Source organism: Phascolarctos cinereus, unplaced genomic scaffold, assembly GCF_003287225.1.
Source record: "Phascolarctos cinereus isolate Bilbo 61053 unplaced genomic scaffold, phaCin_HiC Scaffold_5;HRSCAF=322, whole genome shotgun sequence".
Taxonomy (NCBI): Eukaryota; Metazoa; Chordata; class Mammalia; order Diprotodontia; family Phascolarctidae; genus Phascolarctos; species Phascolarctos cinereus.
In genome coordinates, this window is record NW_027555958.1 from 305,406,030 (window position 1) to 305,537,527 (window position 131,498).

The following is a 131,498-nucleotide window of genomic DNA, read 5'->3' on the forward strand; positions in this document are numbered from 1 at the left end:
TTTCTATAAATTTGACTCAGTTTTCTATAGGTTTGAGAAATGAAGTCTTTACTAGAGAAACTCACTATAAAAACTCTACTATAAAATCTTTCAAGCCTCTTTTATGTCAGATAATTTATCCCATTCCCTTTCCCCTTCTCCCAATGCATTCTTCTTTCTTGTCCCTTAATTTTTTTTAGCTAATCATACCATCACATTCAACTCATACTTCTGCCTCTGTCAATGTATATTCCTTTTAACTGTCCTAATAATAACAAAGTTTTCAGGAGTTATAAATATTTCCCATGTAGGAATATAAACAATTTGACTTTATTGAATCCCTTATGATTTCTCTTTCCTGTCTACCTTTTTATGCTTGATTTGCATCTTGTATTTGAAAGTCAAATTTTTTATTCAGCTCTGGTCTTTTCATCAGGAATGCTTGAAAGTCCTCTATTTCATTGAATATTCATTTTTCCCCCTGAAGGATTATATTCAGTTTTGCTGAGTAGGTGATTCTGGTTTTACATCCTAGCTCTTTTGCCCTCCAGAATATCACACTCCATGTCCTCTGATCCTTTAATGTAGAAGCTGCTAAATCTTGTGTTGTTCTGACTGTAGCTCCATGATATTTGAATTGTTTCTTTTTGGCTGCTTGTTGTATTTCCTCCTTGATCTGGGAGGTCTGGAATTTGGCTGTAATATTCCTGAGAGTTTTCCGTTTGGAGTCTCTTTCAGGAGATGATCAGTGGATTCTTTCAATTTCTATTATATCCTCTAGTTCTAGAATATCATGGCAGTTTTACTTGATAATTTCTTGAAAGATGACTAGGCTCTTTTTTTGATCATGACTTTCAGGTAGCCCAATAATTCTCAAATTATCTCTCCTGGATCTATTTTCCAGGTCAGTTGTTTTTCCAATGAGATATTTCACATTTTCTTCTATTTTTTCATTCTTTTGATTTTGTTTGATTGTTTCTTGGTGTCTCATAAAGTCATTAGCATCACTTGCCCAGTTCTAACTTTTAAGGAATTTTTTTCTTCAGTGAGCTTTTGTGCCTCCCCAGTTTTTTAAGGAATTCTTCTTTTCAGTGAATTTTTTAATATCTTTTTCCATTTGGCCAGTTCTGCTTTTCAAGTATTCTTCTCTTCATTGGATTTTTGTGCCTCTTTTACCATTTGGCCTAGTCTGTTTTTTAAGGTGTTTTATTCAATATTTTTTGTGTCTCCTTTAACCAAGATGTTATCTCTTTTTTTGTGATTTTCTTGCATCACTCTCATTTCTCTTCCCAATTTTTCCTCTACTTCTCTTACTTGATTTTTAAAATCCTTTTTGAGCTCTCCCAGGTCCTAAGACCAATTCATATTTTGATCTGAGGTTTTGGATGTAGGAACTTTAGCTTTGTTATCTTCTTCTGAGTATGTGTTTTGGTCTTCCTTGTCACCATAGTAACTTTCTATGGTCAGATTTTTTTTCTGTTGTTTGCTCGTTTTCCAACCTATTTCTTGACTTTTAACTCTATGCTAACCTAACACTCAATACTGCTTCCCAAGTGGAAGGGGCACTGTCCTTTTGTGCCACTGTTTTCAGAGATAATTCTGGGGACCTATACGTTTTTGGCTCTTCCAAAGTGGTATGATCTAGGGAGAGGTGTGCTTACTACTCTTCTGTACCGTGCAATGGTTTGTGAACTACCACAAACACTCTTTTCCACCCTGGAGCTGTAACCAGGGTACCTGCTCCCCTGAAGCTGCAAGCTCTGCTGTGCCAGTGCTCCTCCTCACACTGGGACTAAGACCCAGGACTGAGACCCAGATCTAAGTAAAGGTAATGCAACAGAGTCCTGCCCCTGGAGCCAGCAAAGGAACCCTTGTAAATCTTCTTCTGACCCATTGTCCAATCCCCTTAGCATCTGTGGGCTGAGAGGTCTGGAAACTACCACTGCTGCCACTGATTCAGTTGCCCCAGGTTTGCTCCTGGTTTGCTGGGGCTGTGTCTATGCTGGCATGGCCTGTGCTGGACTGTGCTCCTTTCTCACCCTGATACAGCAGATCTTTCCTGCTGACCTTCTAAGTCAGGACTGTACAACAGGGGCCACTCGCAGCCCATCAAAGGATTTCAGGCAGCCTACAAAAAATGTAGAGGGTGTCAAAGGAAATAAAGATTAACAAGTGCTTTGTCCATGTCCCACTTAACCCACCTTCTGCTAGTCACTATTGTGCCATCATGTAACTTGGTGGGTGGCTTGCCACTGCGCACTCTCTCCTGTTTGTCATGTGACCTGTGGCACCCAACCATCTTCAGTCTGTCTCTAGTGACTAGACTATCTGCAACCTGAAGAAGTTTAGCTTATTTTAATTTTGGCCCCTATCTACTGCCAAGTTGTGCAGGTCTGTTCTAAGTTGTCTTGGGCTGGAAAATTGTTTTACTCCATCTTATTGTGGGTTCTGCCACTCCAGAATTTGTTTAGAGTCATTTATTTAAAGGTATTTGGAAGGGTTTCAGGGAGAGCTCAGGCAAGGCCCTGCTTTTACTCCACTATCTTGGCTCAGTCTCCTAAGTTTTAGAGTTTTTCTAAACCCACATGGGGCCCTTGGAAGTTCCAGGAAACACCAGAGACCAGGATCAGTGGGACTCAGACGTGGACTTTCCAGAATACTGAGGGCCCTAACACTCTACACTGAGATACCATAGAGGATTCTCAATATTCAGTGCTCTCAAATTCAGAGATCCAGGGGGCCTGACAAAAGAAGAAGAGGAAGAGGAAGAAGAAGAAGAGGAGGAAGAGGAGAAGGAGGAAGAGAAGGAGGAGGGGGAAGAAGAGGAGGAGAAGGAATCTGGGTGACCCAGTGTAAGAGCAAGCTGGGCTGACCACCTCACTAAAACACACCAGAATGAGTGAAACCTAGCTTGGCACAAAGTCCTAATTCACAATCTAAAGCTGGAGAGATGAATAAACCAAAGAAGATACAACCCAATAAAATTTTTGAAAGCCAACAAATCTAGAGATCCTCTCAAACTGAAAATCTAGAGATTCCCTCAAAGAAGGTATGAATAACTCCTTAAGAACTTCTAGCAGAGGGGCAGCTAAGTGGGCACAGTGGATAGAGCACTGGACCTGGAATCAGAAGGACCTGAGTTCAAATCAGGCCTCAGACACATGATGCTAGCTGTGTGACCCTGGGCGAGTTACTTAACCCTGACTGCTGCACCAAAAAGCAAAAACCAAAACAACAACAAAAAAACTTCTAGCAGCGTCTTAAAGGAAAAAATGAATTTTCCACAAAAACTACATGAATACTTAGAAAAAATGAAACAAGAGTTTTTTTTTAAATGAAATAAACATTCAAGGATATATATGAAAGGAGAATAAATAACCTGGAAGAAAAAAATGGTAAACCTTAAAAAACTAATGTACTCCCTGGAAACTAGAATAAAGAAAATAGAAATCAATGATTCCATTAGATAGCAAGAAATATTAAAACAAAAATAAAAAGTTTGATAAATAGAAGACAATTTAGGATATCTGATATAGAAAAAAAAACTGACCTGGAAAATGAGACAAGGAGAGATAATTTTAAAATTATTTGACTCCCTAAAAATCATGATTTTAAAAGAAAACTGGACACTCCATTTCAAGAAATCAAATGAAAACTGCACAGATTTATTAGAGATAGAAGCAAAGTGTAGAAAGAATCCGCCTATCACTTCCTGAAATGTCCCAAAAGGAAAAGTCCCAGAAGTGTCAAAGCTAAAATCTAGAGCTCCCATGTCACAGAAAAAAATATTGCAAGCATCCTGAAAGAAGCAATTCAAGTATCAAGGGACCAGTCAGTCAGAAAACATTTGTTACTCACCTACTATGTGCCAGACACTGTGCTAAGCACTAGGAATACAAATACAAAGAAGAAAGATAGTATCTCAAGGAACTTACAGTCTAAAGGGGGAAGACAACAAACAAAAAGAAGCTGAAAAGGGAGGAGTGAGAAAGAGGGAAGTTTGGGGACATGATGGAGAAGTCCAGAGAAATGTAGCTAGATTCAAATAAAGAAGTGGCTGGTCTGGAGCTCTTTATCCTGTAATTAGAATGAGTCCCAGGGGCAGAGGATACCACAGTCAGGATCACACAAGAGCTAGCAGCTTCTACTAAAAATGAGCGGAGATCTTGGAATCAAATATTTCAGAAGTCCAAAGATATAATCCTACAGGGTAAAAAAAAGTGGATCTTTAATGCAATTGAGAACTTTTAAGCATTTTTGATGAAAAGTTCAGGGCTGAGTAGGAACTTTGAAATGTAAACACAAGAGTCAAGAGAAACCTAGAAAAGCACATTTATCTGAGCAATTGGAAATGGCCCAATGATGTTGTAGTACTAACATTTTAATAAGGTGAAAAGAAACAAGTGTCCCTTCGGAACTTTAATGTCTTCAGTTGGCATTGAGGGAATGAAGTCAGAAAAACAGAAGACTCCTGGGAGATGGATTGGTTCCATTCTGAGAGTTTGAAAATGGTAAAGAGGGAAGAGAGTAAGAAGAAGATGATATTAGTGTAGAAAGGAGAAAAAAAGGAGTAGAACTTTGCGCTTCTCATAATTGAGGTGCTTGGGCAGAAGGGTAAAAAAATGGAAAAAGGGTAAGGGGACAAGCATCAGATAAACCTCAATCGTAAATGAAACAGATAAGAGAGTATTGTTATGTTACCCACCTCCTGACAAAGAAGTTAACAGGCTTCACAAGTGGACTTCACAATAGACTGCACAAGGTGAAGAAAGAGGAAGCAGGGCTCTTAGTGAGTGGCCCACCTGCAGATGGGAGGGTAGAGAAGGAGATTAAGGACTTCCAATCATGAGACATGCCCACCTCTAGGGTCCATCACCCCATTAACATACAATTTTACACAGCAAGAGGGTGATATAATAGATACAAAGGGAGAGGGTCTAAAAGGGAGGCCCTCCCTATTAGATTGTTGTGGGGTACCCTCAGCAAGTCACCAAAAAAGAGTAATATAGTCTCAAAATGCTTCTCATCTTCTGAGAACAAGTTACTCAATCCTGCTGTCATGACTAAGAGAAAGGTTAAGAACTAACACAATCATCTCTCCTGCTTGCTGTATATCTCCACTGGATGTCCCACCTGGCCCTTAAACTGAGCAAGCTGAAATCTAATCTCCTTATCCTTCCTACTAGCAAAAAACAAACTTTTCATTTGTTCTTCTCCAGGCTACACCCCTGACTGTCCCGAATTTTTTCTACCAAACCCTAGAAACTTCTTAATGCTGGAAGCACAGTCCACCCCTGGACAACTTCTCATATTGGAAGTACCCTCTGCCCCTGCAGCTTTTCCCTCTTAAGGGCTGATTCCTCCCAGAATTTCTATTTTAAGGGGGAGGCCCAGATATCCAGATCTTCATTTCTCTCTAGGCTGCACTCTTGACTCTCATAGACTCTCTCTACAATACCCCCACACCAAGTACCTTAATCTCTTCCCCTATACCAGCTCTCTTTTACGTGTTGTTTTCTTCTATTAGAATGTAAGCTTCTTGAGGGTAAAAATCTGTCTTTCTGTTTGACCATGGCTCATTCCAATTGTTTGTTGTTGTTCAGTCTTGTCCTACTCTACACCACCCCATTTTGTTCATGGGATTTTCTTGGCAAAAGTACTGGAGTGGTTTACCATTTCCTTCTCCAGTATGTTACCATTTTATAGATGAGGAGCTGAGGCAAATAGGAACTAAGTGACTTACCCAGGGTCACACAACTAGTAAGTGTATGAGGTCATATTTGAACTCAGATCTTTCTGACTCCAAGCCCACTGTTCTATTCTACTACATGACCTAGTTGTCTCACATGGCACATAGTAAGCACTTAATAAATGCTTGTTAACTTGCCTTTACTTGAGACAGCTTATGCAAAGACAGATGGGAAATGGAATGTCACATACAAGGCCAGTTTGGCCAAGACTTGAGAAAAGAAGAAGAGAGAGGATTTATGCTGAGAAATTTGTAGGAATAGAAGGAGTTAAAGAGCTTTTCATTTCAGTTCCTCATTCTCAGTGAATGGGAACAGCCATGTGCTATAAATGGGGACAGGGAGAGAAAGGATCAAAGAGAAACTAAAAGGGTTGAAACAGTCTGTATGGGGAATAATACAGGAATTTGGTTACATTTTTCCTTGCCAAAATATAAAAAAAAATCCACATTTTCTTCTTTCCCTTCCCCCCTCCCTGTCCCCCTCCACCAATAATTTCAAACCAGCTCTAAGACAGAGGCTACTTAGGGGCTTCATCTCAACCTTCTGCTGCCATCCAGTGGTAATTTTCAGATAGTACTCAATCAAGGCCCTCGAACTTGAATGAAGACTAGGCTACGCTGGAGCTGAGCGGTCAGTGTGGTGACTATTCAAGGTTGGCAAGCACAGGAGAAAAAGCTTTGGTATTTTCTCAGTTGCAGGGCTGGGAGAGGGCAAGAGGGAGGTGAAGAGGGGTGCTCCTAGTTTCTGTGAATACTCAGAATTAGGGAGGAAGGTAGGTAGATGGACACAACTGATGGAAAGAAACTTGAAGAATCAGCTGATAGAAACCCCTCCCACCCAGATAGGCAAGCATACACCCCCTCCACTTCCCTCTTCACTTTGATTTGGACTATCTGGAGGAAATGATGCTTCTGTGGGAAATAAAAGCAGACACTAACTGATGAGATCTCACTTTCTCACTAACATTTTGAAAATCAGCAGGGGTCTTACATAGACTCAATGAACCCTTCTCTATAGGCCCAGGACAAAGAATCATCCTTCTCCATTCCTCTCGAGTTAGCCCAGGAACAGACAATGAGGCTTCTACTGCTCTGGGGCTGGATCGTCATTCCAGGTGAGAACGGAATGGATTTGACTAGAAAGCCCCTGGGGTGGTAGGAGGGACGAGGATTTGGGATTTTTCAAGACAACCCAGCTGCTCCAGAGAGAAAGGGCTTTGTATTCTCCTTCCCTAAAACCAACCTTTCAGGCCAACTCTGATCAGCCCATCTGCAGCCTCCCTCTCCCACTCCACCTATCCCATCCAACCCTATTGCTCCCAAACCAACAATGTCCACTCTCCCTTTTCCATCTTGAGATGCCAAGAGTGTATTGGTTCTGGTGGTTTCTTAGAGAAAGATACTCAGTTCCTAGGGAATAGCACCTGAGCTCAGCCTCTTGGGCTTGGAAGTTGTAAGGCCCCTCTTGCCTTTACAGTGTGAGCTTTGTTTGACAGTGTGAGTTAAGTCAATTGCTTTCCTTAACACCTTTTATTCTCCTGCTTGTGACAATGGAGCTCATAATCCTGACTCCGTTTTCCAAGGGAAACTGGGGGGGGTACTACTAATTAATCTCAGAGCATGTCAAAAGGAAGAAGCAGAGGAATTCTGAGGGGAAAGACTCCATTCCATCTTCCCTGCAGGAACTGAGCCTATGTAGCTCCAGGCATTGCCAACTTTATTCCACTTATTTCAGGTTATGAAGCTTTGGTGGGTCCAAAGGAAGTCAGTGGGCCAGAGGGAAGCTCTCTGTCTGTGCAATGCTCCTATGAGGATAAGCATGAAGACAAGAAAAAATATTGGTGCAGAGACAAGGGAATAATTTTTAGCCTCTGTGACACTTTCATCATCACAGAGGCAGGAAAAGAAGAGACAGATGGCAAGGTGTCCATCAAGGACAATCCTGAAAATCGAACATTCACTGTGATCATGAGGGAAGTCACCCTGAAGGATGCTGGGAAATATCAGTGTGGGATTTCCCTAATTGGATTTGATGAGATTTTTGCAGTCACTGTGGTTGTTTCTTCAGGTAATCTTTTCTCTTTCTAAACTGAGAGGACTGAGGCTGAGGTGGGCTAGGGGTGGGAAGGGTGCTATGGGAATGATCAGCAAGATATTCTGAGAGTCAGTATTGGAAAGTGATAGATTTGGTACAGTTTTTAACCTTTATTCACCAAGGTGACCTTGGGTAAGTCACTTCCCCCTCAATGGACCTCAGTTTCCTTACCTGTAAAGGGAGGAGGTATCTTTCAATACTATTGTGTAGAGAGCTGTCATAGGTTGGAAGCAAAAGAGGTGAGTCCTAATGACTACCCCCCACCCCCACAGTCAAGGTCATTCCTAGGTATTTCTGAGCCTGGGATGATACTGTATTTCTGTGTCCTCTTTACCTCCCCCCACCACATTGACCATTCACTCAGTCTAGGGCTGCTTCCTACTGGAATCTCAAAAGCCCACTCATAGCTACTAGAAGATGCTCTTTAGGCTCTGTCTGCTCCACAGGAGGTCCCCAGAGGCAAAGTCCCCTCTGATCCCCTCAGGATGCAATGAACTCACTACTCCCTACAGTTCTCAGCCGACATTCAGCTTTCACCCCCAGCTTCATGAGGTTCTTTTGTTTGGAGCTGAGGACCCTGAAGAGTTTGAGTAGTCTGGGCACTGAGAGGATTGGGGGTCTTAGGACAAGAGTCATTGAGAGTTTGGGGAATGGAGACATTAATAGCCTTGGGTGCTTGAAGCCAAGATCACTAAGGGATTATGGGGTTGGGAAAGGCTTGGGGTTGGGGCCATAAATTCATTGAATTTCTTAGTTTTAAGGGACCTTAGGGCTCACCTCTAAATTCTCTCTAAGGCCCCTCTCTGAGATCTCAAGACATTATTAAATGATTCATCTAGAGCCACACAGCTATAACTCAGGTATTCTTCCAGTATACTTTCCCCTCATCAATAAAGGGAAGGAAATAAGCCTTTATTAAGTACATTCTGTCTAGCACTGTGCTAATCACTTCAAAAGTACTTAATATTTAATATACACACATATCTCATTTGAGCCTCACAACAACCCTAAGAGGTAGGTGAAGTTATGATCCCCATTTCACAGTTGAGGAAACTGAGGCAGAGAAAGGTTAAGTGACTTGCCTGGGGTCTCACAGCTAAGGAGTATCTGAAGCCAAATTTGAACTCAAGTCTTCCTGACTCTAGGCCAAGCACTCTACCCACAGGGCCACCTAGCTACTTCTTCATTGACTTCACTGGGGAAGGGGCTTGGGTCATAGACAGGCTTAGAGCTAGAGCTGTGGGGGAAAGTAGGTAGGGCTAGCCAGATGTTGGGGGAAAGGAGGCTTCTTCTCTGTGTAGGACAAAACACACCTGGACTTACCATAGGTGTCACATGTTAGATTGGTTAGGAAGAGAATGGTCAACTGAGAATTCCATGCCCAGTCAGTCTTGATTGGGGTGGGGATGACATTGTAACTGAAGAAGAGATGAGAGGATAATGGGAGTCTATCCTGTATTGGCAATAAGGATCCTCTAAAGATTATAAAGCAAGGGAGTAACATGATCCAATTAGTACCATAGGAAGATTATACAGGCAGCTGTGGGCAGGGTAGATTATAGAGGGTGGTACAGACTGGATCTTCAGACACCAGCAAGTTAATGCAGCAATCATAGTGATGGAGAGGCAAGTGTGGAGTAAGCAGCAGAATAAGCAAGCTGTGGGATCCTAGGCAAGTTTCCTCATCTATAAATGGAGATAGCAATGTTTACACAGATCTTAAACAAGTCTCTTAACCTCTTCAGGCCCCAGTTTCCTCATCTGTGTAAAATGATTGGCCCAGGTTGGCCTAAATGGTCTCTAAGGTCTCTTTTGAATCTAAATCTAATAATTCGCTGATTCTAATGCTTATCATTCTAGAAATGAGTTTCCATTAACATAAGAACATGATGAGGGTGGTTTCTGGTAGAATAAAAGGAAAGGAATGGTTGGTTTTAGATGTGTATTTTGAAAGAAAAATCAAGGATTTGGTGACTGCTTTGGTTGTGGAAAATGAAGAAGCAAGAGATCAAAAATGCTTCAAAGTTTTAAGCCTGGGTCACAGGGGAAAATGGTGGTCCAGGTATAGAAATGGGACACTGGCAGAGATGAAGGGCAGTGTTATACTGGAGAAAACTGGACTTGAACATTGAGAATCTGGGTTGGAAACCTCTTCCACTTAACTACCTGTGTGATTTAGGACAAATCACTTAACCCCTCTGGGCTTCAATCTGCCCTTCTATAAAATGAAAGGGGTTAAGTACTTTAGAGCTCTAAATCTATGAATCTGTGACCTGATATTTGAGGATTGTCAGCTTCACTGCTAGGATTCCCTCCCTAGAAAGGAAAATTGAGAGCTGGTTTTACTCCTTCCAATGAGCACAAGAGATTGATTGCCCTTGATTGAGTGATGGAGGAGCTGGGACTTCCTCATAGTAAAAGGTCTGATTTGGAGTCTTGAGCTCTCCAGGTCTGTTGTAATGTGCAGTGCGTATTAGCCCAAAACAGGATCCTGCCTTCTCCTTTCTCTTTATAGGGCTTGGGAGTTCTGTCTCCCCAAACTCCTCCCTTCAGCCTCTCTCTACAAGGAGTGTCCAGCAAGGGGCAAAAGTTTGGGAAACTCAGTCTCCAGAGTTGAGTGAGTGATTGATTTTGGGGGAGTGGTGAGGGTGGGATGGGGGATGCCTTCTGTGCTAGAGAAGTATTGTGTCATGTAGGCAAGGGACTGTGCCCCTGTGTTCCTGCAGAGAGAGGGTAGGCTAAGTGGAAAAGGGTGTTGTCTGTTATTAGCCACCATCTCCTTCCTTCTCTGTCTGACCCTGATCGGTGTACCCATTGACATAAAATCAAAGTACATTGAGCAGGGAGAAGGGGCAGTGATGTGCTGGGGCTAGCCTGCAGTAGCTCTCAAGACCCAATTGTTTAACTCTCAGTGTGAGCATTTATATCTCAAAAATAGGGAAACACACAAATCAAGGAATGATTTGTTGTTTTGTGATGAGGTAAATGTTAATACTGCAGATTAAACTTAAAAGTGTGTGTTTTATGCAATTTTTTCAGAGAGCTTGTGGTTAAACATTTACCAGCATATCCCTAGTATGGGTGAACACTGCAAGGGGGTGGGATCATGGTATAAAGGAATGGAAAAGAGAACAATCTCTGGAGTCAGAGGGCCCGGGTCCAAATCCTAACTCCTCTGGTTACTCTCTGTTACCTTGGACAAGTCACTTTCCTCTTTCAATATCAACTTCCTCCTCTGTGGTACATTGGGGGTTGAACCAACTGACCTCTAAGGTCCCTTCTATCTCTAAATCTATGGTTGTAGGAACCTATAATTTGTTCCTGGGACAGGAGATGGAGCTCAGTTGCATAGTTCATATTGTCCCCACTCAGTGGAGAGATTGGGTATAAGAAGTGGGTGTGGGGAGAGGACAGGTAGGACTCTGGGGGCAGAAGTCCTATGTGGATGTGCAGTGTGTGTTGATGCAGCATACTTGGAGAGAGGGAAGATAAGAATGATGGGTAACCTCATATTCTGGACCATAACCATGCACCCACTTCTGTCCATATGGATAGAAGAACTCAAGCGCTTCTGTCCAAATGTGGCCAGATGTTCTTGAAATGTGGACCATTCAGAATGGATTGGGTTTGGACTTCTTTGATCCAGTCTGGGCCATCTCCTGATTGAAACAGTGCAGAGAAAGTGATGAGGGAAAGGGGTGAGGTTGAATTATTCTCTTTTCATTTGCAGCATGTTCTAGTGCTTATTAGCCCAAGACAGGATTCTGCCTTCTCCTTTCTCTTTATAGGGCTTGGGAGTTCTGTCTCCCCAAACCCCTCCCTTCAGCCTCTCTCTACAAGGAGTGTCCGGCAAGTGGCAAAAGTTTGGGAAACTCAGTCTCCAGAGTTGAGTGAGTGATTGATTTTGGGGGAGTGGTGAGGGTGGGATGGGGGATGCCTTCTGTGCTAGAGAAGTATTGTGTCATGAAGGCAGTGGATTGTGCCCCTATGTTCCTGCAGAGAGAGGGTAGGCTAAGTGGAAAAGGGTGCTGTCTGTTATTAGCCACCATCTCCTTCCTTCTCTGTCTGATCAATGTACCCATTGACATAAAATCAAAGTACATTAAGCAGGGAAAGCAGGCAGTGATGTGCCAGGGCCCAAGACAGGATTCTGAGAGGTCTTCTCAGCTTTCTCCTTTCTCTTTGTAGAGCTTGGTAGCTCTGTCTCCTCACATCTTGCCCTTCAGCCTCTCTCTACAAGGAGTGTCCAGCAGGGGGCAAAAGTTCACCCAAGAGTGAACACCAGGGCAGAAATCCGTCAAAGGGGCCAAGAGACCCTCCAGACAAGAACCCAACAAGATACGGCCCAAGCAGTCACTTCCCACCATAGCTCCAGCGATATGAACCCAAGGTCCAGGTGAGCTCCAGAGCTGAGGTCTCCTCCCTGAGGGTCGCAGTCTTGTCTGCCTCCAACTGTGATGGTAAAGTTCAGAGAAGGGTTCTCCCTCTCCCATCTCCCATCTCTCTCTCCCTCCAATGTCCCTTTCCCTCTTCCATCTCCCTTTCCAATCTCCATTTCTCATCTCCCTCTTCCTCTTCCATATCCTATTCCTTCTCCTAGCTCTCATGTCCCCCTCTCTCTCCCTCTCCCATCTTTCTCCCCCTCCCATCTCTCTCTCCCTCTTCCACTTCCCTTTCCCTCTTTTGTCTCCCTCTCCCATGTCACTCTCCCTCTCTCATCTCCCTGTCTTTCTGTTCCCAGGCCTTTCATCCCATTGATCGAATTCTGGCTCCGTGCATCATCCTCCTGTTGCTATTGGTGGTGACTATAGCAACCATCCTGATCCTGTCAGCAAGGAGAAAAAAAGGTGAGAGCAATAGGCCCTTGAACTAGACGTCTGGCATCCTCTCTAGCTCTGACATTTTATGGTTCTAGGGGTCATTTGGTCAGGGACTAGAGAAATTATCACCCTGGTGAGATATTTGTTGGGGGAGGCAGAGAGACAGGGAAGGGATGGAGGCAAGACTCCCCTGGTGTCCACCATCTAAACATCTTCAGACTCCAGGCTGTGTGGTTCCTCTGATCTCTTCTTAACTCCAATTAAACTAAAGAACACTTATTAAATGTCTGCTTTGTACAAGGTATTCTGCTAAGCAGAGTTCTGTACAATAAGATACCTGAGCAAGGCTGGAGTAGCCTTAAGCTTGGGATTGATGCTGGAGGACCTATCTTAGCAGCCGGATGTGGGCAGTGTTATATTTCTTAGATGTTCTGGAATCTTTGGCATGTGGCTTGAGCTACAGAAGGCTGATAGGACAGGATTGGCCGGAGAGGAGCAGACACTGCTCCAGGTGGATTGGGCTGGCATAGCCCGTTCCTGAGGGGCTGGACTGGCATGAGCAATAGCTTCTCTTGGTGCCAGAGGAAGCTTTAACCCAAAAATGTTGATGATTTGGAGATAGACTAAATAATCTTGCTTTTCAAAGTTCTTGTTAAACTTTTCCCTCTGGAGGACAGCAGAAGGATGTGGGTTCTGGAGATTTCTTATCATTCTCAGAGCTGTCTTTAGGCTGCTCTTTGCCTGAGCCTTCTACTTCTGGAATTTCTTTCAGCTCAAACTGAAGAGGAAACAAGAAAGAATGGACAATTTCACTACTCGAACTCAGTAAAGACCGATGCCTGATCCAAGAGCATTCTCACATTGAAAGGGTCCCGTAGGTGCACCACACGTGGGGCCCTCAAGTCAGATGCCTGTGGTCTGTCCCTGGCTCCACTGCTTCCTTGCTCCAGGACCTGGGCACCTACCGCTGTCTTGGACTTCATGAGCATGTCATGAAAAGGGCTGGCTTTGGAGTCAGTAGAGACCTGGACTGAGTCTCACCTCTGCCTCTTACTAGCTGTGTGACCATGGACAAATCAATTAACCTCTCTGAGCTTCAGTTCCTTCATCTGCAAAATAGGCACAATAATACCTAGAGTACCTACCTCACAGGGTTGTTGTGAGGCTCAAATGAGATTTATAAACCTTAAATGTTGACTACGATTATTGGCCCCCAATTCCTTGACTAAAATTGGGATGCTACTTTGTGCCTTCTTCCTACCCACAGGAAATGTCAAGAATAGGAGCTCAAGGGGCAGCTAGGGGGTATAGTGGATAGAGTACTGGCCCTGAAGTCAGGAGGACCTGAGTTCAAATCCGGCCTCAGACCAAACACTTGACACTTACTAGCTGTGTGACCCTGGGCAAGTCACTTAACCCCAATTGCCTAAAAAAAAAAGAGAGAGAGAATAGGAGCTCAGCATGGGAGGAGCTGTGACTGGAAATATTGGCCAATTCCTTCATCAGTCAATCAATGCAATTTATTAAGTGTCTGCCATCTAGTGGGTGTGTTAGGTGATAGCAACAGAAAGACAAAGAATGAAATGATTCTTAACTGTCAAGGGACTTAACATTCTAACATGGGTCATATTCTGATGGGGCTTAGGCTTTAAGAGGAACAGAAGCAAGAGAAAGAGAAATATTAAGAGCAAACAGCTCTGGTCCAGGGAAGCAGGGAGAGCCCTAAGGAGTACATGGGGATATGCAAGGTCACAATCCATACAGGTTTGATTCCTCCCACTTACCTCCCTCAATCCAATCTCCCCCTCGCTATGGCCCAGCCTGGACCAGTGGGGAGACTTGAGACTTGAGCAGAGCCAGAGAATCCTGGAAGAGATCAAAGACAGGGGTAATTCAGATGTCCCCATTTTTGGAGGCAGACACCACAGCAGATCTCTCACCTTCCCGTGGTTGAAGGTTATCCCAACACCAGGTTAAAAAATGAGAGGCGACTTAATATCCCTAGATTCAGAATGAATCAATCAGTCAGTTAATAAACATTCTTTAAATGCTTAACATGTGTCAGGCACTGTGCTAAGCACTGGGGATACAGAGAAAGGCAAAAAGACAGTCCCTGCTCTCAAAGAAGTCACAGTCTAATGGGGATCAGTCAACAAGGATTTATTAAATGCCTATTGCCTGGCAGGCATCAGAAGATATAGAGTTAGAAATCTAGCTCTGCTTCTCAACTCATTGTGTGACTTGGGCGCCTCATTTCCTCTGTTCAGCCTTAGATTCTGCTATTGTATAAATTTAGAGAGTAGGACTAGATGTTCTCTAACGTGCCTTCCAGCTCTGAATCCAAGATCTTAAGATAGGGTCGTGTGTCCACTTTAGAAGAACAGAAATTCTCACGTTTCCCTACATTCCCAGTCCCCTTCCCTTGGTTGTTTACGATGTTGCCTCACACCTCATTTCCAAGGAAGGTGGAGACAAGACCGACTTTGCCTTCTTTCCTGGCGCCAGAAAAAGACAAAAGATGTAGAGCCCTGATAACCCTTGAGATGCAGCTCTGGTTGGGGGTGGGGGACACTCTTGGCATGTGGAGCAGCAATAGGAAACAGCTGTTGTTTTTCATAGGCAAGACCACAAGGCCAAAGGTGGCTACAAAGAATGAGGGATTTGGGGAAACTTCCTCTCTACTGAGCCCTCAATCAGTCAATCTCCTGCCTCTATACCTTTGAAAATCTGTTCCCCCATGTTTGGAATGCCCTCCTTCCTTACTTCTGCCTCTTAGAAACCCTAAGTACCTTCAAAGCATGGCTGGAGGGACTCCCTTCTACACTGGGTATTTCTGAATCTCCTGAGTTGCAACAAGGTAGGGAAGGCGGAGACAAGGAAGTCAGTAGAACTGGAATGTGTTTCTGGTCATCATTAATTAGTGACATGACCTTGGGCAAGTCAATCTCTGGCCTTGTTTTCTGGGTGCAGACGCAGCACATTCGATGTGTAACCAGTGACTTAGAAGAAAAAACTAGGATGAGAATCTCTCTAGTCAGAGCTTCAAAACACCTAGAAGAGATCCCTGCAGCCCCATTCCCGACATTTCCATTCCCTCCACCTGAACCCAGAAAATGTGGCTGTTGGAGTATCTCTCACAGATTGGAGACAGGAGACCCAGCACTTTTACAACATGCATATATCCTCTTTAGGGACCTCAGTTTCTTCCATGAAAAGAAGGGAGTAAATTGTCTCTAAAGTCACATGTAGCTCTGGCCTTCTATAAGACTTTGAGTCTCTAATGAAGAAAGGTCAAAATGAGAATTAATGATGTCCTACCAACTTCTCTGTCCACAAGGGTCACTCTCAGGACTGAGTAGTACCCCATGGTACCATTAAAAGGCCTGAAGGAAGAAGGAGGGGAAAGATAAGGAAAATAGTAATATTTCATTTTTTTGGACCTTTTTTTCCCCAAAGTGCTTTCCTATACAGTTAATCCTCAACAGTCAATGTTTCAGGGGTAACATTCCTAGAAAAAGGCATGAAAGACAAAAACATGAATGTTGATGCATTGAGCCCATGGGAAATAGGGGGTTAGGTTCCCTCGACCACAAAAAACTAATCTTTTGCTAGAGATTGATGAAAATAGACTTTTCTGCATGTAATTTTTTATAACAAAATGTTAATTCTGATAATAATATACACTTTTCCTAATGTAGTAATCATGAAATAACCCACAAAGTGCAGTATACAAAATAAAATTGGTAACATGCATTTCAGGGCAGCTAGGTGGCACAGTGCTGGGCTTGGAGTCAGGAAGACTCCTCATCCTGAGTTCAAATCTGGCCTCAGACGTTTACTACCTGTGTGACTCTGGGCAAGTCATTTAACCCTGTTTGCCTCAGTTTCCTCCTCTGCAAAAGAAGCTGGAGAAGAAAATGGCAAAACACTCCAGTATCTTTGCCAAGAAGACCCCAAAAAGGCCACAAAAAATCAGATGTGATTGTACAACCAAAACAATGCAGAACATTTTTTCTCACCAGTAATTCCCTGGAATTACGTGGTCTTTTGTGCTAACATTTCAATTAAAAAAATCATTTCTGAAAATATTCATATGACATCACACATGAAATCTACAGTACCATAAATACTGTATAGCAAATAAAATCCTTAAAATTAAAACAGTTTTTAACCTTCCACTGTGTCAGATGATGGTATGAAGGCATTGTACTATATGGTACACTGCTGTAAACCTCTCTACCTCGGCCACCTCTAAAAACCAAGGGAGAGGCTGCTGGGACTTTAGTCATTGCTGTTGGAAGATGCTGAGACTAGTGAGGTTTTGACATCGCTTCTGACTCTCTGTCCTTCACAGCTGGTGGATGGCACTGGAGATCATGAAGAATGCACCAGCTTGAAATATTCTATCAGTGACATATGCTTTGTTCACCATTTCTGAGATCCTTAAGGATCTTGGAGTATAGGAGCATAGCAGAGGCAAGTTGGTGTTTAAACTCGAGGCTGCATTCAATGATGGGATCGGCAGCCTCAATGTCTCTAGCCAGCTGGTCAATTATGCCAAGCCATCCTAGTGGGATACAAGCATTCCACAAACTTTCGAGCATTGTGCCCTTCACTTGCTTCTCTACTGGGGTTGCCAACAAGAAAGTGAAAAAGAGGTTACTAATAAAATGAATGCTTGAAGTAATGAAAGCTAAATATACAAATGTTGAGAATTACATTATCTCTTCTGATAGGCAGGGATCATAATCTCCATTTGCCAAATGAAGCAACTGAGATTCAATCTTTCAATCATTTATTAAGCACTTGCCTTGTACCAGGTACCTTGATAGGTGCTAGGGACATAGAAAGAGAGAGAGAAGAGCTATAAAGACATATACATGTACATGTGGATGTAGAGAGAGAGAGAGATGGGGGGGTGCTATAAAGACATATATGTGTATATATGTATATGTGTGCATATATAGAAAGAGCTACAAAGACATGTGCATATATACATATGTATATATGTATGGCTATAAAGAGGGCCATAAAGACACGTATATGTGTGTGTAGAGAGAGAGCAATGGGGGGGGGCTATAAAGACATATATATGTATATGTGTATAGAGAGATAAGGCGGGACTATAAAGACATATATAATGTATATGTACATATGTATATGTGTATATATAGAAAGAGCTAGAAAGATATATATGTGCATATATATGCATATATGTATGTATATAAAGAGGGCCATAGACACATAAATGTATATATGTATGTATGGAGAGAGATAAGGGGGGCTATAAAGACATATATATGCATATGTATGTACGTATGTATATATAGAAGGAGCTATAAAGACATATGTATATAGGTGTGTATATGAAGAGTGCCATGAAGACATACACACACACACACATATACATATGTATGTGTCTTTATATCCCTAACACTTATCAAGGTACCTGGCATATGTGTATGTATGTATATGTACATGTAATGTATATGTGCATGTATATGTAAATATATTATAATATGTATTTATAAAGATATAAATAAAACAGTCTCTGCACTGAAGGTACTCACATCCTATATGGGGAGATAGTGAGTATGCTTATAAATGTATAGAATAAATCCAAGGTAAGTTGGCAGAGGAGTCACCAGCAACTAGAAAAATCAGGAAAGGCTTTGTGGAGGAGGCAGCATTTGAGGTGAGCTTTGAAGAAAATTGGGGGTTTTAAAAGGCAGAGATGAGGTAGAAGTACATTCCGTCACGGCAGATAACCAGTACAAAGAAATGGAAATGGGAAATGGAGTGCCATGTATAATGAACAGTAAGGAGGCCAGTTTGACTGGACCATTAAGTACATGCTAATAATAAGCCTGGAAAGGCAAACTGGAGTCAATTTGTGAAGGGCTTTACTTGTTAAATGGAGGTTATTTGAGCCTAGAAGGAATAAGTAATAAGAAGTAATAAGGAGCCACTGGAGTTTATTGAGCAGGAAAGTGACATGGTCAGACCTATTCTTCGGGATACAGGCAATAGCAGTACTGGAAACTGTGTGGAGTATGGATTGGAGATGGGAGAGACTTAAAGCAGGAAGCCCATTTAAGACATTACTGCAGTAGTTTAGGCAAGTAATTTAGGTAATAAGGGACTGAACTGGGGTAGTTGTAGCATGAGTGGGGAGAAGGGGACAGACGCAAGAGATGTTGTGAAGTTACAATCAATAAGACTTGGAAATGATTGGATATGTGGGGTGAGCAAGAGTGTAGAATCAAAGATGGCTCTGGGTGACTGGTAGGATGGGGGTATCCTTTACAGAAACAGGGAAGTCAGGAAGATGGGGTTTGGGGGAGGGGAAGATAGAGACCAGTTTGGGTCACATTGAGTGAGAGATGCCTACAGGACATCGAGCTCAAAATGTCCAATAAGTAGTTGGTGATAGAGATCTGGAGTTCAGGAAGAAGTCTAGGGCTGGATATATAGATCTGAGGCTTCTTTGTAGGGATGGTAATTGAACCCATAGGAGCTAAGAAGGTCACCAAATAAGAGAGAAAGAGAAAGAAAGGCACCCAAGACAAAGCCATGGGGTATGCCCCCAGTTAGGAGACATGACATGCATGGTGATCTAACAAAGGAGACTGAGGAGAGCTCAGAGAGGTTGGAGGAGAACCAAGAAAAAAATCGCATCATGAAAATCCAAAGGGGAGGGAATGTCCAGCAGGAGGTCATCAAGACTATCAAATGCTACCCAGAGGTCAAGAAGGATGGGGACCAAGAGAAGGTCATCCTATTTGGCAATGAAGAGGTCACTGGTCACTTTGGAGGGAAGACTTTCCCTTGAGTCATGAAGTCCCAAGTCAGATCGTAAGGAGCTGAGAATGAGTGAGACTAGAGCAAATGGAGGCAATGGAGTGCAGACAGATTTTTTTCAAGGAGTCTAACTGAGAGGGGAGAAATACAGAATGGAAGCTTCCCACAGGGTCAGGTGAGAGGCTTTTGTTTGTTTGTTTTGTTTTGTTTTGTTTTTTAAGGATGGGAGCGACCAGAGCATGTTTATAGTCAACAGAGAATGATCCCGTAGACCAGGAGAGACAAAACTTAGAATGAAAGGAGGGATAATTATCAGGGGCAACATATCGAAGAAGTCAGGAGAGAATGGGATCAAGAATACAGGTTATACAGTAAGGCCTCCTAAATACTATGTGAATGATCAATCACAATTCCAGAGGACTCCTGGTAACATGCTGTTCACCTCCTGATAGAGAGGTAACACACTCAGAGCACAGAATGAGACCATTTCTGAGGTGATACGGCCAATGCAGGAATTTGTTTTACTTGGCTAACCATACTTGTTAGAAGGGTTTTTCTTTTTGTTTTGTTTTGTTTTGTTTTAGTGGGATGGAGAGAAAAATAAATGCTTGTTAACTGAAAAGAAAATGTTTTAAACTGAAAACAATGCAGAAGACACAGGCCTTAGGCACCAGAGTTCTACATGGTGAACTTGAGCTAGTCCCCTAGCTCTTGATGCAAATGCCTCAACCTTCTCAATAATGTAGGGGGGAAAGGATAGCACTGGGGAAGACTGGGTTCTACTCCCTACTGTGCCAATGAGATGATTGGACATAGGATAAGAATCTGAAAAGGAACTTTGAAGTCATCTCATCAAACCTCCCCATTTTACAGATGAGGAAATTGAGGACCAGAGAGCTTCTAATGACTTGATCAATGCCACAAAGGTAAGTAGCACAGTTAGGATCTGAAACCAGCTCCCCTGACTCCAAATCTATTTCCTGTCCTCATCACACCATCACTTAACACCAAAGGATTTCAGTACCAGGATTCTCAGCCCATCTCTGGGAGATTAGCGGGCAGTAGGTGTGAGGGCAGCAACAGAGATGATATGCCCAAAAGTGAGAGGAGAGAGAGAGGGAGAGGGAGAGAGAGAGAGAGAGAGAGAGAGAGAGAGAGAGAGAGAGAGAGAGAGAGATGGATAGATGGATGATAGAGGGAGGGAATGAAGGAGGGAAGGAGATAGAAAGAGGAAAAGAGAGGAGTTATATAGATAGATGGATAGATGGATGATGGAAGGAGAGAAGGACATAGAGGGATAGATAGATAAATGGATGGATGGATGGAGGGATGATAGAGGGAAGGAGGGAGGGAAGGAGATAGAGAAAGAGGGATAGATAGAAGGAGATGAATGGATAGAGGGAAGGAGAGGAGATAGATGGATAGATGGATTTTAGAAGGAAGGAGAGAAGGAGATAGAGGGATAGATGGATGGATAGATGGATGATAGAAGGAGGGAAAGAGATAGATATTTAATATGGCCAATGTATAAACTTCTTTTGCTTGATTATACATGATGGCAACAGAGGTAGTTTTTCTCTCCTTATTTTCTCAATTGGGAAGAGGAGGGTGTGAGAGAGAAAAGGGAAATCTTCATGAAAGTAAATAAAAATGTCATAAAAAAAAAAGCAAAGATAGAAGGGGAGGCTATGGGGTCTGTCTGGGACCCCATCAGTCAGTGGCTCTAGTCACAGGGCTATACTTGAGCACCATAAATCAACTCCAGCCCCAGGAAGAAGGGGTGCTGAATTAACCCATAGTCTTGGATACAAGGTAAAAAAGGGCTGCCCAAACTCCTACTGTCTCCTCCTCTCAGCTCCAGGACCACTGCAGACAAGACCAGGCCCAACACAAAATAAAGGAACTCAGCCTAAACTGGCTGGGCTTTGGAGACATAGAGGGACATCAGTGGCCCAATTCTGTAGCAGTCATACACAAACTACCAGATCAAACCAGAAGAACTCAGGCCAGAGCAGAGCAACTAGATGGCACAGTGGATAAATCACTAGCCCTAGAGTCAGGATGACCCAGCTTCAAATCCTGCCTCAGACTTTTACTAGCTGTGTAACCTTGGGCAAATAACTTCATTGTTCTTTGCCTCAGTTTTCCCATCTGTAAAATGGGGATTTTAATAACATCTACTTCCCAGGGTGGTTGTGAGGCTCAAACAAGATATTTTGAAGGGTTTTTTTCCTTTTTCTTTATTTTTATCACATTCATTTATTTTAATTTTGAGTTCCAAATTCTCTCCCTTCCTCCAGCCTATCCTCCACCCACTAAGAAAACAAGAAATATGATACACACTACACATGTGAAGTCATGCAAAACACAGCTCTATATTAGCCATGTTGCCAAAAAGAAAAAAAAAAGGAAGAAAACTAAAGAAAGTGAAAAAAAACCACTTCAATCTGTACTCAGAGTTCAGCAGTTCTCTCTCTGAAGCTACATAGAGAACACTTTTCATCATGAATCCTTTGGAATTGTAGTAGGTCATTGCATTGATCTGAGCTATGAAATCTCACAGCTGATCATTGTTACACTATTGCTGCTACTGTGCACAATGATCTCCCGGTTCTTCTCATTTAATTTTGCATCAGTTCATATAGGTCTTGCCATATTTTTCTGAAACTACTCCCTCATCATGTCTTACAGCACAATAGTATTCCATCACAATCATATGCCACAACTTGTTCAGCCATTCTCCAATGGATGGGCATCCCCTCAATTTCTAATTCTCTGCCACCACAAACAGAGCTGCTATAACTATTTTTGTACAGATAGGTCCTTTTCTCTTTTCTTTGATCTCTATGGGATACAGACTGAGTGGTGGTATTGCTGGGTCAAAGGGAATGCACAGTTTTATAGCCTTTTGGGCATAGTTCCAAATCATTCTCCAGAATGGTCAGAACAGCTTACAACTCCACCAACAATACATTATTGTATCTATTTTTCCACATCCCCTCCAGAAGTTGTTCTTTTCCTTTTCTGCCATATCAGCCAATCTGCTGGATGTGACGTGGTGCCTCAGAATTTTTTTTAATGTGCATTTTTCTAATTATTAGTAACTTAGAGGATTTTTTCATGATTATTGATAGCATTGATTTCTTCTTCTGAAACTGCCTGTTCATATCCTTTGACCACTTTTCAGTTGGGGAATGATTCAAATAAGAATATTTATAAAGTGCTTAGCACAGTGCTTGGCACATAAGAGATGTTCAATGAATACCTGTTTCTTTCCTTCCTTCCTTACCTATGAAATGAGGATGATAATTGCACCTTCTTCACAATCAAATGAGATAATATTTGTAAGTGCTTTGTAAATTTTAAATCATTATATAAATGCTAATTATTTTTACAGAACACAAGTGGAAACAATTTTAGTCTTGATACATACTAGCACTTCCAAGACAAGAACCGTCTCCCATTTTGACCTCAGTTTTATTTTCTATAAAATAAGGAAGGCGGATTCAATGATCCCTAAGATTCCTTCTAGCTTTGACATTCTATAAGATATCATTTTCCCACTCTCCAGGACACATTTCTTCCCCTACCTCCCCCAAGATACACACACACACACACACACACACACACACACACACACACCCTGCTCTGCAGTACAAAATCTTTAACAGGTCTCAGTTTGATTAAGGCAACACCCATTCAGGGATTAAGGCTTAATAAGAAATAAGGCAGAGAATGGTCTTTTTACCTAAAGAAAAATAAAAATCTATCTGGGAGGGGTAGACCCTCAGGGTTTCTAGCCAAAATAGAAATAATTGCTATTTACATTCATTCTGAGCAATCAGGGCCCAACAATGACCAAGTAAGGCCTGGCCTGGGACCTATTGTTGGCCAATCAATGACAGCCAGAGTGATTCGGATTTTTAAAAAAAAGTTTCGGAGATTAAAATAAAATTTACATTCCCTTTGGGCCTTAGCTTGAAAAGGCCAGGGTCCCCCCACTGCATCTTGGGCCATTTCCAGTTGTCCTGATCTTTATCTGGCCACTGAACCCAGATGGCTCAGGAGGAGAAAATGGGGCTGATGACTTTGCACAGCCCTCCCTCATTTAAATCCAATTCACTTGCATGTCATGGCATCACCTCCCTGAAGTCAGGGTCCTCTTGAAGAAGGAAGGACAAACAACAAGTACAAAATACAGTGCAAGGAAGGATGTGCCACGGGCCTCTCTGGATGCATTGTCCCTTGTTATTCAAAGGGCCCAACTGTGATGCTTTATTGTCTATATGTGTTTCTTTATGGTCCTCCAGAGGCTGCACCCAACCAGTTCCCTGAGTCAAAGGGCACCAGGATAGGGACCCCTTTGTCATCTGCCTCTTCCTTTGTTCTCTTCATGCCTGTCACCCTCTCCTCTCTGATACCAGGAAATCACCTGTTCAGTTCCCAATGTCTTTGTTCCGGCCCCTGGAGAATGAGGTACTAACTAGGGTGGGGAAGGAGGCAGGAATGGGTCCCTGAGCACCCTCTGATCAGCTTTTCCATAGCCTCAGAGCTCACTAGGACCTACTCCAACACCCAGCCCACTGATCTTTGCCACAGCTAGACCTTGTAGAACTAGCAATAGCTAGGGCTGCTACAACTATCAGACTGCCAGTTAAACAATGTAGGGAAATGGGGGAGCGGGATGTTTTGCTCCATCCCCTCATATCCTCTCCTCAAATTTGTAACCACTGAATAATGCACATGGGACTAATCAAATGACTGGAGAAACTATATCTCCGGATTGCACATCCCCTTCAGGTCTCACATCACTTTTGTCCCATTTTAGCCAGTTCAAAAATAGCTCCATAATGACTTAGAACTCCAAGCTGTGCTTGTGATGTTATATCTATATGATGTGGTCTTCTCTCAACACCAAAATACATGTATACACACACACACACACACACACACACACACACACACACACACCCATGCACACATGCACAAAGGGAAGGAGTTTTATAGACTATAACAGTTAGCCATACAACTTCCTCCTACTCAAAGGTGGGCATTTATGTAGACTTTGGGTTCCCATTATCCAGAGAAGCTTCTCTTGAGCCTCAGTTTCCTCTTCTGTAAAATGGAGGGTTTGAACTAAATGATCTCTAAGGTCTAAATCCCAGGGTCCTGTGACTAAGTTCTCCAAATACATTATTTTTGCCATCTTATTTGGGAGGAAAGGAGAGTAATGGCAGAAACAGACAAGAAGGGAGCTGAGCCACTTTATAGAACCTAGCAAGCCCCACAGAAATATGGGAGAGGGGATGTTGAAGTTTAGGGGGTTAGGGGTGCTGGGACCCCAAAATCACATGTGGGTCCTGCCTGAAAGAATTTGACCCAAGCCTTCTTTCAGCCAAAGACAAGGTTTATTAGAACATCCATCATATTGGGCAGACTCTTAAGGAGTCTGAACATTAGAGAGCTATTGGCTAGATTATAAGAATCTGAGCAGTGGTTAGATTTTAAGAATCTGAGCATCTTAATGGAGACAAGATGGACCTTATATCCAGGCTATGTTAAGGGTAACAGAGGTAGCCACAATGAAAGGCCAGTTGATGGGATTATAGCCTCAGGCAAATGCCAGAGATTTGGCCATGTGGGAAAGTACAGGGTTTTTCCTTTTTGGGGTCTAGATCCCATCCTCATTAGGGAAGCAAATGGTGGGAAGGAGAAGAGTGACCTAGGGATGGGTGAGGGAGATTGCTGGAGTTAATTCTTAGATATTTGGTGCATTGGCTCCTAAATCCTGATCTCTGACCCAGGATTTTATTTTACATTAAGGCTCAGGAAGAACAAAAGGAAACAAGGAAACAAAAGGAAAAAGATCCAGAAAGGACTTGCTCCAACCTTTATCCTGAAGAGGGACCTAACTACACACCCACTGCCTCATGAAGCCTGGGAAAGATCTAGTTGAAGAGACCTCTCATCAGCCCCTCCAAGAAGCCCTAGAAATGGTCACTGGGCCCATTTTGTATTGATAAACAGGATGGAATATATAGATGGATAACTGCTCCTGTTTGTGCAGACTTTCCTGTTTGTACAAATATTCCCTAAGAGGGAATATTAGATAGGCAGAGAGCCATTCCCCAAGACTCCAACTCCTATAAGTCAGAACTAAGGCAGATGTCCTAGAGCCTGGAGCACAGTCAAGGAGGGCAGGGCCAGGCAGTTGCAGGGTGGGCTAGGGGGGAATGAGGATGGGAGGAGTAGAGAACTCCTTTCAAGGTGAAGATAGAGTTAAACTACGGCCTAGGGGGGAATCTTCCCCAATCACCGTCATGTAGAGGCAAAAGTGATGAACTAGGTTTCTGCCTTGACCTGTCCTTGAAGACAGTAGTTTCCAAGGTAAGTCCTTGGCATGACCCCAAGGAGTACTTAATGGGGGGGGAGGGGGCAGGGGAGGTAGGAAAATAAATTTATCACTCTCGTCTTCCCCTTGATCCCCAAAAGGAGGAAAGGGGAGTTGTCTTCAACACAACTATATAGTCATGCCTTCCACATCGCAACTTTCCCTATCACAGTTCTGAGATATGCGGATCTTCATAAGAAATTAAATGGAATTATAGCAGCCCTTTTCAAAGTGTCAAAATATTGGAAACTGAAGGGATGCCCATGAATTGAGGAATGACTGAACAAGCTGTGGTATATGAATGTAAGGGAATACTATTGTGCAATAAGAAATAATGAGCGGGCGGACTTTAGAAAAACCTGGAAAGACTTATACAAACTGATGCAAAGGGAAATGAGCAGAACCAAGAAAACATTGTACACAGTATCAGCAACATTATGTGATGATCAACTATGAATGACTCAGCTCTTCTTAGCAACACAGTGATCCAAGACAAGTATAAAGGACACAGAAGGGAAAATGCTATCCACATCCAGATAAAGAACTGATGGACTCTGAATGCAGATTGAAGCATACTTTTTTCACTTACTTTATTCTTTTTCCTGAGCTTTTTTTCCCCCTTTTAATCTGTTTCTTCTTTTACAACTGTGACTAATATGGAAAAATGTTCTACATGATAGCACATGTATAATCTATATCAAATTGCCTACCGTTTTAGGAAGAAGGGACAAAAGAAAGGGAAGGAGAAAAATTTGGAACTTAAAATCTAGTAAAAATGAATGCTAAAAATTGTCTTGACATCTAATTGGGAAAACTAAAATGCTATTAAAAAAAGAAATTAAATGGGAATTTAGGGGGAGTTTTGCAGAAGCCATAGAAGACACTCAAAGGCCAGCAGATGATACAAAACCTACGCTCAAACACTTAACCCAAATTTTATAACAAGATACTATAAACACTCCATAAAAGAAAAAGAAAAAATTCAGACTTTTTCTCTGGTATGAAGGAAGAGCCAAAAAATTTGTGGGGATTTTTCAGATCGTGGGGGTGCAATACCGCTAACCCCTGAGATGTGGAAGGGATAATGTACTTTACTCATTATGGCCCAATACTCCCATATACTATATTCTCCAGCAGCTATTAAAATTCTCAGCATCTGTCCTTCTATCCCTTCTAGACCTCCCAGGATGGTTATAACCTAACCTTGACCCAGGCACCCATATCAGCAACTGAGTGAGAACCACAGGGAAATTCTGCCCTTCTCCCCTCCAGCCAGTGTGCCCAAACTCTGATGCCCAGATCATCTCCTGGCTGTAGCAGCTGGCCCTTGGCTTGCTCTGCATTTCACAGCAATGATCCATGAGTCTGCCACCCCACCCCTTCTTATTTTTAGTATGACAGTGAGTAAACAGAATAAGTAGGCATGAGTAGGTTGCAATTTATATCACAGATCTCATTACAGATCTTTCTTCCCCCAAAAGACCTCTTCTTTCCCTGCCAAATTCACCCCTCTTTCAAAATTCCCTATTGCTTTCAAGAGTACCACCATATTTCCAGTTGCCCAGGCTCACAACCTGGTTGTCATCTTTAACTCCTTACTCTCCCCCCACATATCCAATCAGCTTCCAAATCTTGTCATTTCTACCTAATGGCATGTCTCAAATCTGTCTCCTTCCATCTATTCACATGGCCAACATCCTATTTGCAGCCTTCCTCACCTCCCACCTGGACTAACATAACAGCCTTTTAACTGGTCCCCTGCCTCAACTGTCTCCCCATTCCACTCCATCCACCACTCACATGCCAGAATGATTTTCCTCAGTCACAGGTCAGACTGTGTCACTCCCCTACTCAATAAATTCCAATGGTACCTTTCTGAATCGGGGATCGAGTATCGTTGTTGCTGATGTTATTGTTCTGTCATTTCAGTCCTATCTGACTCTTCATGACCCCACATCAGGTTTTGTTGGCAGAGATACTGGAGTGGTTTGCCATTTCCTTCTCCAGCTTATTTTACAGATGAGAAAACTGAGGCAAACAGGGTTAAGTGACTTGCCTAGGGTCACACAACTAGTAAGTGTCTGATCTGAACTCAGAAAGATGATTCTTCCTGACTTCAGACCCAGCACTCTACCCACTGCACCACCTGTATGACTTCATCTTTACTTCATACTTATTAAAATGTCTATTTCTTATACATTTCCATGTACATAATTAATAACACAGTAGCACCTGTACATAACTTTTAAGTAAACATACTTATTGTGCATTTGCTCAAAAATATTTTCAATTGGGTTGCACAATGAAAACCATTTGAAGACTACTGCTCTAGAGGAAATGCTATGAGGCTAGAGCTGCTGGACTGACTCAGGAAGGGGAAGATAGGGGAGGAAGGTCACTTACTGATGCTGAAAGACCTAATGAACCTTAGGTCTTTATACACAGTGTATACTGGCATACTCAAAGGTACTGCCAAAGTTCCTTCCAGTTCACGTTTTGTGATTCTATCCAACTGGGTCACTGAAGTTGGTTCTCCCACTTTCTACTTCCCTATACCTAGGAACACAGACATTAGACCTAGGAGCTAGCTTTCCTTGAAGAAAGTCTAGTCTTCATTTTACAGATGAAGAAACTGAAACCCACAAAGGTGAAATGACATCCAAAGTCACATAATAAGTAGCAAAACCAGAATTTGAACCCAATTCTTCCATCTCCAAATCAAATTCTCATTCCATACACATTACTTCTACTTGACCACCTTCCCCCAAGTGTCCATTGATGTTCATTTTATCCATCTCTCACTTGGATGATAATAACCCTTGTTATTTATCTATTGCTTTGCTAGGTTTGCAAAGCATTTTACACATATTGTTTTTTCTGTATCTATTAAGACAATCATGTGGTTTGCTCGACAGGATTTTATTTAAATTTTTTTAAAAATCAACTAATGATATTAATCTATAGTTCTCTTTGCTTTACCTTTCCTGGTTCAGGTATTAGGACTATATTCATCTCATAAGAAGAGTTTAACAGAGTGCTTTCTTTCTAAATTTATGAGAACAATTTGTGTAGTGTTGGTATTAATTCAATAAACCCTTTTTTCTTACAGAATGCTTTCTCTCATGTCCTTTCAATACTTTTCACTCAGAGGCTGCTTTCTCTCAGGACCTCTCAGAAATATCTGTATTTTTCCTAAGTACTTTTCTGTAAGAGGCCACTTTCCTCAATGTTTCTCACATAAATATCCCTTTTCCTACCTCATTCAGTAAATAAATATGCCCAAATAACAAAGAGGCATCTTACACCAAAACCACTGTTTCTCTGATCACAGCAGAAAAGGCAGCCAGTAGTCCAAGGCCCAGGCTCTGACTTATCTAGGCCGTCAAGGGCAATTCCCACCTGCCACTGTAAGTCCCAGGGTTGAGAGTTCCACGCTACACATTCTAGAAGGCAGAATAAGACAGCAAGAGCAACAGTAGTTTACAAAGTACATTCAGGGGATGCTTCCTACCATCAGTGGCCCATCCTCTTTTTTTTTTTTTTGAGGCAATCAGGGGTAAGTGACTTGCCCAGGATCACATAGCTAGTAAGTGTTTGAGGCTGGATTTAAACTCAGGTCCTCCTGACTCCAAGACTGATGCTCTATCCACTGTACCACCTAGCTGCCCCATGGCCCATCTTCTTTTAACACATCTTCCCCCTCCCCTGCTGTCAAAGGAACCAAGGGATTGCTTTATCCTCCCAAAGTGCCAAGGCCTTCAGCCTCTTGAGCACATGTCCTCAGAAATGGCCAGGGGACACTCGGTCAATGCTTCATGCTGCGTGCCACTTTGTGCTCTGTATGGTGTATACTCCAAAGAACCCCTAGCTACAGTAAATGAAGAGCAAGAAAGCTTGGAAAGGTGGCCTAGGTCAGTTGTCTGTCCATCTGAAAAGGTTAATTCTGTAATCCTGCAACAATGATCACAACAAATGAGACAATCAGGAAATCCACCCTGCTAGAGGACAATAGGCTAGCTAAAGACTGAAGCTCAACCTTGGCTCACAAAACAAACGGGGGGGGGGGGGGGGGGCGGGGATAAGAGAAAGCACTGGTGAGAGAAGAGAAAGTATGATAGGGGAAGGTGAGAACAATTTAGGTGTCTTCTAAGGGACAGGGGATGACTTAAGGTCAAGAGACTAGCACCTGAGAAAGGGAGGAGTGGGAGAAAATGAGTAGCGCTCTTCTTTCCATAGTACCCTAGATTCCTAACCAAGCTCATACCTCTGTGTATTCAGACTTCCTTCAAGTTCCAGCTAAAATCCCACCTTCTACAAGAACCCTTACCCTGTGCCTCTCAGTCCAATGACTTCCCTCTGCTGATCGTCTGCAATATATCCCATCTATAGCTTGTCTGTACATGGTTGTTTGCTTGTTGTCTCCCATTAGACTGTGAGCTCCTTGCAGGCAAAGGCCATCTTTTTTCCCCTTCTCTGTATCCCTCACACTTAACCTAGTGCCTGGTACCTTTGTTGCTGTTGTTCAGTTGTTTCAGTTGAAACTGACTGTTTGTGACCCCACTTGGGGGTTTTCTTGGCAAAGATGTTGGAGTGGTTTGTCATTTCTTTCTCCAGCTCATTTTATAGATGAAGAAACTGAGGCATACAGGGTTAAGTGATTCGCCCAGGGTCACACAGCTAGTAAGTGTCTGAGGCCAGATTTGAACTCAGGAAGATGGGTGGCACTCTCTTCACCTAATGCTGCCCCTTTTAAAGCCTTAACATCTCTTTGTCTCTTATCTTCGCTTTACCTTTTGTAATTCCCTTCACTGGTTTGGGGATACAATCAGTAGGACCAAGGTGTCCTGATCAGCTCCCTTTCCCATTACAATAATGACACTAGTAACTCTAAGAGGAATGGTAAAAGATAGAGGAAGACCGAGTTTTATTCAACATAAGGAGGAATGTCCCAAAAATTAAAAACGGTTCCTAAGTGTAATAGGCTGCCTTGGGAAGACAGGAAGTAGTGAGGTTTGGGGATTTGTTGGTTTTTTTTAATTATGTGAAGTCTTCAAAAGTAATATGGATGGCCTCTTTTCAGGGGCATTGCACAAAGTTAGACTTTACCTTCTGAAGTCCCCTCCAACATTGAGACTCTGCATCTAACAATACAATCAGCTGCTGGGCCCGGAGGACTGAGGTGCTTTGTCCTCTCCCTCCCCACTAAGGGATCCCTCAGCTCTGGATTCATGCATATAGTCAGACTGGATTGAGCTCTACACCCTTATCCCAGTTCCCTAAGTGAAAACCTTATTAAGGCTTACATTTGGCTCACGTCTACAGTCTCCCTAGGGGCCATCTACAGTTGTCCTGATCTATATCTGGCCACTGGACGCAGATGGCTCCAGAGGAGAGAGTAAGGCTGTTGACTTTGCACAGCCCTCCCTCACTTAAATCCAGTTCGCTTGCAAGTCATGGCATCATCTTCCTGAGGTCATGGCCCTCTTCAGGAATGAAGGACAAACAACAACGTCTCCCCATAAGGAGAGTTGGAAGGCACTCAGAATATGACATAAGTCATATATAGGACAAGTGTTTACTTTCTACAAACAAATGCAATGCTTAGCTTTTACAAAAAGCTCTCACCAACTCATATTAACAGACTTAAAATAGTATTCAGTAACTAATAACTACTGTTATACTCACTGGACATTGACAGAAACTTAAACCAACTAAACCATCAGAAGTATTAACTAACTATTATGCTCTGCCAGGAGGTTGAGACTTAAACATGAAACAATATATGGGACTGCTTAAGCGATTCTGTTACATTTCTTGTTGGCTATGCTCTTCGTAGCTAGGTGGTACAGTAGAGGAAGTTGTGGATCTGAAGTCAGGAGAATCTGAGATCAAATTTGACCTCAGACACTTAATAGCTGTATGATCCTGGGTGAGTCATTTCACCTCTATCTCCACTTCCCCTCTACAAAAATGGGGATGATAATAGTGTCTACCTCTCAGAGTTCTTATGAGAATAAAATGAGACAGTACTTGTAAAGCACTTTACAAACCTTAAAGTACTATAGAAATGCTATTATTAAATAAATCTATATCTTTTAGCAAGCCAGGAAGGGAAGAGAGAAGAAAACAAGCATTTATATAACTCCTACTATGTGCCATACATCATGTTAAGTGATTTATAATTATTATCTCGGGGCAGCTAGGTGGTTCAGTGGATAGAGCACCAGCCCTGGAGTCAGGAGGACCTGAGTTCAAATCTAACACCAGACATATAACACTCACTAGCTGTGTGACTCTAGGCAAGTCACTTAACCCCAATTGCCCTCATAAAAAACCAAATAAATAATTATTATTGATCCTCACAATAACCATGAGAGATAGGTGCTATTATGATTGGACCACCTTCTCTACCCACCTCCCCCCCCAAAAAAAGTTATTGACATGTCTCAGACCACCTATCCCTTTGCCCCTCTCCGTTCTCTTCTGGGATCTCCCTTCATTTTATTCTCTTTCCCTTTGTTTCTCACTTCTTTTACTCAGACACACTCAGGTTCTACCTGGCAGTCAGTTCCTCCATCCTGTACAATAAACAGCTGAGATTAATGCTTCATGATTCTTCCAGTCCTCTACCCTTCCCCTCCTCAATCACCCACACAGCTCCTATGTTAGGACCACAGAGACACCTGGTGGTCAAAGGTGGGAAATTCACCACCCGGATTCAGTCCACTTTCCCACACTCCATCATTAGTAGGAATCTGAGCCACTGAGTGAGTCCTACTCCAGATGTGTGTGGTGCATAGCCTGTTTCTTTTCTAACTTTTAATTCTGAGGTGCTGTCCACTCTTACTTGATCATCTCTGTTTCAATACAATGATTTGAAGTATATGCAGCGGACAGTGTTGGACTTGGAATGAGTGAGAACTGAGTTCAAATACTGCCTCAGACACTTACTAGCTATATGATCTTTAACTTCTGCCTACCTCAGTTTCATTATCTGAAAAATGATAGTAATAGCACCACCTCACGAGGTTTCACTATGTGCAAGACATTAGGCCCCCAAAGGAGAAAAGGATATAATCCCTATTCTTAAGGAGCTAATGGGGAGTGGAATATGACATACATATAATGGGGGCAATCTCCACAGGGAAGCCTACTTCTGGAAAAGTATAAAGCTCTGTAATAAAGTGCTCTGCTCTGATTTGGGACTATGTGAAGCTAGTGTCAGAGGCTTGATTTGAATTCAGGTCTTCCTGACTCCAGCTTTATTCACTTCACCAGCTAGTTTTGTAGAAGACAGAAGAACACAGGATAAAATGGGAGACAGCCAGTAGTCTACTTTGGCTTAAATAGAGACTGTGTGAAGAATAATGGGAGATAATTCTGCAACCCATACCCAGTTCCCAGGCTTGGCTCACTTTTGTTTCAAGAACTTCTCTCTACTAAATTTAGGAGTTGTGTATGTCTATATGGTTCTTTCTCTGCTTATAGGCTCCCCTGCTTATGGAAACATATTTGTCCAGTTCTGATTTCAATATGCTTCCATTGTATCTGGTACTTCCAAAGGAATCAGTGTTTCCTCCTCCTCTCCTTCAGCCACACTGAAGCAGGGATGTGTCTCCTGTTCCTCTACAGATATCTAAACCTCTCCCTTAATTTCACCTATTCCAGCATTAATCACATCAGATAAGGATTTTGCAGCAGTTGGATTCATTGTATATAAAGGGGAATAAAATGCTGGCAATGAATGGACAGTGAGCAGTAGGGTGAAGGGGGGAAGTTGCTGGACAGTGAGCAGTAGGGGGAAGGGAAAACAGTTTGTTGGACAGTAAGCAGTGGGGGGAGGGGGGAAAGAGGGAACAATTTGTGGAACAGGAACAAGTCTTCAGGTCATGCCGTCAGTTTCAAAGGCAGAATCAGCTTCTTGTCACTTTAACATCTTCCATGTCCCAGGAAGGAAGAAGAGGCAAAAACTCGGCTGAATTGGGCAGTTAATGGGGAGATGCTGCCTTACCCAGAACGAAGACAAGGGCACCATGTTTGCATTGTCTCACCCACCATGACTTTCATGAGGCTCTTGGTAGTCTGTCTGGCACTAGTCACTCTGTCCAGTAATGGCAGTTCATCAAAAAGTCTCAGGAGGGTACAGGGAAGCAGGGATCAGAAGACCACTCAACCCCCTACTTGTGAGGCTTAAGATGGAAAATGAACATATTTCTCCTGGCTTCTCCCTCACAGAATTCTCAAAAAAAAAAAAGTCTCAGAAAGCCAAGTTCAAAAGCCATCACTATACAACAGAATTTTGGAATAGCATCCACTTGGTTGTCTCATCTCCACAGTAGAGCTATCCAGGTTGGAAATCTAGGAACCCAAGTTAGAACAGAAACTGGCTAATGAAGCATTGGGAAAGTGTGAGCCTTTAAGGATCTTTTCAAAGAAGGGGGAAGAATGATTTAAAATGAATATATATAAATAGGTGATTCTAAAATGCTCGAAAAGCTGGCCTTCTTAAGTAGGCTAAACACGCGTCCTGAAGTCTTATCTGCTATTCATTTATTTAGCAAACTCTCCTCCTGACCCCACTGTCACCCCTTAGCATCTTTGATATACCCTTCCTTTGCCCCCATCCCACTAGGATTCATCACAAATGCCAAATAAGTGAAGTATGAATTAATGAGGTCTTATTTTATTTGCCATTGGTTTATGATGCACATTTGTACCTTGTAATATCTTTGCTTCTTCCCAGAATTTTAATCTCCCAGAGCCTTTCTAATCCCTCTCTAATATCCTTGCCTTCTATTTTTTCAATTTGTTTTGCATTCAAACTTCTCAGTATCTCATTGCTCTGCATAGTTTTTTTCTCCCCATTCTTTTTCCTATACCCTTTTTGCACATTACTCCTCTCCATTTTCTGACACTCCTTCTTTTCAAGGAGACCCCAAACTTTTATCTCCAGTTTTGGACCCACCTTGCTCTGGCACTCCCTGGATATGGTAGCCTCCCCTCCAAATATATCATCTCTTAGTCTTCCATCCCACTCCCCTCCCAGCTAAGACCTCTGACCAGAGCAAGGTTGGGCATCCTGTTTCCAAGGAATTGCTTCCTATAGCAGTTGCTGAAAATTATTGACCTAGGAATCAGAAGATCTATTCCTGTTCTGACCCCTACTAACTGTATAACTTTGGGCAAGTCACTTAACCTCTTCCCAGCCTCAGTTTCCTCATCTGTAAAATGAAGATCATGATATCTGCCCTATTTACCTTGCAGGACTATTGAATGGAAAGTGGTTTTTAATTGTCAGAGGAATATAGAAGTATGAATTATTATTAGTATAGTCATAATACTCAGGGATTTTAGTGACAAAGCCTGGCTACCACCACCCATCCCAGGAGAAGTTCTTAAATTTTATGTATCCCGACAGCCTGCTCTAATTTGACTGAGTGTGTTGAATGAAGGAGTGAAAGAATGAATAAGTGAATGAAAAAAGTAATTTGCTAAACATTTACTAAGTGCTAAGTGCTGGAATGCAAATAGAAAAATTGAAAAAGTGAGTGAAAAAATTCATCCCTACTCTCAAGAAGCTCACATTCTAATTGAGAAAGATACCATATAAAAGAAAGTTCAACTTTAGAGCAAACAAAAGTCCTAAGGGCGCAGTGGTGGATTAGATGACAAAGCCCAGAGGTACTTCAGTTACATAAGGAGTTAAGAGTGATGGGGAACTACAGGACAGAGGCGAAGGGAAGGCCTGGAAGATGCTGAGAGGGCCCATGCTAAGACCTGGTATCTTTCATCTCATCAGAAGGAATGGAGTTGTCAACTCCCATCTTTTCCAAGCCCCATGAGCAGCCGAGAATGACGGGGCAAAGAAGGAAGGCAAAGGGGTAGGACACCCCTGGTGGTGGCAGTTCTTACCTCCACTAGTCCCAGATGGGTTCTGACTGTTGGTATCACTTCCCCATTGCCTGAATATAAAACAGCCATGAAGGCGGAGCTCTCCTAAGTTTGGCTCATGAATTGCCATTGATAATGGAGGTGCTCAGTTGAATCATCTCAAGGTGTCCTTAATGATTATCCTTATTGAACATCCTTCTCCTTCAATGGCTAAGTAGATCTCCTTTTGTTAACTGTCTCATTTCTCCCCCCCAACATCAAAACTAAACTATCAAGAGGACTGGCCTGAGTCAGACCCAGGCCACAGCAATTGATCTGGTTGGGAGGACTGGAACATAATTAATTCATCAAAGTGGGAAGAAGGGCCCAAGTTTCAGAGGAAGATAAGCCTTGATTGGCCTTCATGCTTCTAGTGGTACTTTTGGTGATATCTCTAGAAATGATGGTCTTTTACTATGAGGTACTCATGACTCCCGGGAAATTGGAGGGTAAACTCTCTGTGGCCATTTAACAGGAAGGCAACAATATGAGTAAGCTCTGTGTTCTTAAGACTATACCTCGAAGATAATTGTGATAAACTATGTTTTAGGCCCTTCATCTTTGTTGGGCCTTCAAGCCTGGTAATTTAAATCTCCTCCAAGTTCTACTAGGGGATCCCTTCAGGATTCAGTTTACCTTCAAAGCACCCTAGAGTGACTGAATCTGGAGGTGGGGAGGGGAGTGTGGAAATAGGGAAGAAATGTACCCCTCATTAGAAAAGAACAAATTCAGAAGGACTAGTTATGCTGAGCCCTTGCTGGGAATAGATGCCTTTGTATAGCTAGTGGTCATTATCACCCAATGAGGGCAAGGGGGAGCTCCTGAGGGAAAAAAAAAAGGGAACCCTCCCAGCTTAAGGGAGTCATACTTCTGTCAACTATTTGTTTTTGAATGACTTTGAAAATGACAATGCAGCTAAACCAGCAGTCCTCAGTCTTATAACTGTATATGGACGTAACCAGTCATTAAAGGACTCCAACAGTGAGAGACTTCGAACCAAGGCAAATCCCTACAATTTTAGGATTGTATAACAACTAGGCTGAAGAAACTATTTAAGTTTTATTCTTTTTCTTTCATATGTGTAATCTGGAATTTGAGAAGCCAACCACAATTTTGCCACAAGGATTTTCTTGTAATTCTTTGGTGCAAGCCATGAGGGGAGGCACTTAAAATGACAAGGCTAAATTCTCCTCGGGAGCCAGAGACATTTCTGGGATTGCGGATGTGGACAAATGTGCCAATCATTCCCCTGTTTAATTAGCTGAGGGCAGGCAGGGGAGCTATATCATTAGACTTTCCACCCATCACAAGAACCTAATTACTTATATACCTGAGACTGTTTTTCCTGGGCTCTCCCAGATTTAGTGATTCCTTTCAAGGGATTGTTACATTGTCTCATTTTCCTTTCATTATGTTTCTGTTTGTTTCTCTCTTTCTCCTTTAGTGCTGCTTGAATTCTGCTGTGGAACTAAACTACCAGGTGACTGGCCTGAGTCGGGCTCTCCTGTTTATGTAAACTTGCTTGCACCTAGGAGTTTGATACACTGACCCCTAGTGTTATCCATGCTCTTCCAAAGGGAATCAGTCTTTCTCACTCTTCCCTCCTCAGCCAATGAAGCACAGATATGTCCCTCATCTCTTTGCAGAAATCAGAACCTCTCCTCAAAACTCTACCCAGTGCCATCATTAACCACCCGAGGCAAGGATTCATCCACATTGGATTTCCTTTTACATAAAGGGGAAATAGGTCCATACGTAATAACAGTAATAATAAGCAATTGGGGAACAAATCATTTGTAAAGAAACAGCTGCTGAGCGACTGTGATGGGAAATAGAATCAGCTCCTTCCCCCAAGCTCAGCCCTCTTCTGAAGGGAAAAGAAATAATCCACAAGCTTAAAAGAGACAGAGCTTCGAGCTAATCCCTCTTTAACAGACAAGTGAGGGAGAAAGCAAAGCTCCTTCTTACTCCTCTGGAATCTCATCAGCATGCCCCCACTGGTTTTCAGCTGGAGGGAAGGGTTATCTCCTTATTTTTCTGCTATGGGCGCTCTCAAGGTTGTAGAGGTAGGGAGACAGGGGAACAATGGTCCTCTATAATCCACCTGACCCCATGTCTGCACCCCAGAATCCCACCTGTACAAAGAAGATGGATGGATGCTCAATTCTTCTAGCTTCTATCTACCTAAAGCTTCCAAAACAATCCCAGAAAACCAAGTTCAAAAATTGATGAACTGTCTCCATAGCAGCACTCAATGTAGGTAGGTGCTACCTATTTTTCTGGGAAATGCAGGTGATGTAAAAATAAAATGCATCATTTTTTAAAAAACTTAATCCAGAAACTGGGCTCCAAATGCTACTTTGCACTAAGCTGCACTACACAAATTGTATGATGACTGGGGTATCCTAGTGCTAATGTGGGGAGAAAACTGGAGATGACCACCTTCCCTCCTTTGTCCTTTATACCTAGAATATCTTATCTGTCCTTTAAAGCCCAGGTCAAATGCTATGTCAAATGCTATGGGTAATGATCTTGCCTGACTCACATCTCAAATGTCATTTTGCCCATAGATCCCTTAAGTACTTATGTTGTGGTAGGAGGGCAGGAGTTATTGACTCTGGGCTGAATCTGACCAGGATCCTAACTTGACCAGACCAGATCTAATTCTAGAAGCTGACCCCAAGAGGGTCATTTTCTTTTGCTGAATCATTGTCCCCACCTGCAGTTACTCCTAGAGTACCCTAATACATTGATCATAGCTCATGACTAAGTTTCCCCAAATGTGGATAACAGGATCCCCAGCTCCCCTGAAGGCATTTGAGTTACTAAATATATATATATAAGGTATAGGATAGGTTTTATTTCACTCCACAGAAAAATTCAGAGATGTGAAGGACTCACAGAAAGAAGTCCAGATACAGAAAACATATAAGGAATTCAAATAGCCCATCACCTCCTCCCAGAAGAGAATTGAACTTGGGGCTGCTACTGGTACAACTATTTGTTCCACAGAGTATTATAATCTCCTCAAGATTAATACTGTGGTTAACACTACCCCTGTTTTTCAGGGATATAGAACAGGCAACCTCCTTTCCATTGTACCAGAACTGTGGAGGTAACTCACTAGCTTTGCTATCTACATAGGACCCCGGCAGGAACTATACAGACAATCATCTTCATTCTAAAGATTTGCACTGCGTCAGGAAATCCTTTCTCTCTCCAGAAGGCTGGACACCTGAATTCTCAAACTCAGGAACTCTTGAACTTGAACACAAGGCAACCCCAAAATCTGGTTCTGCCCAGGAAATCTCTCTTCTCTGTCTAGATGGTTAGATTCCATGGTCATGGTGCCTAGAAAGTTCAAAACTCTCCATCCTCAACAAAGTAGATTGGGATCCAGGAACACTGTCCATGAAATACCTCCCAGGGCATGTGCAAACACAGGTCTAACTTGGCCATTTGCTTCCAACATAAGTTACTGCCAAGTGCTCCTGGCCCTCCCACTCCTAAAATTTCAGATCTACTCTGTGGCATCAGTCTGTCATCTGAAGGAAGAGTGAGAAGAAAAGGGAGAAAGAAACAGAGACGAAGACAAAGAGGTCTTCTCACAGCTCAATTTTATAGACTATGGAGAGGGGAGGAAGCTGTTCCAACAAGTCTTTTCCTCCTCATTCTCTGTCCACCAACTATCATTAGGCAATTAGCATTGGAAAGTGTGATAAATTTGGAGTTAAAGGACCTGGATTCAAATCCTGGCTATTCCACTTGTCATCTGCGTAGCTTTAGGGTAAGTCACTAACTTGGGGCCTCAGTTTCATCATCTGTAAAATGGTGTTAGATTAGATGGGCTCTAAATTCCCTTCCGCTTCTAAATCTATCATCCTATGATGTCTAAATCTATGATCTTGAGTTCCATGTGTCCAACTGGCAGGGTTACCGTGGGTTACAGTTACACATCCATTCTACATGGGGAAGTGCCCTTCGGATACCTCCAATGGCCCCATAATAGCATCAAGTTGATTGGGAATTGTTGAAAGACTCCCTAGAGCAGTTCTCTTACATTATAATAATGATGATGATGATGATGATGATGATGTTGATGATAATGATAATACATATTTCTAAATGCTTTAAAGTTTACAAACTGCTTTTTCTCATAACAATACTTTACCAGGGATAGTACAAGTACTATGATAGATGAAGAAATTAAGGCACAGAGAGGCATGCAGGATCATACAACTGGTGTCAAAACTGGGTAATATTTTATGTTGTATTATATCACATCATTATTGTGTTATACTATATTATATCATACCCTATTGTAAGGAAAGATTGTTGTTCAGTTGTATCTAATGCTAATGCTGTCCACCAGGTTGTCTTGGCAAAGATACTGGAGTGATTTGCCATTTTCTTCTCCAGTGGATTAAGGCAAGCAGAGGTTGTGACTTGCCTGGGGTTACACTGCTAGTAAGTGTCTGAAGCTGCATTAAAACTCAGGTCTTCCTGACTCCTAGCTGCCTGAAGTACTAAAATGTTAAGCGACTCCTCTCAGCCAGTATATGTGAGGAGCAGAACTTGAACCCGGATCATCCTTAAAGGATAACTCTCCACCCACCATGCCATGCTTCCCACATTATATATTTTTATCATGTCATATTGTATTATACCACATGTTATCCTACCATGTTATATTATATCCTATTTCCTATATATATCCTGTTGTATTACATCAAAATACATTTTGTTATACTATATCTTATATTTGTTATGTCATTTTTCAGTCACACCCTACTCTTTGTGACATGTTTCTTGACAAAGATACTGGAGTGGTTTGCCATTTCTTCTCTAGCTCATTTTACAGATGAAGACACTTGAAGTGAACAGGATTAAGTGACTTGCCCAGGGTCACACAGCTAGTTCTGAGGTCACATTTGAACTCAGGAAGAGGAATCTTACTCCAGGCCCAGTACTCTAGCTGCCTGTACCCTAGTTGCCACTATGTTATATATCATATTATAAATCATATCATATCATGTTATACTATATCATATTTATAATATTGTACTTTATTACATCATATCATGTTATATAGTATTAAAAAGAAACCAAAATCATTCAGCTATTTAGTGAAGTTCTTTACTCCCTAGAAGATGAAAATACAATACCACACGACTGCATACAACACGATTTGATAGGATAGGATACAATATGCAGCTAGATGGCACAGTGTATAACGTTCTGGACTTACAGTTAGGAAGATCTGACTCAGACATTTACTAGCTGCGTGACCCTAGAAAAGTTACTTAACCCGTTTCCTCATCTAAGTTCAAATTCAGCCTCAGAATGATTGTTATTAGCTGTGTGAACCTAGGCAAATCACTTAACCTCTTTTGGCTTCAGTTTTCTCAGCCGTAAAATGGGGACAATAACAGTTTCTACCTCCCAGGGTAATTGTGAGGATCAAATGAGATATTTGCTAAGCGCTTAGCTTAGCACATCGGCCCTGCACATAGTAAATGCTATATACATGCTAGACAGTGTTATTACATAATGCAGCACAACATAATATAATATAGCACAGATAATATAATATGGGATATAATGTGTTGTTGTGCTCTAATTTAAGTATAATGTAATTTTTACATTAATTGATAATTGATCGTCTTTACTCTATCAAGGCTATTTATGCCTGTGCCATACCCCTGCTTCTAGACCGCAGACACTACGACAGCAGGCACGGCGTCTCATTCAGTTTTCTGCGCAGAATCCCCAGCGCCCAGCCTGGCACTCGCGGCCCATCTGCCAAGCAGCTGGGGGGTCACCCATCCCAGGTTCCGAGTAGGGCTGCGCGAGGCAGGTCCTCAGTGCGCAGCCGTCGAGTCGGAGGCGGGGCCTAGAAGACGGCCACGCCCCGTAGGTGGAGCGTCTTTACCCTGGGCCCTACCCCCTCCCCCCGGGCTCGGCCCGCTCCCCACCTTAGCCTAGATCCCCGCTCGGTCTCTTTCACTCTAGGCTCGCGCGCGCGCGCTCCCGCGTCCCGGCTGCAGGGTTCGGAAGCGCGCCACGGGAGCGGCGCGCGCTGAGAGGAGGGGGAAGGGGAGGAGGAGTCGGGCAGGGGGGCTGCCGCCGACGCCGGGGCAGGAAGATGGTGGCGAGTGCGCGGGTGCAGAAGCTGGTGCGGCGCTACAAGCTGGCGATCGCCACGGCGCTGGCCATCCTGCTGCTGCAGGGCCTGGTGGTGTGGAGCTTCAGCGGCCTGGAGGAGGAGGAGCCCGGGGAGGTGAGGCCCGGCCCCGGGGGTGGGGGCCAGTGGGAGCGTGCTGCTGAGACGCAGCAGCCCGGGGGGGGGGCGCGGGGGCGCTGCTCCGAGAGTGGGACTCGAACCCGGGGCTGGGTCTGCAGGGAGAGCGTGGGTGCATGGCCCAGGGGCTGGCCGGGGCGGGGAGGGGCGAGAACCAGAACCTCCCTCCCCCACCGCCACCCCATTCCAGGAGGGAGCCCAGCCCTGGCGGGGGTGGGTCTGGGTCCTAGGAAGTCTAGAAAGGGGGCCTGATGCGAGGGGAGGAGGAGGAGGAAGAGGAGCAAGAGGAGGCAGGGAAGGAAGGACGGAACCCTGTGGGCTGTGAAGGTCAAGGGGAGGGGAGCAGGCTGCGGTGGGGCTGGGGGCGAAGGCTGAAGCCACGGAGAGGAAGGGTGGCCGCAGTGGGGACTTTTCCGGGGTGGCCACGGGAATGCAACTTCTGGGGGAGCGGGCTGGAGAGCGGTCACTGGAGGCCCAGGCCAAACTTTTAGAAGTTGAGATTGGAGGAAAGGAGCCAGGGAGTGGGGCAGGTGTGTGAGAAGGAGGGGGCCCTGTCCTGGAAACTTTGGGGACCCCCGACTTGGCTTCCCAGGAGGTGCCACATGGGCCAAGGCAGCAGACTGGAAGAAGTAGGGTGTGGGGCAGGTTGGAACTCTAGAGCCCAGACTGTGGGGGCTGTGGGTGGAAAGGGTGCTTTCTCAGGAGCTCTATCTCTGTCCCTCCAGAAGCTAGGATAGGGGAGCAGGAGGAATGGGAAAACTGGTAGGAGAGGGAATTGTGTCTTCCACAGGCAGGGAGAAGGAGTCTTTATCTGTTCAGCCTAGGAAGATCTGGGAAATTTGGTCTCTCTCCCAGAAGAGAGAAAGGAGCTTCCTCTTTTTCAACACTGGAAGGAGTTAGGGGTATAGTGAGGGGAGTCCAGAGATTGGCACAGGGAGTGGGGACAGCTTGTCCATTACCCACTTCCCGGAATGGAGCAGCCTCTGCGTTTTGTCCAAATAGGGTCCACTCAGACATCCAAAAGTGTGTGCAGAGGCACTGGTGACCTACCCAGCCCCTTCTTGATTTAGGAGGAGCCCAAAACAGATAATCTTTCCAATCCCCTCCCAACTCCAGCTTTTAATTTCATGCAAAACTTTAGTTCTAGTTAGACACCAAACAGTCCTAGATAGACCTCATTCTGCTCTGGCATCAGGCAGGGATAGAAATGCCAGTCCTGGTAAGAAGAGTGCATGTTCATGGAAGAAGTGGGCAGAGTCAGTGTGGTCTCAAAGGCTGCTCCTTCTGTGAGATGGGACTGTCCTATCACCCTGCTGGGCTGTGATCCTCACTTCCAGCTGAATGCTCATGCAGAAAGTGGCAAGCGAGGACACAGTGCCATCCTGGGCTCTGTTCAGAGGGACCGTATGTATTTTAAGGCTGTAAGCTGTCCTCTGGGTCCCTAGTCACACTGATTGCTTGGGGCAGTTACACCTTGCTGTTGCTGATCAATTTCCCCCCAATTTCTCTGAACTTTCCCAGGATGAAGGTAAAGGGAAAAGAAAGGAAGGAAGAAAAAGAAAATTAACTGTGAATCTTAACCATACAGACTTATAGATCACAGAATATCAGAGCTAGAATGGACTTTGGAGATTATCTAGTTCAACTACTTTATTTTACAGAGAAAACAAAGACTCACAGGTGTCTGTGGTCACGCAGAGTTCTTTCAGGGCCAGATAAGAACACAGACATTTCTTTTGCTTGCCTTGCAGTGAGTGGGGCAGTTGTCGAAGCCCTGGGGACAGATGCTATACATACCCACTTTATTGTCTCTGAGCATCTTGGGGAGTTCTCTGTTCCCAGTTGGGGGTGGGGGTAGCATGTCTCATGCACTAATCTCCATCCTCTCCCAGGGTGAGGTATCACAGTCTAGTGACACATAGTTCCTCTTTGCCCTCCACCCCATCCCCCTGAGTTCTGTTGAAACAGCAGGGGGAGAATGAGGTTTAAGAAAATTATGTCCTATCTATAGGAAGTCAGGGCCCTGAGGTTTAGCTGGTGTCCTCTGAGGTTCGTACAATAGTGAGGAAGCAGGTAAGCCTCCAGGACAGATGAACTCAGCCAGGTCAGAAGGGCAGTCACCCCTTCCCCCCTCCACTTGGTGCAGAGAGGAAGCTGGCTTTAACTTTGCTGAGACTGTTGGGTCTGCTATTCAAAGCTCTCTCTGGGGCTAGAGCTTTCATCACACCCATGTGTTTCCACAGCTAGCAGTGAGATGACATGATAGTGGGAGAGCTCTCCCAGATAGCCAGGGGAGGGAATACCAGGTGGTTGGACCACGAGGAGCAATGAAGAGGTGGAAGAGGCCTCTTGCCTTAAGAGTGGTTCTTTCTCAGACCACCCCCCCACCCCACCCCCGCCAAGGTCATCAGCCTGGCCTGGCTCCACGGGTCTCCCAGTGCTCTCTACTCCCCCAGCTTCCTCTCAGCTTGTCCTTCCTGGGGTTAGCCAGTCCTGTGCTGCAGTGCAGGGCACAGAGATGCCCATTTTCCTCACCACATCCTGTCCCCTAGCCACAGCACGGCCTGGCCTGTTGCCTTGTTCTCCTCCTTCCTCCCTGTCCATTCTCTCCCCTTCAGCCATAGTGTTTCTGACATCAGCATCTACCCTGGACAGACCACAGCAATTCTGTCTCTCTCTCCCTCCATCCCCACTTGCCTGTACCTGGGAGTGTCTTTTCACACCTACCATGTGGTAATCCGCCATCCAGCCTGCCATAAACTTGGGTTAGTGGAGTCTTTTACTGTCTAACTTTTCCTGAAGACTGCTTCTCCTTAACAGGTGCATAACTGAAGAGGGTTCTCTCTTAGACCATCCTTCCCCTACCTGCAGGGCTGCTGCTCCAGCCTGGAGCCCCCCAGCCTATCTAGGAACCTGCCAAAGAAGAGGATAGCACAGGAGTGTGAAAGATTCATTTGTTCTCTTCCCGGGGACGTAGGTATCCGTACAGCAGGACTTCTCTTCTGGGCCAGGCTCGTCTGACTCCCTCCTACTTTTAAGGGCCCTGGCTATGGTAGGGCTTGGAAATTGGGGGTTAAAGGTGAGCAAGAGAGGAAGCTACTTGGTTACCAGGCAAAAAGAGAGGAGCAGAGGTAGCAAGAGTCCAGATGTGTTGATGTCACTGGAAGAGTCAGGCCAGACTCTAGCTAAGGAATCCTAAGTCCGGGGAATCAGGAAAAAGGTCAGGAGGGGTTCAAGGCTCCCCTAGATCCTGCTTCCTGCTTCACAGTGAGTTATTTTCTCTTTTGCCACAGTGGTGAGGAGTAGGAGGGAAGGGGGAGTTGGTAGGATGTCAGGAGCAGAAAGAAAATTCAATTTGGATGTATTTCTGTAGCATTTTACATTTTACAGTGCATCTTCCTCAAAGCAGCTCTCTGTACCATCCCTGTTCTACAGATGAGGAATAGTTAAGTGACTTGTCTAAGGTCAGACAGGGAATAAGTATGAGTCAGGACTTGAACCAAGGGGCTTCTGACTCTCAAGTCCAGTGTTTCACCTGATGTCCCATGCTATTGCTTCTTCCCCAGCTGCCTGTGCTGTCCCTAAAGAAACTTTGTAGACAAAGACTTGTGTGTAAATGGCTTTGATGAATTGTTCAAGATGCCAGGTGGTGTTAGAGTGGGAACCAGGAGGCTTAGGTCCTAGGCCCAGCTCGATCCTTGACTTATGTGGATTTATCTCCCTGGGCCTCTATCTTCTGTAAAATGGGTCAGCCCTCCTAATCCCAAGAACTGATTTTCTTTTTCCAGGCCTAGTTCCCAACCATTGGGGTAGGTGACCAGGTTGACAGAAGTCTACTGTTCATTCATTCATTCATTCATTTATTCATTCATTTATATATTTATTTGCAGAAGGGACGACAGAGGAAGCCCCGGCCACCAGACCCAGGCGAGGGCTCTAAAGACAGAGATAGCTCTGCCGGGCGACGGGGGAATGCAGGCCGGAGGCATGGGCGCTGGAAAGGACGAGTGGATAGCCCTGGGGTGTTGGTGGCCAAGGTGGTGAGAGCTGTGACAGGCAAGCACAGATTTAGCCGCCGGGTCCCCCCTACCCCACCCCGAGAGCCCCTCAGCCGCCAGAACCTGAGTACTGGTGGTGGAGGAGAGGTGCTACCTGGGGCAGGTGTGGCTGGTGCCTTCCAGCAAGGTGACACAGGCAGTGTGGAGGGGGCTCCCCAGCCCACAGAGAATGGCTTCACCCCCAAGTGTGAGATCACAGGCAAGGATGCCCTGTCTGCCTTGGCCCGGGCCAGCACCAAGCAGTGTCAGCAGGAGATCGCCAACGTGGTGTGTCTGCATCAAGCAGGGAGCCTCATGCCCAAGGTTGTGCCCCGACACTGCCAGCTATCTGGTAAGGCTCCAAAGCATTGGGTCGAACTTCTCTCCCTCCCCCTCACCACCTAATTCTTAATTCAGGATATATGCACACCCAGTTCTTTGATTTGGGAGGCAATAAATTCTGTCCCTGGGTATGAGGTATGGTGGATACCCAGATGGGGGAATCTATGGGGTGAAATCAGCTGCCCATAAAGGGAGCCCCACTGCCCTCAAAGGGAGGAAGTGGGGAGCACCTTGGCCAAGATCGCTGTTCTTTGTACCCCTTCTGACCTCCCCTTCCACGCACTGCCCAGGAAAGGTGAGCCCCATGATTCAGTGGGACGAGAGCAGAGTGCAGTTACCGCCAGGCAGGCCTTCAGTGCGAATTGCTTACATGCTGGTGGTTCATGGTCGTGCCATCCGGCAACTCAAGCGACTCCTCAAGGCTGTTTATCACGAGCGACACTTTTTCTACATCCATGTAGACAAGGTGCCCTTAGGGTGGGAGTTGATGGAGGGGAGAGGGATGTGGGAGGTGTGGCCAGTGGGGAGAAGAAACGGGAGTGGGAGGGGTGGGGAACCTAGCCAGGGAGACACCAGGAATCTTTGGCCATTTCTGGCCAGCGAGGGGCAGAGGACAAGCCAAGAGGCCTGTCAAGCCGTGGGCAAGGCTCTCTTCCTTCTTCCTAGCGCTCTAACTACCTGCACCGAGAGGTAGTCGCTCTAGCCCAGCACTATGCCAACGTGCGGGTGACCCCCTGGCGCATGGGCACCATCTGGGGTGGCGCAAGTCTCTTGAAGATGTATCTACGCAGCATGCAGGATTTGCTAGAGGCACCCGGCTGGACCTGGGACTTCTTCATCAATCTTAGTGCCACCGACTACCCCACCAGGTACTAAGGCCTCATCCCCCTCAAGGGAGGGGTAGGTCTAGGGCAGCTGGGAACCTAGGTATCAGTTGGGTCAGTGCCAGTGACTCTTCCAGTTGGAGAGGGCAGGGATTTTTAGGAAACACAGTGGGAGAACATGCGAGGTCTTTGCAGAAATAAGAGGGATAAAGATTAATGTGCCTTCTTCCCTGTGAGCCTTCAGGACAAGGGTTCTTTTTCTGAGGTCTGTGGCCTTTTAAAATTTTTTTCCTTTTTTTTTCCCAGTATTTTGATAACTGCATTTTAATATGATTGCTTTCCTTTGTACTGCTGTGGATTTTAGACCTTTACACACATTATTCTAAAAAGGGTTCCCTAGGCTTCATCACAATACAAAAAAGAGGGAAGAACCCAGCTTTATACCTACATTATACCTGCACCTACCAGCAGCTGAAAATAAGGATGTCCCCTCCCTCCTCTCTCTGGCAGGGCGTTACAAGATTATAGATTTAGAGTTGGAAGGAACCATAGTGGCCATCTCATCCAACTCATTTGTAAAATAAGGGTTACAAAGGGGCAGCGAGGTGGCACAGTGGATCGAGCACCAGGCCTGGACTCAGGAGGCCCTGAGTTCAACTCCGGCCTCAGATACTTACTAGCTGTGTGACCCTGGGCAAGTCATTTAACCCTGATTGCTTCTCCCCTCCCCCGCAAATAAATAAATACTTGAAAAATAAAAATATCATTAAAAAGAAAAAAGAAAACAAATGAGGGTTACCTCTCTAGGCTTGCCCAGGGTGATACAAGTAGCAAGGCCAAGATTTGAGTCAAGGTCTTCAGACTCCAAATTCAATGCTTTTTCTACTGCATTTATTAAAGGCATCTCAGCTTGCAACCAATAAATTGGCAAAGTTTTTTTTTTTGTAAATACTGAAATGAATTGAATTTTCTGTAGAGAAACTGGCCTCTGATTACACTTACATTGGAACTGTGAATTGGCAAGATCTTTTTGGAAATCAATAAGACATTATCCAATTAGGAGTTAAAAAGCTATTCATGCTTTTTGACCCAGGCCTCCTATGATTCGGACCATGTCTTTAGACTGTTACTGGTGGGGGGAGAGACCTATGTGTGAATAGTACTTCTGCAAGCATCCTTTGTAATAGCAAAACACTGGAAGCAATCCCACATATCTAGTCATTGGGAAATGGCTGAACAAATTGTAGTGTGCATTGAGGGTATGACTTACATGTAGTGATATTATGCCACCACTTAAAATTACAAATGAGAAAAATACAAAGAAATATGAGAAGATGTGACTTAGAATGAAAAAAGTAAATTCCAAAAAACATTTTTGTTGTTCTCATTTGGTCATGTCCAATTCTTCCATGTCCACTTTTAGGGTTTTCTTGGCAAAGATCACTGGACTGATTTGCCATTTCCTTCTCCAGCTAATCTGACAGATGAAGAAACTGAGGCAGACATAGTTGAGTGACTTGCCCGGGGTCACACTGCTAGTAAGTGAGGTCAGATTTGAACCTAGGTCTTCCTGACTCCTTTCCAGGCACTCTATCCACTGAGCCACCTAGCTGTCTCCAAGGCAAACAGAAGTTAAGTGAATTGCCCAGGGTCACACAGCTGGTAAGTGTCTGAGGCCAGATTTGAACTCAGGTCTTCCTGACTCCAGGCCCAGCGCTCTATCCACTGGGACACCTAGCTTCCAGATAACATTAGACACACTGATTATGACTGCATAAGTAATAGTCATTAAATAGACAAATAAAATAACATCAATAAAATCCAGAAAAATATACAGAAAGAAAAGAATTCAGAAAAAGGACCCAGAAACAAATGGAATTTTCTATTTAAAGTTAATATGCACTTTAAAAATTAATATATGTACTTTAAAAATAGAGAAGAAGGGATGAGGAAGCATTTTGGGGGTTGGAGGAAAGATTGAGGGCTGAGACTGCTTTAGGGCCTTTAACCTTCCTCCCTCTTCCCTTAAATTGGCCTCTTTACTGCCCCAGGACCAATGATGAGCTGGTGACATTCCTTTCTAAATACCATGACAAGAATTTCCTCAAGTCTCATGGCCGGGACAATTCAAGGTGAGGATGAATTATGGGTCAGTTTAGGGACTAGAAGAGACGTGGGCTGCCCAGAGGGATCCCTGTCACACCCTGCCCTGAAAATAGAGGGATTCAATCTTTGGCCACCAATCCAGGTTTGTAAACTTCCTAGCGATTCCAGAGCATGAGTGGTCCCAAAGCCCATCAGGCAGCTGGTAGGAGCAGGGGAGGCAAATCTCAAGAGTCACTTCCCCCACCCCAGATGTGAAGATTTCCTCCCACTCACCCCTGCCCTAGCTACCACCAACCAGGTGCTGTCTCTGAGTGAGTCCTTCTGTGCCCCTCACCCCCAGGTTCATCAAGAAACAGGGCCTGGACCGGCTCTTTCATGAGTGTGACTCCCACATGTGGCGCCTGGGAGAACGGCAGATCCCAGATGGCATTGTTGTGGATGGCGGTTCGGACTGGTTTGCCCTGACCCGCAGCTTTGTGGAGTACGTGGTCTACACAGACGACCCCCTTGTGGCTCAGCTGCGCCAGTTCTATACCTACACACTTCTGCCAGCTGAGGTGGGCGATCAATCCTTAAGATAGTCTGGGGGGAAGGGGAGGAGTGGCTGACAGTGGCCAAGAAGGAGGAGGAGAGTAGTCAGTAGGAGATAGGCACCTGGTGAGAGGCTGGCTCATCTCCCACTCACCTCCCCACAGTCCTTCTTCCACACTGTGCTGGAGAACAGCCCCACCTGCAACACCCTTGTGGACAACAACTTGCGTGTCACCAACTGGAACCGTAAGCTGGGCTGCAAATGTCAGTACAAGCACATCGTGGACTGGTGTGGCTGCTCCCCCAATGACTTCAAGCCCCAGGACTTCCTCCGGCTACAGGTGCCACCCTGGCCCATCTGGGGCAGACTAGCTTTTTGTCCCTGTGTGCCCTTCCAAGTCCTGACCCGAGGGGACTGGGTACCTTTAATCTCCTGGGAGGAGTGGGGAGGGAGGGAGACAGACAGCACCCTTGGCTGGAGACAGGGCTGGTGCATAAAAATAACCCACTGCCCACACCCCCACCTGCTGTAGGGAGCCCCCTGTGAGGGAAAGCCTTCTACCAAAGCAGGTTTGAGTTGGGGGACCTTCCCTGCATCTCTCTGTCTTATGAAGTTGCCTAGAGCCAGAAGGTTAAGTGACTTGCCCAGAGTCACATAGGTGTCTGAGAGGGGAACTTGAACCCAGATCTTCCTGGGTTCAAAACCAGTTCTGTATCCCTGCTGCCTCTCATATGCCACTTAGGGGCAGCCAGGTGGCACAGTGGAGTCAGAAAGACCTGAATGCAAATCCTGCCTCAGACGACTCTAACTTTGTGATCCTCTCTCAGACTCTGTTTCCTCATCTACAGAATGGAGGTGATAATAGCACATGTTACAGAGTTGTTATGAGGACTGAATAAGGTGATATTTGGAAAACACTTCACAAACCTTAAAGCACTCTATCAATGTAGGTATTAATTTATTAAGCTTTAAAAAGCATTTTGCTTATGTTATCTCATTTAGCTTCACAGTAACTCTGTGCAGTAGCTAATTCCAATATTTTTATCCTCATTTTAGTAATAATGAGAGGCAGCATGATGTAGGGGATAGAGAGCTGGGTTCAGGTCCTTTCTCTGACACATACTGGCTGGGTGACCTTGGGCACCCTCTCAGAGCTCTCAGCCACCTTCTTAGAGTCTTTAGTTTCAGAGGAGGTGCTGACCTGCGTTAGTAGAAGGGAGTTTCCTTACCTAGGAGTTCTCTATCAGTGAAACCACAGCCCCAACCCCTGTTCTGTATTAGTATCACTAAATTATAGCTGACATTTATATTGTACTTTGGGCAGCTAGGTGGCATAGGAAGACTCATCTTCCTGACTTCAAATCTGGCCTCAGACACTTACTAGCTGTGTGACCCTGGGCAAGTCACTTAACCCTGTTTGCCTCAGTTTCTTCTTCTTCAGTCTGTAAAATGAGTTGGAGAAGGAAATGGCAAACTGCTCCAGTATCTTTGCCAAGAAAACCCCAAAGGGGGTCAAGGAGAGTCAGACATGATTGAAAAACAACAACATATAGTAGTTTAAAGTTTGCAGTTGGTAAAAATTCCATAGATCACCTCAAAACAACCCTGTAGGGGTAGATGCTACAGATATTATAATCCCGTTTTACAGATGAGTAGACTGAGGCTCAAGGCTGTTAAGTGACTCATCCATGGTTATATAACATGTGAGGTTACCCCAGACAGGACCTGAGGCCAGGACATTCCTGACTCTTAAATCTAACATTCTGCCATACCATGTTGCTTCTAGAGACCCAAAGAAGATCAGAGCTGGAAAGGACACCTTTATTTTACAAATGAGGCCCAAAGAAGGGAAACCAATCAATTATTAAGCATTTATTAAGTGCTTACTACATGCCAGACTCAGAGCTAAGTGCTGGCAGTACAAAAGAAAGGCAGAAACAGACCCTGCCCTCCAGGAGCTTACAGTCTAATGGAAATGACTTGAACAGGGTCAACAACTAATTAGTGCCAGTGCTGGGATTAGAACCCACATTCTTCTAAGCTCCGGCCCAGTGCTCTTAGCATCATGTACCATGCTGTCTTCTAGGGCCATGCGGTGAAGCGGTAGTAGACCAAGGTCCTGATCTGGAACTTTTTTCTTTTCTTTTTTTTTGGTGAGGTGATCGGGATTAAGTGACTTGCCCAGGGTCACACAGCTAGTAAATGTCAAGTGTCTGAGGCTGGATTTGAACTCAGGTCGTCCTGACTCCAGGGCTGGTGCTTTATCCACTGTGCCATCTAGCTGCCCTGATCTGGCACTTTTTGAACCAGACCCTTGCTTGTCCCACGTACACATTCAACATACTTTAATGGCTGATCTTTGCCCCTCACAGCTGCCTTTGGGAAGCCAAACTGGGAAAATGGGCATGCGAGGGAGATGGGATCCCACAGGGGAGTTGGTTATAAAAATGAAACTATCCCTGAGGTTACCAAGAGACAGTATTGGGGCAGCTAGGTGGCACAGTGGATAGAGCACTGGCCCTGAAGTCAGGAGGAGTTGAGTTCAAATCCAGCCTCAGACATGTAACACTCACTAGCTGTGTGACCCTGGGCAAGTTACTTAACCCCAACTGCCTTTAAAAAAAAGAGAGAGACAGTATGGAGATGAAGCTGAAGCTGGGGTCAGGAAGACTCCTGTCACACCTCACTGACTGGGTGACTCTGAGCTAGTCACTTTGGGCTTTAGTTTCCCCATGCATAAAATGAGAGGGTTGGTCCCTTCCAGGTCTCTGAGGTCCCTTCTAGTTCTAAATCTAGCTATGATCTTACTTCTGGCTTCTTGTCCTTTGGTGATGGTGATACATGGGATGCAGGTAGAACCCAGAGATCCCTTTCCTCCATGAGTGATATGTGGCCTCTAGTCTCTTTGCAATCCCAACAACTGTCTCACATTCTTTACGCTCCAGCAACTCTCCAGACCTACCTTCTTTGCCCGAAAATTTGAGTCAACTGTGAACCAGGAAGTGCTGGAAATCTTGGACTCTCACCTTTATGGTAGTTACCCTCCCAACACGCCAGCCCTCAAAGCATACTGGGAAAATGCCCACGACATTGCCGATGGCCTGGGTGGGCTCAGCGACGTCATCCTCACTGCCTACACAGCTTTTTCCCGCCTCGGCCTACGCCATGCTGCTGCCATGGCATCGCCTTCAACTAACCAGCTCTGCAGGTGGGAGATACCGCCCCCTCCTCTTCGAGGTCAACCATCCCCCCTCTCCCCTATCCTGATCACCCTCTGTATACAGAGTCCCATAGACTTTAGAGGATATGGAAACATGGTCCCTGCTTTTGGGAGTTAGTTCCCTCTTTGATGGGGAAGGTGCTGCCCCTTTCTCTAAGGAGCATTCACTATGATGAGAGACATTATCTGTCCTATATCTCAAGAGTTCCAGGTCTGGTGGGGAAGAAAAAACACATAAATAGGGGTTTAAAAAAAAAAAAAAGGAAGAGGGCTTGAAAAAAATTGTATAAATGAGAATTTATGCTGTAGAGGAGTAGAGGGTGGAACTGACATAGGGTGGGGCTCCAGGATGGTCCTTTGAGGGACCTCCCATTCCTGGCCTGTTTCTGTTGACAAGTGTCTTCATTTCTCCCTCCCCCTCCCCTACATCCATCATAGGTTTGAGCCTAAGGGCTTCCCATCCAGTGTCCACCTGTATTTCTATGATGACCGTTTCCAGGGCTACTTGTTGACCCAGAAGGTGCAGCCCGTGGCCTCCGGGCCTGAAGAGGTGCTGGAGATGTGGCTGATGCCCCGGGGGGCCCTGAAGCTGACAGAACACAATGGTCAGGCCAACCGGCTGCAGAAGCTGGAGGTGGGATGGGGGCCCTCATCCCCTTGGCCTCCCCTTGCCCCATGCCCCTGGTACAACACTGCAGCCACGGGTGTCCTTTGGTTCAGAGGGGACTGATGGCCTGATATCCCTCCTCCATGTATCTGGGGTCTAGTCTAGGTTAAGTGATGGATAGAGAGAGAATTCCGCTTTTGGATCTCAAAAGCTGAGCTTTGACTTCCTTAGCCAGATATTTCTTGAGCACCTACTATATGCCAATCACTGTGTTAAGTGCTAGGGCTTTACAAAGACCGCCTCAAGGAGTTTACATTCTGGTAGGGCAGGCGGCGTCCTGTAAGTACATGCAAAATACATAAGCTTTTTTTTTTTTAAGGGTAGGCAGTGGAGGCTGAGGTTTCTGTCTCTCACTCTGCTTTATAGTACATTCTCCTCCCTATCATTGTAGAGAAGTAGAGAAGAAAATTCCACAGCAATCATGCACTCAGACCTCCTCATTTTACAGACGTAGAGGAGGGGAAATAGAGTGTCTAGGGGTCACAAACAGTTAGTGACACACTTCTGCCCATCCTCCTGCAAAGAACACCACCAGCATCTTCTCCAAATGCTTCCCTCCTCACAGGTGGGCACGAGTGGGACCCCAAGGAACGTCTCTTCCGGAACTTTGGGGGACTGTTGGGGCCTCTGGATGAGCCAGTGGCCATGCAGCGTTGGGCCCGTGGCCCCAACCTCACAGCCACCGTAGTTTGGATCGACCCCACCTTTGTAGTGGCCACCTCGTATGACATCACAGTGGACTCTGAAACTGAGGTCACTCAGTATAAGCCTCCCCTGAGCCGGCCCCTGCGACCTGGGGCCTGGACCGTCCGCCTGCTGCAGTTCTGGGAACCGCTGGGTGAAACCCGCTTCCTGGTGTTGCCTCTGACCTTCAACCAAAAACTACCTCTCAGGAAAGGTAATGAATGATGCTAGAGCCCTGGAGCCAGTCAGAATGGGGCTTACCAGGCATGTGGACCCAGAGGCCAATCAGACCTCAGCCCTTCAGAGCCCTCAAGTACCATCTCCCACAAAGTGGTCAGTGCCTTTGGGCTATTAGGATATTGAACCTATTTTCCTAAGCAGAAATTGGGATGTGTAATTGGGCAAAGGATATTCCTTTTGCAGGGCCTGATTCAAAGGCCACTTTTCTTGAAATCAGAACTGTCCTAGGGAAATGCAGAATGTCAGCATCAGAGTGAGCACCTTCTCCCTGGTTCCACCATTCCTGGTGCCCTGCTCACTCTCTCCTCTCTTCTCCCTCTCCCGCTTTCCTGTCTCCCTTCCTCACCCCCCTCTCTCTCACCCCCTTCCCCCTCAATTTTACTGTTGGGGAAACTAAGTCGTAAGGAAATAAAATGATTTGTCCAAGGTCACACAGGTCTTAAGCATCTGAGTGGGGATCTGAACCCAGGGTTTCTGACTGCAGAGCCAGGGTTCTTCCCATTTTACCGTACTGCCTCCTAGATCACAGTGAGGGAGAAGGAGCAGGGTGATAATGATAACTCCTTGCATTTATGAGAGCACTTTTAGGCCGATCTGTTATCTCATTTTATCCTAAGGTAGATGGAGCAGGAATTATGGTCCCTGTCTTATGGACAAAGGCTTGGAGGTGATAAATGATGAGCTTGTGGTCACATAGCAAGTGGCCATCTAGGGGTGAGGTTGGAACTAGAGAATCCTGGTCCCCAGACCAGGCTAGGGAGTCCTTCTTGACCCTGACATGAGCCTGTCAAATGGAGTGGGAAATACTGATTCTGTGTCCTTTCTTTACTTATGCCAGATGATGGGAGCTGGCTGCACGCTGGGCCCCCCCACAATGAATACATGGAGCAGAGTTTCCAGGGCCTGAGTGGAATCTTGAACCTTCCCCGGCCAGAGCAGGCAGAAGAGGCTTCTCGGAGGCACTCAGGATTGACCGGCCCCGCCCTGGAGGACTGGACAGATAGCACGTTGGGCAGCTTCTGGTCAGTGGCAGGGCTGTGTGTCACAGGCCCCTCCATCTGTCCCAACCTGGAGCCCTGCAGCCAGACCAGCTGGAGTTCCCTCTCTCCTGACCCCAAGTCAGAGCTCGGTCCTGTCAAAGCGGACGGCCGGCTGAGGTAGCCCGGGGAAAACCCCGGGGCATTGCACCTTAGGAACTCCCTAGAGGAAGAGGCCATCGAGGGACCATCCTCACCAATGGGCGAGAAGCTGGGGTCCAGGCCCACCATCCCGTCCCCCCTCCATTCCTCGGCTGGAGTGAGCCCCAGGATCGAGCAGCAGGCGGACCCTGATGGGCTACTTGTTGGACAGTTCCGAGCTGGGGGCTGGAGAAGAGTGGAGAAAACCAGGATTCCTTCAGCTACCGAGCCAATGCTGTTCCTGTGCCCTCTTCTCTAGGTTCTACTTTCTGTTTTTAAGATGGATTGTGGAGAGGGCCTAAGGACAGGAAAAGCAGAGAGGAGTGATGTGCAATAAAGTCTCAAGCAGCCCCAGGGAGAGGTGGTGCCCCTAGGACCTGCAGAACAAGGACCAACTGGGCACTCCAAGGGGCTACCTGAGACAGCCCGGGTCCCCTGACTTGTCTGTCTCAGAAGCCCGGGCCAGTAGAGCTGAGGGCAGAGGATGCCGCTGGTCTTGGCAAAAAAACAAAAAACAAACCCATATCTAAAGAACTAGTGGGTAACCGGGTAGAGTCATCTGTGAAACTGGCCACTGGACAGGCCAGGAGGCCAGAGAGAGATATAGGACAGGGAGAGGTCAGCTCCTGGGTCTCATGATCTGCTCTTTCCCCTTTACGTGAAATGGGTGGTACCTCTAGGCACCTAGGGGGCTAACAGATTAGACTCTACAAAGCAGGGAGCATGAGGAGTCTTAGACACAGAGTGGTCCCTGTGGTGGGAGGGGTGAACCAGAGAAAGCAAAGCAAGAACCCCCCTCTCAGGTCATTCCTGAGAAGGAAGCAGAGCAGCAGTGGTCCTGGAGCACCATGTAAAATCTGAAATATGCAACAGCGGAAATATATCTCTTACATCTCTGATATGGTCCGTAGCATGCTTCCTGGAGGAGGAGAGGCTCCTGCTGAGCAGAGCAGACACTGGAGCCTTATGGAGCACTCCAGCGGGCCCACAGCTGGCACCTCCCCATCCTCCGACCCTCCCCTTGGGAGCATCAGGCTCCCTTGCTGTCACCCCCTTCTTCCTGTCTTGATTGCCACAGCCTCTGTGCCTCCCGTAACTCGTGCAAGGCTAGCCCTCTTCTCTCCTTCCCCATCTGGCCTCCCCCAACCACATTACCCTTGGAGTTCCTTCAAGGAACCATGGAGATGTTAGGGGCATCACACCTGGGCTTCAGGGAGAGGGCAATTTATAGCCTGTCTGGACTTCTTTCCTTAGGGGTGGCCCCTAAACTTCTGAGCCCCTTGAAACTATCTAGTAGGCTTAGGCGTTTGGGGACGAGGCAGAATCCTGGACAGTTTTGGTGGTCATTCTCATCTTGGGTGGCTCTCCTGTCCCTTAATGTCATTTACACTATAGTGTAATTTGTCAGTGGGTTACCTTCCTGTGGGGTATTTGCATTCCATGCCTTATCCCTAATTGTGGGATAAAAAATAATAACAACTGGTATTCATGTAGTGCTTTAAGTTTTGCAAAGTGTTTTACCGATAACTCATTTGATACTTACAACATCACTAGGAGGTGGGTGCTATTATAACCCTCATTTGACAGTTGAGGAAACAGGCTGAGAAGAGGTTAAGTGACTTGCCCCAGGGTCACACAGTAAAAGTGGCAGAATTCAAACTCCCATCATCATGACCACTGAATGCTCTTATCCAGTGCTTCCTATATCATCAAACACCTAGTGTTTGGCTAGGGATTGGAACTGGGATCCACAGATCCCAAATAACTCTTCTTTTTACTGCACTAAGGTGGGAAAGAAGGCAAAAGAATTTTAAATGAACAGGTTTGGTTTGGTTTGGTTTGGGGGCGAGGGGGAGTTGGAGAGTGGGGGTAGCTTGTCAGCCACACTCCAGCAGTCCATTTAGTGTAGGATAGAATGTGAAACAAACATAGCAGCCGCTGACCTGGCAGCTGGATTTGGAGGGGTGGGAAAGGGCTAGAGAAGAGTACTTAGGTATACAGAGCTAGAAGAGACCTCGAAGGGCCATCTAGTCAGACTGTATTTTACAGGTGTGGAAACTGAGGTCCAAGAAAGTTAAGTGACTTGCCCAAGCCACATAGGTAAGTGCCTCAGAAAACAAGGGTTCGTGGGTGAGTGGGAGAGAAGGGGAGGGAGAAGAAATAATGGGGTCGTCACATCCTCTCCCTAGAAACCAGCAGGCTGGGGCAGGTCCCAGGACGATAGTGGGGCTACGGTAAAACTGATGAAGTTGGGTTTGGGAAGGCCTCAGTTCTGCCTGAACCTGGACAAGGTGGGCAGTGAGGGAAGGTCGACAGGCCTAAGTGAAGAGACCCACTTTCCAGGTAGTATTTTCCTGCATGGCCGGGAGAGGGCGCCCCTAACCAGGAGCTTGCCACACAACCCCCAACTCTTTGGGGATGACCCAGAAAGTGGAAGCAGGGATTCAGACCAAGTGAAGATGCCTTTGGATCTAGAGGTAGCTTTGGTGATGTCAGGATGTTATGTGTCTGATTTTTAAAGACAGCATGGTGTTTTTGAAAAGAGCCATGGTTTCATTCTAGTTAAAAACAAAACAACAACAAACTTTGGTTACCAGTTCACTTAAATATTTTCCAAGGACCAGCCAAGCTGAGGGGGTTGGGGGTGGGGGTGGAGAGCTCACCACTAATAGACTGATGACTTTGGAATGAGTGTTTTGCCCAGGGCAACCCATGAAACAGCTTGTGTGTGGTGTGTGTGTGTGTTTACAAATCCAATGGCAACCAGCGCTTATATGCATTATGTCCTTACAACAATCCTGGGAGTTGGGTGCTCCCCATTTAATAAATGGGGAAACTGAGGCTGAGAGCACTTTGCTCTGGGTCATTCAGTATACTTTTGAGTATGGCTCCAAGTTCCTCATTCTATCCATCCACTGGGCCACAGGTAATTCAATGCAAATATATATGTGTGAACCGAGGAAGAGAGAGAGAGAGACAGGGGCAGCTAGGTGGTGCAGTGGATAGAGCTCTGGCCTTGGAGTCAGGAGGACCTGAGTTCAAATCCAGCCTCAGACACTTGACACTTATTAGCTGTGTGACCCTGGGCAAGTCACTGAACCTCAACTGCCTCACTAAAAAGCCACACAAAAAAAAGAGACAGAGTGATGTAGTGGGAAGATGGCCAGCTGTGGATGGAGGAAGCAACCAACTAGCATTTATAAAGTGCCCACTATGTGCCAGGACTGTTAGGTGCTGGAGATACGAAGACAGAAATGACACCTGTTCCTGCCCTCAGGGAGTTTACAATCTACCTGTAGAAAGAGCAGGTCAACGTAGAAAATGTACATAGAAATAGAGTAATTTGGGTAGTGGGTAGAATTAGCAACTGGGAAGGGCTGTGGGAAGTAGATCAGGGAGGCCCCCGTGGAAAGACTGAGCTCTAAAGAAAGCTGGGGGTTTTCAAGAAGCAAAAATGAGAAGGGAGTGTGTCCAGGGGGTGCGGAAACTCATTTGGAGATCCCAACATGGAAGATGGAATGTCATATGTGAAATACAGCAAAAAGGCCACTTTGGAGTACATGAAGAAGAATGTGTAATAAGCTTGGAAAGCCAAGGCCAGATGGTGAAGGTCTTTCTATGCCAAAAAGAGAGGGTTTTGACATTTGATTCCAAGGGTGAAGGAAGCTGTCAGCTTCCTGAACAGGGATGTGTATTTTAGGAAGATCACTTTTGGGGCAGCTAGGTGGTACGGTGGATGGAGCACTGGCCCTAGAGTTGGAAGGACCTGAGTTCAAATCCAGCCTCAGACACTTGACACTTAGTAGCTCTGTGACCTTGGGCAAGTCACTTAACCCCATTGCCTAGATTCATGGGGGAGAATGGAGGCAGGGAGACCAATTAGGCTACTTCAGTTAGTCCCAATGAGAGCTAAGACCTGGGTTCTAGTGTGATTTCTGACACACACTGGCTGTGTCTGCCTGGACAAGTCACTTGATTTCTTAGTACCTCCAAGCTAGGTGCTGGCAATACAAAGACAAAATGGGACAACCTGGCACAGCATAACCTGCCTCCTTCCTGCCTTTCCAGTCTCTTTATACTTTATTCCCTTCCATGTAATCTGTCATCCAGCTTCCTTGTTTTTCCTCTCTCAGGACACCCTTATCCACTGGACTCTGTACCTTTTCTGTGGCTGTCCTCATGCCTGGAATTCTCTTTCATCTTTCTCTCCTGGCTTCCTTCAGGTCTCAGCTAAGGTCCCACCTTCTGCAAAAAGCCCTTCTCCATTCTCCTTAGTTTGAGTGCCTTCTCTCTGAGATTACTCCCAGTTTATCCTGTATGTATCTTGTTTATACATAGCTGTTTGCATGTTGTTTCCCCCCCCCCCCATGATAGTGTGAGCTCCTGGAGAAAAGAGACTGTATTTTACAACTTTTTAATTTTTGCCTTTCTTTGTATGTGTACTACTTAGCACAGTGCCTGGCATACAGTAAGCACTTAATAAATGTTTGTTGCTTCACTCAAGGAGGTCACATTCTAACAGGAGAGGAGAGATAACATGCAAAATATATACAAATAAATACAAGTCAATTTGTTGGAGAAGGCACTAGCTTCAAAGTCTAAATGAGGCTTCAAAAGAGAGATAAGCACAAAGGAGAGGTCAAGAAAAAGTACTATGAAGGGGGGGGGGGGAAGACCTTCCAGTGCTCGCAAACATCTCTAATACAATGAGCAACAGGTGAGCTCCACATTGGTACCAATGGAGGGAGTTCCCACAATGGGAGTTCCATATACTGTTGAAATCAAACATCCATATTGATTGCCCATTCCTCCAAAATACATAAATATGTTTAGGGTTCAGCATGTTTCTGTTTTGTTCCATTTTGTGGTTAACCAAGTCAATAAGCATTTATTAAGTACCTATTCTAGGGAAGCTACATGGCATCACAGTGCACAGAGCATCAGGCCTGGAGTCTGGAAGACTCATCATCCTGAGTTCAGATCTGGTCTCAGATATTAGCTTTGTGACCCTGGGTGTGTCACTTTACCCTGTTTGCCTCAGTTTTCTCATTTGTAAAAGGAACCAGAGAAGGAAATGGCAAACCATGCCAGTATCTCTGCCAAGAAAAATTCAAATGGGGTCACAAAGAGTTGGACATGACTGAATCAACTGAATATATATACATACACATGTGTGTGTGTGTAAATATATATATTATATATATATATATGTGTATATATATGTGTGTGTGTATATATATATATGTGTGTGTGTGTGTGTGTATATATATATATACACACACACACACATATATATGCTAAGTACTTATGGATGTAAACAAAGGCAAAAAACCTCATCCTCTGCCCTCAAAGAGCTCACAGTCTAGTGGGAGAGAGAAGATGAAGACAAACATGATTTATATGGGATAAACTGGAGGTCATCTCAGAGGGAAGGAGCTGAAAGAGACTGGGAAAAGCTTCTTGCAGAAAGTGGGACTTCACTTGACAAGCATTTGTCACCCTGGGGTTCAGACCCCTCTTCTGTTAATACCTCTGTCACCCTGGGCAAGTCAGTTCACCTCAGTTTTCCCATCTATAAAATGAGGGATTTGGACTGGATGGTCTCTGAAGCCAGCTCCATGAGCCCATGTGCCAGGCAATACACTGAGCGCTCGGAATACAAGCACAAAGAATGAAACAGTCCCAACTTATACAGATAAAATGAAGAAATATTTGTGAAGCACTTAAAGTGCCTGGTATATGTTTTTCAGTTGTGTCTGACTCATCATGACCCCATTTGGGGTTTTCTTGGCAGAAATACTGGAGTGGTTTGCCATTGCCTTCTCCAGCTCATTTGAGAGATAAGGAAACTGACATAAACAGGGTTAAGTGACTTGCCCAGGGTAACACAGTTAACAATTACCTGAGGCCAGATCAGAACCCAGGAAGATGAATCTTCCTAACTTCAGGCCCAGCACTCTATATACTTTACTACCTCCATGCCCTCCCTGGTACATAGTAGATGCTTCATCAATATGCTTATTCCCATCTCCTTCCTACAGTCACCCTGTGTTCTACTGGGGGACACAAACATATAAAATGTAAACAGCATAACTATAAATTGAATAAATACAAATATATGACAAAAGGAGTAAAACAGAAGTGCAAGAGAAGGGGCTGATATTTGGGGCAACCAGGAAGGCCTCTGGTTCAGAGGAGAGGCTCTGTGGGGCCTTCTAAAGACTCATTCTTCTCCGCAGGCTCCAAGACCAAAGTAGCAGAAACAAAATGACCATAGAACTTGGGCTGGAGAAGGCTTTTGCTCCTGCTATGCAAGTGATTAAGGCTTGAGAGTCTTTCTTGAAGGAGCCCTCTGATAAATCTAAACCGTGTCAGGCTAATGTATCTGTACTTATTGGTGCAGAAAAAAAATTTTTTTTTAATTTTTTTAATGTGGTAGGAGCTTGGAAATCATCCCTTGCTTGGCCCCTGGAGTTAGAGACTGAGATCTGAGATCTGGAGGGAGGGCGGGCAAGTGGACGTTGGGGCTTCGAAGGCTATACAATAACTCCTTTGGAGAGCCAAAAAAAAAAAAAAGCGTGGGGAGAAAGAAAGAAAAGGCCAGGTTGCTGCCCTGAGGAGAGCAGCTTTTGTATTTCTGCCCTGTGTGTCTGGTCTCTGTGGCAACGGGAGACACAAGGCTCCATGGAGTAGCCCCCAAGGCCTGGATGCAGCCAGTCAGGACTGGGAGTCTGGTTTCCTGGTCCAATGGGAAGTGCAGATGGGCGGGGAGGAGAGTTTGTCTCACTGCAGGAGGAGATTGGGGGCTGGGATGAGGGGACCAAGATGCAAAGATCCACTCTCAGTCAGAGGGCCAATGATGCCAGAGCCTGGAGCTCCCCAGGGGCCGATGGGAGCCTGAGCCTGAGCCAGGGGGAGGGGAGGCTAAGCCACCCCAGCAGGTTTTTCATGGGAGCCACGTGCTGCTATAGATGGACCTGGCAGAGCCTGGTCCAGGGCCCACCACTGAAGGGGCTGGGCAGCTCCTGGGAGCACTGCCTGTGGCATGATATTGCCCAGGACGAAGAGTAACCAGGCTCCTCCACAGCCTCCTCAACCAGATCAGAGGGCGGGAGGGGCTGGGAACCGAGAGAGCCCCTGATAGAGATACACTGGGACTGATGCTTGTGTTGGCCCAGCCTGGCAATGGTGCTGGCTGCCTCCAGGTTTGCTCTTGGGGTCAGTGCCTTCACCCACTATCCCACCGACCTGCCTAAAAGTTCCCCAACCCAGGATCTCCATGGACACCAACATTCTCGCCATCGCCATTGCCACAGGTGAGTACTAGGCACCTGGCAGTTTCTCCTGTCCCCCCAGGCAGACTCCTTTGCTCCTAGTCCTGAGAAGTGAACCCAGCCTCTTCACTGAAAGTGACAGAGTGTGCAATAGCTGGGCCACAGGCTCCTATTCTGAGTCACCTTTTGTTCAAAGAACTCAGGGGGTGGGCTGGGGGTGAGGGGGACCCGTTTCTCCTTGGGGTTGGGTGAAAAGATAGAAGGGGCAGAAAGCTAGATATTACATTTTAGGGCAGATAGCAATAAATTGGAAAGTGTCCATAAGAAGATGGGGAGTGAAAAAGAAACAATGTCCCATGAGGAAGGTGCTGAGGATGGTTAACCTGGAGAAGACAACTTAGGGAGAATGTGATGGGGATCTTCAAATTGCTATCATTCAGTATCGGAATTAAGATGACTCTGTGGTTCTTTGAAGGCAAATTTTGGCTCCGTACAAAAACTTTCTCATAACAAAAGCTGTTTGATAATGGAACCAGCTGCCTTAGATCATGGATTCAAAATTAGAAGGGGTCTTAGAGTTCTAGTCCAAGCCTTTCATTTAAAATGTGAAGAAACCAGGTCCTAGAAGAGCTAAGTGACTTGCCCAAAGCCACATAGTCAGAATTTGAACCCAAGTCTTTTCAATAGGTCTGGTGATGTTTTCACTACAACACAGTGGTGGTTAGTTTCCCATCCTGAAAATGTTCAAGCCAAGGACAAATGCCGACCCCTCGAGTATGCTGCAGACAGGATCTTGCTTTGTCTAGAAAGCTGAAGTAGATGACCCTTTTCAGTGCGAAGAATACTATGAAATCTAGAAGTCACTTGGAGTCACGAAGTCCCAGGGTGGAATCTTTTCTCAGACACTTCTTTTCTGTGTGCCATGGGCAAGTTGCTAAACTGCTAGGTCTGAGTTTTCTCATGTTTAAAATGTGGATAAGAGCATCTACCTCACAGGGTTATTGTATGTATAAAATGCCTGGCAAAACTTAACAGTGCTAAATGTTAGCTATTATTAGGGTCCCCTAGGGTACCTACATCAGGTCTTTGGGTTTACCTGAAAGGACTCCTAGGTTCTCAGCTTTACCACTGATCCTTGGGGTAGCCCTGGGACAAGTTCCTCCTCAGCTTTTTCAGTTTCTTTGTAAAGTGGAACGATATCACCAGTATGCACACCTCTCTCCCAGGGCTGACAGGGGAAGGGGTATGTCATCATCTCGGACCCCCTGACCACAGTTATCCCAAACTTCCCTGTTCTTCCAGAAGCAAGAAGTCATACACGATGCATGTTTCTAAGGTCAATTATGTAATCAGAAACAGGAAGCCCAGAGCTTGTCCCTTTTCTGCCTCTGCCTCAGTTTCCACAGTAGAAACAGGATATTCCCTCAGCCAAGCCATGCCACCAAAGACATGTGGGGGAGGCTCCCTTCCTAGGAGGGACAGGGAAGGGTGGGTCTGAGGTTGACTGATGCTGGCTACTCCCCACAGCCCTTGGGGGAAGAGCTGGGAAGGTTCAGGAGGCTGGGCCCCTGACTGTGCCTTGGTGTGGTGGTGGGTAGTGTCCTCCTTCGTGTTTGTCCTGGCCATCTTGCTGCTGCTGCTCTACCAGCGGGACCCCCAGTGCTGCCAGTTCCTCTGCTCCTGCCGCTTCTTCCAGGGTCCTAGCCAGTGTGTGAGTATTTCCCCTCCCCCTCCCAGGCCTGCCTCTGCCTCCCTGCCATGTCATCCCTGCACCATGCATGTGCACAGTAGACGTTCTTGGGGGCCAGCACTTTCTTTTCAGAGAAGCAAAGAATATTTTCCAGTCCCACCTCCAACGAACACCCCTTCTTTCCAGGGCTTTTGGCATAGGCTCTCTAAGGCTGGGGCTGCATAGCCCCCAAGTCAGTAGCAGTGGGTTGAGGAAGGGTTAACTGCCTCTGAGCCCTCCCCCACTCCCATCATTGTCCAGAGCTAAGCCAAAGAGCCCTTCTCAGTGAAGACAATGCTTTTTCCCACTTTCTTAGCAACAGGGCACTATCACTTTCTCTAGCTTTGAGGGGAAAACCCAGGGTCTCCTACTTCAGAAGTAGACAAAGGATGGGGAAAACCAGAATGGAAGACAGTCCTTAGGGACACAGGCATCATAAGCATTAGCAGATTGTCCAAACCTCTGTACCACAGCTTCCCCCAGACTCTGACCTGGCAAGACAGAGGGGATTATTTCTCTAAAGGGCCAGCAGGGCATGAAGGAATAGAATCTCTCTCCAGCCAAGTGGGTTTTAGAAAAGCTAAGGATCTGAGGTTTAGACTCTGACTTAGCAGAATGGGTTGGGGGTGAGGGGAGGAAAGAAATGTGAAGCTCCCAAGAAGGACCTGGGCCTCTGCCCAGGAGTCAGGCAGGTGCTCACTGACCTGGGGAACCTAGAGCTAGGTGAGGATGAGGTGGCTCACCTTTGGTCCTTCTCCCCTAGGACTGTCCCCCTCCCTACTTTAGCAATAACCAGGACTTGGTGGGACCCCCAGCCAGATCCCAGCCATCAGAGAGGATGAGAACTAGAGTGCAGGTGAGTTGCTTCTGTTCCAAATGAAAGGATGAGGTGAGACTTTTGTGTAGAGAAAGCAGAACAAAGAACTCAAAGTTGGAGGATGGGAGAAAGGAATGGGCTGTGAGAAACTAGAAACATCTGTGGGGGAAAGAGGATCCTTAGACAGACTGAAAGGAATGGGAACTTGGGACACAAAACCCAAGGACAGTGCTCTGGAAGGGAATCCACACAATGGCTAACGGGTATGCTTGCTCTGTCCCCTTCCTGGAAAGAGAGGGTCACTAGATATTATTGATTACAGGGGCATTTCCAGAGTGATGAAGTATTCTGTGTGGGACTGCCCAACAACTACCAGCTACCCCCCTGGCGCCCCCCACGTCTTCCCAGCTATGAGAGTGTTCGAAAGAAGGACCGGCAGCAACAGATCCACCGGCTGATTGCACATCGTTTTGGACTATGGGCCTGCAGAGAGGTGGTCCTGTCTTAATAATCACCTCTTTAGGGTTTCCAAGAAGTCATCCCTAACCCTCAACCAGTCCTTCTCCACCCTCAGCTTACAAAACTCCCTCATTTGAGTCACTGATGGTGAACACCCACAATTCAACTATATCACGGCAGTATAGGCACAGTGGATAGAGCACCGGCCCTGGAGTCAGGAGGACCCGAGTTCAAATCTGGACTCAGACACATAACACTCACTAGCTGTATGACCCTGGACAAGTCACTTAACCCCACTGCCTAGCTTAAAAAAAAAAGAAATTAAAAAGCAACTATATCACTGCAGTAGAGGAGGATGGGTTTTCTTCCACTGAGGGAAGGACAACCCCTCTGCAGAGAGGGGTTGCTTTGGGAGACAGTGGCTCAAACCCAGCTTGCTTCTACAAAGGGCCAGAACCTTTTCCAAGGGGAAAAGGAAGCTGAATGGAGAAGCCAGGGGGTGGGGGAAGTACAGAAACCAGAGTTTGAGAAAGCTTTCCCCTATTTTTTAACAGAGCTGACATGTCTCTTCTTTCACCAGCTTCCACCAACCTATGAGGAATCCCTGGGACCGCTCCCTGAGGTGCCCCCCAGTTCTGGCTCTGCCCACCCATTCCAGAGAACAACTGCCTTCCCTACTCAGAGGAACACCGCAGTGTAGCAGCAAGCAAGCAGCCTCCTCCTGGCCACCTCCTTATCCCAGCCCAACCCAGGCAGCAAAGATGGTGCCAAGCTGCCACCAGAGGGGGGCCTCTGCCAAACTCCAATTGTGCTAGATGCCCTTTGGTGCCTTCAAGACAGTGCAACAGGAGGATCTTACTGATGCCACATCTTTGGGGACTGCCCCCTGTGGCCATCCCACCCTCCCTGAAATTTCTGGTCCTCTATCCTAGAAAGCTCCCTCCACTGTCTGCAAGGAAGTGATGGGCCTACATTACTGCCCATAAGCACAAAGGGTAAAGTGAATTACAGAGAGGGGAGTCTTATTCAAGGCCACAGAAAAAATAACGAAAAGATCTGTAAGTGGATCTTCGGAGTCTTACCTTTCCTGTTCCAGCTTCCTGGGGCTTCTGGAATGAACAGAAATGAAGTCTTTATTCTGGTCTTAGAAAGAATTCTTGTCTCCGGCCTTGGAGTCAGGAGGACCTGAGTTCAAATCCGGCCTCAGACACTTGACACTTACTAGCTGTGTGACCCTGGGCAGGTCACTTAACCCCAACTGCCTCACCAAAAAAAAAAAAAACCAAACTCTTGGGTCTCTTCAGGCCACTCTGCTCAGAAACGGCCAATCAGAGAGGGACCACAGGCACCAGGTCAATCACTGCCCATGCCACACCAGATAGAGGCTGGCAGGTGGACCTCTCTTCTCCCACACAGAGTAGAGTAAATGCTACAGATGACTGGAAGGGGTAAACACGCTTTCTATCCTGACCCTCAATTTTAAAGAACCTGGGCCTAAGCTACCAATCAGCTTTTAACCCTGTCTGAATTCCTCTTCCATACAATATATTCTCAAAGCCAAGTTTCCTTACTGTCGTTTACAGTATTAGAGACAAAGGCGTGAAAGCAATGTGTCTGCAACACTCAGTGTGACAGCTTTGGGTGTTATCTAGCTCACCAAAATCAACCCAAAGGTCTAGCATTCCCTAGGAAGCCAAAAGCTCAGTACTTGCTGATTTACACTGGGACTTTTCCATGCTTCTTCTACCATAAACTCCTCCAGGTAATAACAGAAGAAATAAATGAAGAGAAAAGAGGGCATCTCTAGGGTTCCACTGTGTGAAGTTGGAGTACATTAAGGAACTCAACAAATGTCATCACTCACCATCTAAGAATTAAAGGCCTCTGTCCATCCAGCCCTGCCCAGATTTATTTTCCAAATGACATGAACTCACGGTTTGAGCTAATTTTATTTTGGACCTCAGGTTTGTCCACCTCATTACTCCTTGGGTGGTTGCTTCACATAGTCTCTTCTGTGTTCACAGTCAACCAAACCCACTCTCTCAGGGAGACTTGCTCCCACCCTGATTCCTTGGCATCTGGCTCAATCTTCTGGCATTCCAGCTCTAGTTTTCAACCAATGACATGGCCAGAAGGATCAGAACATAGCCACCAATTTGAAGGTGCCCACAGGCTTGGCAGGGACAACATGGACAAAAGTCTTGTAGAGCACAGCACCCTTGGGAAGCTGGGTGACCAAGTCTACACCTTCAGGACTGCTGGGATTGGGCACATATGCCTCCTTTGTGTAGCGGACAATGCCCTCTTCCAGGGCATATAGACATTTGTTCTTACCCAGTCCTACCTGGAACACACAAAAACCTTATCAGTTGATTAGCGAGGATGTCCCTGAACAAAAGGAAAAGTCCTGGGGCTTCAGGAACGCCTTCCATAATGATCCTATTCACTGGAAGCAGCCTCTAGGATGAGGATAGGGAAAGACTAAAGAGGTAGTTCAATCTTGGGTTCTTTTTTCTATTGCCTAAACTTCTTTGCTTTCTACGGCCTTGCCATTGATTCTGTGAGGGAAAGGGCAAGGATGACTCCAACAGTGTGACAGATGCACAAAGTGGGCACCACAAAGAGCTGGGTTTGTAAAGTGTGTTCAATTCCCACAGGAAATAAAAATAAAAGCTGCTAACTCTCAAAAGACTTCCAGTTTCTCCTCCAACAATATCTCTGCCTGAGCCCAGGACAGTCTAGCTCATACTTTGGGATGGACAGGAAAACTAATTACTGAAGGGTAAACTCTGAACTCAAGTAGGGAAAGCTGATCCAATGAACAAAAGGAGAGGGCCAAAGGGCAACTCACATGAGCTCCTGGATGCCAGCGGAATTGGCGCTGAGTCCCAATGATGTTGCCAGCATGAACATATTGACCTAAAACAGAGAGAGATTTCAGTAGGGGCCTCTGAAACACTGAGCCAGCCAGGAGGAATGGTTACAAGGGGCATCAATTCAAACTTCTAAGAAACAATGATGAATCCTTATATCATGGCCCAAATGCTTTAAACTAGCTTCTGAACCTGCCACTGAAGATTCTTGCCACACCGTGATATTCATGTAGAATGGAAAGAAAGTGAAGTGCCTTGAGATCGCTCCATGGGGAATCCCCTTCTCCAGTCAGCTGACACTGACTTCCACGCCTTGCCCAAATTTTCTTGGCTCCTTAGCTCAGAGGCAGGCTCCAAAGAGGACCCTCCTGAGCATGAGGCCTCCACCACTCCTTCAGAAAAGCAGAAGGCTGGGTAGAGCGGGGACAACCCTGACATGCACACTTACCCTCCAATTTCTTGATGCCATAGTGTTTGCCTGGCGACTTCCCGCCAAGGTTTTTTGAGCTACCTCCAGTCTTCTTGGATGCGTATCTAACAGTGGCAGCCATGACCTGAGGGGCAGACAGCCCTGCACTAACTGTAGAGAGATGACAAGAAATGTTATTCAGGGGGCGAGAAACTCAGACAGAGCAGCTGTCTCTTGAGAAACCATGTCTCAAAGAAGGCATTTACAGTGCTGAGAAGAAGCAGTAGGTGGAGAGGAGGTCTGTTAGGAGGCTCACAAATGGCACCAAACGTGTTAGTTTTCAGGGAGTGTCGTGTGGCCCTTGGCCTGTTCCTGAACAGTAGACAACCCATTCCTTGTATTGTCTGGGGCATAAACACTGGAGGGAGTCTATAAACAGAAGGAAAAAGAAAATAAACACCCTGTGCCCCGGGTATATCCAGCCCTGTCAAGGGAGGACACAGACTATTTGAGAATGAGGGAAGAGAGGCAACAGTGCCAACAGGACACCCGCAGAGCTTCCCACTCTGGCTCTACTGCACCATCCATCTAGAAAACCCTACAACACACACACAAAAACAAATCAACTGCTTTGAAGCTAAATAGTATGGCTCTAAAGAGCCATCATCTCTAGCTCCCGGCTATTTCAGACTGCTAGGTCCTTGGGCCCTTTCTTCTCCCAATACCTAATACAGGAATTCCTAATCTTTTTTGGAATAATAACATTCTACTTATTAGCTTGACTTTGTGACTCTCCCTCCTCCCATCCCAAATGCTGTTATTTATTTTTAAAATAAAAGTGAGGGGGCAGCTAGGTGGCGCAGTGGATAGAGTACCAGCCCTGGAGTCAGGAGGACCTGAGTTCAAATCCAACCTCAGACACATAACACTTACTAGCTGTGTGACTCTGGGCAAGTCACTTAACCCCAACTGCCTCACCAAAAAATAAATAAAGCCAACTGAAAGTAATTTGTTTTACAAAATTTTGCAACACCCTGGCTGAAGACCCTTGAGTGTCACAAACTCAAGGCTGGTAATCATTACCTCAGGTATCCTAGACACAGTTACTAATTAGAAACATGTAGTCTTTTTTTTTTTCTCAATTACATGTAAAAACAACTTTTAACTTTCATTTTTTAAAATCTGATTTCCAAATTCCCTCCCTTCTTTCCTCTTTGAGAAGGAAAGCAATTCGCTATAGATTATACATGTACAGTGATGTAAAACCTATTTCTATATTAGCCAAAACATATGTAGTCTTCAAGGGCCATTTAGAAACTGCAGATAGAAGATCAGGAACCCTTCGGGTGCCCAAGTCTTTTGTAGGGACCTCTGTCCAGGATCTCAAATAACATCAGGTTGTCTATGACAGAAAAAAATTAGAAGAGGGCACCTAGTCCAGTTTGCAGCCATCAGGCTGGTCCAACCCCAAGCTCTCCCAGACAAACTATGTTTTGGTATAAAGCCTATGAGTGTTATAGACAGAAAACCCTTGCCTCATCTTGAGTAGAACATAGCCCTAAGGCTCTTTTCTAGATCTATGCTCCTATGAATGTTTCTAGAACAGACGTTCTTAACCTTGTTGCTATCAAGGACTCCTTTGGCAGTCTGCAGATCCCTTTGAAGAATGTTTTTAAACAGATAAAAATACATTATTACAAAAGAAACCAATTCTATTGAAAAGAGTCATCAAAATATTTTTTGGACCTCTAATTGTGAACTCCTGCCTTAGAGGTTATCTAAAACAACCTCTTGATTCTACAGTGGAAGAAAACACCTAGAGAACTTAAGTAATATACCCAAGGTCATCCAGGTGGCTAAGCCAAGATTTAAACCCAGGGTTCTGTTTCTAATTTCAGTGCTGTTTTCAAAGGCAGAGGTATACAGTTATGTAACCAGGACCCATAAGGCCACAGGGATAAACAAGCTATTTACCAGGGAAGGGTGAAAGGAAGAGATGCCACAGTGAGGCATCAAGAGAGAATCCTAGGCAGGACTGTGGAAACTTAGGAGCCAGAAAGGACCTTGGTCTAATTTAAACTTCTACCCTTCTGTCGTAATACCTTTTATAAAACCCATCTCACTAAGCCTTTGCTTGAATACTTCTTGGGACAGTGAATTCTTTACTTCACAAAACAGTTTGTTATTGACTGCTCCACTTGTAAGAAAGTTCCAGTTTTGAAGTTCTATGAGAAAATTCTTCTTTATGTTAAATTATTATGACAACTCAACCTGCCTCCCTATAAGGTCTATCCTTTAGTCCTTGTTCTGCTTTCTAAAACTACAAACTACTTTGCCTGGTATTTAGGACACTCTACAGTATGGGAGCAGCCTATCTTTTCATCTTTTATCATATAAATACTAGGGGTCACAAACTTTATGATACAGCAAAACATCACTACTCTGTGTCCCCCATCCCCCAGCCCATACAAACCCCATACCTCCCCAGCTTCGTGCCTTCCTTCAGCTGTTCCCTATGCCTATCATGTTCCTTAATTTAGGGAAATGAGGTAACGGGTAGCTGTTCTATGGAATCAGGAAGAGACCTGGGCTCAAGTTCCACCTCTGAGTCATACTGACTGTATGACCCTGGGCAAGTCACGTAACCTGTAGGTGTTATAAATTGCAGAGGAGATGCCAATATGCATTGGTATGGTTGACTGTTGTCCTTCATTCTAGAAGAAAACCAAAATGACATCACTGTGCTAACGTCAGGTGACATTACAACGCATCTGACTTTGGCTAATCAAACCAATAGGAGCTCAGAATGCTCTACCACAGGCCCAAATACTCCATGTGAACATTTGGTGTGGATTCTCTAAATTTACTCAACTTGGGTTTCTCATGGGTCCTGGTATATATAGGAAGACCCTTACTGAGAACTCCCTATATGGAGGTTCCATTTTTAAAAAAACATTCCAAACCTACAAAATCTATCTTTTGAAGCCTAAATCAAAAAATATCTCCTCTTATTTCTCTCAGTGAATCCCACCTGGATTGCACTCTGAATTTATTACCTAGTCCTATTTGCATTTCCTTTGGTAATTAGAGAACCATTAAGTATTGAGACATAATTATCTGTGCTTTATCCAAACTTTGTATCTTACCCAGCATTTATCTTATTATGTGCAAAGCACTGTGCTCCGCTCTGGGGATACAAAAATAAAGAAGAAAGCCGATGTTCTGGCCAGCACAGTACTCTGCACACAGTACGTGCTTAATAAAAGTTTGTGATTCTTCCCTCCCTTAGTCTTCTCTTCGACCAGATACCATCAGTTCTTTCAGCTGATCCTGGTATGGCATTATCTCCACTATTCTCACCCTCCCTGCGGACATACTGCACTCTCAGTGTTCTTCCTAAATGTGGAACTGCACAAAACACACACGTGCCCCCAAACTGCACAACACAGCAGTACTCAAGAGCTCACCCCGTGGGGGGAATCAGGAAAGCATCCCCCAAACCCTCTGGCAGCGCAAGCCCCGCCCCCACCATCAGAAAGAAGGTGGGAACGGAGGGTCACGTAGGCAGCAGTCCCCACCCCAGTTAGTCACGTGGCCTATGAACATGCCCTTCCCGAGGTGAGAAGCGTGATGTGGCCTACACCGATCCCAGCTTCCTCTACCCGAGCCATGGCCTTCACGGGACATCACCTCCAAATTACCCCGTTCTCCCCTTCCCAAGAGGAAGAGCCAAAGCCCGTTACCCGCTCCCCGCGCCATGACGGGGCCCGTTTTCTGCGCCAGCAACGATAGCAGCCCCACCGCTGCCATGGCTACCCTCGGTTCGCCGCAGGCCCCAAAAAGCTTCCGCTTCCGGTAGCGGTGTTTCCGGGTCTCGCGGTATTTCGGAATGTTTGAAGCGGCGGCGCGCGCACGGATTCGGCGAAGACGCTGCAGGTGAGTGACGAGGGTGGTGTATTTATGCCGTCCCCGCACCCCGAATCCCCGCTACCCGCAGGCTCCCAGCTGCACTCTGGGTGGCTGGAGTGAGTGGCACCGGCACCGGGGTCCGTGCCTCGGGGGAAGGAAGCTAGAGGGGCATTAGAGACCGGCAGAACAAGCATTTGTGAGGCGGTTGCTACGTGCCCGGCACGGCCTCAGCGCCGGGGACCCAAGTAGAAAGAATGAAACAATCCCTGCTCAGAAAGAGCTTACATTTGAATGGAGGAGATAGCAAGAACGTTATGGATACATACAGCATGAATATATACAGTTCTTAAATACGTATTTGGTCGACTTAATTAGCGATACAAAATAAGTAACCGGTCGTTTAGGAGGGAGGGCACTAGCTTTTGGGTAGGAGTCCCTTGCAAAAGATGGTGCTTGAACTACATTTTTTTTAATATTCATCTGAATTTATAGAATAAATTCAAGGAAGAAAAGCATAATATGGTGAATACTGGAAAATGAACTTAGTTTCAGAAGTAAATTATATCCCAAACCATTTCTAGTTCATCAACTCCAAACCTTGGGAGTTTGCTAGTTATTGTCAAACCCTTGAAGATATGAGCATAAAAATCATAGATTTAGAAATTGAAGGACCCCAAAAGTTGTCTACTCTAAATGCCCTTATTTTAGGTGAGAAAATGTAGGCCAACAAGGTAAAGAGATAATAAGCAGGCATACATGTGGATTTGTCTAGGAATACCCCAATATGACATCAGCCCTCTTGCCGTGGTAGAGCTGACTGGAATCCATAGCCCATCAGGGATGGGGGCAGCTTTCCCAGTCTGAAGGATCTTCTTGCTATAATGACTGTTGCTGTTATGCTGGCTTCTTTCACATCCCTTTTGCTGCTTCAACAGGGTTATGGCATAGGAAAAAGAAGTAGGTATGACTAGTTACATCTATAGTCAGCCTGTAGTCTGGGGCCATTCCCAGTGCTATTTTAGGCTATCTTCACAGGCCTGTTCCATTGATGCTTGGCAGTAACTTGAGATCAGCTTCCTTCCTGCTCCAAGGAGATTCCTATTCTTCCTCAGGGAATACACTCACTTGCTGCAGGGGGAAAATTCTCTGGCCACTTTGTTTTTCATGCTGTCTAGCCACGGATCTATCTTTCTTACTCCACTATCTTGGCTCTTGGCTTGAACTACATTTTAAAGGAATGACTCTGAGATAGAGGTAAAGAGGGATTCCAGACAAGGGAAAGGGCCAGGGCAAAGGCACAGATCCAGGAGATAAAATGGTGTGAGTTAGAAATGGAGACAATGCTAGTTTTCTGGAATATAGATTGGAAGGAGAGGGAGTAACATGGCAAGCATTGTCATAGATGTGGGCAGAGTAGGAAGGAAGCAAGATTGGAAGATAGCTTTAGAGAGATAAGCACTAGGAGCTGGAGAGGGGGTGGTGACAGGAGTGCATCATTATACGCCTTGATTCACTTTCTGAGTAGTCTGTTCTTCAGAGAAGGACTAGTTCTTGGTGTAGCTGTAACTAGGACTCATATCTTATAATTCCATATCCAATATTCCCTTTCCACTGGAAATCGATTTGCTTCCTGAGAAGAGCACTGGACAACAAGTAAGAAGCAGCTTGACCTTAGTGGGCAGAGTACTAGACTTAGTTGGAGTTGGGATGATGAGTATTCAAATCGTTTCTCAGACAGTTGCTATGAGACCCTGAGCCAGTCACTTTTCTTCTTCTGCAAATTGAAAGAGTTTTGGTTTAATGGCCAGCATCTCATAGTCTGAGAACTGGAAAGGATTGTAAAGATCACCTACTCCAAAGGCTATCATTTAACAAATTGGGGGGGGGGGAACAAATGAGGAAACAAGGTCAGTGACTTGCTCAAGATTGTACTAGGAATAAATAGCCAAACTGGAACTTGAAGCCAAGTCTTTGCACAATGCCAACCTAACTTCCCACCTATCCTATTTGATGTCTGCTGCTGCCTTGTTCCTCCTGATGCCTTCAGGCATAAAGTCATGGGATTTTTTTAAAAAAGTTATGTTAATGCTCTTTAAATATCAGTCACTTCCTAATAACTTTGTAATGTAATTACATTTAAGCAAAACAGATCAACACTAAGCCAAAAATCATGGGATTTAAAATTATTTTTAAAAAAGACTTTAAAAAATAAGAGTCCTTATAACTAACCTCGTTTTACAAAGGAAGAAAGTCTGTAGAGATAAAGTGTCTTACCCAAGGTGATAGAAAGAGCAACATAGCCAAAATTCAAACTCAAGTCTGGTTACTTCCAAGTTCAGTGCTCTTTATGCTATACTACGTTAATTCATTCTTTAAGGCTTCCACTGTGACCTCCTGATGCCACTAGTTCCCCAAGACAGAAAAAAGTCTACATTGGACAGGTGTCTTTCTTATTCCTTCTCATTAAATCATAGATTACAATAACATCCATGATTAGAAGAGGTTCGTTTGGTTTAGTGGAAAGAGGTTTATATCCATAACTCTTGGGTTGGAGTCCTGACTCTGCTGTTTACAACCCATGTGAATGAGAGCAGTTATTCAAACCCTCCGAGTCTCAGTTTCCTTACCTGTTAAATGGGGGTGATATATTGCCTGCCTTCACAGGTTGGTTGTGAGGAAAGTGCTATGTTAAGTACAAAGTTGTGTGTGGGACCTATTATTGATCTGACTCACAGGTGAATGAGTAGGACATGACATTCTGTGTCTCCCTGACACTGGTCTCTTTGCAGGGAATATAGCTTGACAGCCTTTTAATAATGGGTCCGAAAAAGCTACCACTGGATACAAGTGAGAGTGACTCTGAGGAGTTGCCAACATTTACATTTCTGAAACAAAAGCCATCTTTAACAAAGAACAGCCAAGTTGTGGTCCACAGCTCAGATGCTGAGTGTTCCTCTTCTTCTCCAGGATCAAAAGAGCTGCCAGCTCTCCAAGAGGCAGCCAGAACTGTTTCCCCAGAAGAGCCAGCTACAGTGCTAAGTAGTGAGAATGAAGAGGAAGAGGAGCTTATTCCGCTGGTACAGAGACTTCAGTGCAGAACAACATACAGTTTTTCTAAAGCACAAGAATCAGGCCATCAGGACTCAAGCTCCCAAATTAAATGTGCTTTGAACCATCAGCACAATGAAGGAACAGCAGAAGAATGGAAAGAACAGCCCTTTCCAAAGACCCTTGTTCTCTCTAATTCTTCCTCAGTTAAAGATGCTTCAAAGAATGACAGAGATGTTGAAGAAGAGCCACACAATTACGTTCCAGCCTTCTCATCTGTCTTCCCAGTCCAGATTAGAAATGTGTCAGCCACGGAGAAAAGTTCAGTGCTCTCTCCTCCCCCAAAGAGAACTAAGTATACTCAGAAGGAGAAAGGAAAAGGCTGGCAGGGTCCCCTCCAGACCCAAAGAAAACAGAAGGAAAGTGAGCAGAGACAGCAAGAGAGAGAAAGGAAGAAAGCCCTGGCCAACATGCTAAAAGCACAGAAGCCAGAGGAGTGTCTGAAACATATCACAGTTGTATTAGATCCAGGTACTTTTGCCTTTTCTTAGCTTCACACTGAATTGCCTACTCTCTTGATCCTACCTTGACAGTGCACTTTGCAATTTGCTGCAGCTCTCTTACAGCTTGATGGTGGTGGTCAGGTCCTCAGTGCTCTGCAAGCTATGGAGTGTCACTGTGCGATTGAGGCACAGACCATTCCATATAGCATCACTTGGAAGAGGAGAGCCATCCTGTCTCAGGTAAAGGCCTTTCCATAGTTTTTGTATTCTTCCCAGAGCCCCTTATCATAGATATATTCTCTGTCCCTCAAGTTAGTCTATCACATTTCTTTGGTTTTGGGTCCATCAGGCCTCCTGTTCCCTCTTTTCCTTCCTCTGCTCATTCAGAGAGGTATGGTAGTTGGCCCATCAAGTAGACCTGATCTCACCTCTGACACTCTGCCTAGGTGACCTAGGGCAAGTCACTTAACTTCTTAATTAATTTCTCAGTTCCCCTGTCAATCTTCTAAGAATGTAATTTAAAGATGAATTGCTGGTCTACTTTGGTGAAAGTTGTTTGCTGGTTGGATTTGCCTATACTAATGAAATCACAGTTCTAGCCTCTTCAGTAGATGACTCAGTAAACATTAATTAAGTGCCTACTGTGTGCCAGGCACTGTATTAAGCAGTGGGAATACAAAAGAGGCAAAAGACAGTCTCTGCCCTCAAGGAGCTTACAATCTAATGGGGAAGACAACATGCAAACAAATATATACAAAGCAGGCTATATACAGGATAAATAGGAAATAATCAGAAAAGGGAAAGCACTGGAATAAAGAGGGGTTAGGGAAGGCTTGCTGTAGAAAATGGGATTTTAGTGGAGAGTTAAAGGAAGTCAGTAGGAAAGGAGGAGGGGGGCATCTATTGTAGATGGCCTTTTTGAAGAATTTAGCTACAAAGGGTAGAAGAGATATAGGACAATAGCAGGGATGGAAGGATGAAGTGGGGATTTTTTTTAGGATGGGAGCGATATGGGTATTTTGTAGGCAGTAGAGAATAAGCCAATAGAGAGAGAGAGAGAGATTGAAAACAAATGGAAGGGGGAGGAGGGGAGATGACAGACTGGTATATATTTTGGAGAAGACAGGATGTAATAGGAGTGCTTGAACAAGTAGAAGGGTTAGCCTTGGTAAGGGGTAAGACCATTGAATCAGAAGGAGAGAGTCTCAGAAGGCATATGAATGATAGGAGAAGAGGAAGAAGGGAAAAGAGGGAGCTCATAGCTAATGGCCTTTTTTCTGTAAAAATATGAGGCAAGGTTCTCAGCTGAGAGTAGGGGAAAGGAAAGCCATAGGAGGTTTGAGGGATGAAAAAGTTTAGAAGAGTCAGTGAGGGAGTTGTAGAAGGATTACCTAGCAGCAGTGAAGGCCCAGTTCAGACTGTGTAACATAAATTTGTAGTAGACCTAGTCAGAACAGTTGTGTGATTTTCTTCACCTTCATTCAGCAGCATGTGTGTAGGTGCAAAGGCAAGGAATGGTGGAAATTATCCAAGGAAGAAGCTTAGCAGGGCATAATCAGAGATATGACAGGGAAGCTAGAGATTCAAGAGAGGACAGTGAAGGGTTGAATGAGTTCACCAAGGAGTGAAGATGGGGAGAAGAGGAGGGAGGGGCTAGTGCTAGGGAGATGGCCTGGAAGAGAACTGAGGAATCAAGGGATTAAGGGTCACACTGTGGGTAAATAGTAAGGTAATGTAAGGAAAGACAGAGGGAGAGGTGAAAAGCCAGTAGATTTGGTCAGATAGGGGGATTTCAGAATGTTTGAAGTGGTACATTTGTGGGTGATGGCAAGATGAAGAGTATAGCCATCTTTTTGTGTGACTAAATTGGGAGGAGTAGCTCAGGTGAATAGGTTGAGGAACTGAGTGTTAGGGTATTGAAAGGAGAATCAGTATGTATATTGAAGTCCCCTAGTATGAGGGCAGGAGTTGGGGAGGAGAGAGGATTTGTAAGCTAGATTTTAAACTCATTGAGAAGAGAAGAGGAGTGACCTGTAGGGTCTCTAGACAAGAGCTATCAGTGTTTTGTTTGGATAGTATATATGAATAGCATGAACCTCAAAGAAAGAGATTACTGAGTGATGGAGGAAGGGGAAGAAATTGGAAGTGGCAATGGAGAGTAAATATTCCACTTCCCCCACCTTTACCAGCTTGAGGAGAATGAGTGAAGGATGCCCAGGGAGGCTATGTCATCTGGGAGGAGCCGAGTTTCAGTAAAAACTAGTAGATGGAAGGAGTGAAAAGGGAAAAGATGCAAGATAATGGGAGGTTTGTTGCGTATGGAAAAGGCATTCCAGAGGACACAGTGTAAGAGCTGGGTGAAGTTGCAATGCACCTTTGGAGTGGAAGGGTTGAGAGGGATGGGAATAAGGAATTAGGAGGTGGGAGGGCAGTATGGAATGGAGTTTGGATGATAATCTACAGGAGTTCAGAGTCACTGGGATGTGAAGAGTATGACCAGATGCGAGAATGTTCACCATCGAGGCTTTCACAGTATAAGTATTGCTATTCCATATTCCTTTCTTTATGTGACAGGCAATATATGTTCTAAGTGTAGGCTTCCTGGTTCTGCTTTAGTTACACCCATCCATACCTGGCTCATTCCCCTGCTTTCTACAAGGCTCTAGGAAAGCAGGCTGTCATTTAACCGGAAGGGAAATACATTGTAATTTGCCCACTAGGGGGCACTCTATTCCAGTGACTGAACATGGGGGTCTTCCAAGGAGATATCCTTTGCTTATGCAAAATAACCCTTTCCCCCACTACTTTGTGACTCAGCAAATTTACTTATACTTGCTACCAAATTCAAAAGCCAGTCTAGAGGAAAGAAAGTGGAATATTGTTTAAAATTAATAGGATCGTGAGACTTTCAGTGTGACTATACTCCATCACGTGTGGGAAATTTCTTCTGTCCTGCCAATTCAGTATTTCAAATCATTTCACAGGGAGTCCACACTGTTTCCATATACTGGCTGACATACGTATACACACACACACACACACACACACACACACACACGTTTGTGTGTATGTATGTATGTATATAGACACCAAAAAATATTTGTTGAATAAGGTGCATGTTAAGAGCCATTCAAAAATCAGTACTTCATGCTTTCCCCAGGTAGTGAAATTAGGGGCAGAAGTTATAGATCTGATACTTGGCATTAACTGGGGCAAAATATACTTAGCACTGTGGGAATGGGAAATGTGTCCTCCCTCAATCTCATCAGCTGAGAGAGCTCCCAGAAGCTGTCTGTCCAGAGGTTCCAGAATCAGTGTCTGATCCAGATCTGACTCCAGTCCCTGTAGCCCTGAAAATCAGCTTATATCTATGAGTCTGGTTCTCAGATCTCCCAGCCAGTCACGTTTCTAAGACAGAGAAATCTCATTTCAAAGGAAGAAATAGTGACTTCCCATCACAACCTTGTGTTGAAGACAAAAATACTAGGATTTTAGAACTTTAGTATGCTAAGGTAGCTAATACAGGTGAATCATCATCATTCCTCTCATTCTACTTCTAGGAAAGCTGCTTACTCCATTGCAAAGACTGAAAACCCTATCATAGGAGTATAAACACTTTGAGAGGGCCTCTTGGAAATTCAGGAGAGAAAGAGAGAGGTAACAGGCTTTGCCTGGAGATCTGAGCTCTAAAGGAGTTGGCAGAAATGTAGGCAATTCCCAGGAGCATTCAAACAAGAGCTGTACCTCCAGTGCACACTGTGCACTTAAGAGTAGAACCAGACTTAAGGAAAATGTATGGTTTATATTTGGATTAATGTGATATATAATCTTAATAAATGACACTTTTCTGATTGATACTTTTCTGCCAGGTGGGTGAGGTGGCTTCTCCCAGAAACTTGCACAAACGTTCCACTTCTTCCCCAACACCTGCTGATTCACACCATACTCTGTACCTCTTACCTCTTGACAGGTTGAAGAGGGAAACTTGACAGAAGAGCCTTTCGTTCTGGTCCTGCTGCAGGAAAAGGAGTTTATGACCATGATCTACAACTCAAAGCAGGTTGGCAGACTGAGAAGAGCAACAGAATTATAGGAGCAGTTGAAGTAATCACTGGAATTACAATAATTAATTACCATCTCTTATATAGGGTGGCCCTGAAGGGAAAGAAACTTTGCAGAGCTTTGTGACTTGGGTCACAACAAAGACATTAGGGAAGACTCTGTCACTGGCAGTCGTGGAACAGGAAAAATATTTTAGGTTTGGATTTGCTCTGGGGTAATCTTTTAAAGGACCAGGGAGCTGGGATTCTTTCCCCACCCAAAATCCATCAGTAACATATATGTTGCATCTCTGGTATATGGTGTCCCTCTACCAAGCATAGTAAGGTTTCCCCAGTTACTCCTACTAAACAGAGTTAGGCCTAGAGCTGCTATCCTCATTTCTTTTCATTCTTCCTAGCCCTCCAAAACCCCAGAGGAGGAAAAAACAGGGAGACACAGTGAATAGAGATCAAGCCAAGGGGAAGGTAAATCAGAAGGGATCAAAGGAGAACAGGGAATTTACTCCAACACTGTCCAGGGTAGAAGTAGAAATGGTAAGTAGAACTACCTCTTTCCTAAGCAATGCCACAAACCAAGTGGGCACCTATAATTGCATGTTTATTTTCACTGGTAGGCTATGTGACATTTGAACAGTTTTTGCCACTGAAAGATGTGCTTGGTTCTGAGGATCTATATAGAGCTTTGAAGGCTAGGTAATGGGGACCTCTTTTAAATGACAGTGAGAATAGGCTGAACTACACTGGATTTGTATTTCTCTTCCTGTACCTCAAGTTTCATCATCGCTATTGTGCTTTCTAGGCTTTGGTGGAGTTGCAGCTTCACACAGAAGCCCAGATTAGAATCCTGAAGAGCTGGAAGGAGCTGGCTGACTTCATCTGTATGTTCACCAAGGCTGTGGCTGAGGCACCCTTCAAGTGAGTGATATTAAACTTCATGCTAGGTACTCATCCATTATAAATATTCTTATGGTTAGATAAAACATCCCTTTTCCATGATCCTGGCTCCAGTGCTTTTAGATGAAGAAATGATATTGTCCCAACTGACCTAACACTTTGCCAAGTTCTTTCTTGTAAGCCTGGTAATAAAAATTCATGGTAATCTCCCTCTTGTGTGGGAGGTAGTGGGAGCAGTACTTACATTACTGATGGATTTTGAGAGCATCTCAAGTCTCTGGTAATACACATTCATATGTTCCAAATACATTGTTTTGATATGTTTGGGGGAAGGTTGAACTAGATTTTCCTTTAGGCAATTAAAGGTTCAGTAGTCAAACCCCAGTAAAATTAAAATCTCTTTAGATCAAGACTTCCAGGTTCCACTTATATCAAGCAGTAAGCATTACATCAAAATTTAAGTGTAACTCAATGGATACAGTCGTGGAGTATATTCTGTGATTTGCCTGTATTCAGTGTGCCAGCAGGTCTAAAATAAGCCCAGTAATATCACATCCTGGGGCTAGGGCTTTATGGAGATGAGCTCCACTGGGTTGCCATTTTGGGGTTAAGTAAGGGAAGGTGGCTTTTTAGCACACTGTTCCTTTGAGCTATTATCTGTGTTCATTTGGGTTATTACCTACAGGAGATCTCGGGATCAGACTAATTTTTCCTTCTGTCTGGCGAGTGATTGGGCTGGAGGGGTAAAGGTGGATTGGTCTGGCAAGGGACTTAAACTGGTCTGGAGGAGGCAGATTCAACAGCTAAATCGAGTTAGCTTGGAGATTGCCAGTGCAATTGTAAGCGCCTATCCTTCACCTCGGCTTCTGCTACAGGTAAGTTAGTTGTATTGTAGCACTAAGTTGGACATCATCTTTGCTGGCAACTTTACCTTCTACCTCACGGATGAAATGTCTCAGTTTACCAGAAGTTAGGATTTTAAATTGTGGTGACTTTTATCCATGTGACCTTGTTAATGTCACTGAGCCTCATTTGTAAAACAAGGTAATGGCTGTAAAATTTGTAGATCAGCAAAAACCAGCTTGCTGTGAATAGAGCTGCTTGTCCCACCAAAAATAAAAAGAAACTGCAGCTCTCAGCCACTGGGGTAGGGGCTAATTTGTGAATTTGTTGTTCAGACATTTATTGTTTTTTAGGCATATCAGCAATGTTTATCCGAGCAAGAATGTCACAACCTGCTTGCAGACATCCAGGTGCGCCGAGGGGAGGGAGTAACAACTACTTCTCGCCGAGTTGGACCAGAGCTCTCTAGACGCATCTATTTTCAGATGACCACTCTGCAGCCAGACTTCTCTCTGGATGGCACAGAATGACACTCCTAACCACAACTGATATTTGAAAGAGCACTCTAATATCTTTTTGCAGGAATAAATGGGAGCAGTGATTCTGTCAGTTCAATTTCATTCCCCTTCCCGAAGGAAGCTAATGTGACTAAATACAGGAGGGTGACCCAGAGAGAACTTGTCCCTCATTGTCAACTTATGGAATTCTTCCCTACCCAACAAATTAGGCAAAAAGTTAAATCTACATGCAAATGGATCAAAGACATCCCACAAGACACTTATTTAATAACAATTATAAAAACCTAAAAACAGTCCATTATAAAGTTTAGGAAATTCTAACAATTATGATTGAAATGGAGAGTTAAAGCTCTTGGTGGGTTTGTCTGTCGGCTTGTTCCCTATAATCAATCCCCTCACCTCTTATAAATCACAACGTGGAATGGTAATCCTTATCATTTGGGTGGGGGTGGGTCACTTTATAGCTCTGTGTACTTGCTTAGAATTGTTATGTGCTTATACAATAATTATAAAAATGGTCCCAGTGCCTGAAGGGAAAAGTAAAAGAGTACGTAGTCATTTCTGTTACCACTCATGATATGTGTTCCAAATGGAAATAGTGAAAATAGGAACAAAAGAAAAATTTCTTAATGCTAGGAGAAACCTCACAGGTAGGCAGTTCCATATCACTGTGCTAAACTATTTGTCCCTAGAGTTGGTGATGTCTTCCCCTTGCTTTCCTAGGAGTTTTTTTTAAATCAGAATTTTTCCAGTGAATAAGCATCATCAAGGAGCAATAATTATCCCTTTCTCCCTGAGGAAAAAGGACCTAAAGCAAAATTAAACACACCCCCACCTCCCGGTGTTTAACATAGCTTAAGCTGGCTGTCTGGCTTTGTTAATAGGCAACATTTTAATTTCGCACAATAACTGCCGATGCCTCTCAAACCTTGTGTTAGTAAGAGGCAAAGAACAGAAATTGAGTTTGTTTATAAATCTTAGTCCCAGTAAAATAATATCTACTCCAGCTAAGAATGGGGTAACAGCCCTCAATCATACTACAGCACAAAAGGGTTTCCTTTTCTGACGTGGGGATGCCTTGCCTGTACTTAGAACTTTCAGGGTGATCTTAGAAAAATGGCAGGAATGCAAGTCTATATACACTACAAAGGGCCTGTACTAGCTGAAAAACTAGTTTTAGGTTGCCACTGATTAGTCAAAGATTTCTTTCTTCAGTGCTAGTTAAGCCAGGCCATATTCCTATCTAGCCTCCTGAGTTTGTATGGACATGTTGAAAAGTTTCAACACTGGATTGGGACAGCTAGATTCAGGCTCTATCACTAACAAAGTCACTACAAAATCAGGGGGTTGGACTAAATGGTTGCTAAGGTCCAATCCAGCTATTAAAAAAAAATCCATTATTTCTGTAGTTACCAAATTGCTTTAGTGTCTTGATATATAAGAAAATAGGTATTTTGTCTTGGACAGTGAGTTTTGCATTTGTTGCCTCCTGATCTTGTTTTTGTTGTCGGTGAGATCCTGGCCCAGGAAGTTGAGTGGATAAATTTGTGACATACAAAAATATAAATGTGGAGACAGCTGACCATTTAGTAAAAATATGCCTCACCTTTACATAGCTTTGGATACCTGGATTAGAAAAGGGGAATGTTCGTGTCCTCCCCTCTAGCTTATTCCTTTAGGCATGCAGACTACTGCTCCCCCCACACCCCCCACCCCTTCCCATTTTCTTTATCTACAGGGAACAGAATCTTGCATAAGGAACAGAGGCAAGTTCTAACATGGATCTCCTAGGACATTGGATCTCCTAGGACATAAAAACAGGTGTCTCAGATACCAACTGATTGCCATTTGGTGGTGACAAGTAGGTCCAATGCTATAAAAGGTAGCGTCTGGCAGAACGCAATTCCATAGGAATCCTGGCTCCACAGACAATGAGGCAGCCAATGCTGATAACACACTTATTGCTGAGAATTTGGCTGTAAGACTCGCTGCAGGATTTCATGGCTACGAAGCCCATGGATGACATTCTCATAGATGGTGTTCACATTGATGCAGAAAGGCTGCCACTGTAGATCTGTCACCTGACAGGCAACTAAAACTCCTGTGGCACTGAGGAGCACCATCAGCAGTAGCTTTAAGAAAGCCCAGGACCAGGAATGCTTTTGAGGGCGAGACTTCATAGAACGGGAACCAGACTTGGCCTCTGGAATGACAAAGGCATGACAAAGAGAAGAAGACCTTAGTGGACAGATTCTCCCCACTCTGCTCAGAAACGTACCAAATCACATTCTGCTGGTCCATTCATACCACTTTCTAATGAGTAACTAACCCAGTGTTATAAAAGGGAAAAGTGCTTAAGATTGTTTCTTGAACAATACTATATTCAAAAGGATCAAAACTCAGCTTTCCCCTCCCTTTGGCTTTTTAAAGAGAAAAGAATCTAAAGTGTTTCTATAACAGGTACATAATTTTGATGATGAATGTTCCTCCTCATGATCTATTAACAATATGCCAAGTCAGAGGCTGACCGATTCAGAATCTCGACATCTTGGTCTGGATTACCATACAGAAAATGTTATTTCCTAAAGCACAGACCCTTAATGGTGTTTCTAAACTTCAGTTCAGCTCAACAGTTTTCAGGCTCTGTGATTCCTGAACACTGAACACACAAGGCAATTCTAAGCCATCGCTTTTACTGGAAAGTTGTGACAACATACTTGCAGGCTGATGTGTCTCCTTCTTGGGTTTTTTCTCTTGTTCCTTCTTATTAGCTGCTTTGACAGCATCATATTCTTTTCTCCGACGTTCCTTCTCCTCTGCTTTTTCCTTCTTTCTCACTTCTCGTTCTTGGGCTTCCTTGGCCCGCTGCTTGGCCTCACGCTTTTTCTCTATTTCTAGGAGCATAAGAAATATTAACTTTCCCTGATACTGCCATAATGGAAACTGCAGGTTTTGAAGTTCTAGCTCAGCCATTTTCATGTTTGCTTGTTGAGCAAGTCACAACCTTGGGGCCTTCCTTTTCTCATCTGTAAATTGTGATGTCTGGACCAGATGAGTCAAGATCTGTTCACTCCTAAATCTATAATCAAAACACTGTTCTTCCCCACAAACCTATCCCAATTCATTTCCCAAGAGGGAGCAGATTTCTTCTTTAGGCTTACATATACTTTCTGACTGCAAAGACTGGATAAATTCAGTATTCTTTCCCTCTGTGTCATGAGGCAGATAAAAAGACTGCCACCCATCTTTCCCAGGTTATAATTCTTTACTGCTAAATTTTCATCAAGGCACTTCTAAACAGCAGATGACCTAGGAACGAAATCAAAAGTATAGAAGGGGTATATGCAAAATAAAGTCTAGATACTGAAAATGAATTAACATCTAAGCTGGAAGACTAGACAGCCTTCAAAACTAGCAAGAAAAAGAGAGCTGTGAAAAGAGAGAGAATATCTAGAGAGTTCCAGTTTTCCAGAGTTGATGAATGAATGAGAAGTATACAATGAAGTCTGCCGAGACTAGGAAAATAAACTGTACCTATTTAGGGTGGATGGGTGTTGTCCTTTATTCTCTGATGTGCTAAGTTAATAAACAGTTAAATTTGACAGTAAATAACTTTTTTATTTTCTTTTTTTTGGGGGGGCAGTTGGGGTTAAGTGACTTGCCCAGGGTCACACAGCTAATAAGTGTCAAGTGTTTAGTCTGAGGCTGGATGTGAACTCAGTCCCTCCTGACTTCAGGGCCAAGCACTCTACCCACTGCGCCACTTAGCTGCCCCTAAATAACTTCTTTTATGCTACAGTTCCAGTCTATATTAACATCTCTAGATCAACACAAAATGTTTCAAACAGACAAGCCTCAAATCATGAAACAATCATGGTTCAAGTTTTATTTAAGTTGGCTCCCTGAAATACAGAACATTTTCCTGCAGGAACAATAGTGTTTATTTGCTTATTGAGCAAGTCACAACCTCGGGGCCTTCCTTTCCTCATCTTCAGTCTCTACCAAAACTCTGCCACCCCAGAAATAGAAGGTCCTGCCAATAAAGAAGAGCCTTTCCCCATCACAGCAGCACTTTGTACATAAGGAATAGTTAAGTTAGAAAGTCCCTGTATCAGGGAACACCTATAATTATTTGCTAAAACATGTATAGCCCATGACCATTTGTCAAAATTCTCTATGAGATTAGGAATCACCCACCCACTTTTATCACTCTGCTGGTTTCTAGCTTCTGATAGTCAGAAAATACACTTTTTGATAGTGTGATTTATTGACTAAGTTGACTTGAAGATGAGTCTGGAAGGACTCCTAAAATCAGTAATTTTTAGAATCCATACCCCCAATCTCAGGAAGTTAACCTGCCCACACAGCTATATTTGGTTACTAGTCCAAGGTACCAAACCATGCTCAGCTTCACATCCGATCCACCAGGCCTTCTTATGATCTGCATGCTGCCACTATCCTGATGCCTCTCCCCTGACCTCCCACCTCTCCCAGAACAAAACTCCATTCCCTGGTCTCTACTTTCTATATATGTTGCTATCTTCCCTATTAAAATCTAAGCATGATGGCATGCATACATACACATAGTATCTCTAGCACTCAGCATACTGACTGGTACATAATAAACATTTAATAATTTTTTTTCAGTAAAAAATAATGGGTACTTACCTCGCTCAACCTCCAGCCGCCTTTGTTTCTCTCGCTCTTGATCAGCCTGAACAACTTTCATGTGCTGCAGTACCTTCGAAAAAAGAGTCAGTACTGTCATCTTACAGGTGAAAAAAGCAGTTTGGCAAAACCAAACCGACACACTCACCGTGTCTGAGATAGAGTATGGTCTCCCACCCCTTTGATGAAGGGTAAGAAGTACATTTTCTCAACTCTTTCTTTGGGCCTTTACAATTACACTATAATTACAAAGTGTCAAGTTTCATTTGTTCTATTTGCACTGTCATACAGTCCTTGTATATACTGTTTTCCTGGTTCTTACTTCAAGCCCCCCACTTCTCTGAATTCATATTTGTTTATATACATTTATTTCTGTTTGTTTTTGGCAAGGCAATCAGGGTTAAGTAACTTGCCAGGGTCACACAACTAGTAAATGTCAAGTGTCTGAGGCTGGATATGAACTCAGGTCCTTCTGAGTCCAAGGTCGGTGCTCTATCCACTGTGCCACAGTTGCCCCCATATTTGTTATTTCTAATGGCACACAATACTTCCTTACATTCTCATGCCACAATCTGTTTATCCATTATCCAACAAATGATAAGCACTTTTGTTTCCAATTTTTTGCTACCACAAAAGAACACCAATTCTTACTACTAACATACTAGCTGAAAATAACTGAGCCCTATGAATGGACAAGTAGCATATTCAAAGTTCTGGATTCCTTTACACCATTCAGGCATTTGAGAGCGTATAGAAAACTTAACACCTGTCTTGCATCCTAATCAAACAGGGCTAGACAAGATGTTTGATTAATTATTTAAAATAGTATGAAAAAAGCCAGGAGATCTACAAGGCCAAAGGAGGTGTTCCTTTTAAATACAACTCCATTTCACTCCTCACCCAGAAATGCGTTTCTAATAATTCAGGGTCCTGACATCACCATCCTCTAGCAATACACAAGTAAAAACAGGCAGAGAAGGTCAGGCACAGTCAAGTAACCCCTTCAAATCAGTTTGCAAGTTCCAGGGGCCAAAGAGTTTTCAGAATACTAAGCTAAAGGACACAGAACTGAAACTCACTATGCTCAAATACGTCTGAAACCTTTTGGGAGGGAAATACAGCCCAATGCATGAACAGGCTATTCAAACAACAGGTGTTTGTTTCACAGGCAGATCTGGAAAAAAGCCAAGCACATTACTGGAAGTTGGCCCAAGTTCAAATTCTATGGGACTCTAGACTTTAGGTGTTAAACTTATGACCATCCCCTCAGTTCCTACTCTTAAGATATGTACCATTTAGAGAAGGAAGTGGGAGATATGAAAAGTCCCTTTTATAGTCCACTATAGCAATCACTTACTGGAATTAATTATTCAAAACTACATATTTAATACCAAGAGAAACAAAAATATCTTATTTTAAAAGATATCAGCTATTTAAAAGACTTAGCAGCTACCATGACCACAGCACAGAAATTCACAAAGATAATGGTCAGAAATGATGAAATTTGTTTGTGGTTGTTTGTCTTTCATTCTGGAAAAGGGCCATGACATTAGGAAGGGGATGCCATGACATCCAAGTGAATTGGATTTAAGTGAGGGAAGGCTGTACAAAGTCACCAGTCTCACTTTCTCCTCTGGAGCCATCAGGGTCCAGTGGCAAGATATAGATCAGGACAACTAGAAATGGCCCCAGATGCAATGAAAACAGACAATACTTAAACCATCACTATGAAATGTAGGCTCAATTAACACTGATTGGTAGATATTTCCCTACTACACCATTAAGAAATTGGATAAATGGTGTGGACCACAATAGTCTATCCAGCCAGTGAAGCAGAAATCTAGTACAGCGACTACAGTTTTAGAGATGAGAAGCCCACAGTGCCTTGATCCTATGATGATGACCTTGTCTAGTGATCAAAGAAAGTGTTGACAGGAAGATAGTCATGGTGGTGGTTTTTTTAATTTCTCATATTAGTAAAGGCAGGACATGTTATCTCCTGATATACCCAGTATAATTAAAATAATAGCTAACATTGATATTTTGCTTTAAGGCTTACAAAGTGCTATATAAATTTCATCGAAGATATGTTATGGTTGACACATTCCTTTAGTCAACAAAAAAGCTTTAAGAGAAAAACAAGAAGGTATCAATACCATGGGAGTACACGAACAAGGAACATATAAGGATTAAACACAGGGGCCATATCCTTACTCTGATAGCGCTCTGCTTACACTGCTTCTCATCCAAGCAATCACCAGCTACTTTGGCCAGGACAGGATCTAGAGGGTTATCCTTCAGATCCAGCCATTTCAGGTTCTAAAGAGGAGACAAACAGTTTAAGCAAAAATTCACAAACATGTTCATCCAAAGTAAATCAACATAAAGAGGTAGAAAACAATTTAGATTCTAACTGACTGAAGCAGTCAGGTGAAGTAATTCCCCCTTCAGTGGAGATGAGACTGTACCATAAACCTTTTCAGAGATAACACACTAGTATGCAAGACATGTTTGCCAGTGTTTGGCCTTATGGAGAATTGTTACCTTAAGCTGAGCAAAGCTGACAGGCAGGGTGACAAGCCTATTGTTGAGGAGGTCCAGGTGTTGTAGGTTGACCAGACGGCCAAAGTCAGCAGGCAGCTGCTGCAGGCGATTTTTACTCAAGTCCAGTTTCACCAGGTGTGTTAATCCACAAAAATCAGACTAGAACCCAAACCAAAAAGAATTCTATTTCATTCCACAAGCATTTAGAAGAACACTTAAGACTTTGATGACAGGTAGACCTAGTCAAACCCTTGCACATACTGTCAACAAAGGCCACATCATCATCATTAAAAGTAAAACAGTATAATGGAAAGAAACATGAACATGGAGTTGGGAGAAATTTGGGTTCAAATCTGGTCCCTGACAACCATTATCTGTGTAACCCTGAGCAAGTAACCTAACCTTTCTCCAGGACTCTTTCTACACATGTGTAAAATAAGAATTCAAATTCCACTGTCTATTTCATAGGGATGTTGTGAACATCAAATAAATTCTTTATAAAACTGTCTGTTGTTATTATTTGAATGGCACATCAGACACTATCCCTTGCTCTTTCTCTAGGCATTTACAATCAAGAGCATAGATAACCAAACAGGTACTAAACAAGGAAGACAGTGGCAAGAGAGCTACACATGCAGAGGAGGAAGAGGAGCTCAGAACTGCTTCCTGAAGAGGTAGAATTTCAAAAGCTTCATTAATTCAACTCAAATAATCAAATACTGAAGACCTACTGTGCGAGAGGCAGGGCAAGGCATACAAAAGATAAGCAAAACCCAAACCTCTAAGTTAGTGAGCTGTGAATGACGTGCCAAAAAACAGAGCATCAATAAAACATTTAAAAAAGTACATAGAAAATTCAGAAAGGGACACAAAAAAGGCAATTTTGTTCCTAGTGTTAAATTTAATATATACTCTTTAAAAATTTTATATACTGATGTTCATAGTTGCTGCTGATTGAGTTCCTATTATAAAATTTTTTAAAAATAATCTCTGCCCTCAAGTATGTTAATAACTATAGTTTAAAGCAGAATATGCTAAGTACCATAAGAAAGGTTTAAGTAAAATGACATAAAGAGGTTCAGATGAGGGAGCACAGCCAATTTGAGGAAGGTGGTGAGAATCAGGAAAGTGTTCATGAAAGATGGATTCTTCAAGAATAAATTCTGACAAATTTTAGTTTAAGGGAAATCTAAGCACAGGATATGTACTCAGGTAGTAGCAAATTACAAATCTGAGTAGAGTTGCGAGGTGGGGGTGGGGGTGGGAAGGTATATATAGCCTGCCACCCGGTAAAAGGCTCAAAGGAAAACCTGAAATGATTTCATTTATTATCATCCTACTCTCCCAATCTGAATTTTCTCCCAAGGCACAATCAATACTTTTGGTGTCCTTTTCACCGCTTACAAACATTTATTTCTACTTTTAACTCTGCACAGTGTCATTTCCCACATGTTTAAGGGACTGGGTTTCAGTTCCCTTCTCTGTAAAATGAGAAGGTTGATTTCTAAAATACTTTCCAGTCCTGCCATCTGCTGATTATCCTGACCTATGATACAATGAGCAGTTATCATGAGGTCTTGAGAAAGGTCTGTCAGACAAAGTGAGGAAGTAAGGGGGAGCCAGCTTTGGCCATAAAATTAACAGTAGACTGTAGATGTTCAGCTATTCTCCAATTGTATATATTTTTTGACTACCACCAATAAAACTACTGTATTTTTGTACAAATAGGTCTTTTTTGACTTTTCAATGTATATTTAGGATAAAACTAAAACAGTGGAATCACTGGTTCAAAGGTGAATGATCAGTGTTGTAATTCTGCTGTATACTGTCAGCCTAATCACCAAAAAAATTTGTGACACTCTACTGTACCACCTGTAGCCCCACCAACACTGAATTTTACCATTTTAGCTCATTTCCTGACCCTGTCTTGTTCTGTTCTACTGTAGTTTTACATGTACGTCCTCTCTTCCAACCTAGCTAGAGTATGCTCTGAAGACAAGAACCATGTCTTTTTTTTTATGTCTTCCCCCTCCTCTTTCCCCACCTAGAATAAGGCTAATACAGGGGTAAGTATGCTGAAGATGTTTAATAAATGTTTATTCTTTTTTTTTTTAAGTCAACAACCAGGTCATTGCTAAATGATGATGAATCTGGCAATTAACCAGATAAGAGATGACCAGAACCTGACAAGCTAGCACTTATAGGGATGGAAGGTAAATGGCAGATTTGGGAGGAGCTGTGAAGGACAAAGCAACAATAATTGGTAACAGACTGGATGTGATGACAAAAAGTGGTTAGTCTCAAATTATAGTTTCTTACTTGGGCAGCTGATGAGCTAGTGGCCACAGAGATGAGTCCAAGGCCCAATAATCCTTTCCTGTCCCCACCAAGGAAGCATGTTGTTCCTAAAATACCCTTCTTCCTAGGAACTCAAAGCGATTCACAAAATTGTTTCCATTCTCCTCAGTGATGTGAGGCATGAAATATTTTCCTCACTTTGCAAGGGATAATCTGAGGCAAAAAGAGAATGAGTGACTTGCCCACGCTGTAGATAAAGCAAGGACTAAACCCCAGGTTTTTATCTCCTAATCTGGAGCTTTATCCACTCAATCTCATATCCCTGAGTCTTAATGCCACCAAAAAAAAAACCAAACAGCCTAAGCCATTCTATGATAAGGCTCTCTGGTTCTCAAATTCATCAATTTCCCTGCAGAACCTGCTTCTCTTCATGACTTCACTGTTTGTTATGGCACCACCATCTCTGAAGACTAAAAATCTGTCACCTTTGACTCTTTCCTCCTTTACTTGCCACCTGTAAACACAGAATCCTGTTGGTTTTACCTCCACAAGATCTCATTTGTCCATCCATTACCATGGCCATCACTGGTTCAGGTGTGATAATTACTTCAGTACCCTAACTGGCTTCTCTATTTCAACACACTACTCCCTTTACAAGGATAACAGGTTAATCTTCAAAAAAAGAGCAAAGTGTTAGTTATAAAACAATTCCTACTCAAAAGTCCTCAGTGGCTATTGTACAACATCAAAACTCCCCCTAGCTTTCAATACCCTCTGATTTGTGCCCAACTTTTCTTCCCAGAGTCCCCACATTAAGCCCTTTTACAACCTACACTTACTGCCCAGAACCTTCCAAATATGGCTATTCAAGCATAGTAGATGTCTAGCACCATGCTTCTGACAGTTTCCACTTTGGCATTTTAAGATATGGCTGCTTTTGACCTGCTGACCCAAACTTCCTTTTTAAGTATGTTTCTTAGCTTTCATGACTTCACACCCCTATTGCTTCTCTTGGTTTCTCACCCCATTCCCAAGAATGGCTTTGACTCGTGGTTTCTGCTGGATCTGCCCAGAAGAGGAACTAGTTATCTGTTCCCATTCTCAAACTGGTAGCTTTGATGACCTAAATCATCTAGAAAAATACCCTCTGCTGGCCCCACTGCCTCTACTCTTACACTGTCAGCTCCTACTGCCAGGGATAAATACATGCATACTGAGCTCTTTTGAGATTCCTCTTCACACATACATACCTACTACACATACAGGTATACATACACTCCACATCAGCAAAACTACACTACTCTCTTTCCCCTAAACATGGCCTAAGACCCCTTGCTTTTTATGCATGTGCTGTTTACTCTACCTGAAGTATCATTTCCCCCAACTTCCACCTGGCCACCATGCATGACCTAATGCAAATTCCACCTCCTCGATGAAGCCTTCCTCAATCCTCAAAATGATTTTATCAGTGGAAATGACATTAAAGAGGCATTACTATCTGCTTTACCACTGCACCCTAAGGACCATGGGACTTTTTCATTCAATTAGCAGCTAAAACCTTCCATGTATCTTCCCCTTTAGAATGTGAGCTTCTTCAGAGTAGAAGTTTGATTATTCTGTGTCCCCAGCCTTAACACAGTGTTTTACATATAGTAAGCACTTAATAAATGCTTTATTCATTCATTCAATCCACATCACCCAAGCTAGAAGTAATTTCTCCTTTCCCTAAGCTTCCACAGCACTATATATTTTTCTGATTATACTTGTATTATCAACTTGATTAATTTGTATGTTATCTTATTTCCCCCACTAGACTTTAATTTCTATGAAGATAGATATATTTTGTTATCTCCCACAGCATATATCATAGGGTCTTACACATTATAAATATTCAATAAAATAATTTTAAATTAAGACCCTCCTCCTAAAACCAACTACTAGCCTCCATATATTTGATTAGAGCTACTGACTCTCCCAGGGATTCGTGTTCATGGTACATCCCCCAGCCTGGAGCAAGGCATCCCCCCAGGTACTCCAAAGAGAACCAAAGTCCTTTGTTGATCTTACCGGTAACGAAGTCAGTTTGTTGCAGGACAGATCCAGTACTGTGGCCTTTGGGAGAGCAGCCTAGGAAAGGAGCAGAGGAAATTTGTAAAATCCATATTGCCAGAGACTATTATACTTGGTGGCATCTATTTGCCAATGGAGTATCTTTCCAGAGGAGGAGAGTTAGGATAGATTAAAAAGCACAAAACAAGAATAAAATGCTGAGAGAGCTCAAAAAGGAGAGCAAAAACTGAGGCCAGTCATCAGTTACCTATGGAAATACAGAAAGAACAAAGTGTGGCATGCAGCGAAGGAAAACTTGGATACCAGAACAGAATTGAGGACTTCCAAACAATGCTAGAGACATCTTAAAAGTCTTCAGAATCATCCCTTCTTCTGGCTAGGGCAGAGATTTTTAACTTTTTTCTTTACCCAGACCCCTCTGGCAATCAGATGAAGCCTATGGACCACTTCTCAGAATAAAGCTGTTTTTTGTTTGTTTTCCAAAATTCAGAATGGAAGGAAATACTAAATTTCCATTAAAAGTTAATGAAAATATATATTTTTTCCATCCAAGTTTATGATCCCCCTGAAATATATCCAATTGGCATTAAAAACTCCTGCCCGATTTGTAGCGCTAACCCACAACAAACCCTACTCCACCCAGTTTTGGGTTGAAATGAGAATAAGACCAAGAGATAAGACATTCAATTGATGACATTCTATTCCTAATAGGAACCAAAGAATTGAGGAATATTGCAGCTAGAAGGCTCTCTGGGGATCATCTATCTAGTCTTAATCCTCTCAGTCTTCAGATGAGGAAAATGATGCCCAGAAATGGAAAGTGGCTTGCCCAAGATCATAATGTTAACAAGTGGCAGAGCCAACATTTGAACCCAGATCTTTTAGGTAGAATACTACTTCCCCAATGTGTGCATCCCAACCTTTGGGCAAGCCACTGCCCCTCTTGGGGCTTCGAAATCCTCATCTGCAAAAATAAACAGCCCGGTCCCCAAGGTCTCTTCCTGTCCTAACATTCTAGGATTCAATACACTTCCCATATGTTCGAGCAAACAAAGGTCAGACATATCAACCAGTGCAGCCCAACTTTTTCCAGCCCAAGTAATGCCTGCAGGCTACTTCTAGCAGCTGGGATTGCAGAATTCCCAAATGTCACTAAGTCTCAGCCACACCCAGGTCCCTAGAAAGGCCTACTTCTCTAGGGCCTAGAAAGAGACAGCAGGACCTCCCTCCTCTTCCGTCTCAGATCCATCTGGTAAGGTCAGAGCCCGAGAATACCATCGCGTCTCAGCCCCTCATTTTACAGAGAAGGAAACTGAGGCCTGGAGTGGCGAAGGGGCATTGCCCAAAACGCCGAGCTGGGCCAGGAAGCGGGGCCTCCGCGGCACCAGCCAGGGGGGATGCATCCCCCCCAGGAATGACACGTGTCCAGTCCCGGGGACCCGGTTCCCAGACCCCCGCTCCCGCTCCGGCCCGGGGCGGCGCCCACACTGACCAGCTCCTTGACCGGCACCTCGGTGAGGTCGCCGAGGCTCAGGTCCAGCTCGTTGCCGTCCAGCTTGTCGCGCAGGCTGGCCCCCTTGCCTCCACTCTTGGCCATGGCTCCGGGAGGTGTGGGGATTGGGGGGACGGTGGGGGCGCGCGAGGGCTCGGCGGGGGGTGGGGGCGGCTTCCGGCGGCGGGCACGCGCCCGGGCGCTCGGCAAAGCTCCGCGCAGCTCTGGGCGACGGCCGTTCTTAACGGACGGGGATCCGTTTGCCAAGCAGAGCCTCAGACGCCTGAAGCCCGTACACCGCCGCGCCCCGCCCTTCCTCGTACCCGTCGGCCCGGCACTGCCACCGCCACCTTCCGTCCAGGATGCCGTAGCCAGCCACCGTAGCCCGCGACCCCGTTCCCGCCTCCGTCACAGCCGCCGCCAGCCACTTCCGTGTCCACGTCTTCCCTCCGGGAGACACCGAGGCCCCTCGGGTGGGGCCAGAGAGACTCGCGCATGCGCGAGTGAGCGCCCCGCCGCCCCCTAGTGCTTTGGAGGCTCCCGGGGGGGCACAAGTGGAAAGCAGTCTGTGCCCCAAGCAAGAGGATTGGAGGTTCTGCAACGGTGTTAGACCCGGAACCGTGCTTGGAAGTTCTAGTCAATCGGCCAGCATTTATTAAGCGCCTTCTGTGTGCCAGGTACTGTAGTAGGCACTGGGGATAAAAGTACAAAAATGAAACTGTTCCTGTTCTCGACGTATTTCAGGAAGGAGACTGTAACATGTCTATAGCTGTACACGTAGATAGAATTCCACATGCACACACATACGTACACATACATACATACATTTATAAACACAACTGAAATCATAGATCTATATGTACACATACATTCACACCTTTGCACAATATTTAGCTACACATATAAGTATATACCATATATCAGATCCACTATATATACTGTATACATATGGATGTGGGGGGGGGGGTAGACCTGAGGCATCATTGATCAGGCAACTTGGTGGCTCAGGAAAACCTAATCTGAAGTCCAAATTTTTAGATACTTACCTGCTGTGGTACCCTGGGCAAGTCACTTAACCTCTGTCTGCCTCAGTTTATTCTTCTACAAAATGAGGATAAAAATAGCACCTACCTCGCAGAGTGAGGATTAAATGATACAATATTTGTAAAGCATCCAGAACACAGTAGATGCTATATAAATGCTTATTCCCTTCCCATTCCCCTTCTCTAAAATGAGGTAATATTTATAAAGAACTTTGCAAACTTTCAAATGCCGTATAAATGCTGGCTATTGTTGTTGTTGTTGGAAACTCTCTCTACTAATACTGGGTGTCACCTTCCTATGGGGTTGCTCAGAGAGCTAAGAGGTTAGGTGACTTGTCCAAGGTCACACAGTAAGTGTCACACAGAGGGAGCACTTGGACTCAGTTTCTTCAGTCAGATTTTTATCCATTTGACAGCACCTTGCTGCCTAGTGGGAGGCATGCACAATTCAAATCATTGCTCTTTGAAACCTTTTTCTCTGGTTTAAAGATACTGTCCTCACTCTTCTTCACACAGATCAATAATCACTACCACCACCTCTGAAGTAGGTTGTATAAGTATTATTATCCCTATTTTACAAATGAGAAAACTGAGGTAGTCCCCTTCTTCCAAATTTCCCTATTTCTGGTGAAGGCACCATCAGCCTTCCAGTCTTACAGGTGCAAAACCCCCATGTCATCTAGCTGCTGCTGTAGTAAGGAATTCTACAAGGCTGGGTCATGGATGAAATCAGGGACCCTAGAAGGTAGAGGTGAGGAGGAAGTAGTTCTGGTCAGACAGGTCAGCCAGTGCAAAGGCAACAGAGATGAGAGATTGAGTGGCCTGTGTGAGAAACAGCAAAAAGGTCAGTTTGTCTGGACAACAGAAAGCAGGAAGAAGAGTCATGTACAACGAGACTGAAAAGATAGGCCCACGTTGCCAAGACTGTAAGAGCCAAGCAAAGTAGCTTGTATTTTATTGTAAGGACAATGAGAAGCCACTGGAGTTTACTGAGCAAGGCTCCACGCTTAAGAAAATCTACTTTGGGAGCTGTGTGGAAAATAGATTTAGAAGTATAGCGGTGTTTATCCTGGCCCACTGCCCGAAGGCCAAGTGTGTGACATTTCACCTGTCCCCCTCTGGGACCCGTAAGGAGTTTGGGAAGTGCGTGGTCTTTGTGCCGTTGGCTCAATTCCCCACCAATGGAGTTTTCACATAGGTAGAGGACATGATAGGGAAGATGAGCCTGCAAAGAGGTTGAGTAAATCAAAGAAGATCCAACCAGTATCAAAAATCATTACAAATCTAAAGATTCCCCTAAAAGTGGAGAGTAACTCCATTGTAATTGCAAGCAGAGACTCAAATAAAAAGGGAGATTTTCCACAAGGAGTACATGGCCAACTAGAAGAAATGAAGCAAAAGGTACAAAATAAATAAGAGCATAGGAGGAAAGAGTTAGAAAGAGAATATATAAAAAATATGACAGCTTAGAAAGCGGTAAAGCTTACTACCTAAAAACTAGAATAGACCGCAGAAATCAATGACTCCATAAGACAACAAGAAATATTAGAACATGATAAAAAGATTGAAAATTGGAAGAAAATATAAATTGTTTTATATCAAGAACAGCTGACCTGGAAAATAGGACGAGGAGAGATCATTTAAGGATCATTGCACTCCCTGAAAATTATAATTAACAAAAACCAAAAAAACCCCAAAACCCTGAATATCATTTTTCAAGAAATCACAAAAGAAAGTTAGTTACTCAAATTTATAAAATAAAGATAGAGTCTACTGAGCACCTTTTGGAAAAAGAAAAAAAAACTAAAGGAAAAGTTCCGGAAATATCATAGCCAAAATCCAGAGCTTTCATATTAAAGGAAAAAAAATGTTATAAACATCCAGAAGGAAACAGTTCAAGTACCAAGGAACCACAGTCAGGATTACCCCCAAACCTGGCAGCTTTTACTAGAAATGAGAGGAGACTTGGAATACATTTCAAAAAGCAAGTGGTATATTTTTACAATGAAAAATAACTTGCCTTGCACATCTGAATGTGAATCTAAGGGAGGGTAAGGGAGAAGAGAGGGTGGGGAGAAATAAGATAATGGATCTTTAAGGGAATAGAGGATTTTCAAGCATTTCTGATGAAAAGACCGGAACTGAGTAGGAACTTATCAATGCAAACACAAGAGTAAAGAGAAACCTAAAAAAGCAAATTTATATGAGCAATTAGAAGGATCTATATGATGAAGCAGTGCTCACTTCCCTATGAGGAAACAGCCCTTCAGGACATTCTTCAAAGAAAATTGAAGGAATTAAGGAAGAAAAACAGAAGAAGTGGTTAGTTCTGTTCTGAGGGTTTTAAGAAGGGAAAGGGAAAGGAGAATAAATGCCAGAAATGGACAAAGAATGATTTAACACACACTCCCCTCCAAATCATTTGGTGTAGAAATATACCAGACTAAATAGCCAAACAAGGAAGAATGAGAGAATAGGGGAAAGAGGGAAGATAATAGAAGGGAAAAAATAGTATCAGGAAAATAATGTTCCTGATCCTGAACGGGGAGATTAAAAGGAAAAAAGAAAGGCAAAGAACTAGAGTCTGGGAGGAGGGTGGGGCTACCCATCAGTTAGGGAATGGCTGAACAAATTGTGGTGTGTGAGTGTAACAATATTTTTGTGCCATAAGAAATGATAAAAGTGAGGAAAAAAGATAATGCTGGGTGGTATAGACCAACCCATAGTGAAATAAACAGAACGAGGGGAGCTGTTTCTACAAGAACAACAGCATTGTACAGAAAAACTACTTTGAAAGACATACGAATTCTGATCAATGCAATGACCAGACATGTCTCCAGGACCATGATGGAGCATGTCAGCCACCTCCTCACAGAGGTGATGGACACCAGATGAACAAAGAGATAAACATTTTGGGTACATGGCCCCTGTGTGGATTCCTTTTTGCTTATGTTTAGTTGTTCCAAAATCCTCCCCTCCTCATCTTGTGTGTGTGTGTGGGGGGGTGTTAGTTAGGGGTTGGGGAGGATAGGAGAGGTTAAAAATATTGAAAAAAAAAGGATCATTGAAACATTTTAATTGCAAAAAAGAGAACAGAAGGAGCTTCAGAAGGAAGCAAAGCCATGTGGGACAGTTTTGAAAGTAGTGATAGTAGTGGTGGTAGTGGTGGTGGTGGAGGTAGTAGAAGGAGTGGTGGTGGCAGTGGTGCTGGTGGTGGTGGTGGTAGTGGTGGTGGCAGTAGTAGTAATAGTAGTTGCTAGCATTTATGTAGTGCTTTAAAGTTTGAAAAATGCTTTACCACTATTATTTTGGCCTTACAACCACCCTGGGAGGTGGGCACTTTATTACCTCCATTTTACACATGAGGAAACTGAGGCAGATGGCAGTTAAATGACTTGCCCAGGGTCACATGGCTAGTAAGTATCTGTGCTAAAATTGCATATTGTTCTGGTCCCCCTCACCCCAATCCTTTCTGTAAGTAGTCAGCATGAAGTGGCAGTAGCAGATAGTAAGATTGCAAAGGTCAACCCAGGAGTCACATACAAACTGTCCCAAAGATCAAAGGAGCACAATTCACAAATCCTATCATCTATTAACCAAAAATCATGTGCTGGTCATATGTGCTGAATCAAGGGGAGCCAAAGTCTTTGATGTCAGTACCTTTTGGTGGTGTGACATGTGCATCTCGGACAAGTTCCAGACATCCGCAGTAAGACCAGCAAAACACCAAACGGTGTTGGTAATTTTGTGATGTATGGACATGTTAACTTAAAATTTTACTGACAACTCTGAGACAATTTGGATATGTTAATGAACTAAGGTGGCACTGTTTAGAGTTAGTCACCTCTCCCCAAAACCCTGCAGAATGAGACCTCAAACTCTTGCCCCCAGACTCTCATCCACCTCCATCAGATCCATGCTGCCAACTTTATTGCCCCCAACTCTAATCCATGGTTACATGAGTGATTATCTGTGCCCCTCCCCCTCCCCTCCCCTTCTCATGCTGCCTGCCTGCCTTCTCCACCCTATCTCCCTGGCAGGCTATCTGCTTCTGTAACCCTTTCTCCAGTTGTCTTCCTTCTTTCTGTACCTGTTTGTCTCTATATCTGTCTTCTGCAACTTCTCTGTCAACATTATCTTTCTTGGCAAGTACCCAAAAAACAGAACATGCCTGCCCCATTTCATAATTTCATAAATTAATTATCCATTCAGTACCTGAGGCTGGATTTGAACGTGGGTTTTCCTGACTCCTAGGCCAGCACTGCTATCCACTGCCTCACTTTCCCCATTAAAATCTTACCTTTTACAGGAAGTCTTCCCCAATCCCTATTAATTCCAGTGTCTTTTCTGTGTTAATTATCTCCTCTTTGTCCTGTATGTGGTTTACTTTGTACATATTTCCTTAAAGGTTATCTCCCCAATTAAATTATAAACTCTTTGAAGGTAGGGATTATCTTTTGATTCTTTTTGTGTCCTCAGTACTTAGTACAGTGCCTGGCACATAGTAAGTACTTAATAAATGTTTATTGATTAATTGATTGACCTACTTACCCCTAATGTGGGGAATGTATTGTTACTTACAACCAGGCAGCACGAAATGGAGATTCATGGTTTTGTATATAGTTGTGTGTATGTGTTTTTAGTTCTGCTGTGCATATGAAAATGTTCTTTTTTTTTTAATAAACTTTTTAAAGTTACTGCTCCTGCTTCTGTTTTTCACTGTTTTAAAAATTCTAGGGGCAGCTAGGTGGCGCAGTGGATAGAACACCGCCCCGAAGTCAGGAGGACCTGAGTTCAAATGTGGCCTCAGAGCAAACACTTGACACTGATTATCTATGTCATCCTGCGCAGGTCACTTAACCCCGACTGCCTTAAAAAAAAATTCTAAACTTAACAAATACAAAGTGAGATTAGTATGTGCACATACAAATGTAATGAGCACCTAGCACGTGGGATGGTATCTCCCCACTTAGAGAAGTTGCCTATGGACAGAGCCTGATTGGGCAGGAGAGTCATGAAAATGACCTGAGGAGACCGTGGAGCAGGCATTGATAATCTGTAGCTGGTTCTATTTGACTAACCTCATAATAAAGACAAGGATCTCTGGCTGCAGAAATATTGGAAAAGGCCTTCCAGCCTCTGCCTTTGGGTCATTTTCTTCATCTGTGTTCTTGGGGGAGCTTGGTCACTCCTTGGCTCAGATTGTCCAGGGAGAGACAAGGTTGTAAACGGAGAAAGAAGCCTGGTGGCCTCCTCTCCTGTAAGGCCATGTGGTCCTGTGAAAGGGCTTGGCCCTTGGTTTCTATGTTTGTTTCTTTCCATTCTAGGTGAAGGAGCTGGACTCCTTCCATCTCATGAGTTTCTAGAGCTCAATAGGGTGCCTTGACTTCCTAATGTTTCCAGCATCTGGATTTGGCAGGATCAATTATTCCCTCAAGGAGCAAAGAATGACCTTCAAGAATGACTTTCTGGATCTAAGCCAGAGGAACCCAGAGACAAGGACTCATCCAGCAGAGAGGCTGGGTGTGAATAGATGGGACCAATGTTATGTAGAGTATGGGTGTCCTTGAGATACTTGGGGAAAATGTGCATTGGTACTTAGTATAATTTTGAACTAAATATCCATTTGCAAAAGCTAATTGATGTTAAATAGTTAGATGGCACTTGGGGTCTAGTCACTGGCAGCTAACAATAAGGGAATTAGGTAGGGAGGCAGGGCTCAAGCCAATGGTAGTAGTTTAAAAAAAAGATACCTCCCAAGCCCCTTGGGTACCTGGAACCCTGAGGGGAAGATGTAGCCTGCCTGGCCCTGGGAGAGGGGCTGTCTACACCAAGTAGATCAGAAAAAGACTATGCACGAAATTGCGAATCTGTATGGCATGTTGCTTGTTTTCATTTTAAAATATTTAATAATATATAACATGTTCTTTTCTAACCCTGCTTCCAATCTCCTATCTGTGTATACATATGTCTTTTCTCTTTCCTGACCTTTTCTTCTGTTCATCACCCTTCCATATATTTGTCTCTTCTGCCTAATTTCATTTTTTGTGGTTTACTCTTGGAAGCTGTTAAAATTCACCTCCTCATATGAGCCATTCATCTGACTGGGTAAATTTTATTTTGGTAAAGTGTTTCACATACTCGTCCCTGAGCTAACAGTTCTTCAGTGTGCTCTGAGTGTCCCTGTAAGCTTTGGAAGTTTACACTCCTGTTTGCAAAGAAAAACTTGCGAGAATGTGAGTACAGCCTGCCGAAAAGCCAAAGCTAAACAACGCCAGGTTCATGAGACTTTTGGAATGTGTATAAAAAAAGCACACAGCCTTGACTTTCCATGAAACAGTGGTGGCACTGAGTGAGAATATGGGGAAAGGGAAAAAAAAACACAGGTCTGCATGTGTACATGAATTTTTTTCTCTTTTTTAACTTCTTTGATTTTTTATTTTTAAAAAATTCCATTTTAATCAAAACTAAACTTATTGGATATCAATGTAGATGTCATATGTGATGTGGTTTCCTTTCTGTGAAATTTGAACTATATTTCATGTCTAATTATCTAGGTCATACTTTGTTATTTTAGTACTTTTCTTTCCTTTTTAGGCTATGCCTGGATATATGTAATTTTTTAAAAAAGTTTTTATATTTTGTTTAATAGGAATGTATATGTAGAGTCTATATCTGATTGCATACTGTCTTGGGGAGGGAGGAAAAGAGGGAGAGGGAGAAAATTTAAAACTCAAACGCTTATGGAAGTGAATGTTGAAAACTACAAATAAATTAATTAAATAAAAATTTTAGAAAGTTTTTCTATTTTTGCAAGATTTTATATTCTTACCATTGTCCCAGTATAGATGTGAGATTCTAAATTATTTTTTAATTTTTAAACTATAAAAGTTATCACCAGGAAAAAAAATTCAATCTTATTTTCAGACCCAGATTCTCTCCCTTCCACTTTTCCCTCATCCTCACCATGAGAAAGCAAGAAAAATACCTGTTCCAGACATAAATAATCACGCAAAACAAATTTCCACATTAGCCATATCTAAGGAAAAATAGGCCCACAGTAGCATAGCTGTATTCTGGGCTAGATATAAACCATCTACCTGTTTTTGTCTTTGTTTTTTTAAATCAGAACACTGTTGTACTTGTGCACATGAGCTAAGGGGGAAACTATGAATGCTGTGATGTGGAATGTTTAAGTCATAATTTTGAAACTAGAAATTTCTGAGTCCTTAGATGAATAGTTACACACACATACTGTGTAACTGTTAAGATCAATTACATGGGCAGTCCTAAGATATGAAAGTATAATTTATTCCTAGTCTTATGATTAGGAGTCTAGTAGACTTTAGAATCTTAGTTTTATAATACTTCATGTAACCATCCCCTGCAGTGCTATCTGATCTCTCCTCTGTGTCCAGCTGTTTTAATATTTATTTTAAAATAATACTGTGTAGTTACAGGAACTAATCTGACAAAGGAATTAGGGATTGTCAGTCCATTTACTTGGGTTCTCTAACTTTCTTCCCATTCCCATTTACTTTTTCACTTTGTTTCTCTGTCTTGGTAATTAGTTATCCTCCCAAACATATAACTCTGGACATGATATTATCCTTATTTTCCCTTTTGCTGAAAAAGTGGCAAGAGTTTCATTTGGATTGATTTTGGGAAGTTGAGAGTAAATTTTAAAAAAACATTAAGTGTTTACTATGTTTTGAGCGCTGAGGAAGCAAATAGAAAAATAAGATAGTCTTTGCTCTCAGGAAACTCACATTCTTTTTTTTTCTTTTAAATTATTTACTTTTAGTTTTCAACATTCACTTCCATAAGATTTTGAGTTCTAAATTTTCTCCCCTTCCCTCCTCTCCCCCCTCCCCAAGACAGTATGCAACCTGATATAAGCTCTACGTATACATTCATATTAAACATATTTTCACATTTATCATGTTGTAGAGATGAATTAGAACCAATGGGAGGAACCACGAGAAAGAAGAAACAAACCAAAAGAAAGAGCAAGCAAATGGTATGCTTCTATCTGCATTCAGACACCATAGTTCTTTCTCTGGATGTGGATAGCATTTTCCATCATGAGTCTTTTGAAGTTGTCTTAGATCCTTGCCTTGCTGAGAAGAGCTAAGTCTTTCAAAGTTAGTCACAGCACAATGTTGCTGTTACTGTGTACAGTGTTCTCCTGGTTCTGCTCACTTTGTTCAGCATCAGTTCATACATGTCTTTCCAGGTTTTTCTGAAATCTGCTAGCTCATCATTTCTTATGGAACGACAGTATTCCATTACATTCATATACCACAACTTGTTCAGCCATTCCCCAATTGATGGGCATTCCCTCAATTTCAAATTCTTTGCCACCACAAAAAGAGCTGCTATAAATACTGAGATACACACACACACGTGGGTCCTTTCCCCATTTTTATGATGTCTTTGGGATACAGACCTTGAAGTGGTATTGCTGGGTCAAAGGGTATGCACAGTTTTATAGCACTTTGGGCATAGGGGAACTTACGTTCTAATGGAGACAAAACATAGGTTTCAGGTACAAGTCTGTTGGAAAGGTCCCATGGACCAATTCTGAATAACAGCATCAAAACCTTGAAAAGTAAATTGCAAGAATTTCAGCCTTTAAGATAACAATTTCAGAGGGTTCAAAGCAAAGGCATTTAATTATAACAGGGACTGACTGGCACATGCACAAAGAACCTCTGACAGTATCTCCCCACGTGGAAAAGCTAAGGAAGTTGCTTCCAGCAGAGTCCTGATGACTTGGAATGGAACTTCCTTGGAGAGTTGGTGGAGTATGTGTAGACATTCTGTAAAAGGCAAGAGTAGACATGTTGTGAAAAACTAACTCTATTTCCCTTAATCCTATCCTGCCCCCCATTTATTCTATTTTTTCTTTTGACCCTGTACCTCCTCAGAAGTGTTTACTTCTGATTACACCCTTTTCCAATCTGCCCTCCTCTCTATCATCCCCCTGCTCTCTTGTCCCCTTCTCCCCCTATTTTCCTGTATGGTAAGACAGATTTCCATACCCAATTGAATGTGTATGTTATTCCCTCCTTAAGCCAAATCCTATGAGAATAAGATTTACTCATTCCCTCTCACCTTCCCCCATTTCCCCTCCACTTTAAGAGCCTTTTCTTTTCTGTTTTTTTTGTGAGATAATTTACCTCTCCCTTTCTTCTTCTCCTAGTATAATCCTCTCTCATCCTTTAATTTTATTCTCCAGATATGACCCCTTAAACTTCAACTCACTCTGTGCCCTCTATCTATCTATCTATCTATCTATCTATCTATCTATCTATCTATCTATCTATCTATATACATACATATAATTTTTTCCTCCAACTACCCTAATACTGACAAAGGTCTCATGAGTTATAAATATCATCTTTCCATGCAGGAATGTAAACAGTTCAATCTTAATAAGTCTCTTATGATTTCTCTTTCCTGTTTACCTCTTCATGTTCCACTGAGTCTGTATTTGAAAGTCAAATTTTCTATTCAGCTCTGGTCTTTTCATCAGAATGCTTGAAAGTCCTCTATTTCACTGAATGACCATTTTTCCCCTGAAGGATTATACTCAGTTTTGCTGGGTAGGTGATTCTTGGTTGTAATCCTATCTCCTTTGCCCTCCTGAATATTATATTCCATGCCCTGCGGTCCTTTAATGTAGAAGCTGCTAAATCTTGTGTTATCCTGATTGTGTTTCCACAGTACTTGAATTGTTTCCTTCTGACAGCTTGTAATATTTTCTCCTTAACCTGGGAACTCTGGAATATTCCTAGAAGTTTTCCTTTGGGGATCTCTTTCAGGAGGAGATCTGTGGATTCTGTCCATTTCTATTTTGCCCTCTGGTTCTAATATATCAGGGCAGTTTTCCTTGATAATTTCTTGAAAGATGATGTCTAGGCTCTTTTTTTGATCATGGCTTTCAGATAGTCCAATAATTTTTAAATTCTCTCTCCTGGATCTATTTTCCAGGTCAGTTGTTTTTCCAATGAGATATTTCACATTGTTCTATTTTTCATTCTTTTGGATTTGTTTTACAGTGTCTTGATTTCTCATAAAGTCACTAGCTTCCAATTGCTCTATTCTAATTTTTAAGGAAGTATTTTCTTCAGTAATCTTTTGGACTTCCTTTTCCATTTGGCCAATTTTGCTTTTTAGGGCATTCTTCTCCTCATTGGCTTTTTGGACCTCTTTTGCCATTTGGGTTAGGCTATTTTTTAAGGTGTTATTTTCTTCAGTATTTTTTGGGGGTCTCCTTTAGCAAGCTGTTAACTTGTTTTTCATGATTTTCTTGCATCACTCTCATTTCTCTTCCCAGTTTTTCCTCTACTTCTTTTACTTGCTTCTCAAAATCCCTGTTGAGCTCTTCCAAGGCCTGGGACGGATTCATATTTTTCTTGAAGGCTTTGGATGTGGGAGCTTTGGCTTTGTTGTCTTCTTCTGGTTGTATGTTTTGATCTTCTTTGTCACCAAAATGAGATAATATAGTCTGACTCTTTTAGTGCTGCTTGCTCATGATCCCAGCCAATTACTTGAGTTTTAAACTCCTTGTTAAGGTAAGAGTCTGCTTCCAATGTGGAGAATGTACTGTCCCAAGCTTTGGGGGTTTGTACAGCTGTTTTCAGGGATACTTGTAGGGACCTGTATATTTTCAGTTCTTCCAAGGTGGTGTGATAAGGGAAATATCTATCCTTTCCTGGCCTGTGCTCTGGTCTATTAGTGACCACAAGCACTCTTTTCTGGCCTGGAACTATGAGGAGGGTTTTCTCTTCACTGCCACTACAGGCTCCACCATGCCAGTGCTTCTCCTCACTCCAGGACCACCACCCAGAACTGTGACCCAGATCCAAGAATGGGCAAAGCCTCAGCGCTGGCAAAGAGATCCCTGCAATCCCTCTCTGATCAGCCACTCAATTTCCCCTCAGTCTGTGGGCCAGAAGCTTAGGAGGCAGCTGCACCACCAGGGCCACACTCTCGGGGAATGGAGCTGAGACCCCACGTTCCTCTCTCAGCACCACAGAAAGAGACTTTTCCCACTAACCTTCTCAGTTGTCTTTTGCATTCACGGGTTGATAAGTCTGGAAACTTCCACAGCTGCCCGCGATTCAGTTCTCTGAGGCCTGCTCCAGGTTTGCTGCGGCCTGCATGCCCACGCTGTGCTGCACTCCTCTCCCAGCCCTATGCAGTATACCTTTCTGATCAACCATCCAGGTTGTCTTGGGCTGGAAATTTGCTTCACACTGTCTTTTTGTGGATTCTGCTGCTTTAGAATTTGTTTAGAGCCTTTTTTTACAGGTATTTGGAGGGGTTTGAGGGAGAGCTCAAGTAAGTCACTGCTTTCACTCTGCCATCTTGGCTTCGCCCCCCTGAATAATCAATCTCCATTGACAAAGAGAAGGTCCTGTACAACTGATCCTTTGAGCCAGAGTTACCGACAAAATTCCATCATAAAGTAAAACAAAAGTTTTAAAGTAGAAAGTTAAGTAAAACTACTTTTCATAGTTTAAGTTTAGGGTTTACCAACCAGAGCTATGGTTGTGTTAATGTTGAGACATCTGGGTTTCAGCAAATAATATTATGGAACTGTTAATTTATTAGAAAGTCCATATCTAGAGATGATTTTTCTTCCTGGAACACAAATCAGATACAGAGTTAAATGGGTCACCTCCCTTGAATTGGGCCCTCATAAAGACAGATAGATCCTTTCTTTAGTTAATCAAAAGGATCATTCCTTCTTTTTAACACTCCCCAATTATAATTATGGTCCAAGGTAGATTCAAAACACTTCTAACCGAATTAACCAGATACTTCCATTCTTAGTCTGATCACCAAAAACAGAAAGTTGATTAAAATGTTCATTTCAGTGAGATGAAAGACTTCAGGCTATAATATTGTCATATTACAGTTACTACAGTTAAAATATTTTTTTTAAAGAGGGAAGGAGGAAGGACCTTAGTATGCTTTCGCATGATGAACATGAATACAGAGCCTGAGGCACCACCCTCTCACATTCAGTGCCTCTAGAAGTGGTACCTCATGTTTCAGTGGGTCCACATTCACTTGGAATGGTAGCTCATGAATATCCTAATGTATTTACTTTCTAGTTAAAAGAGGATACAATTAGTTGAAAGCAAAGGCATTTAATTGTAACAGGGACTGACTGGCACATGCACAAAGAACCTCTGACAGTATCTCCCCACGTGGAAAAGCTAAGGAAGTTGCTTCCAGCAGAGTCCTGATGACTTGGAATGGAACTTCCTTGGAGAGTTGGTGGCGTATGTGTAGACATTCTGTAAAAGGTCTCTGGTTGCTTACTCATTTTTAGGTGAATGCCTTTGGATTGGCTTTGTAGCCAGAACGGGGGAGCTGCTTATTTAACAAAGTTTCCACCATTCTGCTCAGCTGCTCAATCTTAATAGATCTTGTTGACTCAAATCCCAGTATCTTGTGAGAAATAATTTTTTTGTAAAAACAGGTTTTGCAGCCAGTTCAGTGTGGATGCCCTGAAGAGCTAGAAATAACCTTTAAGTGTGACTTTCAGGACCCAGCTCCTATGGTAGTTGAGGCAGACTCATCTGGTGGTGGTGCCAGATTTGGATGTAAACTTGATGGAACCAATGCTGTGTAGAAGCTGTGCTAAGTTTGAGTTCACTCTTCTCAGAGACTGAGATCGACCATGAGAGAGTATGCCCTTGAGGTATTGGGAGGAAATATCTATCCTTTTGCTATTGTTTTATCTTTGAGGCAAGTATACCTTTGTAAAAACTAGTTGATATTAAATGATTAAAAGGAGCTAGAGCACTAGTCACGAATGGCTATAGTGAGAAAAACACAGCTGTTGGGAGCTTGAGCCAATGACAATGAAGAAGAGATGTCCCAACCCCTCAGGGATACCCTAGAACTCTGAAGGGGAGATAGAAATAGAAGAGTTGCCATAGAACATCTCCATCACCACCACCACCCGTTAAACTCAGGATGCATGGTCCTGCAAATATGAGCATCAGTGGAGAGAATGGGTATACATGGGGACACTAGGAAAGGCCCATACATGTGGAGGAACAACTTAAGACCTCTCATGAGCCAGGGCCCTCTGGTTTTTCTGGTTTTTGTTTTGTTTTGTTTTTTGTGAAATCATCAAGCTGCTCTTACTTGACCTGCTCCTTGATGGTCATAACATATTTCCTGGGTACGTGTTACTTCACTGAGCTTTGATTTTTATCACTGCATAATCTCTGTTGGCAAATGCTCCTTTGGATATATAGTCTTCCACTGGGTGTTACTCCCTGCTGCCGTCTTCTAGGATCATATATGTAGGACCACCCATGTCATCTTGGCTTGTATCTGCTGGGGTATAGTGGCTAGAACACCTTACTCTAAAAGAATTTTTAAAAATTAACTTTTATTTCAGACAAAGATCAATCTTCTCTGCCTACTACTTCCCTCTTCACACCCCAGTGAGAAAGCAAGAAAAACAAAACCTGAACTGATCCAGTGATTCTGCCAAAAGGGCTATAAAATGGTGCATACCCTTTGACCCAGCAAAAGGGAAAGGGATCCACATGTGCAAAAATATTTATAGCAGCTCTTTTTGTGGTGGCAAAGAATTGGAAATTGAGCGGATGCCCATCAATTGCGGAATGGCTGAGCAAGTTGTGGTATATGAGTGTAATGGAGTACTATTGTTCCATAAGAAATGAGCAGATGGATTTCAGAAAAACCTGGAAAAACTGACATGGACTGATGCTGAGTGATCAGAACCGGGAGAACATTGTATGCAGTAATAGCAACATTGTGCAGTGACTAACTTTGATAGACTTAGCTCTTCTCAGCAATGGAAGGATCTAAGACATCTTCAAAAGACTCATGATGGAAAATGCTATCCACATCCAGAAAACAACTATGGAGTCTGAATGCAGATAGAAGCATACTATTTTCACTTTTTTTTGTTTTTTGTTTTTCCTTTCTTGTGTTTTTTCCCTTTTGTTCTGATTCTTCTTTCACAACATGACTAATGTGGAAATATGTTTAATATGATTGTATTTGTATAGCCTATGTCAGATTGCATGCTGTCTTGGGGGGGGAGGGGACGGGGGGAAATTTAGAACTCAAAATCTTATAGAAGTGAATGTTGAAAGCTAAAAATAAATAAATTAATTTTTAAAAAACTAGGTATTTATCAATCTGCATACTCAATGCCTAGCTGAGTTCATTGACAATGAGTATCTGTAAGCATATGGAACCTCTAATGTGGGAACTCCCTCTGCTATTGCATCACCTTTTCCAACAAATTGCCCGGATCTAGTGTGGATATGGATATTATCATTACACATCTAATGCACTTAAACACAGACAATAAACTGAAGTTGATAAAAAAAAAAAAAAGAAAAGAAAAGAAAACCTCCATTACAAACACATATAATCAAGCTATGATGTTCCTAGGAGTTTTCATTTTAGGGTGTCTTTCAGGAGGTGACTAGTGGATTCTTTCTATTTCCACTTTGCTCTCTGGTTCTAAGAGATCTGGGCAGTTTTAAGAATTCTTGAAATGGGATATCTAAGCTATTTTTTTGGTCATGGCATTCAAATAGTCCAATAATTTTTAAATTTTATTCTCTTTGATCCGTTTTTCCAGGTCAGTTGTTTTTGCACATTTTCTTCTGTTTTTCATCCTTTTGACTCTGTCATATTTCTTATTCCTTCATGGAGTCATTGGCTTCTATTAAATCCAGTCAAATTTTCAGGGAGTTTGTTGATTGACTGTTAATTCCCTTTGGAATTCCTTCTTCCATAGCTCTCATTTCTTTTCCAATTTTTTCCTCAAACACTGTCATTTCTCATTTATAAAAAACATTTTAACTCTTAAAAAAAACACCTCATTCTTCATCTCTTCTAGGAATTTTAGCTCACTTTGTGCCAAGCTGTGCCTTTTTCTCGTCATTCTCTTTTGTGATTGTATCTTGAGTGCCCCTGCCAGCATAACAGCTCATTCTTCTAGCCTGCTTCCTGACTTTGGACTTGATGTTAGCGCTTGGTTCTATGGCACTTCTGGAGGGAAGATCTGGGCTGGTCTTGCTGCTGCTTTCTTGGGATACTGAGTGTTGTGTTATTCCAGGATCTCAGGGTTAGGCTGGTGATCTTCAGTCTTTCAGTGCTCCTAGAGTGATCTGATCCAGGGCAAAATCTGATTGCTGCTCCCCTAACCTCTTCAAATTCCTTAGCTGGGTTTGGGTTTAAGCAAGAGTAGACTGCTGGCTGGACTCTGCCCCTGCCAGCCAAATAGTAGTCTCTGTTGGCTTCGAGCACCAAAAATTACAGGCTGTCCTTTCGTCTGGGATTCCCACCCTGATTATTCCCTTGCAAGCTGGGTTAGGCACAAAAAGTAAGACCCTGGTTTGGACCTAAGGTCTGAGCCACACTGCTGCTGCTGCTGTTGCTGTTTCTGGTTTCTGATCTTGCTCTGCACACTGCCTGGAGTCCTCCCTACCCAGGAATTCCACTGCCACGGGCTGGTCCTTTTTTCACTCCAATCTTGAGTCCCTGATATCTGGGACTGGGTAGTGGGTGACACAGTTCCCAGTTGACACCTGTTCCCTTTGCAGTGCCTTGGGGTGAGTCTAGGAGTATGGATCTGAGACTTCCTCTTGCCCTAACACACAGTGTCTCCCCTAGGTGCAGAGTGCTCCTGGCCTGGCCCCAACTCCAGTGCATGAAGACCACCCTGTCTATCTTCCTATGCTGAGCCAAGCTGGACAAAGGACTCATTGTGATTTTTTCTGGATTTCCCTGTCAGGATTCAGTCTGGTGTTGTCTAGGTCTGTTTAGAGGAGTTTATAGAGAGGCCCTCACTGCATTGCTTCCTACCATCTCAGCTCTGCCTCTCCCTAGAACTCCTCCCTGATCATTGCTGGAATGATCTTGAATCATGAATCATCTCGAATCAACACACCCAGCTTATAAAAAAAAAATGGTCAAGCAGAGTGCCCTCGTGTTAATAATAATAGGAATTTCCAACTTGAATCCTATGCTTGTTTGGAGATCAAAGTTTTCTGTTACAGATAGCTTAAGGTTCTTAGATACTTGGAAGATCCTCTCTGGCTTATTTGAGCCAAAACGGAAGCTAAGGTAAGGAGGCAAGGTCAGCATTCTACATCTACTTATTCTACATTCCTACATTTGTTGTGCTTATCTGTCAGCTGCAAATACAACTCTGATGCTTCATTTTGCCTAGGGGAAAAAATGTCAAAATCAACATACATTTTTGGTCATGGCCAATATAGAAATGTGTTTTGCTGGACTATGCATATTTAGGAAGACAATTTTCTTTTCTTTTCCTTTTCTTTCCTTTTTTTTTTGTTTTATTCAGTTGGGATGTAATGGGAGAGACAGACTGTAAATTCATCAAAATACATAAATAAATTTATTTTAAAGAGAAGCAAAAAAAAAATTTTGGTCTCCCTATAAGAAGAATTAAAAGAAACTTGGGTAACCCTATCTGCCTCAGTTTTCCCCTCTACAAAATGGAGTTAATAATAGCACCTATCTCCCAGATTTATTATGAGGATCAAATATCAAATACATTTCTCAAATATTTAGAAAATTGAGTCAAATTTATAAGAATACAAGTCATTCCCCAGTTGATAAATAGTTAAAAGTAATGAATGGGCAGTTTTCAGACAAAAAAATCAAAGCTATCTGTAGTCAAATGTAAAAATGTTCTAAATCACTATTGAATAAAGAAATGCAAATTCAAACAGTTCTGAGGTACCCCCTCACACCTATTGTTAATATGACAGAAAAGGAAAATAATAAACTTTGGAAGGGATGTTGGAAAACTGGGACACTAATGCATTGTTGGTGGAGTTGGGAACTGAGCCAACGATTCTGGAGAGCAATCTGGAACTGTGCCCAAAGGGCTATCAAACTGTGCATACCCTTTGATCCAGCAATACCACTACCAGGTCTGTATCTTAAAGAGAGCCAAAAAAAGGAATAAGAACCTATTTGTACAAAAATATTTATAGCAGCTCTTTTGGAGGTGGCTAAAAACTGGAAATTGAGGGGATGCCCATCAATTGGGGACTAGTTGTAGTATATGATTTTAGTGGAATATTTTTGTGCTATAAGAGATGACGAGCAGGATGATTTCAGAAAAACCTGGAAAGACTTACATGAACTGATGCAGAGTGAAGTGAGCAGAACCAGGAGAACATTGCACACTGTAACAGCAATATTGTGTGATGAACAATTATGAATGACTTTGCTATTCTCAGCAATACAATGATTCAAGACAATTCCGAAGGACTCAAGATGAAAAATTCTATCCACATCCAGAGAAAGAATGGATGGCATGTGAATACAGACCACAGCATACTTTCTTTCTTCCTTCTTTTTTTCTTTCTTTTGTTCTTTTATTCATTCTTTCTTTCTCTTTTGTTCTTTCTCTATCTTTTTTCTTTCTTTCTTTGAGTTTTCTTTCACAAAATGACTAACATGGAAATGTTTTACATGATTGCACATGTATAATGTATATCAAATTGCTAACCATTTCAGGGACGGGGAGGGGAAGGAGGAAAGGAGGGATAGAATTTGGAATTCAAAACTTTAAAAAGCAACAATTAATGTTAAAAATTATTTTTACATGTAATTGGGGAAAAATAAAATATTATTTTTTAAAAAGTTGAGGGGGGAAAGAGTAGGAGGTCAGGAAAAAGGACAATGTCCTTGGCAACTTGATTATTTTAAATCTAATACACTAGTAGCTAAGTTATTCAAGGATTGAATATAGTATTTGATGTAACTTATTTTGCAAACCTTGATGCTTTAAAAAAATTAATGTCGGGTGTCATTATTATTGCTAACAATTGATTGTGAACTCCTTAGATTTGATGAGAATGTCAATTCATTGAGGGCCAATACTCTTTTATTTCTGTCTTTGTATCTCTGTTGCTTAGCACATATATTGTTGCTGTTCAGTTATTTTCAATCATGTCTGACTCTTCATGACTCCATTTGGGGATTTCTTGGCAAATATACTGCACTGATTTGCCAGGGTCAAGTTACTTGGCCAGGGTCACATAGCTAGTAAGTGTCTAAGGCCAGATTTGAACTCAGGGAGATGAGTCTTTCTGACTCCAGACCAGGCACTCTATCCATTGCACCACCTATCTGCCCATAATAATTTCTAGCCTCAGATTAAAAGTCTTTTGTTTCTTTACTACTCAGAGTCAAAGTCATAAGAAGAAAGAGGAAATATAGGTTCTCCACTGCTTACCCCCCTTAAAATTGAGGATAGGAGTTAGGTGAGGAGGAATAGGGTGAAGCAGTGGTTAGAGCTCTGGGCTTGGAGTCAGGATAGCTGTCATTCAATTATTTTTTCAATCGTGTCCGACTCTTTGTGACTGTATTTGGAGGTTTGCCCAAAGATACTGGAGCGGTTTGCCATTTCCTTCTCCAGCTCATTTTACACATGAGGAAACTGAGGCAAACAGGATTTAGTGACTTGCCAAGGCTCACACAACTAGTAAGTGTCAGAGACTGGATTTGAACTCATGAAGATGAGTCTCCCTAACTTCAAACCCTCTTTCCACTGTGCCTTGGACCTTTTTAGAACCTCCACCAATAGGGCCTCATGGGAGGGAATGGTTGGAAGCTACCACTTAACTGATTGAGTCATCTTACTCTTCTGTCTTCTCTATATTGCTGTACCCTATAAGATGATTATTTTCCTTTTGCTATTTTTTCATTTGTCCTATTGATATTTGGATTGGGTGGTATTATGTTAATTACACAGTATGCCACATTTGAACAAGATTTAGGGCTGGACATTTAGGAAGATAAGAAAATAATTAGACGCTTTGGAGAAACTTAGCAAAGGTTTAATAGTACTAAAGATGGGTTGCTGGGTGCCATACTATAGATATTTACTAATTAGTAGCAAATATTGATGTAGAAATGTAATGATTAACACACTTCATAGTGTTATTGGGGCAGTTTGAATAGGGGAGGGTAGGAAGAAGGTTTGAGGGGAGGTCTCAGACCTTGGGACACAAAGTTTCCAGGGGGCAAGGATCACAGGATAACAATCAATAGGGGAAGAGGAGGGAGACAGAGATTCAAGGCTCCTCTGTGGGTGGTCCTGAGGACACTTCTTCCAGAAAAGTCTTAGGGCTACTTCTAGTACAGGAAAACCTCATTAAGTCCACCTCACCTAGTGTAGAAGACCTCAAGTGGGTCCCCACATCCAGCAGCACAATGCAGGGGGCAGAGTACAGTCTGCTCTTGTCAGCTGCAGTTATGCTAGGAGAGAGGGCAACTTATCCCCTGGAGAGTACAACCCACGCCCACAGGGTTACATATTGTAACCTCCAAACCACCAATCCTAAGAGGAGGCAGCAAGAAGGAAGGGCAAAATGGTGGAAGAAAGCATATACACATACCTACATATAGATATATGTATATGTGTACATTCTATACACATGTATTATATATACATACGTTACATATTCACAATATATAATGTAAATATAAAATAATGCATAATGTAGAGATGGATACGTGTATATGCACATAAGCGTGTGTGTGTGTGTGTGTGTGTGTGTGTCAGGGCCACATGGCAGCTTCAGTGAGGACAGCCAAAGGCCTGTCATTTTATTGGGGGTTTTTTGTTTGTTTTAGGCAATTGGGGTTAAGTGACTTGCCCAGGGTCACACAGCTAGTAAGTGTTATATGTCTTGAGTCCAGATTTGAGCTCAGGTCCTCCTGACTCCAGGACCGGTACTACTGCACCACCTAGCTGCCCAAGGCCTGTCCATTTGAGATCACACACACACACACACACACACACACACACACACAACACACACACAGAGCTTTCCAGATTTGGCTGGACTAATGAATCACAGATAGTGGTGCAATGTTATTCCTGGGTGCTTGTGGCTCATGCTGCCCAAGCATCTCCAATCAACCAAGCAACAAGCATCTATTAAGCACTTACTACATGCCAGGCACTGTGCTAAGGGCCTGATATACAAAGAGAGACCAGAACAATCCCTGTCTTCAAGAAGCTTACATTCCAGTGGGGAAGACAACATGTGAAAAGATACACACAAGATGCTACATAGCGAGTGGCAGGAAGGAAACCTCAGAGGGGAAACTCTAATGGCTGGGGGAACAGGAATGATCTTCTGTAGACAATAGCCGTTCAGCTGAGACTCTGAACGAAGCCAGGGCCTCTAAGGCATGGAGGTGGGGAGGGAGAACGTTTCAGGCATGAGGGACGGTCAGAGCAAAAGTGCGGAGTGGTCGGAGTGTCGTGTGAAGAGCATCGAGTGAGCCAGCCTAACTGGATCTCGGAGCGTGCGGAGAAGAGAAAAGTATCTGTGCATCAGGACTGAGGAGGTAAGCAATGCTAAGAGTCGTGGTCAGTACCAGGAGAATGCTTCTCAACCTGAAAACTGCTGAGCTGGCTTCTGGTTTCCTCTTTCTAAAGAAAGCTGCTGGAGGAGGAGCCCATGAACTCAAACACAGAAAACAGTCACTAACAGTCTAGGCAGTGTATGCCGAGTGCCAAGTGAAGAGTCTGCACAGCTGCTCTGGGAACTCTGGGAGAGAAGGATGACCAGAGCAGTGGAATGGGGGGAGAAAGAGAGAGAGAGAGAGAGAGAGAGAGAGAGAGAGAGAGAGAGAGAGAGAGAGCGCTAACCTATGCACTTATGGAACCTTAGCACACTGAGGAATAGCTGTAGCTTGTCTGTGAGAGAGAAAAGCCCGGAGCACATTAAAAACAACAACGACGATAATGATGATAGCCAACATTTATATAGTGCTTACTATAGGCCAGGCACCATGCTAAGCGCTTTACAATTTTTATGTCATTTGATTTTCACACTTCTGAGAAGTAGGTGGTATTATTGGCCCCATTTTACAGATGAGGAAACTGAAGCAAACAGGGTTTTTTTTTTTAATGATTTGCTTCAGGGCAGGTAGCTAGTAAGTGTCTGAGTCTAGATTTGAACTCAGGTCTTCCTGAACTCAGGCCTGACACTCTATCTACTCTAGTAAATATGTCTTGAGTCTTGTGCCACTTGGGTTCCTATGGCTTGCGCTCCCAGAAAAATGCTCTTCTCGATCGCATGGTTAGCCAACTGGGACCAGTTGCAGAAGTCTAGGTATGCTCTACAATTTCTCCAAGGCACTCTCCTTACCCAATTCTCTTGGAAACCATATCCTGAGCCTCCTCCATGTGAAGAAATTGCATCAACCAAGCAAGCTAATGAGGTCTGCACATATACCAGACCCTCACAATAGGGATTTCCATCCTTACTCCCCGCAGTAGCAGCCTCAGGGTTACACTGATGTGACAGAAGGAGCATGTGCTTGTCCTGGTAAGCCAGAGGCTGGATCTTAAGTCCCTAACTGCCTCTTCTGCTTTATGTTTTTTCCCCTGCACATAGGTGACTGACCAGAAATCCTTACAGATGAGTATTTTCAGCCTTGATAGCTAATCTTGTGAGTTCAAGAGGTGAGGAGTCATTGAATGGTCTAGGTGCTTGTTATCCAGTGGGAAATGATTGCTAGGGTTATACCCTTCTTGGAGAAAAAGGTAATCACTTCCAGGAAGCTGTGTATGCTTGATTGGACAAAAGATATATACTTTGACTGAGTTGCTGCTCAGCAGTACAAACTAAAGTGAAAATGAAATCTGTTCAGTAGCCCCCCAAGCCTGCCAGGATTCTTCCCTTCCCAGGAGAGGATGATAGGAGTTATGAATGATGGGGTTCATGTTTTAAGTATTTGTAAATGGTCGTTTATAAGTCTTATGTTTTAAAAACAATTTTGTCATGTGGGAGACAATAAATAGCTGTCCTATACCTGCTATCTACTACTATGCACATTGAGTAACTTTCTAGAAAGGACCTTTTAGAGGAAACCCTAGAGGTGAGCCAGATCTAAGTTGTGTTTAAGAGATTTTCCCTGGGATTCTGGGATGGGGGCATAACAATCCAGAAAGTGGAAAATAAAAAACCTGACTCTCCTCTTTGAGGCCAACCTTCCCCAGAATTGAACTGTCCTTGTGAGTAGACAGCCAGGACCTCTTGTGTTAGAGGATATCTTCCCTGGACTGTAGCTTAAATATAAATTTGAGACCCTGTTTCTTTTTCAACATTAGACATACTAGCAGAAACCTAGATAAGTGTTTTAGTTTTTAAGAAATAAAAAATAATATAGTGACACCTTCCGTAGTTGAAAGATGGGCTAAGTTTGGGTTTTGATTAAGTAAGAGAAAAGAAAGAGGAAAAGAAGGGAGGAGAGGAAAGATAAATGGAAATAGGGGAAAGGAAAAGAAGAAGAGTGTGGAGATTGAGATGGGGAGAGGGGAAGGGAAAGAAGGAGGAGAGAGAAAATGGTCTTCCAAGAATGACTTCATCCTGGCAGGATTACTTCTGGTGAGCTTTGCAGGCTCAGGAACTTCATTTTATCAGCTCACCCACAGGTGGTCAGATTCCAAGGAAGCAATTCATAATACCCAAATTCACAAGAAATTCATTTATGAGCCAAGATACCCACTTATTAATTTACAATGGAAGGAAGAGCTGGTATGGCCACTGGTTCTGGTCATCCAAACAGGGTACTCTCTCCTGGTGGGTAGATGCACACAGTTAATTAAAGAAAAATAAGGAGGTTGATTATTGATTATAGAATTCAAACAACCTTGTTGTTCTTCAGAGATATTTCCATTAAGCTATGTTAGCCTGATGAATTGTGTTTCTCTATTCTAGGGATATTTATGTTTAGAGTCATAATTAGGGTACTGCAGCTGGAGCTTGGCCCCAGAGGAGTAAAACTTAGAGGGTGAAAAAATTGACAGCTGAACTTAGCCCCTAGTTAGCAAAGTTCTTCATCAAAACAGGAAGTTAACAAGTGTTTACAGTCTTAATAACCCATGAGCCACTTAGTAACTAACCCTCCCCCTATTCAGTTGAAGTTCATAGAATCACAAAATTTAGGAGTTAGAAGGGACCTCAGAGGTCATATACCATGACCCATACATGAAGGAATCCCTACCATAACATAACTAACAAGAGTTTGTCAAGCCTCTGCTTGAAGCCTTCCAAGGAGGGAATAATCTACCCCCTCTCAAGGCAATCCATCTTACTCTGGGATAGCTTTTAAGTGTTAGAAAGTTTTTCCTGACATTAAGTCTAAGTTGGCCTCTTCACAAATTTCTAGCAATCATTTCTAGTTCTGTCCTCTGGGGCCAAAGAGAGTAAGTCTAATTTCACTTCCATTTCACAGCCCTTCCAATACTTGAACATACATATTATGCCCTCTCTGGGTCTTCTTTTCCGTGGGCCAAACAAATCCCCTTCCTTCAACCAGTCTTCTGCTAGATGTGGTGAAGTCAAGGCCATCCTGTTTGCCTTCTTCTAGATAATCACCAGCTCATCAATGTCCTTAAACAAGTGCAGTCCAGAACTAAACACAATACTCCAGATGAGGTCTAATAAGGTCAGAGGAGAGTGAGATAATTACCTTCCTGTTTCTGGAAGCTCCGCCCCCTCCTTATGTAATCCAAGATTGAATTAGCATTTGGGCCTGCCACATGCAATATGCTCTTTAAATCATTAAAATCCCCAAATCCTTTTCAGATCAACTGCTGTCTATCCATGCTTTCCCTATCTTATACTAGTGAAATTAATCTTAAATCTATTTTTCTCCCACTCCTTTCATCTACTAGCTTTTACTGAAACCTGGCTGTCCTCTGACACAGCCTTTCCTGGGCACCGTTTCTGGTATTGGTTGTACCTTTACTCATTCTCCTAGGCTCACTGGTCAAGTCAGGGGAATTGAGAAACTTCTTATTCCCCATTGCAACTACCCTCACTCTTTCAGCTAATAAACTTGTCTCATATTTTACAGGAAAAATATTTAAGCCATTCATTCACCATGAGCTCTCTCTTTTCCTCTCTTCCTCATCTTCTATCACTCAGGTATCTTCTGCTGCTCTCTCCTCCTTAGCTCTCATCTCACATGATGAAGTGGCCCCACTCCTTACCAAGGCTAACCTCTCTACTAGCTCAAGTGATCCCATTCCATCCTAACTTAGATTGACTCTGACTCTGTTCTTTACCCCTACTTTTTCTTTTTAATGGGGATATTTGTTCTTCATCAGTCTTGCAGAACCTCTCCTGGTTTCCATCATCTTACAGTGGCTCTTGAATGTCTGCCAGTTCTTTCAATGCTCAGTATCTGTGTCAAGGGACTTGAATTCAAGGGCAATTACAATTGCTCTTTACTATCTCCTTATTTATCAACTCCCTATTAGTCATTTGTGTTGTCATTTGCAGAGTCAAGGTCATTCCCCTTTGCAAAGAAAACAAAACCAAAATGAGTTGAAACCCTCTGGCATCTGTCTATTGTCAATTATCATCATTCTTTCCACCCCAAGCAAAGGCCCTAACTCTTCTTTGGTCTTTTCTCTTCCAATTTAACTTTAAAACTTCTTCTTGTTACTGTTTTTAGCTTCCCTTAGCAGCCTCAGTTCATTCTGAACTTCGGCATTCTTGACACTATTTTTACAGAATTATGCCACAGACATATTCATCTTCTTGTTACCTGGCCTTGGTTTCATTTCCTTTACATTTCATTTTTTTTTATTTAAACCTATTTATTTATTTATTTTAAGTTTTAACTTTCATTTTTATAAGATTTTGAGTTCCAAATATTTTTCTCCCTCCCTCTGTCCCCTCCCCACTCCCCAAGATAGTATGCAATCTGGTATAGGCTATACATGTGTACATTTCTTTTTGAAATTTAAGTTGACTGCTGAGTTCCTTGTGTATCCATATTCATCTCTTTCAGCAAATCCCATTTTTCTTCCCCAAATGGAATTATTTCCCATTGTGTCTTCAGAATTCCATTCTTGAGTATCTCCCATCCCTCCTGAGCTGACTTCCTTTCAGGTATTTTTAGTCCATAGGAACCTACCTAGCTTTTCACTGAACCTCCTGAAATCTTTCTCAGAACCTATGGTGCATGTCTGACTATGCCCAGTTTCCTCTCCTGTATCATGTCTTGAATGGAGTGGTTATTTCCCCCAAGCTTTCCCATCACTTCCACCTCAGGAGCCAGCTTCTTCCAATTAATGAGAAATTAGATTCAGAATAGAATTTCCTCTTGTCCACGTCCTCTGCCTAAGCTCCAAATTCATGCTGTTTCCCCTTTCCTCTTCAATTCCAGGGCTCATTGTCAGATCTATAGTGTCTGCCTGAGACATTCTGCTGGAGAAATTTAGTAGTCAAAATTTAAAAAAAAAAAAAAAGGAAAGCATTTCAGTTTGAATATGGCAAAATGTCATCCACTTAATAGTTCTGCTCCTTGATAAACTTGGCCTCTGTGACACTGATTGTCACCCACATTCATCCTAATCTTTTATCTTCAGCCATAAAAGCATGAATGGAATATGGACCAGGTGGGCCAGCACACCTTCGATGGGCATTCCCACTGATCCTTTCCTCAAGGGAAAATCATAAATTATTAAATAAGCATTATAATAATTTCATAAGTGTATATTCTGGCTTTTGAATCAATCTCTTTTGAGTTTGGGAATGGGTCAATAGGAAAGCTCCCCCAGAGTGTGCTTTTATTGTTGATATATAAATGTCGTAGTTGTTCAGTAATTTCAGACTCTTTGTGACACCATTTGGGGTTTTGTTGGCAGAGACACTGGAGTGTTTTGCCATTTCCTTTTCCAGTTCATTTGACAGATGAAGAAACTGAGGCAAACAGGGTTAAGTGACTTGCCCAGAGTCACATAGCTAATAAGTGTCTGAGATGGATTTGAACTCAGTTCTTCTTCACTCCAGGCCCAAGGCTCTATCCACTGCACTACCTAGCTGCCCCTGTATTACTGGTATGACCATCAGCAAGTCACTTTCTTTCTCTGGTTCCTCAACGATAAAATATGAGTGAGCTAGATGTCTTTGAAGATCTCTTCCAGCCACAAATCTGTGATCTTCTGATTCTCTGATTTCATTCTCAGCAGTCTTTCCTCTCTGAGATTTTTCCACTTTTACCTACAAAATGGGCCTAATAATCCTTGTTCCATCAATCTTTACCAGGCCATTGTGAGGAAAGTACTTTGTAAACCTTAAAGATCTCTATACAAATATAAGTGGGCCACGTATGTTTGGTTTCTCTCTTCTAGAGACAGATTGGATATATCTGTCAGCATTCCATGCAATAACCCTGAGAATTTGGGGACTTGTCTTTTCTCTGCTACTTAAACACCTAGCCGCATGTGGCCCTCTAGGTCCTCAAATGAGGCCCTTTGGCTGAATCCAAACTTCACAGAACAAATCCACTTAAGAAAAGAATTTGTTCTGTAAAACTTGGATGTGGCCTTCTGACTGGCCTTTTATTAAAGGGATTTGTTCTTGATTCCACCCAGCCCTTCCACTATGCCCTCTAGAATGCCTGTTCCATAGGCAACAAACTTCCCTTCATCTTAAATCTATTCCTTTCCCACTTCTTCCATTTATTAGCTCTGACTGAAACTTGGCTTTCCTCTAACGACATAGCCTCCCTGGTTACCCTTTCCAATACTGGCTGCATCTTTGCTCATTCTCTTCAGCTTACTTGGTCAAGATGGGGCAGATGGAATACTCCTTGTTCCCTATTGCAACTTCCAGATTCTTCCCCTTCCTCCATTACTCAGTAATGTCTCTTTCTTTGAGGTTCATACTATTCATAACTACCACCCAATTAAAATCTTAATGGTTGTTCTCTACAGACCCCCTTTCTTCCTCAATTAACTCAATCCCCGGCTTACAATTTTTCTTTCCTCCTCAACTCCTGACCTCATACTAGGGGATTTCAACATATATATTGATTTTCCCTCAAACACCCTAGCCACTCAGTTCCTCAACCTATTCACCTCCCATAAGCCACTTCTATACCCCCAACTCAGTCGCACAAAGAGATGGTCATACTCTATCTTGCCATCACCCACAAATATACCACCTCCATGTTCAAACATTCTGAAATCCCCCTATCTGATCAAATCTATGGACTTTTCACCTCTCCCTCTGTCTTCCCTTACACAATCCTACTCTTTGCCCACACTGTGACCTTCAATCTCTTGACCCCTCAATTCTGAACCAGGCCATCTCCCCAGCACTAGCCACTCACTCCTCTTCTCACCATCTTTACTCCTTGGTGAACCAATTCAGTTCTACACTGTACTCCTTTCTTGAATCCCTACCCTCCTTAACACATCACTGATTATATCCAGCGAAACCTCAGTCTTGAATCACTCTCATTATTTGTTGCCTTCACACCTATACGTGTACTGTTGAACTAAGGTGGAGAAATCACACAGCTGTTCTGACTGGGTCCACTACAAATTTATGTCACATATGTGCAGCTGGGTTCTTATTGTTGCTAGAAAATCCTTCTATACCTTCTTATCAACTCATTAGCCCAGTCTGCACAGCATCTCTTCCAAATCTTTACATCTCTCCTCAAACTTACCATAGGTTCCTCTTCCCCTCCTCTCTCAGTTGAGAATCTTGTGTCATGTGTTTCTTTTTTTTTAAAGAAATCATTTATTTTTAATGTTCATTTTTAAGATTTTGAGTTCCAATGCCCAAAGGGCTATAAAAATGTGCATACCCTTTGACCCAGCAATAGCACTTCTAGGGCTATATCCCAAAGAGATCATACAGATGGGAAAGGGACCCACACATACAAAAATATTCATAGCAGCTCTTTTTGTGGTGGCAAAGAATTGGAAATTGAGAGGATGCCCATCAATTGGGGAATGGCTGAGCAAGCTGTGGTATATGAATGTAATGGAATACTATTGTGCTATAAGATGAACAGGTTGACTTCAGAAAAACCTGGAAAGACTTGTATAGTCTGATGCTGAGCAAAGTGAGCAGAACCAAGAGAACTTTGTACACAATAACAGCCACATTGCGCAATGACTAATATTGATAAACTTAACCCTTCTCAGCATTACAAAGATATAGGACATCTCCAGAGTCCTCGTGATGGAAAATGCTATCCACATCCAAGGAAAGAACTATGGAAGTTGAATCGCTATCATTTTTTTTCTCTTCTGTTGAGTTTTGTTTCCTCTTTCTGATGGTTCCTTCTGTAGGTTTTAATTTTTACTTACAACTTCACTGATGTGAAAATATGTTTAATGGGAATGTAGATGTATAGCCTATATCAGATTGTGTGCTGTCTTGGGGGAGGGTGGTGGGGAGGAAGAGGGAGAAAAATTTTGAACTCAGAGGCATGTGGAGGTGATTGTTGATAAATCAAAATAAACTAATAAAATTTAAAAAAAAAAGATTTTGAGTTCCAAATTCTTTCCCTCTCTCCAGCCCCTCATCCACGCATGGAAAAGGCATGCAATGTGATACCCATTATACATGTGAAAGTAATGTAAAACATTTTTCTATACTAGTCACATGAGGGGGAAGCATGCAAAATAAGGAAAGTGAAAAATAAATGCTCCAATCTGCACTTAGAGTTCATCAATTCCATCTCTAGAGGTGGACAGCATTTTTCATCATGAGATCTTTGGAATCATCTTGAATCTTTGTATTTCTCAGAGTAGCTACGTCTTTCACAATTGATCAGCTTTACAATAGTGCTGTTACTGTGTACAATGTTCTCTTGGTTCTGCTCATTTCACTTTGCATCAGTTCATATAAGTCTTCTTATGTTTTTCTGAAACCATCCCCCACATAATTTCTTATAGCACAATAGTATTCCATCACAATCATATACAACAGCTTTTTCACATCCCCCAACTGATGGGCATCCCTTTAAATTTCAATTCTTTGCCACCACAAAAAAAGCTACTATAAATATTATTGTACATGTAATTCCTTTTCCTTTTCCTTTGATCTCTTTGGGTTACAGACCTAGTAGTGGTATTGCTGGATCAAAGGGTATGCCGAGTTTTATAGCCCTTCTGGTACTGTTCCAAATTGTTCTCCAGAAAGTTTGAATGAATTTACAACTCTAACAACAGTACATTGGTGTCCCTATTTTTCCATATTGCCTCCAGCATTTGTCATTTTCCTTTTCTGTCATGTTAGCCAATCTGATAAGTGCAAGGTAGTTGTTTTAATGTTCCTTTTTCTAATTATTAGTGACTTAAAGCATTTTCTCATATGGCTATTGATAACTTATATTTCTTCTTCTGAAAACTTCGTATTCATATCCATTGACTATTTCTTAAGTGGAGAATGTTTACCTCATATTGTACAGAAAAAAATTGAGGCCATTCACCATGAGCTCCCTCTTCTCCCCTGTTCCTCATCTTTCACTCAGGTGCCTTCTGCCCCGTACTCTTTCATCCCTGTCTCACATGATGAAGTTGTATTACACCTTCCCAAGGCTAATAACCCCTTTACTTGTTCAAGCATTCCCATTTATCTTGTCTCCTCCCACAAAATGCCCTCTCTGTCATTTATCACTTCCTGTTTATTCTGTATATAGCTTGTTTTGTATTTTTTACATGTTGTATCCCACATTAGATTGTAAGCTTTTTGAGGGCAGGGACTGTCTTTGCCTTTTTTTTGTATCCCTAATGTTTAGCACAGTGCTTGACACATAATTCTGCACTTAATTAATGTTTATTGACTGATTAATTATTGCCTTTCTTCTTTTGAAAATTCTTTGTTCTTATTATTTGACTTATCTGTTAGGGAATGGCTCTTGGTATTCTGTGTTTTTGTTATTGTATTTGTGGAGTAGTGGGTAGAGAATTTGCACCAAAGCCAGGAAGATGAGCCAAACTGCTTTCTAATTTACTAGAAGTTCTCATTAAATCAGCAATCCTTCTTCCAATCTCTTAGGGTTCTGAGTCTGTCAAACACTTTGCTACTATGTTCAAATACTTCTGCGTTTTGTTTATCCAGTTTGTTCCCTTGATCTTTTTTCTTCCCTTCTCTGGAACTCTCCATATCTGGCATCTTCTATTTTAGACAAGAAATTTCCGTTTTTCTTAATTGATTGGTGTCTCTCTGCCTGTAATGTCAGGGGTAGAAAATCAATCAGATCCCCCTGAGCCAGACACTTTCCCTCCCTATCTCAATCAGTCAACAAGCATTTACTAAGTGCTTACTATGTCCCAAGTACTGTAGTAAATGCTGCCACAGAAAGATAAAAATAGTTCCTGCCTTTAAGGAGCTTACATTCTAATTGGAGAGACAACACATATATAACATGTATGTGGATACAAGATACATGCAGAGTAGATAGAACGTAGACTCTCGAGAGAAAGTGCTAGTAGTTCAAGGGACCAGGAAAGGCCTCCAGCAAATTGTGAGAATCTTGAGCTGAGTCTTTGAGCAACCCAGTGAAACTCAGAGACAGAGGTGAAGGAGCAGAGCGTTCCTGGCATGGGGAAATTGGAGTCTGAGCACAAGCACCCAAGCATGCCATCAGTAATATGGAAGTGGAGAAAAAAGGAGGGTTTAGGAGAGGAAGATAATGACTTCCCTTTCAGACATGTTAAGTTTGAGATGCTTATGGGACATTCAGTTTGAGATGTTCAAAAGTACCAAGATCCAGAGATAGGAAATGTAATAACATGGATGAGGAAGGTTAAGTAATTCAGTGTAGCTGGATCACAGAGTGTGCAGATAGGATTAAAACATAAAGAGTCTAGAAAGGTAGGAATGGGCCATTGTTTACCTGCCAGAGAAGTCTACATTTGATCTTGCAGGTAATAGAGAACCACCGAAACTCATTAAGTATGGGAAGACATGGTCAGATCTATGATAGAGAAAAATCACCTCAGCAGCTGAGTGGAGGATGGATTGGAGTGTGAAGAGATTTGGGACTGAGAGGTCAATTAGAAGGTTATTAAAACAGCCTAGGATAGAATTGATGAGGGCCTGAACTAGAATGGTGGTTGTGTGCATGGAGAGAAGGAGATACATATAAGAGAGGTTGTAGAGGTAGAAATGACAAGATTTGAGAATAGATTGGATATTCGAAGTGAGTGACAGTGAGAAGTTGAGTTTGATGCTGATGTTGTGATCTGGTGGGACCAAGACAACGGTGATGATGCAGTTGTAAGGGGTTCAGGGACCCCTCAAGGACTGAAATACAGCACAGGGTCATCTGGAAAGAATTCACGGACTCAATCTTTAAGTCAGGTTGGCAAAGATTTATTGTCACACTATTCAACTAGCAACAGTTATTTTTTGAGGCAATTGGGGTTAAGTGACTTGCCCAGAGTCACACAACTAGTGTTATGTGTCTGAGGCTGGATTTGAACTCAAGTCCTACTGACTCCAGGGTTGGTGGTCTATCCACTGCGCCACCTAGCTGCCCCAAAAGTTCTTAAGGAACCTGAGACCTTAAAGGGGTGCTGTTAAAGTTTATATAGGCAAAACTATAGTGAAATATGTGCCAAGTGTGCTAATTAAGTGATTCAGGACAGGATTAAGGAATGGTCAGTTCTTAAAGGAACATGTACTTTTTTAATCTACTTGGCAGAGTTCACCTGGAAAAGGCCATTGCGGCCAGGGGCTGGGAAGGGGGGCAGTCAGTGTGGCCTGAGGGTTGTCCAGTCTGTTCCCAGTCAATGTCTTGTTTGACAAGATAGATGTAGGGAATGTACATGTGTCTTGAGTCTAGGATACACATAATGAGGACTCCAGGATTCATATAATGAAGTAGGGAGTTGTTATAGATAGTCCGATTGGTACTGAATATCTTTTTTTTTCATTAATTTATTTTGATTTATCAACAATCATTTCCATAAGCTTTTGAGTTTAAAAGTTTTCTCCCCCTCCCTCACCACCTCCCTTCCCAAGATGGCATACAATCTGATATAGGCTATACATATACATTCCTATTAAACATATTTTCACATTAGTCATCTTGTAAGGAAGAATTAGAACCAATAGAAGGAACCACAAGAAAGAGGAAACAAAACAAAACAGAAGGGGAAAAAAAAGAGTAAATAGTATGCTTCGATCTACATTCAAATTCCATAGATCTTTCTTTGGATGTGCATAGCATTTTGCATCATGAGACTTTTGAAGATGTCCTAGATCCTTGCACTGAATATCTTTATGAGCCAGTACAAAGCCAGTTCAAAGTAATAATTCCTACTGGTGTGGTTTGTTACCATACAAGGAAGAGAGATAAGTGTTTCGCTAAGGCCCACTCAGGAGTAATTGATAGGCATAGTGTTCTTGGGCTAAAGAAAAACTGCCAGAAATAGTGTTTTTGAGGCTAGAAGGAAATATGATCTTGGACTTGGAGTCTGAGCACAAGCACCCAAGTACGCCATCAGTAATATGGAAGTTGAGAAAAAAGGAGGGTTTAGGAGAGGAAGATAATGACTTCTCTTTCAGACATGTTAAATTTGAGATTCTTATGGGACATTCAATTTGAGATATCCAAAAGGCAGCTGGTGATGCAGGACTGTGGCTCAGGAGAGAGATGGAGGCTGGATATATCAATGTGGAAATCATCTTCATAGAGATGATGAGTAAATCTGTGGGAACTGATGAGATCAGAGAGAGAGAGAGAGAAAGAGAGAGAGAGAGAGAGAGAGAGAGAGAGAGAGAGAGAGAGAGAGAGAGAGAGAGAGAGAAAACATAGAAGGAAAAAGAGAAGAGGGCCTAGGACAGAATTTTAGGGACAGTTAACTGGGATACTCATCATTAGTGAGCATAACATGGATGAGGAACCAGCAAAAAAAATAATAAAAATGACAATTCTACATAAGTCAATTTACTTATTCAGTGCCACACCAAACTACCAAAAATTGTTTTATAGAGCTAGAAAAAAATAATAACAAGATTCATTTGGAAGAACAAAAGGTCCAGAATATCAAGGGAATTAATGAAAAGAAATGCAAGGGAAGGTGGCCTAGCCATTCCAGATCTTAAATTGTATTATAAAGCAGCAATGATCAAAACTACTTGGCACTGGCTAAAAAACAGAGTGGTGGATCAGTGGAATGGGTTAGGTAAGCAAGACACAATAGTCAATGACTATAGCAATCTACTGTTTGATAAACTCAAAGACCCCAGCTTCTGGGATAAGAACTCACTATTTGACAAAAACTGCTGGGGATACTGGAAAAGCGTATGGCAGAAACTAGGGATAAACCAACACCTTACACCCTGTGCCAAAATAAAGTCAAAATGGGTACATGATTTAGATATAAAGACTGATACTATACGCAAACTGGGAGAGCAAGGAATAGTTTACCTGTCAGATTTATGGAGAACAGAAAAATTTATGATCAACCAAGAGATAGAGATCATTATGAAATGGAGAATGGATCATTTTGATTACATTAAATTGAAAAGTTTCTGCACAAACAAAGCCAATGCAACCAAGATTAGGAGGGAAGCGGAAAACTGGGAAAGAATTTTTACAACCAGTGTCTCTGATAAGGGCCTCATTTCTAAACTATATAAAGAATTAAGTCAAATTTATAAGAGTACAAATCATTTCTCCAACTGACAAATGGTCAAAGGATATGAACAGTCAGTTTTCAGAGGAAGAAATTAAAGTTGTCTATAGTCATATGAAAAAATGCTCTAAATCACAATTGATTAGAGAAATGCAAATCAAAATGACTCTGAGGTACCACATCACACCTATCAGATTGGCCAACATGACAAAACAGGAAAATGATAAATGTTGGAGAAGATGTGGGAAAATTGGAACACTAATGCATTGTTGGTGGAGTTGTGAAATGATCCAACCATTTTGGAGAGCGATTTGGAACTATGTCAAAAGGGCTATAAAAATGTGCATATGCTTTGACCTAGCAATAGCACTTCTAGGGCTGTATTCCAAAGAGATCATAAAAATGGGAAAAGGACCCATATGTACAAAAACATTGATAGCAGCTCTTTCTGTGGTGTCAAAGAATTGGAAATTGAGGGGATGCCCATCAATTGTGGAATGGCTGAACAAGTTGTGGTAAATGAAAGTAATGGAATACTATTGTGCTATAAGAAGTGATGAGTAGACAGATTTCAGAAAAACCTGGAAAGACTTGTATGGACTGATGCTGAGTGAAGTGAGCAGAACCAGGAGAACATTGTCACAGTAACAGCCACGTAGT

The 131,498-nt window shown here is 43.3% G+C and overlaps 6 protein-coding genes across 9 annotated transcripts; 4 read left to right on the top strand and 2 right to left on the bottom strand.

Annotated features, from left to right (window-relative positions):
* Positions 1 to 6,592: 6,592 nt before the first annotated feature.
* CD300LG (CD300 molecule like family member g) lies at positions 6,593 to 13,846 on the top strand. 2 transcript variants are annotated; one of them, XM_020972672.2, is made up of 7 exons: positions 6,593 to 6,843; positions 7,464 to 7,796; positions 10,339 to 10,440; positions 11,612 to 11,713; positions 12,012 to 12,219; positions 12,565 to 12,670; positions 13,416 to 13,846. In XM_020972672.2, exons 1-6 carry the CDS (start codon positions 6,804 to 6,806, stop codon positions 12,626 to 12,628), a joined length of 849 nt encoding a protein of 282 aa, XP_020828331.1. In that variant the 5' UTR covers positions 6,593 to 6,803; the 3' UTR covers positions 12,629 to 12,670; positions 13,416 to 13,846. The 2 variants fall into 2 exon arrangements, with proteins under 2 accessions (XP_020828331.1, XP_020828332.1); XM_020972673.2 differs by lacking the exon at positions 10,339 to 10,440.
* Positions 13,847 to 41,718: 27,872 nt separating this feature from the next.
* XYLT2 (xylosyltransferase 2) lies at positions 41,719 to 57,389 on the top strand. The gene is made up of 11 exons (XM_020972676.2): positions 41,719 to 42,045; positions 45,957 to 46,455; positions 46,736 to 46,911; positions 47,112 to 47,314; positions 49,321 to 49,401; positions 49,716 to 49,932; positions 50,071 to 50,247; positions 52,853 to 53,115; positions 53,566 to 53,769; positions 54,367 to 54,692; positions 55,557 to 57,389. The coding sequence occupies exons 1-11, from the start codon at positions 41,911 to 41,913 to the stop codon at positions 55,877 to 55,879; spliced, it is 2,604 nt and encodes an 867-aa protein (XP_020828335.1). The 5' UTR covers positions 41,719 to 41,910; the 3' UTR covers positions 55,880 to 57,389.
* A 3,776-nt stretch (positions 57,390 to 61,165) lies between these two features.
* On the top strand, positions 61,166 to 68,052 carry LOC110198365 (uncharacterized). Of its 2 annotated transcripts, XM_020972569.2 has the most exons (5): positions 61,166 to 63,212; positions 64,769 to 64,881; positions 65,663 to 65,755; positions 66,039 to 66,209; positions 66,756 to 68,052. In XM_020972569.2, exons 1-5 carry the CDS (start codon positions 63,176 to 63,178, stop codon positions 66,873 to 66,875), a joined length of 534 nt encoding a protein of 177 aa, XP_020828228.1. In that variant the 5' UTR covers positions 61,166 to 63,175; the 3' UTR covers positions 66,876 to 68,052. The 2 variants fall into 2 exon arrangements, with proteins under 2 accessions (XP_020828228.1, XP_020828227.2); XM_020972568.2 differs by lacking the exon at positions 61,166 to 63,212 and having other exon boundaries at positions 63,435 to 64,881.
* A 53-nt stretch (positions 68,053 to 68,105) lies between these two features.
* Positions 68,106 to 73,310, bottom strand: MRPL27 (mitochondrial ribosomal protein L27). The gene is made up of 4 exons (XM_020972693.2): positions 73,201 to 73,310; positions 69,497 to 69,628; positions 69,027 to 69,094; positions 68,106 to 68,519 (listed from the first exon to the last, which is right to left on the bottom strand). The coding sequence occupies exons 1-4, from the start codon at positions 73,265 to 73,267 to the stop codon at positions 68,313 to 68,315; spliced, it is 474 nt and encodes a 157-aa protein (XP_020828352.2). The 5' UTR covers positions 73,268 to 73,310; the 3' UTR covers positions 68,106 to 68,312.
* On the top strand, positions 73,304 to 85,029 carry EME1 (essential meiotic structure-specific endonuclease 1). Of its 2 annotated transcripts, XM_020972565.2 has the most exons (9): positions 73,304 to 73,393; positions 76,156 to 76,945; positions 77,030 to 77,157; positions 80,888 to 80,977; positions 81,066 to 81,175; positions 81,377 to 81,512; positions 81,778 to 81,893; positions 82,558 to 82,747; positions 83,069 to 85,029. In XM_020972565.2, the coding sequence occupies exons 2-9, from the start codon at positions 76,183 to 76,185 to the stop codon at positions 83,243 to 83,245; spliced, it is 1,710 nt and encodes a 569-aa protein (XP_020828224.1). In that variant the 5' UTR covers positions 73,304 to 73,393; positions 76,156 to 76,182; the 3' UTR covers positions 83,246 to 85,029. The 2 variants fall into 2 exon arrangements, with proteins under 2 accessions (XP_020828224.1, XP_020828225.1); XM_020972566.2 differs by lacking the exons at positions 81,066 to 81,175; positions 81,377 to 81,512.
* Positions 85,030 to 85,032: 3 nt separating this feature from the next.
* On the bottom strand, positions 85,033 to 96,755 carry LRRC59 (leucine rich repeat containing 59). Its single transcript, XM_020972567.2, has 7 exons — positions 96,306 to 96,755; positions 94,811 to 94,870; positions 90,446 to 90,604; positions 90,116 to 90,220; positions 87,902 to 87,974; positions 85,951 to 86,127; positions 85,033 to 85,436 (listed from the first exon to the last, which is right to left on the bottom strand). Exons 1-7 carry the CDS (start codon positions 96,408 to 96,410, stop codon positions 85,192 to 85,194), a joined length of 924 nt encoding a protein of 307 aa, XP_020828226.1. The 5' UTR covers positions 96,411 to 96,755; the 3' UTR covers positions 85,033 to 85,191.
* Between the last annotated feature and the right edge of the window lie 34,743 nt (positions 96,756 to 131,498).

What these genes read in the sequence shown, in the direction of transcription:
- CD300LG (XM_020972672.2), top strand. Translation starts at nt 6,804, where the DNA reads ATGAGGCTTCTACTGCTCTGGGGCTGGATCGTCATTCCAG. An exon ending in GGGCTGGATCGTCATTCCAG is followed by an intron (nt 6,844 to 7,463) that starts GTGAGAACGGAA and finishes CACTTATTTCAG; the next exon opens with GTTATGAAGCTTTGGTGGGT. An exon ending in CACTGTGGTTGTTTCTTCAG is followed by an intron (nt 7,797 to 10,338) that starts GTAATCTTTTCT and finishes TTCTCTTTATAG; the next exon opens with GGCTTGGGAGTTCTGTCTCC.
- XYLT2 (XM_020972676.2), top strand. Translation starts at nt 41,911, where the DNA reads ATGGTGGCGAGTGCGCGGGTGCAGAAGCTGGTGCGGCGCTACAAGCTG. An exon ending in GCCACCGACTACCCCACCAG is followed by an intron (nt 47,315 to 49,320) that starts GTACTAAGGCCT and finishes TTACTGCCCCAG; the next exon opens with GACCAATGATGAGCTGGTGA. An exon ending in CAGAAGCTGGAGGTGGGATG is followed by an intron (nt 53,770 to 54,366) that starts GGGGCCCTCATC and finishes CACAGGTGGGCA; the next exon opens with CGAGTGGGACCCCAAGGAAC.
- LOC110198365 (XM_020972568.2), top strand. Translation starts at nt 64,678, where the DNA reads ATGCTGGCTACTCCCCACAGCCCTTGGGGGAAGAGCTGGGAAGGTTCA. An exon ending in TCCAGGGTCCTAGCCAGTGT is followed by an intron (nt 64,882 to 65,662) that starts GTGAGTATTTCC and finishes CTTCTCCCCTAG; the next exon opens with GACTGTCCCCCTCCCTACTT. An exon ending in GACTATGGGCCTGCAGAGAG is followed by an intron (nt 66,210 to 66,755) that starts GTGGTCCTGTCT and finishes TTCTTTCACCAG; the next exon opens with CTTCCACCAACCTATGAGGA.
- MRPL27 (XM_020972693.2), bottom strand. Translation starts at nt 73,267, where the DNA reads ATGGCAGCGGTGGGGCTGCTATCGTTGCTGGCGCAGAAAACGGGCCCC. An exon ending in CGTCATGGCGCGGGGAGCGG is followed by an intron (nt 69,629 to 73,200) that starts GTAACGGGCTTT and finishes ATCTCTCTACAG; the next exon opens with TTAGTGCAGGGCTGTCTGCC. An exon ending in GCTGGCATCCAGGAGCTCAT is followed by an intron (nt 68,520 to 69,026) that starts GTGAGTTGCCCT and finishes TGTGTGTTCCAG; the next exon opens with GTAGGACTGGGTAAGAACAA.
- EME1 (XM_020972565.2), top strand. Translation starts at nt 76,183, where the DNA reads ATGGGTCCGAAAAAGCTACCACTGGATACAAGTGAGAGTGACTCTGAG. An exon ending in GGAGAGCCATCCTGTCTCAG is followed by an intron (nt 77,158 to 80,887) that starts GTAAAGGCCTTT and finishes ACCTCTTGACAG; the next exon opens with GTTGAAGAGGGAAACTTGAC. An exon ending in GTGGCTGAGGCACCCTTCAA is followed by an intron (nt 81,894 to 82,557) that starts GTGAGTGATATT and finishes TATTACCTACAG; the next exon opens with GAGATCTCGGGATCAGACTA.
- LRRC59 (XM_020972567.2), bottom strand. Translation starts at nt 96,410, where the DNA reads ATGGCCAAGAGTGGAGGCAAGGGGGCCAGCCTGCGCGACAAGCTGGAC. An exon ending in GTAAGCAGAGCGCTATCAGA is followed by an intron (nt 87,975 to 90,115) that starts GTAAGGATATGG and finishes CTTTTTTCGAAG; the next exon opens with GTACTGCAGCACATGAAAGT. An exon ending in GGAGACACATCAGCCTGCAA is followed by an intron (nt 85,437 to 85,950) that starts GTATGTTGTCAC and finishes TTGTCATTCCAG; the next exon opens with AGGCCAAGTCTGGTTCCCGT.